This window comes from Gymnogyps californianus, unplaced genomic scaffold (genome assembly GCF_018139145.2).
Source record: "Gymnogyps californianus isolate 813 unplaced genomic scaffold, ASM1813914v2 HiC_scaffold_32, whole genome shotgun sequence".
In the NCBI taxonomy this organism is placed as follows: domain Eukaryota; kingdom Metazoa; phylum Chordata; class Aves; order Accipitriformes; family Cathartidae; genus Gymnogyps; species Gymnogyps californianus.
The window spans coordinates 1,070,395-1,186,154 of NW_026114202.1; the positions used below are offsets into that span (position 1 = coordinate 1,070,395).

The window sequence follows — 115,760 nt, forward strand, 5'->3', positions numbered from 1 at the left end:
CCACGCAGGAGCAGTCCTGATGTGACGTGGCCCACGGCCACTCCTCACCTCCGAGGAAGCCCAAAACTCAACGTTGAAGGAGAGTTTGTGCCCCAGTTTCCTCCAGAAGAAAGCTGTGGGTGCAACTGGGTGAGCTCAGCTGTGGAAGCTGTTACAGAGGGACGTGCCCCAAAAGAACGGCCTCTTTCCTTGCTGCTTAACTTCTTTAGTATTTAACATTTTCAGGTTTCCTCTGGGTCCATCAGGGCAAGATACCAAAGGAAAAAAAGCTGTGATTAATTAAGCTCATGAATTCAAGGGCTGGCCCTTCCCGGCCTCCAGCCTGGCAGGAATGGCTAGGAGCACCCAGCGAGACCTTCGTGAGCGTCACCCAGCCTGGGCTGGGGTGGGTGGCCCAGAAATCACTCATCTTCCGTACCCCACGTGGTAGGGTCACCCCAAACAGGAGCCGAAACCCCGAGCAGCCCCTCTGCATCCGCTCCCCTGTTGCGTCACCCCGGCGGCAGCCGATGTGCCGAACGGCTCACGGGAAACGCCGGCCCCGGCTGCCAACCGGTCGCTTGTGGTTTCAACCCCGAAGACGGGGCCAAACAACGCAACGGCGAAGCGTGGGCGTTCGTGCCAGCGCCTTTTTTTTCTATAGCAGAGTTACGTGCTTGCTTGGAAGGGTCTCCCCTCCCCATGGGGTGGCACCTCCTCGTCCCCGGGTGCCCCCTAAACACCCATTTCTGTGGTGGCTGCTGAGTGCGGAGGCTGGAGGAGGTGGTGGGGTCCCATGGGTGAAGGTCCTGCCGTGGTGATCCTGAAGGCCAGGTCTCTGGGTGGGTGCGTCACTGCCTGGGTGCTCCCACCGCAGCTGGGTTAGGATGGAGGGAGGGACCTCACCGAGCTCCCGTCGGCCTGATTTTAACAGCTGAACACCAAGCAGAGGAGTCCCACCGTGAAGCTGATGGTGGACATCTCCTCCAGCTCCGGGGAGGAGCTCTCCTCTGCATCTCCTCTCCTGTTGCCGTGCCCGTGCATCCCGGATGAGCACGCTCCACCCCATTGTAAATGGAGACCAGGACCTCCAAAACGGGTGCCGGGTCCCACAGAAGTCACTCGTGCTTTCCAGCCGATGGGAAGGTTTGTTGGCGTGGCAAGAAAAGCCACGCGACATCGTGGCCAGCCACGCCAAGGATGCTGTGGGGCCCCCAGCGTCGTGCTGGGGTGGCCATCCCTCGGGGACGGGGCTTACTGGGGCTTTGTCCCCGAGACACGTGACGATGCTAAGGGCCAGAACATCTCCAGATCCATCCCTCCGCGCCCCAAACACCTTTTTCCCCCACAACTTTCTGTGTCTTTGGGAACAGCGACCATGATGGTGACCGTGAACATTGAAAAAAACCCAAGACCTTGGTTCAAATTGTTGTTCCTTCCTTAGGGCTGACGTTTCGCTCATTCTGAAATAAGTCAATATAGGGATTTTTTTCTAAAAAAAAAAAAGACTCAACAAAATGTTACGTAAAAAATAATTTTTAAAAAGATACTTTACCCTTTTTTTTTCAATTAGGGTTGGAAGCCTGAGTCTCCACTTCACAAAGAGGTATCTCTCCTTTATTTTTAAAGCACATTTTATTTTTTTGAAAGAAAATTTATATTTCTAAAGGTGGTTTCATTCTTCATGTGTAAAATACTTCGTCTGATGCGGTTAACGAAGCCATCCACAACCCTATTTTTAATGGAATTTTTATTTTTTTAAGAACATTCAGATCTTTTTAAAGGCTTCGGTCAGCTCCCCGGAACAGGGAATCCACTCACATTGTACATAAAAAATTGAGAATTATATAGAAAAAGATAGTCTGAGCCTTGCTGTCGCTTCTCGTTGGATTCTCTGGTGTGTAATAAAGCGTGATCACTAATTGAAACTCTGCTCTTGAGTCATTCGTACCACTTCTCTCCCACGTGGATTATTTTGGGTTGCACGCCTGTTGCAGCCTCACTTTCAGGGACTTTTTTTCCCCCCGTTCTCTGCTTTAGCAACCAAAAATACCTGATTCTCTTTTGCCCAATTGAAATAAAACTGGCCGAGCACCAGCGCTGACGGAGGGTGCAGGGGTGGGCGCGCGGCCGTGCCGCCTCGTGCTTACGACAGCACCATTTCCTTAGGAAACAAAAGGATCGAACCCTGGAAAATTCCCCCTGGACTTTATTGGGATCATCTGGAAACCCCGACGCCTCTCCGTCATCCCCCTAGCATCTCCGCATCCCCCCAACTCGATCTCGCCCCCGAAAGAGCCTGAATCCCCCCAGAGCAGCACTGCTCCCGAGATGTCCCCGAACTCCCCCGGACTCGCGGGGAAGAGGGGAGGGCTCTCTGTAACATCTCCAGCCTTATTTTCCAATAATTTCAAAGAAGTGGGGTTGTTCCAACAGAGCGGGTGATTCTGAGACACGTCCATGGGGTACGAGTGAGCGGAGGGCGTCGTGAGCCTCGGCGTTCGTTGAGGGGTTCAGCAGCCCCCCCCCCAAATCCACTCCACATGCCAGGCAGCACCTCAAGCCATGATGTCCTGCATCCTTCAGAGCAGGATAAAAGCGGACATAACCCACGAGCCGTGGCCAAACCCTTGGATGCTGCATTTTCACATCCCCGGGGAGGGGCTCTAGGAAGCCGTGAGGACCAGGCCAGCGAGGGAGGGCTCGAGCCGTTCCCATCATCCCGACGGGAGTTGTCCTGCCTGGTCCTGGCAGAAGGCAGCTGCCTGCACATCCTGGCTGCGGGGCTGCCCAGGCTGGCCGCAGGCAGCGGGGGAAAGCGGGGAGGACCGAGCCCGCTGAGCCGGGGACATCGGCTTCCCTGCAGGCTCGGGAAGCAGGCAGCTAGTACCGGAGTAGATAACTCGACTATTTCTTACCTGCGAGTCAAAAATAAATTACACCCTAAAGAGTTTCATACACAGCATCCAACCAAGCTCGTTCCAAGCAAAACCACCCGGGTCCTGGTTCGGGTCCCTCAGCCCCAGCCCCGGGGTTTGGAGGGGGTCAGAGCAGCCCCGGGCGAAGGGGCTGGCGGGGTGGGATGGGGCTTGTGCTCTCCTGCTCGCCGGGGAGGCTGCTGTCGTTTTTCGGGTGCTGGAGGAGAGCGGGGTGGCTGGGTCTGGGTGCCCGGGCGCTGGCGAGCTGCTGCTTGTTTCCATTGAGGCGGAGGCGTAAGACCTAAGGGGAGACAGGCAGGGTGAGCCTGGCTGCCAAGTCACCGAGGTTTTGGCTCGGCATGGCCAGCCCAGGCTGCCCAAAATCATGCAAAATCCGGCGCTCGGCTGGGAAGCCGGCGGGGGGAAGAGCCGCGTTCGGTTGCTGGCTCCCGAGCCTTCGTGCTTCGCATTCGCAGACTTCCCCGTAGCCGCAAGGGTTTGCATGGGACGCAGGGAAATGTCCCCGCACCTGAGCCCGGGACTGTGAGCGTTCCAAAAAAATCACAGCTTTTACCCCAAATATGCTTCTCTGGGAGGACGGAGAAGGAAAGCAGCCGAACCGCTCATCTCTCCTTCCCTCCCCTCCGTGGGGAGGACTGGCGTTATCCCGTGATGAACTGTTCCCTCTCCAGCCCGGAGGATGACAGGCTGTCCCCAGGGTGGGTGACGCCGGAGGGGACCCCACGGAGCCGCCGGGCGCCTCCAGCCGACGCCGGACGCCAGCCCGGAGCCAGGGGCCGTGGTGCGGATGAACCGAGCACGGGAGCAGGGCAGACCAGGCTGGCGGCCTGATCCAGACCTTGGCAGGGGGAAACGGCTCCTGCAAGGGCGGAGGAGATTAGAAGCGGCTCCCGCAGGTCTTGAGGGACCGGGCATGGGGGGCGAGGGGAATCAAGCCCTGTGGGGCAACGGCTTCATTTGGCTGGCCCTGGTGCTCTCTGGGCTTCCTCCCCATCACCCCCAGGTCTCTGGTTTTATTTCACCCCCCTCCCTCCGCTTAGCCTTCTGCTTTTCTGGTTCCTCCTTGCGCAATAGCGGAGACCTTTAACTCTCCGGAGAGGAGCTTGGAAAGGAATAAATCAAACCCTCCAGTAATTCACCCCAGGCACTGCTGAGGTAATGCAGATGGGGGCTGGCAGGCTGCTGGGGGCAGCCCCTGCCCACCCGCTCTGCAGGCAGGGCTGCCCTCGGGGCTCGCAGGCAGGACAGAGCCTGCCCGAGCCAGGTGGCAGAGAGAGAAAAAAATCCCCAAAGCCCGATGCGTCCCATTGCTCTCCCTTTGGGACCGTGGTCCGAAAGGTCTGGGACGGGCGCTGTGCACATCCACGGTGCTCAAGGGCAAGGGTGCCCGGCACAACGGGCAACCAGAAAGGCTGGCGCCCGGCTGGCACAGCACAGGGATATCCTGGGGTGCGGGAAACACAGGCACGAGCAGCTCAGCCCAGCCCATATAAAGCTTAATCATCTCCCCTTGCCTCGCGGCACGTCCATGTCTTAAGCCAACAAGGTCTAACGCCAAATAACGCACTCCCGGCACAATTTTGAAGGCTGCCGAAGGGCTGCGGGAGCCTCCAGAGGAGACCAGCCCTACTCCGAGCGTGCAGGGCTTGGGGACGGACGTTCACAGGGCTGGCGTGGACCTGGACCACGGAGCCGGGGAGACACAATGCTCTGCGAGCCCGTCCTCAACGCCCCGGCTGATGATTGCCCTTCCCTCCCTCCGCTGCATTAACACCCTCGTCTCTGTTCAGGTACAGCCCTATAAAAGGAAATTACATGCAAAGCCCGTCTTGTTAACGCATCTCCTTCGTTCCCCCTCAGATCCCAGGTGCATTCCCGTGACATTCGGCGATGAAATACGGGTTCGTTTCAAAGGCGTTCCTCTGGGCTAAGCGAACGCAGCTGAGATCTAGCGAGCCTCTCTCCTCGTGGGGATCGTAAACCGGCAGACATTTTAATGCTCGTGAGGCCTGGCTCCGTAATTTTATCTCTGTTTTAATTTTAACTAATCCTGAGTAGTGTGGAGAACCTGCCTCCCTGCGATGGAGAGGAGCCTGGTCCCCCCCGGGGCAGGTTCGGTGTTGAGTTCTTCTGTCTTTAATAGAAAGGTGGAAGTTTTTGCTGGAAAAAGGTTTTTCTGATGGGGAAATTAACGGCAGCCCCAGTCGCCCCTTTGACATGTCCTTGTGCCGGATGCTGTCGTGCCAAGGGACCCGGAGAGGGATGGCTGGACAGCCTGTGGCTCTCCCTGCTCCGGGGCTGGGCTCTGGGACCTGCGGCAGAGCAGCTCGGGACAGCAAAGTGATGCCACCCCTTGCTCCTACGCAGCAGTCGGGGTGTCCCCTGACGGCCCCGGCACGGTGTGGGCTGGTGGTGGTCGGACTCAGCATCCCCAGCCCGGTCTGGTCCTGCATCCAGAGCCAGTGCGTGAGATCTGCCCTGGGATTTTGGGGGATGTCCCGCATCCCTCAGCTAGGGCAGCTCCTCCTGCCCCGGGGCACCAAAGCTGGAGCCTTCAAGGCACCGAACATCTCTTCTTCTGCCCGTCCATCCTGCAGACGCCGTGGCAAATGCTACACCGGCTCTGCGTTTGGGGGGTAGACGGCAGCCTTTGGAGGAAAATTCCGGCCTCTAAACCTGCTCTATGCCAGAGCAAGGAGCAAATCCCAGAAGCATCCTGCCGGAGCGCATCGATGGGAGCACAGAGTATGGCTGGTACTTAACGTGGCCCGTGACCCGAATGGAGAAAAAGAAAAATCACCCAGGCACAGATTTCCCAGGATTTGGGCAACTCCTCGGCTCTTCTGGGAGCTCAAACCAAAAGTGAAAGCGAGGTGGTTCCTGCCAGCGCAACTCCTCGCCCGCTGGACCGGGCTAAGGAGGAGCCCAGCGCCCGGGCTTGCTCTGACCCAGCCCGGGGGTCCTGGACCACCTTGGCCAGTTTAACCAGCAGTGAGCGAATGGACCCACTTCTCGCTGCTTTTAAAGGACTGATCCAGGGTGGCAAGGCAGCTCGGCCGGACGGGACTGTGCTTTCTTGCCAGTCTGCAGAGGGATCTCAGCTTTTTGAAGCAGATGCTGCTTTAAATGCATTTTCTGAGCAGATCTGAATAGAGAGGGGAGCTCTCCCCAAGCTCCTTTAATACCCTGGTGCTTTAATACTATGCAATGAGACGTATTTATAAATAAAAGAAAATGAAACATCCACCCGACAAGCAGACTCCAAGCAAGAGCAACAGTCCCCAAAGGGAAGATTTATCCAAGGTCTTTCAGGATAGACAATTAAGTGAGGGCAACGCGAGAAAGACAATAAATCCAGGGAGACAAATGAAGGGCAAGGAATATCACCCCTTACAACTCCGCCAGTCTTTCCCCCCCAGCAGTTTCAGCTTCCAGCCTCATTTTCTCCTCCAGCAGGAAAAGAAACCATTTTAATGTGCTCAAGACTGTGCTGAAAAACTGTGAACTTGGGGGACTTCAAACATTATTTTTCTTGCCTGAGGGCTCAATCCCTCTTTCCCCGGATGATGTCTCCTGGTTAACAAGGGCATATCCACATCCAGCTATTCCAGCACCCTTTGATATTTAATAGGCTGAGTTCCAGTGGAGACCAGTATGCCGGCGCTCGCAGCAGCCATTAGCTGCTTTACATTATAAAATTACAGTCCCATTGCAAGCGCCGGGTTAATTCACTTACGGGAGAGAGACGCAGCCTTTCCAACTCCAGCATCGCTTCCCCTGTGGCTGTTCCCTCTTTTTGGTCTTTGCTTAGCAAATCCTCCTCCCATTACTTCCCTGCCCAACTGGGAGTTGCTAATTGGTACCCGAATACAGCTGCAGGGTGGCACAAAGCAGATGATTATCTATTCAGCTGAAGGATGCTTTGCCTCAAGGCAAGCACCGGCGCCGCTTGGGATGAATATTAACCAGCAACGATAAGCACACTGAGCGTACCACGCTCACAGGACATGAGGGGTTTTACATGGAGGCTTTTTCATTTAGCAGAGAGGTCTTTAAGAGCGCTAAGGGTCTTTAATTCCTCTCTTTATCATGGGAACACAATTCCTGCCCAGCACTCAGCTTAAATAAAGAGGTCTACGAGTCAATGACCGGACGCAGAGCTGCACGTCAGCCCACACACGCGTGTGCCGAGAGCAACGGCCCCGAGTCTGGGGGCGATGGGGAGGGGACTCAAAAACCCCGTGCCTCCCCAAGGCGAAAATGCCTTTAGCTGGGCTTTAACGAAGTGCACAGCTCGTCAGCACAGTGCTGACGCTCTTCAAAACCATCCACCAAAGAATCCCACGCTCCCGCCGGGCTGCTTCCACCTCCCTTGCGAACCCAGGAGCGGGGCAAGGCCGTGCCGAGCAGCCCCCATCTTTCGGGAGCATGCACGGAACACCCCGCATCCCCCGAAACAGGATAACCCAGCTGCGGGCTGCAAAACTCAAAGGGCTGCAAAAATGTGATGCGCAAAAGAGGGTGAGGGAGGCTCTGGGGGGGATACGGGCTCGCTCTGCTCAGGGGGCTCAGCACCCCAACTGTCCCTGGCAGCTTTTTGGCTCCTCACAGTGAGAACAAGTAACCACGCGCTTCGCTTCTGGCTGGCCCGAAGGGGAAGGTGTCCCCGGCAGCACCCAGCCACGGCTAAGGGGCAGCGATCCTGCTTCCAGCAAGGACAGTCTTTCATTTTTTAAACAACCAGGTCTGCCCCAAATAATTGAGATCTATACATGGGTTTAGAAAACTGGCAGTTTTCCTGTTGGTTAGAAGAGATCTTAGCGAGGCTTGCAGGAAAATGAGAGTTTAAGTGTGGCGCATCCTTAAATGCAATCCCCCTGGGAGCCGGTCAACATCTTTAGCCAGCGCTTGCACCTACATCTGCAGATCTGGCCTGAAATTCAGGGCTGTTAAGTGGCAAAGCCCACCGGCAGGAGGGTCAGTGGCCGCAGCAGAGCGTCCCCCACCGCCCAGGCATCACGTGGGGCACTTTGCAGGAATTTGCTATGATTTATTTTGTCTCAGAAAGGCCACTTTCCTCCCTTTCCCACTCCCTCTGGCCTTTCAAAATGTGAGACCGGGGTGGAGAGCGGGGTTTGGGGTTTTTTTTTTGCACTACGGCTTCCCCCAGACGTACCTTAAAGGCGAAGGCACCGGGAGCCCATCGTCCTCGGCAGGCTGCGCCCGTGACGAGGCGGGGACCGGCGGGCTCACACTGGGCTGCAGCATCACACCAGTCCCTGCCCCAGCTGGGGGTCAGCACGGCTTAAATTAGGGTCTTGCACCCGCTCAGAACTTCTCATCGCAGGGTCTGGACTGTCTCATGTTTGTTAGAAATATGTTGCTTCTGCCCGCAGGGAGACCACGGCTGGGCACGGGCACCCGGGTCCCTGCACCGAATCGGGACTGCAGGAAGACCGGCCAGGAGGAGAAATGGCACGCAAGGAGGGTGCACGAGGCTGACCCCAATTGCTGGCAGAAAATAATAAGAAAAGGGTCTTTCATGGGAAGCCCTTAGTGGTGGGCGCTAGAAAAAGAAGAGTCTTTTTACAGTTGCCTTCCCCAGAGGACCCGGCGGTCTCTCAGCCCCAGCGCCAGGGCCGACACAAGGCAGAGGTTAATGAGCCAGTGCCCGAGGAAAGCCAGAAGCCCTGATCCTGCTTAGGGGACAACGAGGACTCTCGGGAGCTGGGCTGGCCTCCCGTGAAGTGTCCTCAAAGTCCACGGCTTGGGAATGTCCTCCGGCGCTTTCTGATCCCGCTCATGGGCTGCAGGAAACGTTAGCACGTAGCCGACCCTTCTCCCCGCGTTGCCCCTTTCTCCCAGCCCAACAGGACCGAAAGCACTGAAAACAGGATTATTCCCCTCTCCTCTCAGCAGCTTTGCCAGTGATTGAAGGGGATGCTCAGGTGGTGACTGGGTGGTGCTGAGTACATCAAACAAGGGGTGCAGTGCAACGAGCAGGCAAACCTCGCTGCCCCGGCCTCCTCGCTCAATATTTTATTCCCTGCAGGGTAGGATACCTACAGATCCGAAGGGATTACAGATCCCATCTTATCTGCAGCGCTTTAGGAGAGGGATAGGAGAGAGCCCGGCAGGCTGGAGGCCCCAGGGCCACCCAACGGCTTCAGGCAACGGCTGCCGAGGTTTGCCTGGGCGGCCAGGACAAGGCTGGGCTCTTCGCACGGTGGGAGCAACAGCAGCCGTCGGCTGATGGCTGCAGGGCTGCCGCTGGTCTCACTTGTGCGGTTTTGACACCTCGGTAACCCAAGCACATTCAGGAGGGTGTCTGCTGATTTACGCGCCCTCCCGGGTTACCGTGGGAGGATAAATCAGATTTTTAAGCCCTCGTTTTAAACCTTTCACTAGCCTGCCCCGGACCAGACCCCGCTAAATGAGATCAGTCGCTGTAGGGCTCCGCTGCTCGGCCCCCTGCAACGTCCTACCGGCCCCGGCGAGGTTGGGAATCGCCACCTCCTCCGACCGCCGGCCTTGGCGGCGTCTGGGGTTTGTTAAAGCAAATCGCTTGCACGTGGAGCGTGAGGAGGGGGCGGCTGCTGTGCGTTTCCCCCGTAGGACTGAGCTGGGGAGATGCATGGAGGATGCAGGAGCGAGGGACGTGCGGAGGTGTCGGCGGGGAGGTGGCGATACATACCCCGGCTCAGTGGGATGCGGACATGGACCAAGCCCCTTCCATCCTCCAGACGGAGAAGGCGTAGCTGAGCCTCTCGTGGGCCAGGTAGTTGCAGCTGGTGATCTTGTGGTCCAGCTCATCGCTCTGCAGGACCTGGTACAAGAAGTCTATGTAGCGGGCAGCCAGCTTGAGGGTTTGGATCTTGCTCAGCTTGTCGGAGGGCAGCGTCGGGATGATCTTCCGCAGCTCCGCGAAGGCGTCGTTGAGCGACTGGGTCCGCTGGCGTTCCCGCACGTTGGCGATCACGCGCTGCGTGTGCACGTCCTCGAAGGACTGCGGGACGGGGCTGCGCTTGCTCCGCTTGCCCTGCGGCGAGGGAGCCCCGCAGTCCTCCGCCGGCTTGCCCCCCTGGCCACGCTTGCGGAGGCATTTCTTGTGCAGCCGCTCGCCTTCCTCCTCGCTGGTGACCAGGCTGCCTTCGGGGGAGTCCGGGCACATGCTTTCCTCTTTCATCTTCTCGGCACCTTGCAGGCGAAGGGCTCTGGGGTCTCACGAGATGCGACGGCCACAGCACATCGGCGAGGCGGCCTGGAGAGGAGCCAGCGCCCGCTCAAGAGGTGCAGCCTGGAGCATCCACCCTTCAGCCTCCCCAAACTTCCCAAGCCTTGCAGAGCCCTCCAAGGAGCTCGGTTGGTTTTTCCTTTGGGCTACGGAGAGGAGGGCGTTCAAATAACTTTGGGGAATGGCTCTTGCTGATAGGGCGAGGAGGACCGTGGGCGGACCAGGCACAGACCAATGCAGCCGTGCAAGGTAATGCAAACATCAGTGGAGCTTATGGGTTCCAGATTTCCTCCCTCCCTCCTCCACCGACACCCCCAAGCCCTCCGGCACAGATGCTCCTGCCTGCTGCCCGGATGTCAGGGGACATTGCCTATGCTAATGTGAGCACCAGCCATGGAGTTCGGGGGAAGCTTTTTTGATTTTTAGTCTTTTTTAAATTTTTTAAGCCCGGTTGACCCTGCAAAAGCCAGCCAGAAATATTCACTTGTTCAGTTTGGAATAGGAGACTTTTATCTATAAGAGATTCAAGTGGAAATGTGGAGCAATGGATGTTTCGATGAGCGATACAGGCATTCTCTGAATCCAAAGGAAGAAGCAACAGTGATAGGCTTCCATACTGCTCTTAAGAAATGGCATAATTCAACAGGAACTTGAGTTTGCATCCATCCATCCATCCATCCATCCATCCATCCATCCATCTCTCTTCTTCTGTCTACCTTTCTGGCGGTCTGCAATAGCCCTTATTATACAGATGGAAGCCAATGCTCATCCACCATCATATTCCTCTCAAATAAATACGGCAGCTGTTGCAGATAAGGAGGGGGTAACAGGTCCAGACCCTGTTCCTGGCTGGATCCACAGCCAGTTCAGCCCCTGATTTCCCCAGGAAATCAAGCACTATATGCAGTATCGCTTCCTTACACCGCTCCTGAGCTTGCCTACAGATTAACCCACCTTCTCCTCCCTGCAGAAATGCTCGGAGAGCTGCATCCTCTTTTAGCCAAGGTTGGAGGTCCAGATTCAGACTACCAAGCCATAAAATATTCTGCACAGGTCCCTCCTTATATTAGATAGTTTTCAGCCCTCTGTTATCACACCGGTAGAATCAGCACATGAAACTGGAGTCCATTCGTGGCCCACCATCCTCCCACGTCCAGCCACCCGCTCCCAAAGAACTCCTTATCCTCTGGGAACCCCTATAACCTTCCCATCTCCTGCCTGTGCCCTCTCTGCCTCTCCAAGGTGCTTCTTCTCCAGCGTCTCTTGACCTCATCCAAGCTGTCTCTGCTCATCACGCTCTCCTGGCATTGCTCCCTGCTCTTGGTCATTGGGAACTCTCACCCTGAGTCTCTTTGGAGGGACGCTGAAGTCCTGGCACGATGCTCCTTGGGAATATTGGGATCCATCCCCAGCAGAGCTCCAGAGCCCTTGCTCCAATCTTGCTTTGTTATTCTGTCTTATAATAAGAGCACAAAGGGGTATTATGGGAACGATATAGTTTAAAACAGTATCAGTAATTCATCAAAATAATGAAAATAATATCCATAAAACATAAATTGTTGAGCTGACATATGCCTGTCTCTGTAGAGATATTTTTAAATTAGCTCCTTTTTGTAGCACCTAACAAGGTTCCATATATAATATATTTTACTAACAGAAATATCTAACGTACTCCAGAGTTCTCCTGCCCTGATGAGCCTGCAGCGTGCTGCAGTGGGATCCCCCGCCTACCCCCAGACCGGCAGTGATGGGGATGCGGCAGCTCAGGCTGAGCATGACCAGGAGGCTGCAGGAGAAAGTCCTTTAAAAGGCAACGACCTTTTTTTATTGTCTTGCTGCATATAACAAATTAATATTCTCATCTTGTCAGTATTAGCTTCATCCTGAATAACTATACGGTCGTACTGCAGTCTTCTCTTGAACCTCTGTTCAAGAACCTCCGACCCGCTCCCTACAGCGCGAGGAGGAGGAGGAGGATGGCCTCTCCGCTCTCCAGGGTGGGGCTGAATAAGAGCAAGCGACTTGGCCAACTTTGCTCAAGCAAACTGCACCCACTTCCAGTAGAAAAACCTCAACTCGAGCTCAGCTACGAGGTATTTCTTAAAAACGTGCTCCATAGACCTGCCAAGCGTCTGTAGCCCCGCTGACCAGACGCGCATCCCCTTGTCCACCAGTGCTCACAGCAAAACCCTTTCCAACCCCTTCGCCTCCCTAATGACACCCACCCAGATGCCGCGCTTTCACTCGGGATGCAGGCACCCTACAGGTGCTTTATTTTAAGGAAATGTGCGTTTTTCACATCCTTCCGCAGGTTTCTCTCGCACATCCTTCCTGCCGGGTGGGGGGCCCAAGTGAAACGGCAACCTCAAAGTGCCACCTCGGCCCCTGTCCCAGGGAGACCTGAGTGATGCTGGAGGATGACGACGTTGGGTTTGAGAGGGCTTTGGCTCAGCCCCATCCTCCCTGCGCTCGTGTCAACTCGTCAGGGATGGCAGTAGCCACGGACGGGAGCTAGCAGAGAGCCAACGCGTGAAAAATGCCCAGTATTGCTTCAAGAAGGAAAAGATGCTCAGCAACAGGTTGATACTCGGACCCGCTGGGATGGAGCCCGGTGACTTTGCTCCTTCCTCCTCACCGAAGTCCGTGGTGCCGGCAGGGCATCGGCTCGACGCATTACTCACACGCGAGCGTTGTCAAGACAGCGACTGATATCAGATGTTCATAATTGCAGAAAGACAATAGATCACAGAGGCCTGGGAAAGCGAGAGAAAACAAAGGGCGAGGAAAAAAATACCCCAGGGAGGGCAGGATTTAGGCAGGATCCCGGGTCCTCTGATCCCGCGCTTGGAGGAGCTGGCTCAGCTCTGCCGAGGGCTGGGGAGCTGCCGATTAACACCAGCTGGGGCACGGGCTTGTGCCTGGGGTTTATTTTTTTATTAATTTTTTTTTTTAATTGTTTTCCTTTTCAAAAAAAAAAAAAGTTTAATTTAATTTCACTGGAGAATGGTTTTGGACGAAGGAAGTGAAGTTTGGTATTGTTGCTGATATCCTTGAGCAAAAGGAGAAATACAATGAGCTTTGATCTGCAGGAAGGATCAGCTAAGCACCCCGAACTGCTCGAGCGGGCTTTTTTACCCAGATTTGGATGTTTTGTGGCAAGAGTATTTTTTCCCTTAAACATTTCAATTTGTTCTTTCAGAGAGTGTTTTTTTGGAAGAATATTAATACAAACTTTTCATGGAAAGATCCCGAGTCACCAAACTGGTTTCAATAACTTTGCTTTTCCAGCTAGCTGGGGGTTTTTATAGCACTCGTTTTGACAGATCAGTGAAAATTTCAGACCTTAAATATGCGGAGGAAAAAAAAAAAAGCCCACTGAGAAACCACCAGATGGAAGATTTGAATTCCCACCATGTCCCAGCCCCTCTGCCCACCTCCCCTCCCGGTCTTCCTCCACCCTCTCCCTACTCACATCCATCTTTCCTGAGCAGCTTTTTTTTGGTTGAGGTAGGAAATGTCCCCGGCGCTGGGGTGTCCTCAGCAGATCCAAGCCTGGAAGATGGTTTGCAGGGCTCCTGCGGGGCCAGTTAGCACTTTGGAAAGAAAGGAAAGGTGAAAAAAAAGAAAGCAAGGGCACTGCCAAACCACACATGGGCAGAGAGCAAGGGAGCAGGGCGTCCATCGCCTGGAAAAACAGGGCTGAGGCACACCGATAGCTTCAGAGGGGCTGTGGGACCTCAAACGGGAGCTCTTTTGCGGGGTCGAGGTGGGAGCCAAGGTTTCTTTAGAAAGGGGCTGAGGCGTCCCCTCAAAACCGCATCCTTTGGTGGGCTGAAAGCACGTCTTGGTCAGCCTGAGCCTATTTCTGCCTCTTGAGCCTCACACTGCCTGTAGATGCTCTTCACCAGCCTTCAGTCCTGGATCTGTCTGACCCCCCTCTGCCGCCTGCTTGGTTGCAAAAGAAGCCAAGCCCTTTCAGTCTCTCCCCCATAAGCAGGTCTCCAAAACCCCTGGTGATCCCACTCTGTGCTGTCCCCACGGGGGACCAGGCTCTCCTCTCAGTCCCAGGAGAGCTGAGCTTTGGCTTGCACACCTCCTTTCAGTACAACTCACCGGCTGACGCAAACATCAGACTGTTGTCCTGGGATGTCCTGGCCTCTCTCCATCTGCCACAGAGACCTGGTCCGCCAGAGCAAGAGGTGGTTGCTCTCCGCATGGTCTGAAGGACGGTGTGGCACTGCCATGCCTGCAGATCCAGCTCTGTCCCACTCAGGACACCCCATGGGAGAGCAGAGGAACCACTTAATATCACAAATAGCAAACAAATTTATTGCAGCAATTTGCTTTGTATTCACTGGTGATGATAGATGTCACATCTTTGGGCTTTTCTGAGTTGGATCTAGAGTATGAGGATCTGTCCCGACCTTGTTGGATGCAGGGAGCTGGGTTGGCTGTGATGGGAGGAGGTCTCAGGGGGTACACGGGGTCTTTGGGTTAATGCACGCTGGAGAAGAGCTCGGTACGGAGCTGATGCTCCACCACCACAGGTGTAAGGAAGGTGGACAGGAGGCTTCTCCATCCTTGGGTTTATGGGAAGGGGTTGAACCCATGATTTTTCTTGTGTTGTGTGACATAAACCCGGGCCGCGTCTGCTATAACTGTAAAAAGGAGCGACTGGGTTCAACCCAAACGACCTCCACAGATGCAACGACCTCTCCTTGGTGGGCAGAGTGGGGCTGGGGCAGGACATCATACCTCGCGGTCTGTGCGCAAATGCCAGAGAAGCTGAGCAAGTGCCACCCCCGGCTCCACCCTCGCTTTGCAGGCTGGTGAAACGGGGCCGCAAACCTGCCCGCCGCCGCAGAGAGCTGGGGCTGCGCAGGGATAACGTGGTCCATGTGTGAGCCCGGTGCTGTCGATAGCATCGCTTTGATGGCCAAGGACCTGATTATGCCTGCAAATAATTCTGGGCACAAAATCAGAGGCCGAGCCTTGATGCAGAGGGGTTTGGGGTTTTGGGTTGGGGTTTTTTTTTTTTTTTGCAAGCTCCTTTTCTTTGTTAGAGAGGACAAAAATAATCTCTATTTTATCCTGCGTGAAAAAAAGGAGGATAACGCTAATAAATTGAGAACATTAAAGGGAGCCAGGAATAGCCGCTGCCCCTGGAGGCTGGGGAAGCAGCTTTGGTTTCGCAGGTTTTTCTAGTTATTGCAGTGTTAGAGTGGAAACATGTGTGGTGCGAATAAAAATGCGAAGCATCCGCTGTAGCGTGCTGTTGCTGCAGCAACCGCAGGGAATATGGGCGAGGGGGATCGTGCAGAGCTCTGGCTGTAAAAGGGAACTCGAGCGCTGCGGGGTCCTTTGATCTGCGCGCCTGCAGCTTTGATTGATGGCCTCGCAATTCATTTCCTTGTCAAAGTGACATAATGTTCCTGGAACTTGCTGAACTTTTTAAGAACTAAAAGATGTTCCCCACCAAAAGGCACCCCCTCCACCCCTCCCTGAGCGGGGGGCAGAAGAGACTAGGGGTGGTGGATAGGGTCTGGCCAGTGGTGTTACTGGTGAGACTGGGCACCAGTCGCGGTGCTTTTCTGCCTCGTTTTGCCCCTTCCCCGGGAGCGGTGCCGCGGGATGGGGCGGTGGTGTGAGCTGCGGCACCGGGGCTGAGCGATGGAGGGACGCCCCGCGTGCCGCCCGCAGATGCCAACCACCACCCCGCGCTGACGACCATCCTGTTCCAGTTAATTTTTACATGTGAAAGTTTGTTGGTTCCCCCCCCCCCCCCTCCTTCTTCCCCATCTGTTTCCATCTGGCCATCAAAGGAGCAAAACGCCATGTTCTGGGTCCCGCTGCCAAGAGCCTCCTCGCTCTCCCCGCAAGCCGAATAATTCCCACCGAAGCAGCCTCCAGCCCAGCCCTGGCGCCGTGCGAGCCGAGGCTCGGGGGGAAGCCAAGCGCGATGGGCTCACGCCGCGGGCACAGCAGCCCAGCCGAGCCCTTCTCCGGCCACCGCCGCTACCGAAGCCGTGGCTGGGAGACCAAGCGCTGCCTGTGATTGCGACCTTGCTCTGCCCTTGAATTTGCATCAGTCCCAGGCAGCGCTGAACTGGATCAACCCCCCCTAGGATCTGCTTTCCTGCTAGTAATAAAAGATCATCACAAGCAGTTGCTCTTCCTATTTACGCCAGCTTTCTCCTCCAAAGGACCCAGCTGCTTTGCAAACCCCATGCAACGCCTTGCAGACACGAAGCCACCCTGGGAGGGCACCCCAGATGATGGGGCAGGTGGGGGGCGGGCGGGCTGTGGTCAGTAGATAACTGAACAAGCGTTCCCCCAGGAGATGGGATGAAGAAGACAAATGCAGTCTTTGCAGGCAAAGAAGCTCTTCAGGAGGAGGGAGCAAGAGCCCTACAGCCCAGGTGCTCCTGCGAGCAGCGAACCCAGTCCTGCCTGCTGAGCAGCCTAACCCTGAGTCTACTTCAGCCCTTCAGCAAACATTTCTTGGACCAGCTCCTCTGCTCAGCCCTGAGGTGGTGTTCACCCCTGGCTATGTCACCCAACACTACCGAGAACAGTTTGGCTCCATCGTCTTTGTAGCTTGTGAGTAGTTGTGCTTATACCTGTTGTCGTCTTGCACCTCAGGAGCAAATAAAAACCTCTGTCATTCCTGCTTTTAATTTCTTGCCCTGGATTTAAACGCCGGGCAGAGAGGCACCTCGTGAGGTGCCCATCCCCGCTTACCGCAGCTCCCCGGCTCCGCAGACCCAGCTGCAGGACCCGACCCCGGCTCCAGATGTGCAGCTCCTTCTCCTGGTGCAAAGCAAAGCCACCTCTGCCCTCCGCCTGGCTACTTCCACGCGCCTCGCCCCGCACTGCTGCTCACATCCAGCCGAGGACACCCTTCTCCCGGCTCCCTCCAGCTGCAGGCACTGAGATTTGTGCCTCGTGGGCAGGTTTGGGTGATGAACGGGGCACTGTGATGCTGCAGATCTGCTCGATGCCTTCGAGGGGAAGGAAACAAGACGTGCTGTGGGCACGTTGCAGGTGAGGGCTTGACCAGGAGCTCTGCATTTCATCCCAGTGCTTCCCAGTACCCAGCTGGACCTGGGCTAGCACCAGGAACCCAAGGATGAGAGGTCAGTGACTCACTGTCAGATGGAGCAAGGATCCTGACGGCTGTGGCTGGGTTAGCAGGAAGCGCCTTCCCATCACGCTGTGCATCAGCTCAGCTACTCCTGCGGTGAGTCACTTCCAGCCAGGAGATCCTACAGCCTCCAGTCCGGTCTGTGGGAAGGGAAACCAAAGGGCCGTCTTCTGCTCCTAGGAAGTGTCATGGTTTAATCCTCTCTGAACGTGTAAATGCTGCCTAACCCCCGCTGCTCCAGGCCTGCTTCCCCCCTGCAAAGGCATCAAAGCCTCCCCTTGCAGCTAGGAACCCCACAAAAGCAGAGTTTCCGAAGCGTGGGAGCTCACGAGAGGAAATAGAGTCATTCTTATTTTTGCAAGCTGCACCCCTGGGCTCCATACCAGCCCATTTCTGCCTTTTCCTGACCCATAGGTTGTCTCGTCTGTGGGTCACCCTGTGCCCATCCCTCTGTTTCAGGCTCAGATCTTCCAGCATCCAACTTCTGGACACCTCTTGCAGCTCTAACTCCATTTCCATACATACGTCTCTCTACTCATCCATCCTTCACACACCTTTTCCCTCTAGCTACCACGTGCACGGCCATGCACGTGGCCATCCCACTACCAAGCTGTGCCTCCCCTCTCCCCTGCACATGATCCTGAAATCCCAACAAAGCCAAGAAGTTGACTCTTTTCTCCCCTGGTGCACTGAACCTGGTCTCTTGCTTTAAAAGGAATTTGATTGAGGCAAATATGTATTTTTTGTGTGCAGTTACTTCTCTCTGCACAGAACTGGAGAGGATCCAGTAAGTCAAAGCCATCCTGACCTCCATCTGCCCCATGCAGAGCGCCACGCGATCCTCCAGCATCAGCTCAAGTATTTGTGGGAAACCGAAGTTCAAAACTGCCGTTGGCAACAAGGCAAACATTTATGGTAGGTTTTGTGTAATCTGTGAGCAAAACAGCCCCTGGAAAAATCTGTGCGAGAAGGTGTCAGAAGGGCAGAGGTTGAAGTTGTCCCAGGGGGTCCCTGTCCGACAGCATCTTCCCCAGATGACAGGAGACATTTCACTTGGTGTTACTCCTAAGCAGCAACCAAACTGTCTTGGTGCTTTGTGCTCCTGCTCACAGCAAATCGACCAGAGATTCACGTTCAGGAATTGGGAGGGAGTGAAAACAGGGCAAAAAAGCTGTGGGTTTTTCTTCCTGGGGCAACCAGAGCAGGGCAAGTCCCATCCAGGGAAGCAAAAAAGGAAGACACTAGCAAGGACACACATTTAATAACAGGTTTCCTTGGGCTGTTATCTAAATGCCACAAAGCCTACCAGCAGGATAAGGCCACAAAGGTACAGAGCAGACAGACAGACAGATGATATCGATGATGCGCATCCCAAAGAACGCTGAGTTATTTTTATGTGAGCAACTTGGTGAGCAGCTTTGTAAGCACTCAAAGCTGACTCAGTTTTCTGCATCTCCTCCCTTCGAGCCGTGGGCCAAACTGGAGCCATGCCAACCCAAGGGATGGAGGAAAAAGGGGTCTCGGAAAAGCCAACGTGCCGAGTCTTCTTCACACAGCTCTGCGTGAGAGTCCACGCTCATGCAAACCACTAGCATCTTGGAGCAAATTAGTAGCTCACATCCACAGCCTGGTGGCTTCCCACAGCTCCCGGCTGGCCCGTGCTTGGCAGAGCACAGTTATGAGCAACATACTTAGCACACACTTGGGTGGGATGGGAGAGGACAGGATGGGCCCTCTCCCACCCCCAGCCTCGAGACCCGTTAGCGTCACCCTCCATCACCATCACCCCGTGCCCTGCTCTGTCATCAACAAAGTCACAGAGGGCCTGAAAGAGGAGGAAGGACTTTGGAGAAGGGGGATTGAGTGAGTGCTGGAGTAGAGGGTGGTAGAGAGCTTGGACCCTTCCCACATCACTGATACTTTGCTGCCAGTGAGCACCAAACTCCATCTCTGCAACCTGTATAAACCACCTTTGCTCTCCCCACAGCAGAGTCGGGGGTAGAAAGCAGACCCACCAAGCCCAAAGACCCTCCAAAAGCCTGGTAAAGCAGGGGGTAGCACCTCTGCCTCCATCCCGAAGAGCTCCAAAACCTTTTAAGCTGCCTGGGGAAGAGACTTTGCAGGAGTTCAAAACCACCAGGAGACCCGTGGGACGGCATTGTCCCACACCGCTCCAGCGCATGGACGTCCCCAGCCCCTGGATGCCCCCTGCTCTTCATGACCATCCGGGGTGAAGATGGTTTGCAGGAGCCCCTCCAGTTGCCCCATGTGGGCATCTCCCGAAGGGAAGAACGCTCTTCTCCCGTGCTGCTTTCCACCCTCTCCTCCCTCCCGGTCCCAGAGCTGACACCGCTCCCAGCCCCAGCAGCACATGTGGGAGGACCCTGCAAGCCTTCAAAGCCCTGTCTGAGGAGAGACGAAAGGCCGGTTAAACTCCTGGCTGGAGATGAAAGGAAACTCTCCCCTCCGCGGCTGGAACGAGTTGCTGGTGCTTTGGAGTCGGGTTTGAGGCCCATTTCCTGAGCGCCATGGCAGGAGCTTTCATTTGCGGAGGGACTTTGCTTAACTAGCCACGGGGCTGCCGTGAAAGCAGATGTCCGAATCATCCACGGCACTTCGGCGCGTCCCCGAGCACACCGGGAGGACGCCGGGCTCTGCAGGAGGGGCAGCCTGGATGCTCCAGCAGCTGAGGCTGGCGCTTGCGTCCTCTGTATCTCCGCAGGGGAGGGCTCCCGGCGCAGCTCAGCAGGACCCCACCGTCCCTCGGGGGTGACAAAGCCATGGGCAAGGACGGGCTGTCCAGCTGGGGCTGGCAGCAGGACAGGGGTGAGCAGAAAGGGGAGATTTCGGCTCCTGCGCCAAGCGCAGATACACAGCCCAGGGCTGAGGAGCGGCTGGCTGGGCGGATGCGAGCGACAGATTTTACTCATTTTGTCAAAGGAAATTCTATTCCGATTAAAACCCGTTTGATCTCAATGGAGAAGGGGGGTAGGGTGGGGGTAGGATTGGGTTTCTCTCCAATTGTTGGGCTTTATTGGGCTAATGTATCAGCTAAAAGCTTCCAAGTAAGATTTAAAGGAGGGAAAGGCAAGGGCATGAGCTGCAAAATCTGGAGATGACTTCAAGGGGTTTATTAAAAAAAAGGGATGCGCTGCGCAGCACGGAGGAGGAAGGGATGAAGCCGCTCGTCCGGGGCCACGCAGGTTCCAGAGCCAGGTGCCCTGGTACCCACAAACACGCCGGGGCTCTCCCCTCGCCTCCCACCGTGTGCCCGTATGGCACTACCGTGTTGGGACGGGGTTACCCGGCATCAAACCTGAGCTGAGCAGAGCCCGGGATGTACAGACAGGCAGTATCAAATGGGGTTTTGAGCGTGTATCAAGCTGTGTGGCTGCCGGAGGGACAGAGCTCAAGGCAGGGAAGGTGTTGGGTAATGTTTGGAGAAATAATGTCAGAGTTGGGGAAACACAGGCAGGCCTGAACGCACAGTCCTGAGCAGAGGAGCCCGAGGCAGTGGAAAAATCAGGGATGCTACAGAGCCAATTTGAGCATCAACAGGCAGACCCACAGGGAAAGGTGCTGGCCGGGGAGTTGGGCTGGCCACGGAGCCCCTCCAACCCCGTGTCTCCGGCAAGCGGTTCCTACACTGACGCATCCCGCTTCCTCCACTCCCAAACCAGTCGCGAGTTCAAGTTCAGCAATTTTGGCTGGGATAACAGGTCAAGTCATGGAAAATTGCAGCTGAGAGGACTTGGAGAGGTCGACCTGTGCATCCCTGTGTCCCCAGGATGGATGGGTCGCGCCTCTGCCACGTCTGCAAATGCCCATCTGCTTTGTTCTGCCAGCAAAGGGGAGCGGGCAGGCCACACCAGCGACCCGCTGCCCTCACTAATCCTTCCCAGGACCTAACCTATGTCTGTGCTGTCATTTAAGCCTATTTCTTCTTTTCCCATCTGGACTGGACAAGAAGAGCAGATCATTCCTCTCCTCTGTAAATCAGCCCCCAAAGACCATGACCAGGTCTTCTCTCAATGGTTCCTGCTCCACACCAAGCAACACAGACACTTTCAGGCTCGCTGTAGGTTGTGTCTTGCTGGAAAAGCCATGCCCGCTGCTCAGCGATGCCTGTCGTTCCCTGCAGGTCTCTCTGCACTGCTGCCAGCTGGCACTAAGCACGGTACCTGGTGGGTGCAGGCACGCAGAGTTGAGCAGGGATGGGTGAAAGCTGGACAAGGCAAGGAGAAGACGATTTTGGTGGAAAAACTCCTAAAGGAGGAGCCGGCACATCGCTGCAAGCTGGGTTGCATGTCGGGCTGGGCTGGGCTGTCTGCCTCCTGCCAGGGCAGCTGAATGCCCGGGCTGATTTTCCAAAGGGTTGATTCCTCCCCATTGAGGAACAAGAGTCCTCCAGTTCTTCACCTTCTCCTCCACCACCAGAAATAAAAGGGTTTGTCCAGGCTGTAATGTAGAAGGGAACGTGTCCTGTGATGGAAAGCACTGCAGGGTTGGGTGTTTTCCGGGGAACCAGGAAGGTCTCTTTGAAGTTTTGGTTTTCCTGAGGGCTGGAGAGAGCACTGTGGGGTGGGGGACGCAGGCAATGGACTGTCTTCCAAGGGAGGCCGTGATAAAGCGTAATCTGAAATGAGTGATCATGAGCGGGCGTGGGTTAAATTGAATGGCTAGCTAAAGTATAAGTGTTTAGCTAGTGAACCACTTCTCTTTTTTTTGAGGTGGAGAGAGGGAAAACCCCACTGAAAAGTTCTGTTTACAAGCAGAAAGAAAAAGAATCAAAGAAAACATCTCTTTCTTGGAGATCTCTGTAGGGATAGAGTCAGAATTGTCCTAAGCCAGGTTGAATTAGGCCTGGCTAAAGAAGTTCAGCTAGAAAGCCCTTTAGCTGTACGCATAAAAAGAGGGTGAAAAAGAAGATTACATCTGTGCAGTGCAGATAGGATTGAGCTTAAAGGTAATTTAGACATCTCCCCAGATTACTCCGTGATTCAGTGAGGAGGATGAGGACACAGGAAGGGTGCATCACGAGGAGGAGTTTATGGAGCGAGCACCTTGGAGGCGAAGGCAAACCTCTGTGAGCGTTGTGTGCTGGAGCACTGAAACCCGGGTCTGTAATAAATATCGTGACTTGGGGGAAAATAAAACCAACTGAGTAAAGACAGTAAATATGGAGCTTTTATTGTCAGAAGGGCAAGAGAGGTGAGTGAGTGTGACCCCGGCGGTGTGCAGGGCTTGGAGGAAATCTGGAAGGCGAAAACTATCAAAGATAGGGAGATAATTGGATAAAAATGGCAGAGAACAAGCTCACCTTGGGCTAACTCGATAATTGTCTTTGATCAAAAATTGTTTTCTGAACAAAGGCCGTGCAGTAGATCTCTGCTGTCTGGACTTTATTAACACACTTGATAACTTGCTCCATAGGTACTTGTAGGTAAACTGGAGAAAAGGGGGTTTCAACTGGGGAAGGAATGGGCTAAAAGGGGAGACATGGGGCTGTTGTGGAAGAGGGACGGCCACCGGCTTGGGGTCCCTCAGGGACTGCTTGGGGACAGGCTTTCTTAATGTTTTCATTTGCCTAAAAACCAGGAGGGAGGTAAAAGCAATTGGCAAGTGATGCACAGTCATTGCAACGCGAAGGCCTTGGCAGCAGAGGATCTGAGTATCTGAGTTGCAAGACCTGGATGTATTGAAAGATTAGAGTAACAAAAAATGGAATCAGATCCAATGTAAATTCAGCATTTGGAAATATAAACCCCTTCTTGACAAAGTCTTCTTGCCACTGCAGGCACTTGCAATGCGGACATCCCATTTTTCCCAGCCCCCTTCCTGGGTGAAGCTGCTTCCCAACCAGAATCTGGCTGATCCCATCCCACCGAGCAAATCTTCCCTGGGGTGGGAAAACAAAACAAAAAAAACCCTACTTGGAAAGGAGGAGGAGCGCGCCTTGCTCTGGTGGGCTTTGGGGTGCCCATCCCAAACCCTGCGCATCCCGTACTCTGCGCAACCAAACCAACTGGGGAGATAGGGGAGAAATTTTTATTTTTTGAGGGTTGATCTTTAGCTTTGGAGCCCTCAGCTTCAGGACCTAGCTACCAACCCGCAAGATTTTTAATATAATTATTCCCAGAATAATTTCTCCCCCACAAGGCCTTTAAACCACTGAACTGTGTCAAGGAGCTGTGGGCCAAGAGACATGTCCTGGCACGGCGCTGGCTCAGCGAGATGTTTCCAGCCACATCAGGCGTGGAGTAAACAGGATCTGGTGGAGGATCTCACAGCCCAAGCGCTTGCAGGAGGAGGGGAAGGGCACCCGTTTCATTGCTTGCCTTTTTGTTTGCAGTCGTGTTTTACTCTGCAATGATTATTTGAGTTCATTCTTGGCTCTTTAGCCCTTTCTTTATTTCTTTGCTCTTTCATGCCTGGTTTAGGAGGGAGATAAGCAACAACCCTTCCATGAAAAGTTGCTGCCAGCCCAGCTCAGCTCCAAGCCTGCAGCGTGGGCTGTCCCAGGAGAGGACCAGAGCCCTCCAGCCAGCTCCAAACTGCAGAGTAACCTCCACGGAGGTGCCAGGACCATCCGATAACCTCTTTGCAAAGCTGTGGTTTGGCTCCTTTTGGCTGCACATCATTGCTCTCCATAAATATTGTCTCAAAGGCTCTTCCTAGATACTCCACTTCAACCCGGCAATTTTCAGCCTCCTTGTTAAATATTGGAACCATATTGAACCATTTTACTCACTTGGTTGTTCTCCAAACTGAAAGATGTCCTAAAAATAACTATTCCCAGTTCTGTGTGTGATGCTCACCCCCCCTCAGACCATGGCTGGCTCCCAGCTCCGTCCGCGCTTCGGTTAGCTTATCCCAACACTAAATCAGCTCAGTTGGGGACTTTTAATCCCACTGCTAATTTTTACCCAAACCCACCTCTGCCTGCTGGCTTGTGAGAAGCACAAGGCAGGACCACGAATTCCCTTGGGAAAAGCATCAGCCTGGCAGGACTTAGTGCTGAAGATGATGACCAGGAGGACCTGGTCTGGACTCATGTCCGTGAGTCCAGCACCCATCCAGCTTGAGATACGGCATTTGGGAGCAAGGAGACACCTCTGGGGTTCCTTGCTCCAGCAAAGAGGTCTTCGGCAGGGACTCTTCCTTGCCATGCTCCCCTTGGGCAGGTTGTCTTGTCCTCTTGTCCACGACACCTCTCCACCCCACCCAGACCCAGAGCCACGCTCAGGATTGGGGCTGGATGCAGGGCTACGCAGTGAGACCTTGCGGTTGTCCCTGCCGCGAGGAGGGTGCCAGACCAAAGACTGCCGACAGGTCCCTTCCAGCCTGATTTTATGCTTTTAACCCATACTGGCCATGCCAAACGCTATCCCTGCCTGCCACGTCCAAGGTCACCCCACCTTACCACATCCACTGCTACCCTCTACCCGTCATGTCCAGCACTGTCCCGTGCCCAGGGCCACCCCGTACCTGCTGCCTCCAGCTCCTTGCTGTATTGGCCTCATCCAGCACTGCCCCTGGAGCAGCGCTACCCCAGCCTCTCATTCGTGTCCGAAACCACCCCATGCCTGCTACATCTCGCTCCAGCCAGCACACGATGGCATACAGCTCCCTCCTGCTCCGATCGGGATGTTGCGTGCAAGGGCTGCAGTTATTAAAATGGTATTTGGGGGATTTTCTTTTCTCTTACAAGCAACAGCCAGTAAACAAAGAGCAAATATGTGCTGAGTCGGCTCCCTCCTCGCAGGGCGGGCTGGCTCCGCTGCAAGGCTGGGGACTGCGCTTGCAGCAAACCGTGCATATCCAGGCGGATCTGCACGGCAGGGCTGCTCCGCAGAGCAGTGCCACCGAGCGTGGCTGAGGTCCCCCTTTCCTGCAAGGCTTGTAAAACGGTCCCCTCTCCCTCGCTCTGCTCTGCGCTGCAGACAGATTCCCCTTCTCAGCACCCGCGCTGCCGGGCAATGGGTCCTGCGAGCACAGCTTTGGCCAAGTGGCAGGATGAGACCCAACGTGGCACCGTCAAGCTGGATGGGTGGACATCCCCAAGGGAAGAGGGACCTAGCATCTGGGCAGACCTTTGACCCTCCTGCCTACATGGCTGGTCCCTCCCAGCACTATGCCCCCAGCCCAGCCACGCTTAGGACCATCCATGGCCACCTCAAGGACGGCTGAAGACCTCTTTGCCCCGGCTGCACAGAGCCCCAGGCTCTGCCCCATGCTTTAGAGCTGTTGGACACCCCTAAGCACAGCCCCAGAGCCCACTTGGAGGACACACAGCCAAGATTTATGGATCCAACACGCCGAGGACAGCGTCACCCTGGCCAGCAGGCACCAAGCATCCTTCTCCATCCAAACTCACCTTTGAAGGCCCACGTTCAGCAGCTCCGGCGAGGCTCATCTGCGGAGGCCTCCACGTCTGGCGGGGCTGCAGCGCTCGAAGCCTTTGAAACGCCGCTTCCGTCCTCCCCACATCTTGAAAGCAGATTGCTAAAACGCAAAAAATCTGTTGTTTTTGTTAATGTTGCTTTGAATATCTTCAAGCGCTGCTCAGGCAGGAAGGTGGGATCAGGGCCACCGACGCGGGCAAGCAACGGACCCTCTGGGAGGGTGCCGAGCCCCCGACAGTGGGACCTGCACTTGTGGCGTGACAGCGGGCTGCAGGTAGAGCTGTGCTTCACGGCGGGCTCCTTCCACCACCACAGGTCCTCTGCAAGCCCCAACACACACGCCAAATCCAGCAGATGCTGCCCGATTTCTGAAGACTTCCTCATGCTGCCAAGTGCCAGGTGATGTGAACGCTGCCGCTCCTCCAACCCAGTGAAAACTGGGCAATTGCACGAAAAAGGGCCTGCTGGATGGCAAAGCCTGGTCTACCCTGCGAGCGGGGCTGGGATCGTCATGACTTTGGGGAGCCTGCAGGTAGAGAAGGGCTCTCATGGCAAGATGATGGACGCGAGTCTGCCCAGGGGGTTGCTCTGGCCCTTTAGATCCACACGGGACCCCCGCTCCCCTCGTATCCCAGCGCCAGAGGGACGAGCAGGTAATTTGGGCTGGGGTGCTGCCCTGACTGGTTTAGAGCAGGGGCTGGAAACCTTTCCCCAGGAGAGGAGAAGGCTTTTCCCCTCCTGACCGGGGCAGCCAAGGGCGGCTCTACCCTTCCTTTGGAGGGTGTCTGGATTCACCAAGCTGCAAAACCCATCCCGTAGCACGGGTGGAAGACTGCAACTCAGGGGACTCGGATTCCCCACTGCAAACCAAGCAGAGAAGCGAGATCCCTCCCCTTCATACCTGCTCTGCTTTGGCCCTTGCAGCCAGCCTGAGGAGCAGTTTTGTGGCTGCAAACCCACCGAGAAAGGCAGTGGGACCGGAGAGCATCTCATGACACCCAGCGCCGCCGTGCTAGCATCCAGGAGCAGCATTGGTGATGCCTGGCGGGTACCTACATCCCCGAGCATCCTGTGATGGGAAAGCCAGCGAGAGGCACTGGAGTGCACGTGCATCCCTCGTGCTGAACCATGCTGAGCTCCCCAGTGGCCTCCACCCAGTCCCCAGCCCAGGGCACACCCCAGATCCTGGTGAAACCATGCTGGACCTGAGCTCTGAGCTCAGCCCCTGGACCTGACACAGGGACACAGGGCTGGCGGGAGAAGTCCCCTCCGGCAGTCACCCCGGGAAGGGCTCACAGGGCTCATCCCCGGGTGCGTGTGCCACAGCGCTGTCAGCCCTCGTCACCTCCCCATCGATGGCAGAGACTCGGTGGCTCCTCAGCAGAACAAAACCAGCTGGGATTTCGTCATGAAGGAGCCGGGAACGGTGCCAGGAGCGACCTCCCGGTGCAGGAGCGGCTCCCAGAGCTGTCTGTGAGACCCCAGCGAGGGAAGGAGAGCTCCAAAATGTCCCACGGTGGCTGCCGGCCACAGCTCCCCACCCTGCCAGACCCTCCCCGCCACCCTGGGACCGGGCGTAGGTGTGAAACGAGGACTTCTGCAGACCTCAGCCTGCAAGGAAACGGGGGTTTTGGCCAGGACGGTGGGGTCACCACGGTGGGAGCTGGCAGTCCCCAAAAGCCTCACCGCCCCCCCCCCCGCAGCTCCAAGGAGACCTTCAGCTGGACGCACATCCCCGTGATGTGGGTGTCGTGGGGATGAAGATCTTGCTCCTGGGGGGACCCCCAGCTCTCCCCCAGCCATGGCCAGGTCACTGCTGCCCTCCGCTGGCCACTGCCCACCCTGCACCCATGGGTGCTCCCAGTCAGGCTGGAGGCTCAGCCCCGTCTCCCGCATCCCTCCCTCCCACGCTGCTGCCGAAAGCTGCTTGCGCCGGGGCGGAGGGGACCCCTCCTGCCCCCTTCCCTTCCCCCGGAGGAGAATTCTCACCTCTCGCCCCAGAAGCCCCCAGCGAAGCCGCTCCGGCTCCCTTTGGAGAAGGCAGCCAGTTTGGATGGGGCTGAGCCCGGCAAACTCGTTTCATTCATAATTGGAGTCGGAGCGGAGCTCGCCGCGCAGCAACGCCGGCTGGTGCTCGCAGCCGCAGGGCTGCGGAGCCTCGGACTCTGCCCTCCCGTAGGAAAAGCATCAAAGGGGAGACGCCGTCCCGGCACTTCCCAAATTTATTCCAAATGTTCTAATTACCGCGGCCTCCCACCAGCCGCTGCACTCGCTGGCTGGGCTACAGAAAACAGATGATCAGGAATCAAGATGCCTGGGCCTGCCCCTACCCCAAATCTTGCTGACCCAGGGGACTCGGTCACGGGTGGGGGCACGGGGTCCTGGTCCCAGCATCGGTGACAGGACTCGTGCCACCAGGCAGAACCGGGAGGGGAAAAGCCACTCAAGGGCTCGCTCAGCGTGATGCCCAGCGAGGTTTGGAGAGGAGGGATCTCCACCAGCATCAGCCCCCCCGGGGGTCACAGCCACCTCCCTGTCAGGTGCTTGGCTGGAAGAGCAGAGCAGTGGCTCCGACCAAACTTCCAGCCAACCTTCAGCGCTGAATTTAAGACATTGCCTTGCATTTCCCCTCCTTGCTCAGCTTCCGAAAACTGCCTTCTCTTTCCCAAAATCCCAAGAGGAAGAAGAGGTGCGGGTTTCCCATTTCCCGCTCTACGCAGGCGCTGGACGAGCCTGCTCAGAGCACGCTTCCCAGTTGAGACCACACAGGGGAGACAGGCAGCTTGCTCCGAGCCCACAGCCGGCGTTCAGGAGAGAGCCAATCGCTCACCCAACCCCGGCAATTTTTAGACGGGCCTAATACCAGAAGCACAAGCGCAGAGGGAAGCTTCCGCGCAGCCAGAGCTAGAGGGGATTTGGGAATCTCACCTGCGGGTGCAGGGATTTAGACCTCCCCTGTGAAGTCAGGCGAGGTTGCTCAGCCATTGGGAGCGGGTGGCAACAGCGCTGGGGCTGCAGGATGGGTGCCTCCGCGCAGGACGGGTGCCTCCACGCAGGACGGGTGCCTCCCAGCCCGCTGCTCCCCGGGGCATGGGCGGATTTCTCCGCTGAGGGCTGTGCAGGAGGCGCAGGAGATGTCCACGGTGCAGGAGGAGGCTGGGCAGCGCTTACTCGCGTTTGGAGATGGCAAGAGCAAATGCATCGTCCCCACGGGTTTGCGCCTGGTTCGGTATCACCGAAGCACTAACCCTTGCCCCATCCATGGCATCAAATCTGCTGCTTGGCAGAAGCGGCAGGCTGTTTATCCTCTGTCCGGCCCAGGCACATACCTGCGCCGATTACCAGGACTCGTTTGCAGAGGAATGACCCTACTCATCTCTCTCAGCCCATTCCTAAATGGGCACCAAGCTCTCACTGCAGCCAACGACGCTGGAAATCCCACAGAAAGGGTCTTCGACGCCTGAAATCCCACAGAAAGGGTCTTCGTAGGCTACCGCATCCTTTTTTTCTCCATTCTTTAGGAAACGGATGGCTTAATCCAAACTCCTCCGCATTCAAATGGACGCAGCCTGGATGAAATGTGTCTGATCCACCTACGAGATTAGATAAGCGAAGGCCTGCACTGTCTCTCTTCAGGCTGTGGACAAGGCAAGAGAAATCAGAGGCAATCAGAGGGGAAAATAAAACAAAGAGCGGCCTCCGATAGCTGGGATCACCATCAGGCAAATTAGCACTGACAGCAAGCTCTGGCCAAGCCGCTGAGAGGGTAAAAGGGACTGCGAGATGGCTGGAAGAGAGCGGGACTGTCTCATTCCAACAGCAAAAATAATATCTGGAAGTCCCAAAGAGGGGGAAAAAAAAAAAGAAGGCAGCAGTCCCCGGGCAGCCAGCACATGGTTTTTTCACAGGAAGGTGAAATATTCCCTCCCCACAGACTATTTTGAAGTTGCAGCCAGGTTTGCTGAAAAAGGCGGCCAAGTTTTGGCTTCTGCAGACAGTAGCGGTGGCATGCCCGAGACGGGGATGACAATGGCACAGAAATGGGGAGCGCTCCCGCCACGGCAGATTATCCAGCCGCCCCCCACCCGTAAGCATCTCTTCCCCTCGCCCGTTTGCTGTGGGTGCAGGCTACGCACACATCGTTGTTCAAACAGAAAGGGGCTGGAAACAGCGTCACTTGCTCAAAAATCCCTTTGTGCTGAAGTCCCAAAATACGAAGGGATTGTGGGGGGAAAAAAACCTACATCAGGTATCGCTGCCTGTGGATCCAGGCATTGAGGGTGCTGATAAAGATGCAAGGGACAGAGCACGACAGAGTTAAATGCTGGGGCTCCACATCACCCCAAGAAGCAAAATGTTTTGTACAAATTCACCCCTGTCCTTCCCCCAAAGAGTGATGTTCCTGCAGGCTGTCATCAAGGGAGGGAGACAGACAGAATTGAACAACTTGATAAGGAAAAATCACTCCAGACACTGGTTTGGTGAGAAAGACGACTGTATTTCTGCTCTTACTGTGGTGTCACATACAAGTTATAGTGTGGTTTAGTACAAGGAGACACTGGGATACACACAAATGAACCCCACTGTGAATTACATCATCCCATCGCAGGACCAAATCTTACACCAAGCGTGCAAACGAAGCATAACCAATGTAAAAATATATTATATATTTACATACACAATCTTTTAAAAAGCTGAGATGCAAGTATAAATTCCAGAGCTAAAACATGTCAGGGAGAAAAGAGGGATTAGATTCAGTGAGCTGTTTGTACGCAAATTTACAGTCACAAAAATAAACTTTAAAAACCTCCGGGGTAAGCTGATAGGACTTTTGGACACGTGCCCGAGAAAGGAGCCCCTGGTGTGCTGCTACGAGATGCCAGTGGCGTGCAGACAGGAGGGCTCTGTAATTCAGCGACAGGCAGGGACAATGTTTTGCTGTAAGGCGGTAGCAGAGCTCCGTCAGCCTGACCAGGGTCGGGATTTCTGCGTCCCAAGCCCACCACAATCCGGGTATCAGAGCTGGGGCTTGCACCGGCACAGCAAATGTGTGGGCAGTGTTGTGTTGGGGAAACGTTAAGACAAGAGACGGCTTACTGAAACGACCGATGCTAAAACCACTTGCAAACTCCACAGTGGGTGCCACGGCTTTGGGCAGAGAAGCGAGATGAGCTATTCCATCCCCTGCCAGGCATGCTGGCAGCCTGACGTCAGCAGTAAGGGAGATTTTAGTATTTAAAAGCCTGAGTATTCATCTCATAAGTAAGCACATTTCAGATTCGCAGCCTTTGTCTGGGTTTAGTGACTCCAGCAGGTCCCCTGGCAAAAGCTGGCTACAACCTCGGTTTACACGTTGACCCAAAGATGTTCCTCGATCTAGTTAAGTCACTTGAGGATCTTCCTACCCAAGAAACAGGGGAATGCTATCAATAGGTGTTGTCAAACACTTCCAAAATCCCCTCAACAGCCCAAATGAATTACTGTGTCCTTGAACCACTCATCTTCCACAGCAAAACACAGACCAGCGAAGGTGTGGATGGAGCCTTTGAGTGTGGAGAGGGATTCAAACACAGCTAACTCGGAGCACGCCGCTAGGCTAAGGTAACAGAAAGGACAGTCCAAGATACTCCCCAGCAGAGAGCTGCACAAAACCAGACCGGGAGTTCTGTGTGGCACGAGAGAAAGCTGGGCTGACAACAGAGCACGTAGCACCTTCCCCTCACACCTCACCTGGTCACAAAACCCTGAGCAGGTCCCGTCACCCACCCTCTGCCACGGATTGCCAAAAAGGCACGTCAGGGAAGGCTCCAGCAGCACCTAGAGAAGCGGCAGGACAACTGTGTCTGGGGGACTCCTTCAAACACCTGCCTTCTTCATCTTCCATCGGTCTGCAAGGGAAGGGGGCTTCTCCTGCCTCTCTTCTCACCCACCTATAGAATTATTCACGGAAGTTGCCATTTCCAGTTTGTAGCGGCCAGCACCATCTGCCCAACATGGCAAAACACCGGCCTGGATTCTGCCAGAGCAGCAGCACCAAACCTTCAGCTGGTCTGAAGTACATACAGTTAACAAGGAAAGATGTAAACGCTTGAAGGTTTCAAGCTTCTCAGGGCAGCTGCTGGCAGAGAGCAAAACACAGGGATTAAAGAGGTCACTAAATCCACCCCGGTTTTCGGTTTGTCAGAGCAGTGCCATGCGTGGCTGAAAGGCAGAGGGAAGGCTTCGCTGCCATCGGGCAAAAGACGTGCCAGTCAAGCCCAGCTGCTTCCAGCACACCAGGCCACGAGTGCAGACCTGTCACCTCGGAACTCGCTGCACGAGAGCCCAGCAACTTATCTACGGCTGCATTATGCCGGTGGCACTCGTTACAGAGGCGTGCTGGAAGCCGACTCTGGATACCTTTCTTATTTTTGAGTGCTGCGTCTCCTCCCCTCTCTCATCCTGCTGACTGTTACAGGGAAGCTGAGCAAAGAAAAGGAAGCACAGTAATGCCTACAAAAAGATTTTTTTTTAACTTTAGAAGAATCATGTTCATGTTTCTCCAGAGGTCAGGTAGGTAAGCCTTTGCCCAGCACATCTTTCAGCCAAACACCTGATTCTACATGCTACAAATCTGAGCGTTAAATATGGTATTAAGTTCCTTTTTAAAATGACCCTGGAGAGCAGCCAGAAGCAGCATTCTCCACCTCTGACAGAGCCTTGAGACGACTAGTGCTTCTCTGCTGCTGGCCCGTCCCTTCGGGCTCATCCAGACCACAGGAGAGAGCTGACCTTGTGTACCACGGGTAAAAAGAAAATACTGGAAGATGCGGGGTACTGGCTGGAAAGTATGTCGGGACTTCCTGCCACAAAGAAAGGCTCATCTCTCCCTTGCTCTTTGAGGAGCAGAGCAGTGCAAAAGGAGCTGACTTTCACACAGCAGGCTTCTTTGCCACACACATCTGGGGCACCCACCTGAAGCAAGCTGGTGACGCACTCAAAAGGACAAGACGTCGGGGTGCTGCATCCATGAGGTATGAACCTACAGCTCCTGGAGGGCCCAGGATTTCCTCCCCGCTTCAAAGCTCCCCTGGACTTCGGGGCAACGCAAAGAGTGGATCTAGGCCTGCTGTGTGTAAGCACGTGGAGCCTTTCACCTCACTACCAGACACAGGGACTCCCAGGGAAGTTACAGAAAGACTAGATGGACATCATTAGCCAAACTTTAAATGGTTGAGTAAAAGCAATTAGGAAAAACCCCTACTGCAGACAGACAAACCAAGCAGCACTGGGTGGGTTCCTTCTCCGCCTCTCGTACACCTCTTGCACGTACCATGCCTTTGGGGGGCAATTCAAACATCCAGCACCTTCAGACAGGATTGAAGTCCAAGCGTTAGAAGTCACTGAGGATACTGATGTCTGCAAACTCATTCCTGTACCGGTAAGCGTACAAACTGAGCAGGAAGGCCCATTTCAAGGAGATGAAACTCCAGACGCACGACAGGTAGTAGCTTCTGGGATCAGTCAGGGCTAGGAGAGAAAAGGATACAGATACATTTAAAAATCCCATTTATCCCTCATGCAGTCTGGCCAGGAAGACCCCAACTCAGCCCCCCAGTTCCTGGGAGCTTCTCAGCCTGCATCTAAAAATCTTGTTCTGCAAGAAGGGCTTAATCAGTGCCTGATTCCCAGCTCTCGCTCGACTCAGATTGTAAAATTTCCTCATCTCTGCCACAGGAGAGTATTCTGGTCACAGTCTGAAGAAGGTCATTATTATCTCGAGAGGCAGCTCCTAAGAGCTGTAAGGTCACCCACTCAGCCACCCCAAACTCTCCTTGCTTAGGGCCCAAAGGATGCAGTTTGTGTGAATTCCTGGATGGCAGAAACATGTGGCTCAAGAAAACCACCTCAACCTGCAGTTCTTGATTTCTCTCACCATGCCTTACCACTACTCCCTTCTCTCCCACCATGGCAGGGAGAGAGGGAATCTGCACATCTCGGGGGGGAAAACAGGAAATAAAATATATCCTCCTTCTAAAAATGCTTTTACCAATCATTGTGACCGACGTTTAATATTTAATACCGGTGCACTTCAACCTGTACTGCAGGTCCTCAATACAGCGCTGTGACAATCACACATTAGTGAATGACGTGAACAGCCTCTTTTTAGAGAATCTTTGCAAATGAACACATTTCTTCTTTATCTATTATAAAGCTGCTTCTACCTAGGGATTACTTTGAAGTCAAGTGGGTATGGTTCGGCTTTTTGAGTGCATGTCAGCAGTCTTCATATTTATTTTCAACATTTAGGTTTTTTTGTTCTAGAGATGTCAACAATTTTGAAATAACACTCACATAACCTAATGCATACAACAATTCCACTTCTAAGTGCAAGCTGCTTGGTCATTATTAAAAAATCTAGACAATTTTTTTGAAGAATACACAACAATACTTACTCAGTAAATCCCACTCATTAAATGTACCAGTCCTAAACTTTCCATACATAAATAACCTATGCAGATGTTCTGCCTTCCCCCAAAATTAGGGCTTTCCCTAAAATACCTTCATTTCCCTAAAAAACCCCAAATTTTCCCCAAAACAGTTTTTCCTCATGTCTCCAAGAAAGGAGGTGATGAAAAATATTTGGGTTTCTTTTTACATTTGTATTTCTAATGATTGCGTACAAGTATTTTCATATCCTTCCACTAGGCTGAAGCACTTCAGTCTCCATGGGGTGTGTATTTAGGCTAAGCCAAGGGCTTTTGGTGGGTTATGACCCCAACACAGCTTGCCCACCACCATGAGTACAACAACAACAGGACTCTTAGTGGCTATCAGCCCAAATGCAGCAAGCAACAAACACAGACAACTGCTAAAAAAACAAAACCCAAACTTTCTCTCTTTGGTCTATTGCCAAGCAAATACTGGGAGTAATTACGTGAACCCTCCTCGGACAATGTTAAATACTTTATAGCAACACAGCTTTATATGCTGACTAAGTGTAGAAGGCATTTTCACCCTGCTGACTCATGTTTGGATTTCAATATCCTCACCCACCTGCTTTATGAGTGCTGAAGAGACAATGCTTAAGAGCACTCCCTTTATTTGTCATAGAAATAAGTAAATTCCAGTTCCTATAGGAAACAATGCTGGAAAACATGGACTGCCTGCCAGCAGTCCTATAGACCAGGCCTACAGACCAGGCCTATCAAGGCAGCTATCAAATATTAGAAGATGCCCTAAGGGAGTGGCACTCATCGGGCAGCAGAATTTCTCTTGTGTCATCAAGATATCACAGCAGAAAAATGGAATGCAATGGCATTCTTGCAGCCCCTCCCCAAAAGTCTCTCAACACCTCTCAGAAGAGGTGGCAGGAGCACCCCGAGATTCACACCCCAGCTCTGCTTTGCAGGCTCTTCTGTTCCTTCAAATCCAATCCCAGTAATCCCAGCATCGCTAGTCATTTCTCCCAGTTGCCTGCTGCAACAAAGTACTTACACTGGTGCTTGGTGATGGCCAGAACAAGGAATGTGCAGAATCCCACCACTGAGAGAGCTGAGAAGAGGATCCCGATGAAGAGGAAGAACCTCAGCCCTTTTAACCAGGTCCTCCAGTAATCCTGCACATACATCACATGCGTGATTAGGGCCCAGAGCGCCAGAACACCTGCTCAATTAGACAGCAAGGGGAATCAGTACCACGCATCACACTGCAACACAGAAAGGTGTCTAATAAATATACAACTCATTAAACCCCATAGGAAACACCAAGGAACACTAATGATTCATGGTCATGTCCTCCCCCCCAAGAGAGGGGAAATATCAGAATAAATGGCTGCCTGCGCAAGCATCGCTCCCCACGACCACCCCAGACCCCCTGCTTTCGCACAGGCTTTAAGACACAGATCTTGGTTACAGGCTGGCACAGAAAGGACGTCATTCACTGAATGGATTCCCCGAATAACTTGTTCGTTTTCCTGTCTGGAATAGACCCACTTAATGCATACTCAGTGCAGATTTATTTAATTCTCCATACAGCTTTCGTGACATTACACGTAGCAAGCCAAGCACTTGGCAAGAATTAGTGCACTTTTTCACAAAGGCCAGGCAGCCCTTTTTACATATGGAGACGATGATGAAGAGCACCACTACATGACCACTGATTTTAGACACCTAAATCAAGATATACAGGACCTGTTCAGTACTCAGCGTTTCACATCATGTCTTTTAGCTCCAATGTATCTCCAGTTAACTTCATAAAGAGTCCATTTATACAAATCCCCTCCAAACACTTCAAGTGTTTCAAGTAAAGGGGTGTAGAAGTTCAGCTCCCAGATGATTCGTACATACAATTCCCACTTACGGCAAAGCACGCTCACTAAGTGTTTAAGGTGGCCTAAATCTAACTCTGTACTTTTGGGTCTGGCCCAAAACGTCTGGATTACATAACCAGACAAATATCTGAGCACATACAGTTTATATATATTTTTTTAAGAACAGCCAAATTCACTATGGCTTTAATAAGAACAGCAAAAGGCATTTCCCTAACCTTTGGTGACTAGTCCATAACCAAGTTTCAACTCCCTTGTCAAAAGGGAGGGGGAAAAAAAAGGGATTAAAGCATCCAAGTAACAGCTGTAAACAGCTTCTGATACAGGGAAAAACAATGCATCCCTCCCTAATCTTGTTCTAAAAACTGCTACCTTTTCACCACATTGCAGAAAAAAAAATTAGAAGAGACACTCAATATAAGAACCGCCCTTTCACATCCTTAAAGCCTGTCAAAGTTTTTATAACCCGCCAGAACAAGGCTGCCTGTCATTCCCCATTACACAATCCCCACTACAAGCAACATCACCAACTCCAATTATAGCAAGCTGTTCCTCTGTTTAAGTCGCATCGCTGAAGAGTATGACTAAATCTCCTTAAGCTGCTAACTCAACCTATAGTTAGAGCGACTTTACAGACTTCAAACGTTTGACTCATTTTGGCAAAGACCTCGGCGGCACTTCTGAAATTTGAACCTCCAGTGCTGCAACTAACTGGCTTGTATTTCTCCTTCGCTGCCACCTCCTTTCCAGATTTTATTTTAAGGGCAGCAGGGGGGGGGGGAATAATAATTTAAAAAAAAAAAAGCGACACCACTGCTAAAATACCAGGCTGCTTTATATGGCATCCTGCTGTAACACAGACCTCCCTCTGCGGCTACTTCTCAACATCAAAGGAAGCGAAAACCAGCCTTGCCCACTACAAGATAAACATTTTAATACTAAGGACAGCCACAAGTCTTGCCAGAGCTCATTTGTTACTGGATACCATCATTACATCCAAAGCTTCCCAGGGTTTAAAAGAACGTATTATAGCACAGAGGAAAAGAACTGCCTCAAAACCGACAGATGAGCACGGCCGAGAGTCGCTGTACAAACCCGCTGGACTTGCTTTTCAGCTCCCAAGCAGCTTTCAGCTCATTTCTAGCAGGTTTTCTGACCTCGCCGCCCACGTGGACAAGGGATGCACTGCAGGTGCACCTCAAATGAAGCCGAATATACACAAAGTCAGTTCCAGGCTAGACGGGAGAACCCTGGCAATGCTTTTTGCCTCTTCAGTGTCTCGGGATGGGGCAAAGAAAGTTAAAATACCCTCAACGGTGGCCCACAAAAGAGGTGGGTGGAAAAAGGACAATCTTAAAAAAAAAAAACCACCTCATAAAAGTGAAAGCAAAAGCACTCAGGGTGAACTAAAAAACCAAGGGTAAAGTGCTGATATCCAGGACAGATGGAGCTCACAGACTTTTTATCACAGCGAGCAGGAAAGGCAGAATCAGACCATTACTTCATCTGGTTGGACCCACTGTACTTCAGCAGTGTTTAAGCATGTTTTCTGGCTCCAGGCAGTGAGGATTTTAATTCTGAGACTCTCGTCAAGTCAGCTACAGATATTGCTTTTCCATGACTGACTCCACACAGGCTACCACTTACACACGCGTGCTAGAGATCACAAAGCTGGCAGAAGACATTTCGGGGCTCTGCAGATGCACAAGACCATAATTGCGTTGGCAATGCTTTTCAAAAAGCCTGCCATGGGATTTGGTGGAAAAGCCTATCACTCAACTTGCTAAATCACCACTTCCTCGACTTCGTATTACCTTTAAGCTTGTGATCTAGCAAGTTCAACCCACATTTTAAAAAAAAAAATGGGGAACTTGTGTTTTTCAGTCAGCAAAACAAGCTGCTTCCCCCCGCCGGCGCTTTCAGATGACTTGGCACAATTTATTTGAACTGCTGAGTCAAGTTGTCGGTGTTTCCACACCAAAACTGCTGCTGATGCTCTGAAAGCTCTCTGTGGGGAGAGCAGGGGCAGCGCGTGAGCTGTCACTTGATCTTCCCCCCATTGCCATGCCTGACCCTGCATCTTCCCCTGACCCTAAAGCCTGACACAGCACTTGGAAGGAAGCTATTTGGCAAACTGTTGTGTTCGGTTAATTCTTAACACCCAGAGTAACTGCCTCACACATGACTAAGCAAAAAAAGCCTCATGACAACTTCACCACGCGCTGAAGGACCGAGTTCGGTCACACGGTCATTAAAGACGGGGTATCCTTTTACAGGCAGCTCAGCCAACATCATGTTCGTTACCACGTGAAATAGAGGGGAAAGGGGTCTCCTCCAGCTCCAGCCGCATGTTTGCCTCCTCTCCATTACACCCCTACACCACTCAGAACCACTGGTGAGGCTATCCAGCTTGCAGAGCAGTTCATTTTTCTTTTTGTTCTAAAATGGCAGAAAAGCATTCCAACAAGTTAAATCAGCTCACAACAATGTCTGAAAAACATCAGCACTGGCATAAGAAACATCGGTGGCATGCATTCAGGGACAGGTAGGAGAAATGAGAACAGGACTTGCTTTTTCAGTTGCTTAATTTGCTCATCCTGAGCTTGTGAGATCATACTCGGGCAAGCACCCGAACCCCACCAGTGCCGCTCAGAAGTAGGGAACAGCCACAAAAGCAAGCAAAACCACCATCCAGATGTCGACAAACACGTGTGAATAGAAGGGGCATCCCAAGTGGGATGAAGCTACATTAACAGCAGGGCATGGCAAATCAAGCTCAGAGCCCGAATACACGAGGAAAACAAACAATTACTGCAGGGAATCTAATCTAAGCAGAGTCTATTGCTAAATACAGTTTCACTAACCAAACGCTTAAATACATGAAAACATGTACCTTTGCTAAAAAGCCTTCTTTAAGCTAACTGCTTATCAACATACGACATTCAGCAGGGAAAAAAAACCCCACTATTTCTAACCAACTCCAGAGGAGAAGTGTCCATGAATGCTCAAATGGAGCATTTGATTCATGTTTAATTCAGCTGAAATTGGGTTCAGGAAAAGAAAAATCACCTCCTATTCACCAATATACATAAGCTAAGTGGTGAGAAGAACAAATTAGTTGTACTGATTTACAGAAAAGACTTTCATTATCACACAGAGACTAAAACCATACTAGTATTTTTAATTAATGTGAAATCTCTCACTTTGTAGACCTTGAGAGCAAAAGGTTTGCAGGTTTAACACAAACCCATTAGCCATATGGAGGTAAGAGAAGAACAGCTAACTCATTCAGCTGTACAACTTCAAAAAATAGATTTTGAAACAGTTTTTACTGGAATAGGAAATAAAAGTTGTGTCTCATTTAAAGCTTGGAATGATTAACTGCAGGACCTTCAGTTTTTCTTTTTCACCTCAGGCAATTCCCCCAAATCCCCTCCTCCTTCAGAAATGCGCTTTGCATTCATACGCAGAAGCAAAACCTGAACCTGCAGACGTAGCCCTGGCGTAGCCCTGGTGGTTGTCAGCTCCAGTTACATCGCCCGCTTAAAATAACATCAAAAATCTTACACCCCTTTCAGAGAAACATTTGTCTTGGTGGATTTACCCCACACATCACGGTTGGAATGACCCTAAAATAAGAGCCGTTCAGTAAGATACAATCAAGGGATTTCCGACATAGAGCAACGAGAAAGTTACCTCTAAATCAAAAACTAATTATCCCAAGTACACAAAGCTCCAGGAAAAGGAAACTGGCCCATCAAACAACCACAAGTACATCTGAAACAACAGCGACAGAGGCAGGTTTTTTTAAACAGCAGTTAACAGGTATTTTGACAAGATTAATTCATATTTAAAATACAAAAACTTACAGCATACTTGGAACAAGTTTAAATAAATTCTAAAAGGCAAGTTCAAAAGCAAGCCCTCAGTCTGTAACCTGGTACAGAAAAACACTAATATCTAAATATTTTGATAAGCCCTTTCGAAAGTTTGGCATACTTGAGCTCAAGTGAAACAAAACTTTCCCTTTCCCCAAACACAAAAACAAAAACTGTGACAAACAAAAGGTTTTCTCAGACCCCTGCTCATCACTGCCTGATTCTTCGGTCCCAGCAAAACAAGTTGCATTGTTGATGGGGAATAACAGCACAGCTGCCTTCCCTGAGGTCAGAGCAGCCAGAGGCCAAACGCGTCAGGCCACGTTTGCACGCCGCGGTAGGACACTGTGTACAACACTCATGGGCGTTACAGATTCTAGGAAAAAAAACAACAAATGTGCAACGGAGGCCAAAAAACCAACCAAACACATACACACAGAAGCTATTCCGCAATAAGCATTCTTATTCCAGCCTTCTGAAGCGCAAAACGCATGTTGATGATGGCAGACAAAGATGATGACAAACAAAATGACAATAAAAATGAAAAACAATATTAAAAACTACTTGCATAGTCCTGGAAAATATAAAGTCTATGGTGACCAATTGGAAGACTTTTTTTCACAGTGCTTACAAAGCCTTCAGTCATTTTCCATCTAAACAATCTTCTTTTATACGCTCTATTACTCTAGCCAGAGCATTAGAAATACCTACTCTAAAAGGAGCCTGAGCTTTGCCAACCTCAGTTCGTTTTGCCATTTCTAAGTTTTGAAAACTTTGCCTTGTCTGGTTGTTTCCCAGAAAGGGTAAAATGTTTTCTTCCGGGAGCTGAAGCCAAGCTAGCTTAGCCTCAGCTGGTTTTGGAAGAGGTTAAAAATGGGTTTTCTTGAACAGCTCTTCTGCCAAAATAGCTGGGGATCAAGTGAAATATTTTAGGAAAACAGCTCTCGAAGGAGAGGAGCCTTTGGAGTATTCTAGTGAAAACTGGTTTTCACTTGGCAAAATTTCCCTCTGGACACGTGCAATCGAGTGCTTTACTATTACAGGACGTCTCGGTTCGGAGGAAAGCAGATTGGGCCGCGCACGTGCGAGAAGAAAAACCTGGCGTTTCAGCTTGTTGTTCAGCACCGAGTCGGTCTGCTCAGCCATTTTCAGAAGCAGGAAACAAGATGTACAGATTTCAAACGCTCTGTGCCTCTACCATTCACATTTGAGATGAAAACAACATCACATTTTCCAGCACATCAGCAGCACTTAGAGGGACTCATTCTCTCCTCGCAACTTAACTAAATTACGATTAAGCATAAGCCACGTGCAGTCTTTTCTGCATTTTCTTTTAGCGTGCTTTCCTTCCCTTTTCTCCATTCCTTAAGATGATGGACTAAAGCAGTCACGAGCCAAACCTTAATTGAACAATATGTAGTATTTTATATGCAAATTCAAACATTTAAAAACGCTTCACTCCATAACTGCAATGCTTTTTGGCCATGCTATTCCAGCCCTGGATAGGGAACAAGCCAATTTGCATAAATATATCTAGTATATGCAAGCTAGATTAGGTATCAGAGTCTTCAGAGAACCACTACTTTTGTACGCAACAGATACTGTGTTCAGCATAAACTAGCTTCTACTACTTTCACTTATCAGATATTTTTAAAGTTTCAAGTGTCTGAAAAGTACATTTTGTGTTTCATCTTCTTTGCAGCTGCTTTAATATCTGGTCCACATTATATTTGCAAAGCACAAGCTCTACATTTTGCCAGAAATATCTGAGCAGCTTGGAAACAGCCAATAAAGTCTCTTTGGAGTGGGGAAAAAAGCCCCTCTCTTTCTATTAAATTTAAAAAGAGAAGATACATGCACAAGAACATTAAAAGCCACTCAGGAAACGGCTGGATACATCCTGAAAACATTTAATTGCTTTCTGCTCTTTTAAACTGCTTCTGCCAGAATGAAAACATCAGAGTCGCTTAGAGATTCATGGCCTACTTAAAAAAAATAATATTAATGTAAGGCAGTGAGGGGAGAAGGTTAAACATACAAACAAGCAGTAAATTATAAAAGCCACTGTGACTAGCTCAAAATTAAATGGCAAACCACAGAGACAGCCAGTATTAACTCAGGAATGACTTTCTGGGTCCTGTGATTAGTCAATTAAGTTGCTGTTCCTCAGGTTACCAGAAGCACTCGATGGAGTGTTTCTGCTTAAAACAAGGATATGATACACAAGGTCTGTATCTGATTTAAGATGATCTCAAAATTCCCAAGTATGCATACCCAGAGGCACATTTAAGATTTTGAGGATTAGTGAGTTGATTTTACTAGGCATTGGGGGGGGGGGGGAGTTATTATTATGAAAGCCAACCAGAAAGACTGGAAAGGTAGTTTGCTGAGCACCTTAAATTACATGCTTCTGGTTTCATAACTACAGGTAAGTGAGGGTTCTAGTTACAGACTCATCAGTACGTGGCAATTTTCCCTCCACAGAACTTTAACACTAGAACTTGGAGTAAATAAATATCTAAGTCTTTACTTTAAATTATAGGAAATGCATCAGAGCAAGTGAAAGTCAGTACAAGCAGAGTGGAGGGCAGATTTCAATCCAAAACGTAGCAGGAAAGGTTCTCTAGAAGATAACCAAAAGATAAATAAACTGATTACAAAGAGAAAGATATAGATTCCTAATGAGACAGGAATCAGTAGAACTTCTTACAGAGAGGAAGTATATGGATAAACATCCTAAAACACGTCCCTGACAAACCAAAGGCACATCAACAAAAGCTGCAGCAGGCTGCAATCCATCTCACCAACACAGGCAAGAGAAAAGCAACGACAAACACACAGGAGGTGACGGGAAAACCAGAAAGATAGTTAAAACTAGATAAACATGTACAAACACACACTCGCAGAGAAGGCTGGCAGGCAAAGCCTCGGCTTAATCAGAGGCATATTAACAAGGAACTGCTGCAAAGCTGCCAAATACACCAGCCTAAACAACTTTCTGCCCCCACACACGGTGTCAGAGCTCCCAGCCACAACAGCCTGACCTGCAACTCACTCTCCGGTGCTCAGATCGCTTTTTGACACTTCTGAATGCAAAAGGCACATACGGGCCAAAAAAAAAACCCCCCGTTTGTGCTAAAGACATTGAACCCACCCCGCACAGCAAACACACCTCCAGCACAGGGTTTTGATTTCACGACACCAGCTGCAGCAGCGCCCACGCTGCGCCCCAGCCCTCGAGCCGTGTCACACATATTGGGGGAGAAGCCCTCTTTCTGCATTATGTTATCCTGTACAACATGCAGAAAGTTGCAGCAGGTTTATTAGTAGACTAAAGGGCACAAAACAATGCCTGACAATTAACTTTGCAATGTCTACACGGCGGAAAATTTCAGAAGCTCGCCCACTTCCTTTCCTGCCATTCTCTGCCAGTAGAAGCAAGTACTACTTAGCATGTTACAATAAAAACCGGATGATTTAATGAAGTATGCCAGAAACAAACCAAGTGAACGCCCTGCTTACCTATACACATTTCAACAGATGTTTGAGAGCACACAAATTCATGCAGTCCAACCTAACAGATGACCATTTTTTTAGTTTTGTTTCTTGCTTACCTTGCTCCTTGTTATCTTAACTAGCTTGAATTACCTGGTAATTAACCAGCACACAAACCTCCTTCTCCCAGCAGACAATAATCTAAGCAACTTCAGCACAGAAAGCACAGGATGCTTCCTCTCTCTGCTTTCTCACCAACCTCCTTCTAGAACACGGACTTCCAAAATTCCTCTGTGAACACAAAGACAGCACGTGCATGCAGCATAAAATACTACTTGCTATTTTCTTGTGCATTTCTAGGGTACAACACTCCAACTTTCCTTGTGCCACCTAGTAAAGCAAGGTGTTGGAAGTTCTCTGCTTAATTCCAATTCCAGTTGGAATTAAAGCTTTTTGGAGGGAGAGGAAGCAGAGAGACAACCACAACCCTGCACCTCGCAGCTGCTCTGACAGGACAGAGGTACACGGGAGCATTGGCATTGCTCACATGCCAGAAGTAAGCCAGATTCTTTACAAAGTTTAACTTCACTTTCCACTCTTCCTCCAGCTATTCAGCCAGAGAAACCCATGAGTTGCTGAGCTGACAAACCAAGAGAGGACTATGTTCTGCTCCAACCCAATCATTAACTAAGATCCACAACCGATGTAGGCATCTGAATCTCACTGATTTCAGTGGACGTTAAGATGCAGTTTACAGCTTCTGGCCTCTACGACAAGTAGCCCAAACGCCTATTTCAGAGCATGTGGCACAGATGCTTTCAGCGGGTACAAACGTCAGGAGGCTGGCGTTTTTCTTTTCTTTCCTGAAAATACAGAGCACAGGTAAAGACAGGTTGCCAGACCCAAATTTTACCCGGAAAGTCAGCAAAGCCTTCAACTGTAAGTTTAAAATAAAATCCTGTTCAGTAACAATGCTGGCGAGCGTACGGGGCTTCTTCTGACGGCCACACGCAATTTAAGCCTCAAACTTTTAGAAGTTTTCCCTCCATAACATAGCAAATTATATACCATCATTAACTAAAGCTATTCCACCACAAGCTGCAAGTTTCCTAGATGTCGTTGCAAAAACGACATCTTGGGACCAAGGGGAAGACCAGAACAATTCCCTCTCCACTAGCAACGATGTTATAAAATACATAAATTCATTTCCCTTTTTCCTAAGGGATGAGCATCAACAGACGCAGTTAACGTGTCCCACAAAACGCGGTTTTGCATTTCAAGTTGCAAATACAGCCAGACACTGTGAGCTAAAGTCTCCCAAACAGTTTTTATTAAAAGTCACTCCCTCACGGGCGCAACAAGCCCTTCCAGGAGGTCAGGAGTTCCTGGGCAGATCAGGAAAGCATCACCTGCAGACTTCCCAAAATGGAGCGTAGCCCACCCAAGTCCCAAAATCATATACTGTTGTCATCTACTCTAGCCGCCATACGGAGCTTTTCCCGCCCCCCCATGCCACAAACCCAGTTTTGCCAGCTTCGCCACCGACACTCAAGGAAAACCAAGGCAGGCAGCGTGGAGGTCAGGGAATTGCCACGCGCCGGCGGCCTGGCGTCAACGCCGTCCCCGGGCTCTCACCGCCCAGGCACAAACTGTTGCTTCGCTCCGTTTCCAGGCCACTCGGTGATTTTTGGCGAGGGAAGAGCACACACCCAGGTGGGGACCCAGGGGGGCTCTGGGCTCACCCACCCTCACGGGTGCTTACTGAGGGGCCTGCACTCCCGGGGCAGCGCTGCTCGCCCCCCCCCCCCCCCCGCCCTGTCCCCCCCTCACCCCAGGGACCACTCGCAGCAGCACTGAGGCGAAGCCGCCCACTCCACAGCCCGTCACCCTCAAGGGAAGGCGCTCCTCGCCCTCACCCCCCCCCCCCCCCAGCACCCTCACCCCCTCCCTCAGCACCCACCGGCGGGCCCCGCTGCGGGAGTTACCTCAGCCGGCGGTGCCCCGGCCCCCCACCCCCCGCCCCCCGCAGTTCTCCCCCCGCCACCTCGTACCCGAGAGCCCCCCCGCCGCCGCCGTGGCGGGCTGTCGGAAGGCCGGCGCCAGGCTCCAGGTGAAGAAGGCCGAGAGGCCCATGAGGGCACCGGCCGCCGCGTAGGCCAGGCGGAGGGCGAGCGCCCGGCTCACCGCCATCGGAGCGCTGCTGCGCCGCCGCACCGCCCCGCCCGCCGACACCCGGCCCCGCCCCGCGCCAGCGCACCCCCTGGCGGCCGGGGGGACCGAGGGGAGGCGCGGGGCGGGGACACGGCGGGGGGGGGGGCGGGGGGACACGGGGTGGACATGGAGGACACGGGGGGCGTGGGGACACGGGGGACACGGGAGGGCATGGGGGGCGTGGGGACACAGGGATGGGGACAGGGAGGGCATGGGGAGCGTGGGGACACGGGGGGCGTGGGGGACACAGGTGGACATAGGGGAGTGGGGACACGGGGGGGCGTGGGGACACGGGAGTGGGGACATGGGGGACAGAGGAGGACACAGGGGACATGGAGGCATGGGGGGGTGGGGACACACGGCGACATGGGGGACACGGGGTGCATGAGGGTGTGGGGACACGGGCGTGGGGACATGAGGGACATAGAGGCGTGGAGAGGCTGGGGTATGGGGACACGGGGGGGACACAAAAGAGACACGGAGGGCGTGGGGACACGGGGTACATAGGGGCATGGAGACACGGGAGTGGGGACACGGGGGCACATGTGACCACAGGGGGCATGGAGGCATGGGGAGGTTGGGGTGCGGGGACATGGGGGGGACACAAAGAGACAGGGAGGGTGTGGGGACATGGGGGGCTGAGGACACGAGGGTGGGAAGACAGGGACATGGAGGCATGGGGGGGACATGGGGATCATGGGGGGCAGGGGGGCATGGGGTTAGGTGGGGGGACACAGGAGGCGTGAGGACACAGGGACACTGGGAGACAGGGGAGCACGTGGGGTTGGGGACATTCCCTGCGCAGCTTTCGCTTCCTCTCTCGGGGAGTTTTTCTTCTTCAGCCAGCATCATCCTGCTCGGTTGTGGCATTGTGGCTTTGGGGACACCTAATAAAAGTCCTTAAATAGTTTTGGGGCTTTTCGGTTCTCTTCCCCCCCCCCCCCCCTTTTTTTTTTAACCATTTTTTCATTTGCTGAGCTGCCGGCTGCATCTGGCTGCGCTTAAGCCCAGGAGGCAGAAACTTGCAGCGGGGATGGAGACGAGAACGGGCTTTTTCTACCTATTTCAAATCAATTATTAATTGCACTTATGTAAGCGATGCATCGTCTGCTGCTCAAGGACAGCAGGGACAGATGCTCTGCCCAGAGCCTGGGAATCCATTACTTGCTCTGTTCCAGCTCATAATGTTTTTTCCTTAATTTTTCCGGGTTTAGTCTCTACCAAGATGATCTTTCCAGGCCTGGGAAAGTCCAACTTGGCTGCTGTGACCGCATGCAGAGGAGTCCCTGCTCTAGATGGCAGCAGCCTCCTTCCCTTTCAGCCTGAGACATCCCTGAAACACCATCTCCCCTTCCCTCCTTCACTTTATCCAGCCAGGTCTTGAAAACCACCAAGGATGGAGTTTCTCCGTATATCCCACGTGAACCTCTCTGATTTCAGCCTCCTGCTGTGAACCACCATGGAGAACCTGGCTCCATCTTTTCAATAACCTCCTCAGGTGCTCAAGGCTGCTGTTATGTGACCCCAAGACTTTTCTTTAGGTTGAACAAGCCCCATTTCCTCAGCTTCTCCTCATGGAGAAGCTCCAGCTTCCAACCATGCTCCAACCTCCAACCATCTTGGTGGCCCTCCATTGAATTCACTCCGGTTCATTGACGTCTATCTCGTATTGGTGGCCCAAAACTGGACACAGCATCCAGACGTGGTGCAACGAATGCTGAGTGGAGGGGAACAAGTGACAAACCACCGGAGAACGTGGGGAGGATGTGAAGGACCCTCATTTTTTGGAGGACATGATGATGAGGACAGTCACGGCATGTCTGCAAATGTTGACGTTCATTGGGGCTGAGAGATGTGGCTGAGGATTCAGCTCCGCCAGTTCAAGAGCAGGTCATGGGATCTGAGAGCGGAGAAAATGTTTATGCAGTGTGACCGACCCGTGAAGCCTTATCACATTCTTGGCTGAAGAATCGGAAAAATTCACGGGGGAGCTCACCGCAGGGCTCGGAGGAGAAACTGCATTTCTCGATCCGCACCGTGGGACGTTATTCCATGCACACCTCACGCCTGAGATGCTGAACGCACATCGGTCACGGTCACTGGGGAAAACATGGATAATCTTACAGCTCGTTTGGGTTCAGCTACGTCGAGTCTCAGCCTGACGCATCCCGGGGCTGAGCACAGTCCTCAAAACTCGGTGACATTAATAAAATATCAGGTGCCCTTGGGATGGACGGCTGCAAAGACCTCCTTGTCCTGGGTGCCTCCCTGGGGGAGGGACACGCTGTTAGTGGTTTTTTAGCATAAAAGCCTCGAGACCTGCAAAACCCCCTCTTTCCTGACACCTCCTGCAGCGATCGCAGGAATTCAGATGCTGCGTGCACATACCTGAAAGCACAACAAGCGGCGTCAGCAAACGCCAGTCAGCTATTCTGTGTCAAAACAGGTAAAATCAGCTCCATCTCCGTTCTCTCTGCCCAGACTCTTCTCACACCTACTTTCCGCCAATTACCCAGCAGAAATTTGGAGACGACTTCTGTAGTGTCATCCCAGCTCTGCTGAGTCTGCCCAAACGGCTGGTGCCAAAGACAAAAAGATGTTCTGGAATAATTTTTTACAGGTAGAAAACCTCTCTGACCTGATCAGAAACAAGAAAGTCTGTTTTTTTTGAGATGATCAAGGTTCAAATGGATCATTTAGGGAAAATCAAGCCACAGCAGAAAGTCATCCAGAAGGATTTTGGGAGCTGTAATAAGGGGAGCAGGTTTTGGGGAGCAGATCTGTCACTTAGACCAACCTCAGAGATGGTCAATGTGTCTTTTAAAAGGCTGCGGGAGGGATCTGGAGATCACAAGTGGGTAGATCTGTCCCCAGGCTGAGTGATGGGTTCGGGAGACCTTGAGCTGTTCCCATAGAAAGCAAGAGGACGTTGACATGGGTAAATGCTGGAATAGAGTAAATGCTGCTTTGGAAAGTGGAATAAAGTGGCCTCGTGGACGTAATGTACATCGATTTCTAAAGAAATCCATTCTGGCGTGCTCCTTCACCTTTGCTGATGGGAAGGAAACAACTCTCCTGCATTAATAACCGGACGAGACTCAAGAGCTGGTGGGAGATCGGCTGCTGGGTCCCCCCCAAGCACCCAAGTCTGTGTTGGTGCGTCCCAGCTCTGCGCCGGGCACGGGCGGGCGCGAGGAGTTCCCAGGGAGCTGCTGAGATACGGGGTGGGTTTGGAGGACGGGTCTGTCGAGGAGCTCGGCTCAGGGGCGCAGGTACCGGCTCTGATGTCTGATAGGACTCAGGAGCAGAATCAAAGCGCAGAAATACGCCGGGCTGCAGCTGACACCAACCAAAAGCCGATGAAGAAGAGAGCAGCGTGTGCGTCCCTGCGTCAGAAAGAGGATAAGAGCGGCGATGCTGCTTGCGATAGGCACCCAGGAGGGGTTGACATCACCCTCGGTAGGCTGCTGCCGTGCAGACGTGCGTGTCTGGGCCAGCCGGCGGTGAGAGAAACGGGCACTTCGGGGCATGAGTCACCTCATCCCGAGGTGAAGATCTCAGCCAACTCAGGAGAATTGCACCCAAGAAGCGATTGCACCTTAAATCCCTGCCAGGACCGTGAAGGCAGGTCTGGCAGCTGGCGTGAGCGTGCACCTCGATGCCTCAAGAGTCTGGTTTTGGGCAGCAATCAGCTTTTTGATCAGTTTGGTGTTACAGTGCAAAAGCACGTTGATCCCCAGGTGGAAAGGCAGTGCCACCTGGATTAGCATCCCCCCGACACCCCCGCACCAAATGGGATTCTCTCCATCCACGGAGCAACCCCAAATCTGCAGGAGGTAACGAGAAGCTGAGTATGCATGGAGGTGCCCAGGGGTGATCAGTCTATAGGTCCTCCTTCCTTGCCCAGGAGACGTATGCAATCACTGGACAAGAGTCCTGCACTGTGTCCAGCTGACCACCAGTTTTTTGGGGATGCTAAGCTAGCAGAGATGTGGCTTCCATGATTCCCTGAGCATCTGCATCACCCTTGTCCACGACCGTGTCCATTCTTGGACAAGATGAGTTTGGAGCATCCTCAGCCAAGCGGAAGGGCAGGCAGTCACCAAAATGTTGGAAGCAATAGCAACCTCAAGCTGGCCCCGGGATTAAGATGATTAGAAGCTGCTGGAATTTGCATGGCCTAATTAAAGATTCACTGAGCAGACACAATGAGCCGGAGCTGGAGCAGCGAGCCCGGCGCTCGCTCCCTGTTTCCCCATGGGCTGCTCTGGGTCACGTTGCAGGGCAAGATTCACATCACATCCTTAGGAAATCCCTGCTCTCACGGGACCGGGTGGGAGCTGTGTCCTCCAGGCACGTGGGGACTCGATAGCCCCGGAGAAGGGGGCAGCCGGGTATTTTAATCCCCAGTTTACTGCAGAGCTGTTCATTTTGCCTTGCGAGCGGTCCGAGGCTGAGTTAAACCCGGCTTCGTGTCCTGGCTGACTGCAGGGAGAGCCGGAGCCGCAGGCAGTGGAGGAATGGCTGCCAGCCCCTCTGCAGCCGGCAGAGACCTTTTCCGAGCAGTTTATGGCTGCTCCGCATTAGCAGGAGCCCACGGCCGCGACTGCTGCCCACCCCGGGACATGCCCACCCCGAGCAGCCGTGGGTGGCCCTGCTCCGAGGGGTGGAAACCTCCGGCAGGCGAAGGCGGATGAGATGGAAATGAGCAAGCGGGGAAAGGAGGAGTAACCGCTTCAGATGCGAATACAGACGTTCCTGTTCAACAGCTCAGCTTTGGCCCGCTTGCCTTTCTCGACCTAATGATATTTTTTCACCTCTCGACCCAAAACGGGCTTCCCGGCTCCTTGGCACTGCCCACAACAGCGAGCAACCCCAGATGGCATCTTAATTTTGCAGAGATTTGGACCTTGGCCCTTTTCTCCACCGCCAGCACCTGGTTGCCAGGTTGCCCAGAGCAGAGTCTTTCTCCTGGTTATTGCTCCTGCCTGCAAAGTCACAGCAACAGCTGGGAAACAGCCGGATTTACCGGATGAGGGATCGCCTTCCTCCTCCTCCCTCCTGCCCTGCGCGCCGTAGGTGGGAAAGCTGGATGGTGGCTGGATCTGGGAACAAAAGAAGGAAAATGGTTCGAGATGGGGGTAGCCCTGTTTGTTTTCAGAGAGCTGGAAACGGGCTGGTGTTTTATTCCGCTCATCTCTTGAGAATTTGTCCTTGAGGCTTTTCCCCCCCCCCTCCTTTAAAGAAGCATTGCATATATGGGAATAACTGGGGAAAATAGCGATTTAGACCCCGTGAATGTTAAAGACTCAAAGGCAAAAGGAAGAAGGAAAAGTTAAGGAAATGGGGAGGTCTCAGCCCTTCCTGAGGGTTACAAATGCTGCCTTAAAATGGCCCTTTGGGAAAAACTATTGTTTTTCCTTCTCCTCTCATTAATCCTTACTTAATCCCCCCCGCAGCTACCTGCCAGTTCCTCACAGTCTCCGCGGGCTCCCACCCGACTCTGCTCACTGTGAAACCCACAGTGGTCTGCAGCGCACTCAGCTGGTGCTGGGTCACGGGGACGTGGTCCTTCAGATGCCACCAAGTCGCCGTGTCTCAGTGTCTCCCTGTCTCGGCATTTCAGTGTCCCGCTGATTCAGTGCCTCAGTGACTCAGTGTCTCCATGTTTTGGTGTCTCCTCCATGGGTCTAAGGGACTTCGTAAGGCAAAGCCTCTTAATTTCAACATTTCCAAGGGGCTGCAGCCGTTGCGTGAGCCCGGCCGGGCTGAGCTGTGACGGAGCGGTGCGTTTGTGGTGGGGAAAACTGGCCCTGAGTCTGGTTTTCTTCCTTAGGTTGGTCCGTGTCCATAAATTAGACCTGCCTGGGACCGTCCTCTGCACCGAGACCCGCTGGCACAGGGGTGCTGACATCCACGCATGATGGACTGGGTTAGGGTTAGGCTTAGGTTTAGGCTTAGGCTTAAGCTTAGGGCTAGGGCTAGGGTTAGGGTTAGGGTTGGGTTTAGGGCTGGATTTGGATTAGCAAATGCCCCTTTGCCCTCTGTGCCAGGCAGGCACACACCTTGCAGCTCTGCAGAGCTGGTGGCCGCTGCTGCCCGCGCCGCCCTGCCTGCCCTCCCCGGCATCGCCCCGGCACCCGCCTGCCTGCGCCACGCAAGGCAGCTGAGGGCTTCATTTAACCTTGCTTTTCCCAAGTGAAATCTGCCGCTTCTCGACCAACCGTAACGCTAACTGTTCGTGATTTAGAGATATTTTGTCGGCGAAGGGAGGCGAAAGCCGTCGTTTTCTGGAGGGCTGACGCTAAGCCCTTGCTGGATTCAGATCTGAAGTGTTTACAGCTCTTCAGAGACGCAAACCTGGGAATCATGTTTCAGGAAGAATTAGAAGCCGCAAGCTGGGTATGGAAATACCGGGAGAACAAGATGCATCACGCTCACCAAATGATAATTAAAGGAGTATCATCAAATGCAACTGCCTGGGAGACTGAAATCTTCCTTCCTAAAAGAGCAGCATCACTTCCATGGCAGCATATTCCTGCTCAAGTTACAATCGAATCGATGATCCTAAAATGGCTAATATGGCTATAGTTACGGCTAAACGACCACGGCTAAAATAATACCTATAGCTGTTTTCTTTTCAACAAAAAAAAAGCATACGATAGCTTGTGTTCATTCCAGAATAGCTGCTAATTCTGTACCAATTAGGAGATAAAACGCAGAAGCGGAACTGCTTATTAAATTACAAATCATGCAGGCTAAATCCAAAGATTATTTAACGCCAAGTGTTTCAGTAAGACACTTGCAAAACTGTGTTGGAATAATAATGTCACTGTGGAAGTAGTATTAATCAAAGTAATGAAAATATAAATTAGGAAAGGCTTAGCCAATAAAAAGGAAATATATATAGTTTGAGGAAAAGAAATGCATAAAGTAGCTACATTAAAGAATAAAACAACATGCTTAGAGTGCAGTAATTTAAAGCCATTTTCCCCAGAATCGTATTTTCAACACTGATTTGTTATCTTGTCCTGGTAAGCCAAAGAGATGATAAATATAAAAGATTTCTTCTATAACCATCTGCCAGCAAATACACTCATCAGTAATACAAAGAGTTCAGCCATTTCTTCTTGAGTTTCTTCTGTGCAAATGCACTAGACCCTACCACTAATTTTCGTGAAACGATGCCAAAATAGGTGGCGTAATGGAAATACCAGCATTTAACTCCTCCGGCCTTTGGGTAACGGTCGCAGGAGGGGAAGCAGGTTTCACCATTTTGCTGCCCCGTGTATCTCCGGTTCCTCTTTAGGACGGCCCCGGGGTTATTAACAGCCCCCGCGCACCTCGCCGTCTCCGATGCTGCGATCCAGGGTTTCCGAGCTCTCGTCGGGCGCTTCCTCAAACAACCCGACGCTCGCAGCTCCTTATCTCATCTGCCGAAGCCCCTTCGGGTTTTAGTGCCAGGCTCCGGTTTGCTGTAGCGACAGCCCGGCACGCCGGGCACGGAGACAACCAAATGCCCTGAGTTTGCAAAGCGGGCTGAAATAGCAGCTCCGGAAACCTGTGCCCATCGTTTCGGGGTGGGCGAGAGATGAGAGCGTTGTTGATGAGATGTGAGCCCGGTTTGCGGGAACATCACTGAAACACTTGCAATCAAATAATCTTGGGAGCAGCATCACCATCTGTAATTTAATAAGCAATTCTGGGTCTGTAGCTTAGCCCTTAATTGCTGCAGAATTAACTTCTCTTCGTCAGCCAGCACAAAGCTGTGTCCGAAAGGCGAGGACACGGGGTCCTGCCGTCCCGTATGGGCTTGGGGACAGCAGGAGGGAGCTCGATGGCTCCTCATCCCGTGGCTGGCCAGAGGATGGTGCAGGATGCAGAGACGGAGGAGGCGTGCGGCACAGTCAGGAAATCTAACCTAAACCCGTGACTGTTTTTTCATCCAGCGGAAATAAACCCCATCCTTGCACGGCCGACAAGCAGCAGCATCAACTGCTCAACCCAAAGCCACACCACGCGCGGCTTTCTGCCCGGGCTGGCGCACGCTGGCACATGCAAACCCATCGCCCCGGTCCCGCAAACACCTGAAACCCCGACAGCCGCCCACCGCGGCGCCGGGCTGGCACGGCTCCACCGCACGCAGGGGGAGTCCCCCGGGAGCTGCCAGCCGGCGTGGGTACCCAGTCCTCGGTGGGAAAGGCCAGCCCTGGAGCTATAAAGAGCCTTAGCCTGACATCTCACGAGCTTTATTCAGTGCTGACACTGTGCGTTTGCTGCTTTTCCCACAGAAAGCCGGGGCCGGCCCGCTGCGTTCCTGGAATGCTATTTTATCCCCAATTTGATTTACGGAAGAGCCCGAGAGGAGCCTGGAGATGGAGGGGGCTTTAAAATGGACTCGGAGATCTTGCAGGCACAGGGGAAAGGCTGGGAAAACACCCCAGAAAACGCCCGGCGAGGCTTTTGGGGTGGGCTGGAGGGGTCCGAGCTGCCAGCGGTCCCCACTGAAGCAGCAGCCCCCGGTGCAGGCACGGTCGGGGGCTCAGCAGGGACACCCCCCCCCCCCTTGGCAGAGCTGCACCCCAGCCCCACAGCAGCACCCCCCAATTTTACCCCCTGCCCATTGCTTTCGCCCCATCCTCCCAGCCCTCAGCATCGCCCCGGGATAGACTATTTCTGCTGCCACCTTTATTTATGCTCAGCTATTTAAAGCTCCAAGCTGTAGGCAATGTCTGGGCGCTTGCCCTGGGAATGCCGAGTCCCTCAACCAGGGAAACGACCACAAAATACGGCCGCTGCCCCCAGCCCCGCTGCCATCTCCGCCACCGAGGGAGATAGCTTTGCCGTGTGCCCGGAGATGGGTAGCCGGGGCTGCGGTGAGCCCCGGGGAAGTAAACGCCAGCCCTGCCCGTCACCCTGCAAGCCCTGCTCTGATTTACAGCCCCTGGGAAGGGGCCAGGAAGGGTTTCCCAATCCCGCTGATGGGGTTTATTGTAGAGATGCCGAGCGGGAGCGCTGGCCACGGCTCCCAGACCTCGGGGAGCTTCTCATCTCCCAGGGAACAGGCACGTCTTGCTGGAGACTTGGCTCCGGGTAGCTGCCACCGCGGTCCCTTGGTGATCAGGGGAGGCGGGTGCATGTCAGAGCAGCCCTGAAATTAGTGATTTGTGCTAACGAACAATGGGGAGGCAACCGGCGGCCGCGAGCCCTCGGCTCCAGCTTTGCAAGGGGGGACTCAGCCTGCCCGTGAGGGCTGAGGTACCCGCGCCGGGGGCACCGCCGCCGGGCAGTAAATCACAGGGAGACGGGAGGTGACAAAGCAACACTAAATCAGTTGTGCCCTGAGCTGCCCATGAAAAAGGGAATCTATTTCTTTTTTTTTTTTTTTTGCCAAAACACGGGCGATAACGGCTGTTCTTATGAATTATCCGAGTCCTGAAACACATAGATCAAAGCCTGGAGGATTTTGTAAAGGGATGTGCATCGCTCCCAGCCCGCGCCACTGAAGGTCTGAGCATTGATGAGATCTGAGGGGTCAGCCATTTGCATCGACACCAGCACCACCAGTTTCACTGGGAAAGATCTGGGAGCAGCAGCTGAAAACTCTCCCTCTGCAAAGTCACCCGGCTCCAGCAGGTCCCATAAGCTGAACACGCTCCGCACGAAAGGCGCATTTCCACGGGGCCAGGCCTGCCTGCTCCGGGAGATTAATTATTATTCAAGTGCAGATAAAATGAGCAAGTTAAATACAGCGATAAAGAGTTAGATAAAGCAGAGCTGCTCTGTTTGCATTTTATGGCAAGGCAGGAGCGCTCTGCTCGGAGCTAACCAGACTCGGGCAGCTGGTGCAGCCTGTTGGAAATGTGTCCCTGCGGCCGGAGTCGGTGACCCGGCACGCTGGCTTGGGCGCGCGGCTGCGGCACGGCAGCAATCCTCCGGCATTCCTGCGCCTGGTTTGCACCTGGAAAAGCTGCAGGGGAAGTGCAGGGGTGCAGCAGCAGCTGGGGTGGTTGGATGCTGGGTTTCTCTGTGCCTGGCAGCGGGATCCCACACTGGCCGTCGCTGGCCCAGAGACCTCTGCCATCGGATGAGCGACATCCTGCCTAGCTCAGGGACACCCCTGTGCTGCATGTCACCGGCTCCGGCGGGGGTACATCATACAGCACTGCTGCATGATGCTCTCCCACCCCATCCCTAAAGCATCTTACTGGCCCAGTAAAGACAGGACACTGGGCTGGATGGAGCCAGTTCAGAGTTTCCAGACCTGCCATCCCTGGAGATGCTGGACTGCACACTGGCCCGTGGTGGGATGATAACGCCCAGTTTCCCGAGGGATTTGGGCCTCCAGCAACACGCACAGCACACAGCGGCTGTGGGGTCCGTGCAGAGGATTGCCGCCCCGGCTCCCCATGCACCGTCCCGCTTCCCGAGCGTGCGGGGCCGCTCTGCGCCATTCCCTGCCAGCACAGCTGCACCAGCCACGATCCTGGAAAGTTTTCTAAACTCCGCCGGGGCTGGGAGCCGTTCCCAGGAATGCAGGGTAGGAGGGAGCGTGGAGACGGCGGCAAAGGGGCAGGGAGAGCGCTTTGGTGAGGGTGGCGGGGCACCCTTCATCGCTGGGTCTGAACTGGGATGGGATGGGATGGGATGGGATGGGATGGGGTGGGATGGGATGGGATAGGATGGGGTGGTGGAAGCATCAGCCAAGATGCAGGGAGAGGGAGAGGAACCACCCGCGGTCCTTGGTGGGGCCAAGGCAGGTGTCACGTCCTTGGCGTGTTGTGCTGCATCCGCACGCAGCCACTCGGGTGGGGCCCCCCCCAGGGAAACGCTGCTCCAAGAACCTCCTGCCTTCCTCAGACCTCTTCCTCCTTCTCTTAATTGGCTCTGATTTGCATGGGGGGGGCATGTCTGTGCATGGCGGGGATCCCTCGCCCATGTCAGCAGAGACCCAGGGGCCTGTCGAAGGTGAGCGGATCCTTGATGTGCAAAGCACGAGGCAGCCCAGAGCACTTTCCATCAGGCCGGGGAGCTTTCCAAAGGTTCCTCCCTGCAGCAGCCGAGCCAGCATCCTCCCTCGGTGCGGCGGTGAGGCCGTATCCTGGCCCGCTGCCCCGGGGGTGTTTCCATCACAGCACCAGCTCCTTGAGAGCAGGAGCAGCTCTCAAAACTCGCTCCCAGATGGGCTTTGCCAGCCAGCGATAGGCAGCCGAGCAGGAGGGAAGTTGCTCGAACCTCGAGCCGCCTTTGCCCGTGCCAAACTCTCCTTCCACGACCCCCTTGGGGCTGCAGCAGGAGCGGGCTGCGGCCAGGGAGGTTTCCTTTATAATGGGCCGCAGGGGCTGGGAGGGGCTGCAGAACACTGCACGGGGAGCCCGGTCTCATTTAGTGCGAAGTTTGTGTGTGTTGCACGCCCGATGCCACCCGGAGCGGATGGATGCCTGGGAAATGACAGCTTCGGAGCCTTCCCGGGGCCCTCGGTGCAGCACAGGAGGGGTGCACATGTGGGTGGGGGAGATGCACCCACAGGCAGGGCAGATGCACCCGCAGGCAGATGCACCCGCAGGCAGGGCAGATGCACACTCAGGCAGATGCACACACAGGCAGATGCACACGCAGGCAGGGCAGATGCACACGCAGGCAGATGCACACTCAGGCAGATGCACACGCAGGCAGATGCACACGCAGGCAGATGCACACGCAGGCAGTGGAGGTGCACGCACAACTCCAAGGGACAAGCTGGGACTCGAAGGGAGAAGCCCCGGCTCGCTGGGACAAGGCACTGGCACAGCACTCACAGCCGTGTTTTGGGGCAGACCCCGTGCCGCCATCCCTACATCACCTCCCCTCTGTGGTCTGTGCCCACAGCATGGGGCTCAGTCCAGGGCTGAGAGGGGAAAAGCTTTCAGCACTGGTGGTTTCCTGGGAAAGGGGAATACTTTTAATGTTGTAAATACAGAAAACAGCCCGTGAGAAGGGCCAGGAGGAGCCTGCCCCTCCCGGGCACAGTCTGCGCGTGCACCCCACCGTGCATCTTTTGCAGCAGAAGGTGCATCTTTTGCAGCAGAATAATCAAACGGGAACTTTTGCGCCCGTTTCTACAGTGTCCCGAGTGCCCAGGTCATGCCGCCTCCATCCAACCCACCCACGTCTGCTTTGTCCGTGGGGCCTCAGCTGGGAAACTGGGCCAGCAGCACTGCAGGATGGGGAACTGCTCCACTGTGCATTTTAAATGCCACTTGTTGAAGTGTTTTCCAGGCAGCGCCCAGCCTCATCCAGCCCCTGCATTGCTCCATCCCTCCCTGCCCGGCTGGGACCCACTCAGACCAGTGGCCGTACTGGGTTAACAGTGAAAAATCCTGGGAGTCCTTTGGCGAGATCCTGGGAGGGATTTGCACAGAGGACGGTTACGCAGCAGCTCCCCTGCTTTGGCTTCGAGATCCTGGACCAACTAACCGCACACGAGAGAGGACTCCGGGCACGGTGTAAGTGGTGACAGATCTCGGCGTGAGACCCTTGAGCGCCGTAATTGCGCACGGGTGGTGGTTGTGATCCCCGGCTGCAGCAGAGCACAGCGGCTGCAGCAGCGCCCGAAACCTCAAGGTCTCCAGGAAAATGCCTTTTCTGCCTCCGAGTGCTCGCGGGTGAAGCAGACGGTGGGAGGAAGAATTGCTGTCCCCGTCCTGCATGGCTGCTCAAGGATTTGCCCAAGGCCACGCTGGGAGATTCTATCTCCCCAGGCCCCGAGGAGTGACAGTCCTGGGGAGCCTGGCGTGACCCCCAAAGTCCCTGGGGTGCCTGATCAAGAGAGGAAGCAGGAGTACATCAAGAATGCCTATCCAAACTGCTTGTATCCAGCTGACATTTCTCACCACTTTGCTGGCTGGGGTGGGGGCTTATTTAAATATATACATTTTTAAATCTTTTTTAAATTAAAAAAATAGGATTTATTTCAAAAGTAAAAGCTCCTTTTGGCAGAAAACCCTTTCTTTTTAGCCAAAAGCCCCACTACACGCACTCCCAGGACCGCTGGGCCACACTCCAGGTCTGCTCCTCTGTCCTCCCCGCTCGGAGGCTCGGGGCCGCCTCCCCAGTACAAATCGCCTCCCACTTCCCAGCACCTCTGTGCCCCTTCTGCCCCCACCAGGCTGGGTTCTGCAAGACTGGCCAGAGCAGGGGTGTCCCTGTGGTTCCCCAATCCCCGGGGTCTTGGTGGGGTGTGCAGGGGAAGGGCAGGGGCTCCTGGAGACACCCTGATCCCTGGGGTCTTGGTGGGGTGTACAGGGGAAGGGCAGGGGCTCCTGGAGACACCCTGATCCCTGGGGTCTTGGTGGGGTGCACAGGGGAAGGGCAGGGGCTCCTGGAGACACCCTGATCCCTGGGGTCTTGGTGGGGTGCACAGGGGAAGGGCAGGGGCTCCTAGAGACGCCCCGATCCCCAGGGTCTTGGTGGGGTGTGCAGGGGAAGGGCAGGGGCTCCTGGAGACACCCTGATCCCTGGGGTCTTGGTGGGGTGCACAGGGGAAGGGCAGGGGCTCCTGGAGACACCCTGATCCCTGGGGTCTTGGTGGGGTGCACAGGGGAAGGGCAGGGGCTCCTGGAGACACCCTGATCCCTGGGGTCTTGGTGGGGTGCACAGGGGAAGGGCAGGGGCTCCTAGAGACGCCCCGATCCCCAGGGTCTTGGTGGGGTGTGCAGGGGAAGGGCAGGGGCTCCTGGAGACACCCTGATCCCTGGGGTCTTGGTGGGGTGCACAGGGGAAGGGCAGGGGCTCCTAGAGACGCCCCAATCCCCAGGGTCTTGGTGGGGTGCACAGGGGAAGGGCAGGGGCTCCTCCAGACACCCCAAACCCTGGGGTCTCAGTAGGGTGCGCAGGGGCTCCTGGAGACACCCCGATGCCCAGGGACAGGGGTCCCAGGGGGCCGCGCAGGGCTCAGCCTGGATGGAGGGTCCCGCGGGTGGGCGTCCGGGCTGAGCCCCCCCAAACCCCCCGGGATGATCAGGACGGGGGGGGGGGGGAGGTCCCCAAAAGGACAGGGGGTCCCGGTCCGGAGGGCGGGGGGGGGGCGGGAATCGGACCGTGGGACCCCGGGGAGGGGCTGCGGGCGGGGTGCGCCGTGCCCCGGCCCGCTCCCGGTCCCAGCCCGCTCGGGGGCGGGGCGCGCCCAGCCCGGCGCGGCGGCGGCGGCGCCGAGCCCGTCCCGTCCCGTCCCGTCCCGTCCCGTCCCGTCCGTCCCGCCCCGAGCAGCACCGCGGAGCCGCCGCCGCCGCCGCCGGAGCAGCACCGGGCTGCGGCCGCGATGGCTTCGCCCCGCCGCGCCGCCGCCGCCGCCGCCGCATGAAGGTGCGCGGGGCCGGGGCGGCGGGAGCGGCCGGGGAGGCGGCGCGGCGGGGCCCGGGAGCGCCGGTAGCTCGGAGTCGGCAGGGCACACGGCGAACCGGGCTGGAGCCGGGGGCCGGTGCTGCTCGTCCCCCCCGCCGCTGCCGCCGCCGCCGCCGCCCCCGGGGGGCCCGGGGCTGACGGTAACCGGCTCTCGGTGCTCCTCAAGAAGATGCACTTGTTCCGGAGCTCCAGCTACGAGATCCGGCTGGAGGGCGAGGGGGGCAACCTGCCCCGCATCCAGGGCATCCGCTGGGTGAGTGCGGGCTGGGCGGGAGGGGCACGGCCCGGCCGGGGGGGCCCCGCCACCACCGAGAGCCCCGGGGGATGGACCCCGAGCCACGCAGCCCCCTTCACTGCCACCTTTCCCCGCCGCCCCTCTCAGCATCCCGCCTTGCGCCGGGCCTCTGCCCTTGCCCGGCCGCAGGGTTTCGGGGGACGGGGTTTGGTGGAGCCGCTGCAAGAGCCAAGCGGGGTGTCCCCCCCCCCGGGCTTATCGCTGCCTCCAGCCCCGCTTCCTAAGCACGGCTTTGCAGGGCAGGTCTGGCCCTTCCCTGCCTTCCCGGCCGGCCTGGCAGCGGGCTGTGATCTGTGACCCGCGCCCTGCTCCCCCCTCATGTTTGCTGGCTGCGAGGCGAGGCGTGCAAGGAGCGAGGCGTGCAGGGAGCGAGGCGAGGCGTGCAGGGAGCAAGGCGAGGCGTGCAGGGAGCGTATTTCTGCAGCCGCCTGCCCTAACCCCTTCTCCAGGCGGAGCTGGAAGCCAGGCATGAAATGAGCCCGGTGCCATTGTGCTCCGGTGCACAGCGGCCGGGCAGCGCGCCCCAACCCCGAGCGTGCGAACAGGAAAGACCTTCCCCGCGGCCCTGCGGCACACGGGGTTCCAAACATTCCCTCCCTGCCAGGGCAGGCCGTTTCTGCAGGAGAAACTTGTCGCTTGGCAGCGGGACGATGCTCAGCATCACGTCCTCCCTACCCGGGTCCGTGCTGTCCCCTGGCCAGGAGCTGCTGGGGGTCTCCTGGGGGTCCCCGGGGTGCAGAAAGCACCCGGTCCCCGCTCTTGGCCTCTTGCTGTCCCCTTTGGGCTGGGAGGTGACCCTGGAGCCCGTTCACCTGCCCCGGCTGAGCTTTGTGACCTTCCCCTTCCCACACTGCTTGACCTGAGACAAACATTTTTAAGGAAAAAAGTGAAATTACTTGAAGGGAACAACCCCCCTTTCAGCATTTCTATGCAGCATGCAAGCTCCTTCACGAATAAGAAAGCTTTCCTCTCTTTTCCCCTCCTTCCTGATTTTTTTCTCCGCAGAACTTTTAGGAACTTAGTTTTTGGGACGTTTTTTTGAGTGGCAAAAAGCCAGGGAGCTCGGGAAAGCAGCAGGCTGGAGCATTACTGTGCTAAACTGCCGGACTAGGCTAAATCTGACAAAACGTGGCAGCGCGGTGGCACGTGCAGTGTGGCAGGAGTGTCCCCTCCTCGGGTGGCTCCGCTGTGTGTGGGGACAGCCACCGGCTGTTTGAGGGGAATGGAGCTGATCTTTGCAGGGAAAGGGGGTGTTTCCCCCAGTTGTTGCAGGTACTCCCAGTGCACCCGTTCCTCGGGGCCGGTACGGGAGAGGTGAACAGCAGGGAACCGTCTGGCTGTGCCTTGGAGCAGCAATATTGTCCCTTGTCCCCGTCGCTGCAAGCCTACGGCTCCTGGAGACTCCTCCTCACGTCCTGGCTCCGTCTCATCCCTCCTGGGGACCTGTTTGCCTGATCCCGGTGCCAGCAAATCCCTTCCAGCTCTGCTCCTTGCCGCGAGGCTCCAGCCCAGGCTCCCGTTTGCTGGCATCAGCGGGACATCGCAGCCCGGCGTCCCCAAGCAGCTCCATCCTTCACCCTTCCCAGAGTACAAGTGCCATCGTGCCGGCTCTCACTGCGTCCCTGGAGAGGACGGAGGGGACAGAGCGGGTCCCCCGGGCCCCCCTCCCCGACGAGGCTCCCGGGGGGACGGCAAGCCCCTGGCTGGCTGCCGTGCCTTTTTGAGGCTGCGGATGGGCGAGGACTTTCTCCGGAGCCGTAAAGCCTGAAATAACTCCTGTTGTTTTCCTTGGGATCCCAAACAAAAGCAGCGCGCGAGCGCGGAACGGTCGCTGCCAGCCTTGGCTGGCTGCCCACCGCTGCCGGATTTCTGGAGACAGGCAGGATCTCAGCACCCGCGTGTCCCGTAAGCAGGAAGATGGAAAGAGGCAACTCCTTAGGAAGCCGTTTGGAGACGGCGGCCGCGATGCTGCGACAATTAGGCAGGGGGTGAGGGTGGGGAGGGCATCCTGTGGGTCCGGACCCGGGAGTTGGGGAGCAAGGATTCTTCGGGAAGGGGTTTTTGGGGCCAGCCGTGAGATTTTGCATGTGTTTCAGAGCTGGTCTGGCAATGAGAAAACCCCAAGAGGGAGAAATTGCTCCGAGCACTCATCTTTGGGCAGGGTTTTTCTCAGTTTCCTTCGGTGTCCTTGTGAGCGCAGCTTGGAGCAGGACCGTGGCACGTCCTGGCTCCCTGCCTCAAGGACAGGCCTCGCTTACGGGGTGACGGCAAAGGCTCTTTGGGGACCAGAGCAGCTTTCGCTTGCATCCGAGGGGGTGACATCGACCTCCAGGCCCCACGGGAGGTAGCTCCACGCTCCGGCCACAGCCCGGCTCCTATTTGCAAACATTTGCTCTGCAATTGCCGGCACGTTTCCTGTTCCACGGGGCGGTCACGAGGCTCAGGAAAGTTTGCAGAGTGAGTAAGTCACAGTGTCCCAGCCTCAGCAGCAGCGTGGCCGGGTCGGGAGCGTCCCCAGGGACCTGCTACATTCGCGGAGCCGCTTGTTTTCTGTCCGCTCCCCGAATCTCTCCTAAGCCAGTTGCAAACTACTGGGGGCAAGTTGGTGGCTCGAGCCATCCGGGCTATCCGGAGGAGGATGGGGAAGCCCTGGGGATATGGAAAGGGCTGGAGGAAATGAGGGAGCAGCCTGAGCCGGGCAGGGTGTGAGCAGGCAGGGTTTGGGACAGGCAAGCAGGCAGCACAGGGCAGAGCACCCATTCGAGCACCCCTTGGGTGTCCACATCCATCACCCTCCTGGCTGGGCCGGGAGGTGCCAGGGTCTTTGATTTCCCCTCAGCTCCTGGTAGGTGGTTTTGTCCTTGAATTCATTTGCAAAGAAGGCTTCTGCGGCTAATTACTCCTGCCCTTGGCTTCCTTAATTGAGGCTTTCATCCGGCCGTCCCTCTTGCTGGGATTGCTCAAACCTTCCCAACCAGCCCAGAGCCAGCAGATCCGAGGAGGATCTGGCCCAGATGATGCCGTCTTTCGAGTGCCCACCACCTCCACCGCCAGCCCGGAGTGCTGCAGACCCCTTACGGCCAGAAATAAATGGGGGGGAACCACAAAACCTTCCCTTCAAGGTGACCCCCACGCAGGTTGAAGACCCCCCAAGGAAGGATGGCCCTTACCCTGTCTCCAGGTTAATGCTCAAAGTGCAGTAACTGCCTCGGCCGGGGCAGCGCGTGGAGAACAGGTCTGACGGGTGCTCTCGGCTTCCCCCAGCCCGTGATTTATGCAGCGCACGCAGCCGAGATGAAAGGTTGTTTATTCAGGGCTGTGGCCATGCGGGAGCCCTCATCCCTCTGGGCAGCGCCTGGATGGGAACGTGGCCGCCTTTGCACCGGGATTAGGGCTGCAGGTGGGGTGGGCAGTGGTTCATCCCTTCGTTGCTCTGCTTCTCCCTGGAGCATCCCCTCCCCAAGGGAAAAAACCTGGGAGAAAAATAAGCACAAGGGTTAAAAAGCACCTGCTGATGGGGGATATCCAGAGGGATGAGTGGTTGTGGAGAAGCTGAGGGCTCAAGTGTGGCCTGGCAGGGATCGGCATCGCTCCCGGCGGAGCTGAACCTGATCCCGGGTTGTCCTGGATGGCAGGGGCCACGGCTCAGGCCGCAGCGTGTGCTGCTGATGGAGGCGGTCCCCAGCTATTCCTGATGCTGTGATGACAGATCGCTCCAGGAGGGACTCCCCGAGCCAGGAAGGGGGGATGCTATTTTTAGGATCGGTAAACAGCGAAGACGTTAAAGAGGAGCCGGTTTAGAAAATAGCGTTGGATCAACTCGTCGCGTGCGGATTTAAGTTAAATAGAGCAAAAAACTTGGTGGGTGACTGGGGTTTTCCATCCCCAGAGGGTGTGTTTTTCTCCTTTAGGCTAAGGGAGCACTGAATTGCTGGTGAACCGGGTGTGCAGTGGAGCCGTGAGGTTTCCTATTTTGCTCTCGTCCTACTGACACCCGTCCCACTATTTGCATTTTTTTACAGCTGTCAGGGCCTGAGTTCACATTTTCAGTCACCGCCACGGGCTCCTGCTTGAGCTCAGAGCCTCTGACCACGAGCGAAGGAAATTTGGGCTTGTTTTCTTGTAATATGCCTTATTTTAGGCATGTCCCTGTTGAATTTTATCCGCTGCTGTTTCCCCATACCCAGCATGTGCTCAGTGACTTTCTGCCTTGCTGGTCCGTTGTTTCCAGGATCTTCCCTAAAATCCTTTGGAAAAACAGCTTCATATTCGCCAGCTCTTCGGTACCAAGGGAAGCGTGAGGTTACACATCACCCACAGCAATTCAGCTCTTTCGTTGCCGTGCTGCTCTGGGTGCCGGGGACCTCACGTCCTGGTGGTTTGTTACAGCTGATTTTTCAGGATTTATTGCCTAAGTTTTTCTGGCCGTGCTGCGATTTGAGACCAGTCCTCCGACACTTTGCCTGCAGGGAAGGGTTTCGGCACGCGCGCCTCATGGCTCTGCTACCCTCGTCCTCTGCAAGAGCTCTTGCTTCCCATCGTCTGCCGTGGGACAGGCTGGCCACGGGTCCTGTCCTTGGTGTCCTCTGCAAGCTGATCCTCCAGCTCTCCGAGGCTTTCTTGGGCTGTTCCTGTAACCTACCGGAGTTTGGGATCTTTTCTGTCCTCTTTGTTTGGACCCGGCTTCAAAGCTGGAGGAAACCCCCCAGGCTTTGGACGCCTCTCCCTCCCCTGGGGCTGCACCAGCTTCCCCAGGTCTTTCTGAAGTCCTTCTCCTCCAGCGGCAAGCTCCATGTCTCAAATACGATGTCTTTGATCCCTGTTTGCAAAGATTTTACTTTTAACTTCCCTCTTTTTATCTCCCAGCTCCTTCATTTGAATGCACTTCCCTTTCTGAAGTTAAACATTACCGCGGGGGGTTTCTGGGGGTTAGGTCCCCGGTACGCATGTCTGTTTTCAGCAAGGATGGGGCAGAGTAAAGGCTTTGCCTTGGTTTTAGGAGGTCGGCGCTGGTGAGCATGCAGGGATGCTTGCCTCCTCGCCTGGTGCAGAGTGGATGAGGCTGGACTGTGCCTTGGGGGAGGCAGGAGCCCTCCTGGGGCGTGCGGGGTGAGGGGGGGCACGGCAGAGCCCGCACAGCCACCAAACCCCTTCTTTTTGGTTTTCCAGACCCCGCTTTTGGACACTGAATCCACCCTGGACTATGGACACAGCCTTACCCAGGTGGGTGGGCTGGGAAAACCCACAAGAACCTGAGTTTGGGAAGGGGGGAGGTGGAAAAACATGTCTTGAAGGCTGTGAGGGGTGGGGGGCCGGAGCACCCCCATGCCCTGGGGTCCTTGACTCAGCTCTGGGATGCTCGCTCCCTTGGGCTCAGCCGTTCCCGGGGGCGGGTGATGGAGATCCCGGGGTGCTGGGGTGGGCGTGCAGGTGTATCGCCCCTTGGGCAGGGTGTCGGGGCACAGTTCGCCGTGCGAGGTGTCAGTGCAGCCGGGGTCTGTGCCTTGCCTGTGCCCTCCCCGCTTCCCTTGCAAGCCGTATAATCCGCTTCCATCCCCAGGCATCCTCGGAGAAGATCTGGCGAGCGGGGAAGGTCCTCTTCATCCACCTCACCAGCACCCGCCCCGGCCTCATCCGGGACCACAAGCATCACCTGCGGCACCACAGGTGGGACGACTGGCACCCCTGCCATGCCGGGGGGCACCGCGGGCTGCCGAGGACCCCGGCAGCCTTCCGGGGACGGCAGGACTTCTCCTGCCCGTCCCAGGCAGGGGTTCACCCTGGGTACGGGGTGCCGCAGCCCCGTTTCGGGGATGATTCTCACACCCTCTCTCCTTGCAGGCAGTGCTGCTCCGGGAAGGAGCTGGTGGACTGGCTGCTGAGCGCCGGGCTCGCCGTCCAGACACGCAGCCAAGCCGTTGGCATCTGCCAGGTGCTGGTGGACGGAGGTGTCCTGACGCACGGTGAGGGTGGGAGGTGGCAGCCCCCTGCGCGCCGGTGGGGTCTCGCAAGGCGAGATGGGTGCACTGGGGGCTGCTAGGGTTTCCCGTGGGTGCACGTGGTACCCTGTGGGTTCATGGCCGAGCTCATGGCGTTCTCCCCCCGCAGTGAAGCAGGAGTGGCATTTCCAGGACAAGGACACCCAGTTTTATCGTTTTGCCGAGCTGGAGCTGAGCCCCGAGCCCGGCGCCGGGCTCCGGGATGCGGAGGAGCTGCTGGAGGCACTGGCCTTCCTGGCCCAGCTGGGTCCCGACGCGCTGCTCACCATGGCCCTGCGCAAGCCGTGAGTGGCCGGGTGCTCCCCAGGGGCCGGGGGGACATGGGGCTCATTTTGACCCCGCTCCGTGGGGGTTTGGAGTACCAAAGGGGCTGCTGTGGATGGGGCGACCTGAGCATCTCTTCCACGGCTCTCAGATGCGGGGGAGAAAGAGGCTGCCCGGCCAGGGCAGGGGTGTCTGTGCCTGGAGAGGGGTGTCTGTGCCCCGGGACGTGGTGGGGAGAGGGGGCACGGACGGCTGCTCACCCCCCGCTCCCCTCCCAGGCCTTCCCAGCGCACGGAGGACGAGCTGGAGCTCATATTTGAGGAGCTCCTCCACATCAAAGCCGTGGCTCATCTCTCCAACTCGGTGAGTGCGGCTGTGCCCTGCTTCCCCCGTGGGCATGTGTGTGTGTGTCCCCCAACCTGCTCCTGGTCCCCGAATCCTCCTGCATCCCATCCCTTCCCATCTGGGCATCCTCTCCTGGTTCTCTCTAAGCATCCCTGGGCCCTCTTCCCACCCTGTCCCCCGTGCCCACGTGTGTCCCCTCCTCGCTCAGCTCCGGGCTGGGGTGACCCTAATGGCAGGCGCCTCTTGGCACAGGTGAAGCGGGAGCTGGCGTCCGTGCTGATGTTCGAGTCGCACCAGAGAGCAGGCACCGTGCGTGAGTATCGTGTGCCCCAGGAGCCGGGCAGGGCTGGCCGGTCCCCCAGGAAAGGGTCTCGGGATGGGGGGGGGCTGAAGAGTGATGCTTGGGGGCTCCCCCTCTTTGACTGCTGGATGCCGCCGTTTCCCCTGCAGTGTTCAGCCAAGGAGATAAAGGAACGTCATGGTACATCATCTGGAAGGGCTCGGTGAACGTCGTCACCCACGGCAAGGTAGGTGCGTCCCTGCACAGCGGGGCTCTCCAGACACCCCACGTCACTGTCTCCCAGCGGGGACGAGGGCTCCCACCCCATCCCTCACCCTCCGGTGCCCCCCCCGCCCAGGGCTTGGTGGCCACCCTGCACGAGGGGGATGACTTTGGGCAGCTGGCGCTGGTGAACGACGCGCCCCGCGCGGCCACCATCATCTTACGGGAGGACAACTGCCACTTCCTCCGCGTGGACAAGCAGGACTTCAACCACATCCTCAAGGTGGGCAGGGGGGGCTCGCGGGGTGCTGGGTGCGAGCCGGGACACACTGTGCACCCCCCATGGTGTTCGCAAGGGAGGATACTTCTCTGCGCGCCAATGCGGGGTTTTGGGGTGCAGCCAGGCAGGCAGGCATTGCCTGACGGATCCGAGCCGGGCTGATGGTTGGTTTTTCTCTCTAGGATGTGGAGGCCAACACCATGCGCCTGAAGGAGCACGGGAAGGTGGTGCTTGTCCTGCAGAAAAACCTGCAGGGTGGCAGCAGCCAGCCGGCCACGGCGCGGAGCAGCAGGTGACAGCAGCCTGTCCCCGTCCCTCCTCGCAGCCGTGCCGGCAGCACTGCCAGCCGATGCTGCCTGTCCCCCTGCCTCCTCTGCCACTCTCTGGCTTCCCTCGGGGGAGTTTGCTGGGAGCACTGTGTCCCCAGAGGGGGAACAGGGATGCCAGGCCATGCTGACCAGCTGTATCGTAGCCCAGTGGCCCGGCGTGGTGGCCCTGCCCACAGCTGGGGTGTCGCATCCTTCCCTGATGTGCCCGGTGCTCTGCCCACCAGGTACTTCGTGATGGCTGGGACACCGGAGAAGATCCTCGAGCATCTGCTGGAGTTCATGAGGCTCGATGCCACGCTCTACGACCCCGTGGGTAGGTGGGGGTCTCCCCCCTGCTCCAGGGACCACATCCCAGAGCCACCCTCAGATGGGCAGGGGGCTGGGGACAGGGTGCCGGTGCAGGGACCACATCCCAGAGCCACCCTCAGATGGGCAGGGGGCTGGGGACAGGGTGCTGGTGCAGGGACCAGCACCGAGCAGGGCTGCCTTATTCCCAGTGTTCAGCCCCAAAAGCTTCTCCTCTCACCCTAAAATCCCCCATTGGGGCCGGGAGAGGGAGGCAGCTCCAGGGCCGGGAGCATCTCCTCTCCCACATCCCTCCATCTCCCTCTGCCTTCGGAGAGGAGCAAAACCAGGCAGGACAGGAACCAGGAGATGTCCCCAGCGGGTAAAAAATCAGAGCTGCCGAGCTGGCGTCACCAGCGGCTGCGTTGGAGTTACCTCACTGCGAGCGCTGCACTTCTAGTGCAGTCCTTTAATTTTCTCTCCTCCCCCAAAGCCTGCAACCTTGCCAGCCCTTTCCGTGGTGTTTAGGAGCAAAAAGTGACCCGCAATGAGCACGGTCACCATGGGGGGAGACCACAGGCCAACCCCACGCAGGGCACGGGTGACCCTTTCCCGGCCAGCCACACTGCCTGGCTGTGATCACTGTGTCCCCAGCGTGCTGGACACTGTGAAGGGTGAATGCTGGTGGCCTGGTCTCTCGCAGATACCCTGCTGGGGGATTTCCTGCTGACGTACACCGTGTTCATGCCGACCTCGCAGCTCTGCCGAGCTCTGCTGCACCAGTATCCTTCTGTGGCTGGAGTTGGGGGGGGACGGACCGGGCTCCATCCTATGCCATGCACCCCCCGCCAGGGACCAGCACGCTCAGCTGGGTCCCTGTCACCCTGGGGGGACCTCAGGGGTCAGCCAGGGGAGCCCCAAATCCCCCAGGCTCTTGGGCACAGGGCATATCCCCATCTCCCATCCTGTCCTGGGTGCACACGTATGGGGGTCCCTGCCTGCTCCCCACCACCCGTGCTGGTGCCCTTGACTGGTCCCAGTTTCCGCGCGGAGCTGCTGGAAGGCTCGGAGCAGGAGAAGGCCACCTACTCCCTGCACAAGCGCCGGAAGATCCTGCGGCTGGTGAGCCAGTGGGTGCTGCTCTACGGGCGGCTGCTGCAGGGCGACCGCAGCACCATGGCTCTGCTGCAGGTACTGGGAGCGGGGCAGGGAGGGGGTGATGTCCCCAGAAGGGGTCTGGCTGTGACCACCCCATGCTGACCGCTGGGCACCTTCCTCCTACAGAACCTCGCAGACCTGGCGAGCCGGGACCCCCGCCTGGGCGGGCTGGTCCAGGAGCAAGCGCAGGACCGCCGGCGGCCCCGAGCGTGAGTCCCCCGGGGAAGGAGGGGGTGCCCCCATCCGAAACAGAGCCTGGCTCTGACCCCCAGTGCCGCTGCTGGTGCCCACGTCCCCGGATCCTGCACCCCTCGTGCGCAGGGGGATTGCGCTTTTCGTGGGGCTGAGCTTTCGGCCAGCAAAGCAATGATTGCCAAGACTGGGGGATGCTAGCAGCTCTCGGGCCACCTTGTCCCCAGCGTGGGGGTTCCCCAGCCACAGGGAGGGTGTCGGGACCCCCTGGTGCCCGGGGACACCCCTGCCGGGACTCCCCGGTGCCCGGTGGGGCAGGGATGCTCGGGGGGTTTGGTGGTGGCCTGGATCCTGCGGGCTACAGGACCCGGTTCTGTCTCCAGCGCAGATGTGGGCTGCGGGGATCTAACACCGCCTTTATCCTCTCTCTGCAGGCTGGAGAACGGAGACGGCAGTGTTTCTCCCCAGCCCAAGGTAGGGGTGGCCCTGGGGGGTGCCAGGGCCGGGGCAGGGGTGTGGAGTGTTGGGTCACCCCTGCCCTCTGGGGACCCCCGGCAGGAGGGGTGGCCGGTGGGGAGGCATCCTCCCCCTCTGTCTCCCACCTTGGCCGCAGGCTCAGAGCTCGGTGAACTGGCTCACAAGCCAGGAGGAGGCGATTTTGAACAGCAGCTGTGCCTTAAGAGCCCAGGACAAAGGTACAGCCACGCACGGTGGGGACTGTCCCCTCCCCGGCGGCGGGGATGCTAAAGCCCTTTCCGCCCCTCGTAGTGCCCTACGAGATCTACAGAGCGGACCACTCGTGCCTGATCACGGTGCTGCCCGTCAACGCCTCGGTGCGGGACGTCCTGCGGTCCCTCGCCCCCCGGCTCGGCCGGGACAGGGAGCACATCCTTGTGAAGGTGAATTCGGCCGGAGGTGAGCGGGCTCTCCCGGGGATGCCACCGTGCATGGGCTGCCACTGTGCCATGGCGGCAATTGCCCCGTGCCCAGCCAGGATCTGGCCCCTTCTCCATCCCGGCACCGACCGTCTTCTCTCCCACAGATAAAGTGGGGCTGCAGCTGGACGCCGTGGGGGTGTTCACGGCGCTGGGGCTCAATGAGAGGCTCTTCGCCGTGAGCGTGGAGGAGCTGGGCAGCCTGGTGAGCACGGGGCAGGGGGGTCCCTGGGATGGGCAGCACCAGGCTGGACCCCGAGCAGGGTTTGGGGCTGCGGTGCCTCCATAGCAGCTCAGGGTTGGGGGTGTCCATCCCTCCCTGCTCCTCTCCCCCGGGGAAGGGGCTGGTGTTGCCTTCCCTGCTGCGGTAGGAAGCAGTTCCTCTCCTGTGCACAGACCCCTCACCCTGAGCAGCTGGGCCCCCACGTCGGCTCCTCAGAGACCCTGGACCTCATCAGCTCCAAGGACCTGGCCAGCCACCTCACCGACTACGACTGGAACCTCTTCAAGAGCATCCACCAGGTAGGGCCAGCGCCCGGGCTGCGGTGGGAGACACCTCTAGGGTGGCTTTCGGGACACCCCTCAGCCGCCGCGTTGGGCTTTGCAGGTGGAAATGATCCACTACATCGTCGGGCCGCAGAAGTTTCACGACATGACCACGGCCAACCTGGAGCGGGTCATGCGGCGCTTCAACGAGCTGCAGTACTGGGTGGCCACGGAGCTGTGCCTCTGCCCCGAGGTGGGCAGGCGAGCCCAGCTCCTCCGCAAGTTCATCAAGCTGGCCGCACAGTGAGTGCCTCGCCGCCTGCACCCCGGTCCTGCGAGGACGGAGCCGGTGGTGGCCTCCTCGCCTGACTCTGTCCCCGCCTGCAGCCTCAAGGAGCAGAAGAACCTGAATTCCTTCTTCGCGGTGATGTTTGGTGTGAGCAACACGGCCGTCAGCCGCCTGGCCAAGACCTGGGAGGTAACCGCCTTCGGGCTGCTGCCAGCCCTGCGAGGTCCCCCGAGGTCTGCAGTGACGGATCTGGGTCCCCTAGCTTGGGCAAGGGGCAAGGGTGGCCCGGGTGCTGGGGTCCAGGCAGACCCTGCACCCATTAAGCTCTGCGCAAGGGAGCTGCTAAGGGCAGGGAGTGCGTTTCCCACCGGGCAGGGGGCCAGGATCAGCCCCTGGGTCTGGTTAGACCCAGCCAGGGGCCAAAATCCCCCGTACCGGAGCGGCAACGGGCTTCGGAGCCTATTGCTTACGAGCACCCGGAGCAGGCGGTGCTGCAGAGCCCACAGAGGTGCAATGGGGTGGGTGGAGAGCAGGAGGTGCCGGGAGAGCTGGGGGGGGGGGTGTCTCTGGGGGTGTGGGAGAGCCGGGGTGCTGGCACCGGTGACCCTCTCCCTGCGCAGAGGCTGCCCCATAAGATCCGGAAGCTGCACTCGGCGCTGGAGCGGATGCTGGTGAGCACAGCCCCTTCCCAACCCGTATCCCCCTTCCCGGCAGGGTTTGCCCCTGCTTCCCAAAAGGTGCAAGGTCACAGGCGTGCCGTGGAAGTGCTGTGTCCCCCCCCTCCCTTCTTCCCTGCACCCGTGGCAGGCAGCAGCCAGGGCTGTGTCCCCTGCCTGCCCCGTGCTGAGGTCCCGCTCCGTCCCCAGGACCCGTCGTGGAACCACAGGGTCTATCGCCTGGCCGTCGCCAAGCTGAGCCCCCCATCATCCCCTTCGTCCCCCTCCTCCTCAAAGGTGGGTACCTCGGCTTGGGAGCTGTGGGGTCTTTGCTGGGGGTGCAGGTGGGAATGGGTTGGGCTGGGGTGGCAGGGACCCCTGTGGATGCATCCAGCCTTCCCCGGGCAACACGAAGCCAAATCTGATCCCTAAATCGCCCCCACCAGACATGACGTTCATCCACGAGGGCAATCGCACGCTGTCCGAGAACCTCATCAACTTTGAGAAGATGGTGAGTGGGGCGGGTTGGCTCCCCGTGGACCCCCACCTTGGGGGACCCGCTGTCCCCCCATCCCCTGGGATGCAGATCCAGAGCATCTCCGCGCGGCATTAGTGCAGCACCCCCGGGGCAGCCAGGACCCCTGGCCGTCCCCTCGCGGGGGGCACGGGGCAGTCGCAGCCGCCGCTGAAGCCGGAGGGGACTGTGTTTTACCAGCCTGGGAGCAAAGTGGGGCCAGGTGACAGCAAGTGACCTTTGTGCATTGCCCACAGCACATGATGGCAAAGACCGTGCGTGTCCTGCAGCGCTGCCGGGGCCACGCGCATGGTGAGTGCTCCCGGGCCGGGGGGGCAAGGATGGGGCCGGGCACCAGCGCTCCTTTGGGGATGGAGCTGAGCTCCTGCTCTCTGTCTGCACCCAGCTCCGCTCTCCCCGCTGCGAAATCGCTCCCCGCACCGGCCGGAGGACCCCAAGGCCGTCAGGATCTCCACGTGTATGTCTGGGGCTCACCCATCCGCCCCCCACCCTTGCACTGGGAGACCCCCTCACCCCTTGGGGCTATGCGGGGCCGGACGAGGCCAGCTGAGGGGAGCACGCACCCACCGTCCTTGTCAGGGGGTCCCACGGGGACGTCCCAAGGGCATCAGCCTGGCTGCAGTGGGTGAAAGCTGGTCCAGATGCTGTTGATGCCTCGGAGTAGCCAGGGATGGAGGCTGAGCTCCCTCTCCCACGTGGTGCAAGCCCGTGGGTCGCACGCTGCTGGCTGGAGGCACCAGTCAGCAACTCCTCGTGCTGAAGAGAGTCACGGAGTGCTTCCAGCATGTCTGAAGCACTCCAGCTAAAGGCTGGGGCTTTGCTTTGCCCCATGGAGCAAGTCTCTCCCCACTTGCTCCTGCTCCTTCAGCTCCAGCGGGTTCCTGGAGGTGATGGGGGGGGGGGATCCATGAGCTGAGGGAGAGGCGATGGAGGGGGATCCATGAGTCGAGGGAGAGGCGATGGAGGGGGATCCATGAGTCGAGGGAGAGGCGATGGAGGGGGATCCATGAGTCGAGGGAGAGGCGATGGAGGGGGATCCGTGAGTCGAGGGAGAGGCGATGGAGGGGGATCCGTGAGTCGAGGGAGAGGCGATGGAGGGGGATCCATGAGTCGAGGGAGAGGCGATGGAGGGGGATCCATGAGTCGAGGGAGAGGCGATGGAGGGGGATCCGTGAGTCGAGGGAGAGGCGATGGAGGGGGATCCGTGAGTCGAGGGAGAGGCGATGGAGGGGGATCCATGAGTCGAGGGAGAGGCGATGGAGGGGGATCCATGAGCCAAGGGAGGGGCGATGGAGGGGGATCCGTGAGCCAAGGGAGGGGCGATAGATAGGGATCCATGAGCCAAGCTGGAGGTGATAGAGAGGTTTGATGCGCTGAGCTAGAGGTGATGGAGGGGATCAATGAGCCAAGCCAGCAGCAGTGGAAGCGGATCAGTGAGTCAGGCAAGAGGCAGTGAAGGGGGATCCATGAGATGAGCCAGTGGTGATGGAGAAGGTTGGCAAGCTGAGCCAGAGGTGCTGGAGGGGGGATCGGTGAGCCCAGCCGGAGGCAGGAGCCCAGCCCTGATCTTGGCTCTCCCCGGCAGGCTCGGAGCAGTCCCTGAGCGTGCGGAGCCCTGTCTCCACCTGGGCGTACCTGCAGCACCTGAGAGCCATCGACAGCCAGAAGGAGCTGCTGCGGCTCTCCCACGACCTGGAGTCCTGACGGGGCCGGAGGGGGCCCGGAGCAGGGATGCGGCAGCCTATCTGCCGGTGGCGGGGGCAGCCCCGTGGCTCTGCTCCCGGTAGCACCGGGCACGGGGCTGCGCTGGAGCCGGCCAAGAGCAACCTCTGCTCGGCCGTGCCGCCGGCTGCGAGCACCAGATCTGGCACCACGAGGCAGCCGGGAGCCCACGTGGGCTGTGGGCAGGCGAGGGCCACGGACAGTGGAGTGAGCAATAGAGGTATTTTTGTATGCAAGGCTGCTCTCCCCTTTCTTCTCCGTGCAGCAGCCTGGATTCACTCCCTGCACCGGCCAGGGGGGAGGAAGGAGCCCCGGCTGCCTCTCGATGCTGCCCGCCCGGGAGGTGCCGGGCTGGAAGATGCCCCTTCATCCTGGAGGGACTCAAGCCAGAGCATCCCTATGAGCAGGGAACACCACGTCTGTCTCCAGTGGGGTGCGGACACCCAGGCTGAGCTCAGGGTCTGGGTCGTGCTGCTGTGCTGCCCCACGGATCCTGGGGGCACCCCCAGAGGGGACCTGCCCTTCCCTCTGTCTTGTGTGTCCCATGGGAGGTGCTGGCTGCATCCCCTGTCCCTGCCTCTGGGAGCTGCATGACCCCAGCAGCCACAGGGAAAGTATCTTGATCCCCCCTCAGGACTGTTGGGGCTTAAACCAGCCCATGCTGCCAAACCTTGGGCTAATCACAGCCTTCTCCGTGCCTCAGTTTCCCCACATGGATGGGGGCAGGAATAGCCATGTACAGCCGTGGCACGGAGACAGGACAGCATCCGTCATGGAAGGAAGCTGTGGTGGCCTCGTGATGGAGATGGTGATCCGCTCTGGTCGTTCCCAGCCCGTGACCAGTTGCTGCTGGGCCGTGAGCAGGGGGGGAGATGTCTTTGAAGGAGGCAGAGCTGATGGACCCCAGGGGTGGGGACCCCCATCCCTCCCCCCAGAGCATCTCTGTATGCACACAGAGCCATTTTAGCAGTGACCTTCCCACCGCTCTGAGCAGGCCTGGATGAAGCTACGGGGTTCAGGGGAGATCGCAGCCCCTAAAAGCTCCCACATTTGCAGGGTACCAGGGCGGGGGAGGCTCGCAGCCCCTGGCAGGTCTGCGCCCCAGCTGGGACACCATGGAGCCCCAGTGGGAGAGCCGCAAACCAAAGCCCCCCCAGCCTTGCCCCAAGTACGGCTGGGCTACAAGGGACCAGAGCGTTGCTGCATTAATTGCTCTTGTCAATCTCGCCATGCAGATGAATGAGTTGCTTAAAATAAAAGTCCTCATCACGCCTTAATAACGTTTCAAGCAATGCAGCCAGCTATGAGACGGGATGCGGGTTCCTCACGTCCATCCCGGGACCCCCGGGTCCCCCCCAGTGCAAAGCTTGGCTTTGTGGTTCTCTGCAAGGCAGCGGGTGGCCGTGCTCGATGGGGACCGGGTTTTGACACCTGGCATCTCCCAGGTTTCTAACTCCAGCCCCGTGCACGGTCCCAGCAGCATGCGTGTCCAGGCAAGCCAGGGCAAAGCAGAGAGGCAATGGCGATTCTTTGGCATCTGGACCCAAATCGAGCAGCCCAGACCTCCCGCAGTCACCTTTCCCAGGATGTTTGCCCTGAAGGACCAAAGGAGCCTTGAAATGAGAGAGCTCATGCGTGGGGAAGGAAGGGTTAAACCAGAGTTGCACGTTTTCCAGATGTTTCTGGGCCTGCAGATTTCCTTCAGTCCGCAGGTTGGCTGGCCGGGTCGATGGATGTGTCTTGGGGCTTTCCCTTCCTCGCCTGCAGGCTGGATGCTGGCCCGGTCGGCTGGCTTGGCTGGAGAAATCTCTACTCGAATGGAAAAGTTGACCCTTGCCTGGTTTTCCTGGTGCAGGCTGTGGAGAGCATCCCGTTGGGGAGCTCACCGCGGTCCATGCACCACCACAACCCACAAGCCTGCGTCCTCCACAAGCTGTGTTTTCCCTAGGAGCACGAGCGTGAAGGTCCAGCCCCACCAGCAATTCCCACGGAGCTGCAGAAGCCCCGTGATATCCTGAGGATGAAGGAAAACCTGGAGAAATATTCTGGAAAAGGGCAATGAGTCCAGGAGGATGCGGAGTGGAGGATGGCAGGAGGGGATGGGGATGAAGCTTGGTGTCGGGCAGCCCTGCTCGTAGAAAACACTGGACCGGGCAAAAATAAGAGGCTGGATGCCTGCCTCCTGTAGCAAGATCACGGGTAAAGCCAGGGTCTGGACGAGGGTGCAATGCAAGGGGCGAGAGCTAACGGCGTTGTTGGGCACAGGAGCAAGCGTGGCTGCCCGGACTCCCGGCTTCCCCTCCTGCATCCCCGAGGCCGGGGCCGGGGCTGGCTGCCGTGGGCTCAGCGCCTCGGCAATTCCCGTCTCCTCTCCTCGGCTCTAATGCAAGAGCGACATGGAGCCAGCCCCGGGGTGCTTGACTCACCACCCTCCTGCAACACCCCTCGTGGGTGAGAGCCCTGAATGGGGTCACAGGGTTCGGTGACAGCCGGTGACGCTGCCCTTCTGTCACCAGTGACTGACTCTGGACCGTGGCCCGGCACACACCTACCTGCTCTTGTCCCTAGACCTCCAAACCATGAGACTGGGCGAGGAGAGGCAGGTTGTCCCCAGGAGCTCGGAGGAAGGTAGAGGTGGGAATAAGACATGCTGCTGGAGGACCCGGAGGCTTCAACCGGGGCTGGTCTGTGCCATAAGGGGGGCTCAGCCTCTGGAGACAGCAGCTGAGGAAGGAGAGATCGTTACCTCCAATTAACTGGGGAGCAGAAAGTTGCCCCCAGTTAGCACCAGTTGCATGGGAGCGTGTGGCACATTGAGGGACCAAGCTGTGGCACTGAGTGCCAGCTCGCATTTCTAATGGACCTGCTGGGCTCCGGGTGAGCAAAGACTTACTGAGAAGCTTTCCCCGTGCTCCTCAGTCACCCCCGGGGGTCATACACTCGAGGAGTGGAGCAATACTGGGATACTGGATTTACCAGCCCTCCTCCCACTCCGGGCAGCCTATAATTAAGCTGTGCACATGATGAGTTTTGACAAAGTTTGGGTACAGCCTACCCGTGAAGTCCTCGGTGGCATCATGCTCCTCCCTCCCTTCCGTGCTCCCAGGGGACCCACATATAGCAGGGAGCGCCAGGGAGCACCGTCATTCCCAACCTGCTCTCCGGGACGCTCTGAAACACCCAGCCTGCCATCTGCGGGACGATGAAGACCTGGATCCTCCTTGTCGGGGCAGGAATAGCGCTGGGCTGCGTGTCTGGCAGTGAGTAATGGAGCCTTGCTTTGGCAGAGGGGCTAAACCAGCCGGTGCATCCGATGGGAAGGGGCCAACGATGGGTTGAAAGCAGACGGTGCTGAGGGCACTGCCGTAAACCGGGAGCTTGGCTGTACTGGGGCAGCTGGTTCCTTGCGAGGTTGGATCCGGCAGAGCTTCACAGGGGAAAGGGTGAGGGTGTTTTCATGCTGGAGGGCTTCCTCGAGCTCTGGGGGACTCGGCTGGCGATGAGGGTGGTTTATCCTTCTCTTTGACGGGTTGAGACTTCCCCTGGTCTTTAGCCTTGGCCACCAGTTGCTTCCTGGTGCATCATGCTGTGCTTTTGTCGTGCAAGCCCACCTTCCTCTGGCTCCTCCATCCTCCCACACCGGGGGAGGACGAAGGGAAATGTTTTACTAATACCTTATCCACAGTCCCCCCGTGGCCGCTGGAGGCGAGCGGAGGAGCCAGTCAGATGCAGTGGAAAATGCAGCATGAACTCGGGCGTTTTGCCCTTCACGACTCTGCGGTTGTTATGAGAGGAGGCAGGCTTGCAGAGATTAGATAAAGAATAGCTCTGTCTTTAAGGCAGATGCTGCAACAAGGAGCAGCTTGTGGGATCAGGTTTTGGCTCCTGCATGTAACTAGGTGCCTTCATTGCCATCTTCTTGCATGAAATGTCAACTGTGATCTGTTTGCAAGAAGGGCGTTTCGTCACTTCTGACGCTGCCAGCAGGCTGTATCTGATGTTTCAGAAGCAGATGACTCCCCTCAGGATTAATGGTGAGGAGTTTTGCAAGGCCAGTGCAGAAGAGGAGCTGCTTCTGCTGCAAACCAGCCATTGGGTTGCCCTGAAAGCAGGAGGATTTGCCATGGTCTCGTCGTGTTTAATGCAAGTGCTAAGTTATTCTCGCTTGAAGGAAGAATTGCAGAATTCCCCGCTTGCGTGGCGGGGAAGCTGGGCAGCTTCGCTGGCTTGTGTCGTGGTCTGTCCTTGGCACACGCGTCGGACCAGAGCTATCAGAGCATCACCCTGATGGACCTGTCTGAGCTGTAACACCTCCACCGTGTAGTAACTTCGCTTATCCTCGGCTAGGCAGGACAGCGGTGGGAGATTTTGCCTGATTATCCCACAGACAGCTTGCACCCAGGGTTATATGTGGTTCCGGGAGCCAGGAGCATGTAACTAAATATTTGGGGAGCTCAGACTATCAATAGCTCTTTTGTTGCAAGTTAATTTGTCCTTCAAACGGGCCCTTTTAGAGGCAGGGTTGATCTTCGGTCTGTGTTTGCACAGCGCAGCGAGGTCTTGAGTCAGGCCAGGGACTCGCGGACGCTGCTCTGACACAAGCCGTAAGTCATGTTCGTGTACTAAACCAAGCTGAGAGCCGCTGGGAGGGCTCCGTCATGTCTCAGACATTTCCCCACACCTTGGTGAATGGAGCTGCTCAGGAAATAGCCCGTGTTTTCTCAGTCAAAACTTTTTTGGCAGAAACGAAAATGAGTTTGTTCTTGTCCAAAAAGCTGTGCTCGGGGAGGGATGGATCTGGCTGAAGGGCTAAAAATGAGAAAGAAATATTTGTCTGGCTTTGTACAGCCAGAAAGTACCTACTGGCTGGACCAGCCAATATCGACTGAGTAGCTGAGTGCGGATGCGCTGTGCTGAGCACTGCCGGCCGTCTCCTTCTGCTCCAGCCACCATCCCCTGGCTGCAGCGTTGCCAGCTCTCCCAGCAGCCCTTCTCTCCCCAAAAGCTCCAGCAGCCCCTCTAAACCTGACCATCACGGGTGGCCGACTGCTCTGCAGCCATTTCGGTTCATGCATGTGTGAGGAGGAGCGAACACCCTCCTGCAGCCGTCCCCCCTGCCCTGCTCACGCTCCCCGTGCGGGGAGAAGCCTCGGCACCCCGCGCTGAGCCCTGCGGAAACGGGGCGATGCTGAGCTCGCTCCTCCGAGGACTCTGCAAGGCTCCCGGCCTCGGCTGAGTCACTGCACACCCCAGTATCGGTGCTTTGCTGCGACATGCTCTGGCAGCGCATGCCCCAGGACCAGGAACATCTCAACGTGACTGATGTGTGGGTAGTTCTTGCCTTGCACAATCCCTCCGGGACTGCTGCTGGAGAATGAGTCTGGATGCATGATTCAGGCTGACTTATCCCGACTGCTGCTTTGGGAGCCAGAGGGATGCCAGCCTGGGGACAGGGATCTCAACTGCCAACCCATCAGAGCTCCAGACCTGGCTGCTCTGCTGAGTGGACTGGTGAGACCGGGTGTCTGGACACCATGAGCATCCCTCACCACCAAAACCATGGGAAGCCCCTTCCCTCTGCAGCTCTTCCCGGTTCTCCCTGCATCAGTACCAGCAAAGGTGGGACTAAAGTAGCACCAAGGGCAGATGGCCTCCAGGAGCATCTCAAGCAACCCCTTCCTACTAACACCCCTCTTGCTATAAAGTGGATTTGCAGAAAAGGACGTGGTGGTGAGAAGCCAAACGGTGCACAGCAGTGTGCCCTTGCAGCATGGTCACCCAGCCTGGGCTGGGTTGGCTGGTGGGGCAGAGAGGTCCTTCCTTTCTCATCAGCACGTGTGGGACCTTGACTACGTGAGTCTAAAAAGCACAAATAATTTGGGTAAAATGTGAGACAACAGAGCAAGCGACGCGGGTGCAGAGAGAAGCCAGCAAGCATGACGCTTGGCGGTCACTCTTATCGCTGCTGGATCAGGATTTGCCCTGAGGGCGTGTTTCATCTGCTGGAGTTCAAGGCAGGCATCCCAGAGGTGTTTAAGATGTTGCGTGATTGCAGGTTTGCAAGGGAAAGCACCACCCTTTCCTCCAGGGATCGCTTTGCAGGCTGGCAGCTTGGTTGGGACATGGCTTCTCAGCACGCCCTTGGAGATGATCGCTTTCCTGGCTGGAGCAAAGGGATGCCGAGAAAGCCATGCCCGGGCTGCCTGCTGTCCCATTCCTCCCGTCAGGAGCTGATGGGCAGCACAGAGGATAAGGCACCTTCCCTAAGCACGGTCTCTGGGCTGTCTCTTAGTACAAACCCAATGTCTTGGTCCCCTAAAGCCCTTCTTTACTTGACAGCAAGTGTCCATCGTCCATCTGAGGCATGGCACTTGCCCTATTCAAAGCACAGCTTGAGTTGCTGCGTTATTTTTAGCTTTGCCACCATGTGTAATAAAGCACATGCTCGACGACACATTTGTCATATAAATAGCTCGGGAAGGAGTTCCCAGTTTTCCCAGCATTGCAAAAAGAGCGACGGTCGGGTTGCAAATAAGGGTGTCTGGAATGTGTCACTCCTCCTCCGGCCCGGAGACGGCAGGACCTGGGGCACTCCTGCTAAGCCTGGCATTAAAAGGGTGAATCAGAAGGAGCAATTAATGGTGGGGAGCCAAGAATGTGTTTCCTGCTGTGAAGTGGCCCTGACGTGGTGGACGTCCACGGCCGAAGAGGAGTGACCCATGGAGATGTGCATCCCGAGGATTCAGCCGGTCAAAATGCCACCCCTGACCGCTGACAAAGAATCCCAAATAGCTCCAGGGTAGGAGCTTGGTCCTTCAGGCTCTCCCAGGAGGGGAGCGTGGACAGAAGGAGGGATGCTCCTGCGTCACGGGCTGGCTGGGGCAGGGTGGTCGGTCTGTCCTGAGGACCACACTGGTGTTTCTCTCTCCCAAAGACCTGTACACGGCCCCTGACTCCTGCAAGGGACGCTGCGAGGAGCCCTACAACAAGGAGGATGAGTGCCACTGCAATGCCGAGTGCGAGAGGTACCACAACTGCTGTGAGGATTACTACAGGCACTGCCGACCCGGTGAGCATCCCCAGGTGACGGGGGGGTTTGGGGGGGCTGCTCTCCCCCTGAGGCTGCCAGAGCCCAGCTGCGGGGTGCAGAGGAGTTGGTTGCAGGCCTGTGTCCGCCCGTGTTGATGTGCATTTGGGTGCGTGGTCCTGGGCAGCCCCCAGCCCGCGTCTCCATCACCCTAAGCTCCTTTTCCTTTCGGCTCCGTGCAGGTGGAGAATGGGCCGAGGAGGCAGCTCACACCCGCGGTGAGTAGCTCCGCTTCTGAGCAAGGGCGATAAACCACCACCCCGGCTTCACCCCGCGTGCCTCGGGGTGGCTCACTCCTCTGCCGCCCGCGGCTCTTGGGGCCCGATGGCATCGGGGTGTTGCGTTGGTTTCTGGCCGTGTCCGTGCCCGTACCGCCCCGTTGCCAGCCGCTCCAAGCCACTGCGTGTCGTCGCTGAGCAGACAGCGCAGCGAGAGCCTCAGCATCGCCTGCCTGTTTACCAGCAGCATTATCTGCCTTCGCCAGAGCCGGGTGAAGCAGGCAGGCACAGAGCAACCAGAGGCAGGGGCGAGCTGGCATTTGCATCCCCTGGTCACCACGCACCTAAAATGTGGGTGATCGAGAGGGGGCTGATCCCAGCAGACGTGTTGCAAAGAGCAGCGGTGTGCCTGGGAGATGGGGACTGATGCTTCCCAGCTCCCCCAGTGAAAGGCTCCCATGCCTGCAGCCCTGTGGCCAGCTCTTGTTCCCAGGGCGTGGGGTTGGTGCGGACTGGGACCCCCCTGCCACCCCTGCACCCCTTAACCCTCCGTGCTGAGCGCCCGGCTCTCACGGCGTCCCAGGATCGTGATACCTGTGCATCGACGCAGCGTCGGGTGCTGCATCACCCTCGCTTCTCCGTGGGCAGCCCATCTGCAGCCCCAGGAGCTGCTGCCTGCTCTTGCCAGCCTCCTGCCTCTCCTTGCAGAGGGTTTCTCCAGGAGCTGGGACGCCATCACCGACGAGGACCTCCTGCACGTCTCGGAGCAGCTTTACGGGGCAGATCACAACAAAGCCCGGCCGACTGACATCGCCATTAACCCCCAGTACCAGGCCTCCCCCGACGAGACGGGTGACAAGGAGGACCGCTCCCCGCAGCCGTGAGTGTGCACCAGCGTTCTCGGGGGGGTGGCCGGGGGCCACCACAGCAGAGACCAGCCAGCCAGGCAGGGTGCAGGGCTGGTTTTGGAGGGGACCTCTGCTTCCCCGCTGAGTGCAGGAGCCTCTTCTCCTAGGCTCTACAGATATGTCAACGAGGAGCTCTTCTCCAAACCCACCTACGCGAGCTTCATTAAACTGCTGGACAACTACCAGAGGGTGACTGGCAGGGAGGAGGACGTGACGGCGGAGGAACTGAGGGAGCAGGACAACTTCCTCAAGGAGGTGATGAAAACCGAGCTCATGAAGAAACTCTTCGCCTTCCTCCACAAAAAAAGTGAGTGTGGAGCAGGGCAGGGCTAACCAGGGAGCATGGGGTCCTTCCCTGGGCATTGGGCACCCAAAAGGAAAGCCCCAGCTGGGTGGGAGATGACCTGGGAGAATGCAGACTGGAGGAGCACAGGAGCAGGCTCGCCAGAGCTGCCAGGACATGGAAGAATTGAGCAGGGCAAAGCTGAATTGTTCCTGAGGGAGAGGACTGGGTCAGGGATGGGGGGGGGGAGCCCCGGCTCTGCCTCTCCCCATGCTCCCATCCTGGGACGCTGCTCCCACCTCTCCACGCTGCCTTGCCTGCAGACCGCTACAGCTCTGAGCAGGAGTTCGTCGCCGATTTGAAGGAGATGTGGTTCGGCCTCTACTCCAGAGGCGACGGCGAGCAGGACTCCAGCGGCTTCGAGCACGTCTTCTCAGGTAGAGCCCGCACCGGTGGGACAGGGGGGTGCCGGGCAGCGCTGGGCTGAGGGGGCTCACCCCAGGGTCTCGCTTGTGTTTAGGGGAGGTGAAAAAAGGGAAAGTGTCTGGATTTCACAACTGGATTCGCTTCTACCTCCTTGAAAAGCAGGGCATCGTCAACTACTTCAGCCACAACTTCAACGGGCCGGTAAGTGATCCCGCAGGGTCTGCGGCCGGTGGCACTGCGCCAGCCGGCAGCATCCCAAAGCGGCCACATCCCAAATGGGGTGAATCAGAAGCATCAGAGATGCTCACCCTGCCACATCCCCTCTGCCTCCCTGTGTGGACCCTGGGAGGGAGGCAGGGTGGGAAAGTCCAGAAGAGACGACGCAATGGGCAAAAGGGGCTCCCAAACCACAAGCGAGAGATTTGAGATTGGGGGCTCGCTCTGGCGGCCCCTCAGACCAGCTGAAAGCTGCTGTGGATCTGTCCCTGGAGAGGGTGTGAGGATGCCCGGCTTCGTATGCAGACGGGTTTTGCTTGAATTCCCTGCCCTGCTGCACCCGGAGCCAAGCGGAGCCGGGGGTCTGATCCCCAAACCCCTTTTCTCTAGTGGGACACCTACCCCGACGTGCTGGGGCTGCAGTTCAGCTGGGACGGCTTTTACAAGGAGGTGGGCTCTGCCTTCATCGGCTGCAGCCCCGAGTTCGAATTTGGCCTGTACACGCTGTGCTTCATCGCGCGTCCTGGGAGGGCGTAAGTACCGTATCTGTCTGCATCCGTCTGTCTGTCCTCTGGCCGGGGAGCCAGCAGTGCCCTCCTGAGCCCCATCAGCGTCAGCCCCTGAGCCCGGCACAGCTCTGGGGCATCACGGGTGGGGAGGGCTCCAGGATGGAGCAGCGCTGGTGTAGGGACACCGAGAGCATCCTGGAGATGCGATTGCGGGGCTCAGGGATGGAGCAGCGCTGGTGTGGGGACACCGAGAGCATCCTGGAGATGCGATTGCGGGGCTCAGGGATGGAGCAGCGCTGGTGTGGGGACACCGAGAGCATCCTGGAGATGCGATGGCAGGGCTCAGGGATGGAGCAGCGCTGGTGTGGGGACACCGAGAGCATCCTGGAGATGCGATGGCAGGGCTCAGGGATGGAGCAGCGCTGGTGTGGGGACACCGAGAGCATCCTGGAGATGCAATCATGGGGCTCCAGGATGGAGCAGCGCTGGTGTGGGGACACCGAGAGCATCCTGGAGATGCATTGCGGGGCTCAGGGATGGAGCAGCGCTGGTGTGGGACACCGAGAGCATCCTGGAGATGCAATCGCGGGGCTCAGGGATGGAGCAGGGCTATGACACAGGCTGTGTCCCCACAGATGTCACCTGAGCCTGGGCGGCTACAGCCTCAGCATCCAGACCTACGCCTGGACCAAGTCCACCTACGGCAACGGCAAGAAGTACATCGCCACCGCCTACGTGATCTCGCCCTGAGGCTGGGAGGAGGGGGGACAACTGCAGCCCCGCTCTGGAGCCCTGGGCTGCTCCACACCAGGGGCCCACGGCACTGGGCAGACTGGTCCTGCTGTGGGAGGCAGACAGCCGTGCTGCAGGACCAGTGCAGGGTACCGGAGGGAGCTGGGCAGGATGGTGGTGGCCGTGCCCTGCGTGGAGGCAGCGAGGGGATGGAGGCAGCAGCCTCGGCACCCCCCAGTCCCATGGAGTGTCGTGTTCCCCAGTCGCAGCAGAAGAGCAGGGGGAAGGGAGGGACTTGCAGTGGAAAGCAGCACACCCGAGCAAAATAAATTCTGACCCTGGACGGAGAAGTGTTCAATTCCTCGTGCCGGAGCTGCTGCTTGCCGTGCAGCCTGCCCTCTGCCCCATCGGCAGCTCCCCCCCCCCCCATCACTTCTGTGCCAGGGACAGGGCAGGTCCTGGCCCAGGGTGGGTGTTGGGACCCCCGGGTGCTGCCAGGGCCGTATCCAGCCCATGGGGTGTAGCGGGACGGGCTGCGCACCCTTCCCCTCTTGCTGCAGCCTCCAGCCCTGGAGCTCCCCGGTAAGGCTGATGGAGCGAGGGACATGGAGCAAAGCCTGTGCCTGCGGTGATGATCCCCCCACCCCTCCAAGGAGCCCTGCCCGGGGTGGGGGAGCGGGTGGGGGGGCTGCAGGGCTGCACCCCCCCCATTCCTTGCAGGCAGCCAGTCCTGCAGCCGCCAGGTCGTGCTTGCAGCTCGCAGCGGTGCTGCAGCCTGCCCCATGGGAGGGCACCCCACTGGGGAGCTGGCTCTTTTGGGGATCCCAGGGGACAGGGGGTGGCTGAAAGCCCCCAGGACTGGGGCACCTTAACAGACAGGACCCTCGTCCTCATTTATCTCCACTGCTTCCAGGGAGCAATGCCTCATTGCCCTGGGTCTGCTGGTCTGGGACACCGGAGGGGTGAGGATACTGGGCAAAGCAAGGTCCTGCCAGCCAGGGTCAGTGCCACCATCTGTGTCACTTACTCCTCCAGCGTGGCACCCAGAACTTGTCCCCTACCTTCCTTTATCCACCCCTGCACCCAGCTTCCCCAGATGCAGCGGGCTCAGCCTCGCTCCCTGCCGTCTCTGAGCCCCGGGGAGCTGCTCATGGGTCCTGCCCCAAGGAATTGCCTCACTCGGGGACCGAGGAGACGGCCGAGCTACTGGGCCCACGGGTCCCTGTCCCAGAAGCAGCCTCTCCCTGGGGACCATCACAAGGCAATTAGGGTCTGTAGTTGGTGCATCACCCATCCTCGCCCAGCTGTGCTCTCTCTGGGGGCCGCGGGTCCCTGGAGACCCCCCCAACCTCGCACCCAGAGCTGGGGCTGCTCAGGGCTCCAGGTGCTTTTCTCAGCACCGCGCTCTGGGGGGACAAATCCAGAGCCCCCTTGGGCAGCAGGACGGACAGCTTGGTGGTGGGACCCCCGGGATGACACCCACCGTAACTCCATTCACTGCCCCCCAGGCTGGTCCAGGGAAACGATGCCCCACGCTCGGGAGAAGACCCCTGCCAGCCCCATCGCTGCCTGACGATGCCAGCCCTATCCGAGGGCTCCCCTGAGGCACTGGCATCCCTTCAGCACCCCCATGCTCAGCCCCCTCTCCTGCTTACACCCCACCCCACCCCCCCAGATTCGGGTGGGCAGCAGGCAGGACAGCCACAGGCAGTCGCTCACCCCCCCCCCCCCACCCCATCCCCTCCTGCCTGCACCCCCTGTGTTGGCAGGGCAGGCAGCAGCCCGGGTCCCAGGGTGGAGATGCTGCGCGGCAGCTCCCAGGCAGGACCGGGGAGATTTGAGCTGCCTGACAGATGGCCGGCTGCAACAGTTCCTGGGGAAGGGGTGGGAGTCCCCGCACCATCTGCCAGGGGTCACAGGTGACCCCCAAACCCCGCCGCAGGGGAGGGGGGCATGCCAGAGCTTGATTTATAGAAATGCACTGGGAAACAGGGGAAGAGGCAGTTTCGGGGGGACCTGGGATGGGTGCGGGTCGGCTCCCCGCCGTCGGCTCCCTTCCCGGCAGCGTGGGCATCGCTCCTCTCCCGTTCCCGGGAGCCGAGGCACAGCAGGGGCTGATCGCAGGAGCCGTGGGGGGGTTAAGCTGCGGGTTCAAGCGCTGTGGGGCAGCTCGGGGCCCTGGCCAAGGCGGCTCGTGCCAGCTGGTAGATGTTCTCATGGCAGGGCGGTTTGCAAGGGCCAGATTGCACAGGGCAGGGCACAGCCCGGCTGCGGGACGAGGATGCTCCAGACACCTTCATCCTTGCTAGAGCCTGTCCTCAAGGTTTGCACCAGAGCTATCAAGAGGCGGCGGGTGGTTGCTGCTCGCTGCAGGGCTGTACTGGCGCAGGACCCAGTTCCTCCTCCTGATTCTGCATCCCTCAGCCCACTCCCATTCCTGCCCGCCTGCCTGCATCGCTGCCAGCCTCCTTGATACCCAACCTCTCCATCTAGAAGGACCCCGGTACCCCCAGGCATCACAGACAGTGCCGGTCCCTTGCCCACAAGTCCCCTGCGCCCCACAGTCACTGCCAGCCCCGTGCCCAGGGCTGGGAAGCTGCTTTTCCAGCACCCATTTCTGGGGTGGAAGCTGCTTTTCCAGCACCCATTTCTGGGGTGAACGGAGACAAAACCTCGCAGAGAAAAGTCACCCACCCTGGCCTGGATCGTTGCCGTGGTGGTGGGTGTAGCGCTGGGGGACTGGCCAGTGCTTGGAGATGCTCGGGTGATGCTGGGGAGCTGCTCTGCACTTTGTCCGCATCCAGAAGGAACCCCTCTGGTTGCCGTAAGCCGTGGGGGAGCAAGGAGGGCCAGGGTGGGCACTTTTCTGGGTATCTGCTGGTCTGATGGACCCCCTGCCTGCATCAGTTCAGGCCGTAGGGTGTGAGGCAGCAGCCTGCCAAGGCCAGGAGGCTCCAGGTCATATCCAGCCGGCCAGGCCAGGCAGAGCAGAGGAAAGCTAGCCAGCAGCGGGGCTCCCCGTACCCCAAACTCCCTGCCCGCTGCTGGCAGGGACACCACAGCATGCTCCGCAGCATCACCCTCCATCCGAAGGACCTCCTGGTCCTCCCCGGGGCCAGCGCATCGCTCCGCATCTTTCTGCCCTCGGGTCCAGCTCCCGGGACAGGCTCCCTTCGGCCAAGGGCAGCAGCATGGCGGGACCCTCCGGCTTCACCCAAAGTCTTGGGAAATCAAACAAAATGAGCGGAGAAGAAAGGGAAGGGCAGGAGAGGGGTGGAGAGGAGGGGCAGGTGTCAGCAAGCTGCCTCCAGCCATCTGTTGCCAGCTTGGGGACTCCAGGGCCCCCCCCCCCAGCTCTGCGCCTGATGGGGACGATGCTCGCTCTCGGGGGGGGACACTGCGCGGTCGCATCCCCCACCTGAGCGCCGCCGCGTCGGGGAGTTTCGGAGGGGGATGCTGGCCCTCCCTCCGTGGGGCTCGTGGGCTGCCTGGGTGCCTTCGCCGCAGCTGAGCTCACGGGGAGGCTTGGGTGACCGTCGCCCCCTGCTCCCTGCATGGAGGGAATATCGGGGTATCCCCTCGACTCCCCCCAAAACTGTCTGGCCAGATGTGCCCCCTCCTTGCACACGGGAGGGGTGGGTACAGCGACCACCTGCAAACCAGGGACAGGGCTTGGGCTCCTTCGCCTGATCCAGACCAGCCAGGACCAAAAACCTCCAGGCAGCATTGCTTTGGCCCTGCAGTGGAGACACTCCTGACTTACACCAGGATTAGGGCAGCTGGACCCTGGGCACAGCTCTGCCGGTGAGATTTTGAGCCGCTAGCACAGGCAGGGTGTTTTTCCCATGTTTTCCTTGTTTTTCCCGTGCTGTACTGTGCTCAGGGAACCGGGAGGAGGAGAAATGAGAGGCTGGACATCGCAGTGTCCATCCCCTGCCCTGCCAGCCCAGGGGCAGCGGTGGTCCTCTCCGTCCCTGGAACCTGGTTTGGGCTCCCTGCATCGAGGTTTATGCGAGGCTAAGATGAACCACGTGTGGATAAGCCGGCGTGCAGACACTGGAGCAAGGAGGGCTTCCCTTTGAGATGCCCGGGGTGCTGGGAGACATCCACAGGGCTCGCAGAGCCAGGCTCCTCCGGAGAGGCTGCTGGAGGCCAGGCGGGACACCCGAGCATCTCCCAGGACACGTGTGTGTGTGTGTGTGTGTGTGTGTGTGTGCGTGCACAAACCATTCCCCTACCCCTGGGCAAGGTGACCTGCCCTGGGGGGAGGCAGGAGAGGCCCCCCACGTTTTGAAGGAGAGATGCTGAAAATTCGGGGTCCCCAGCAGGGATGTTCTGTCACCCACAGGTCCTTGTCCCAGCTCGTCCGCTGGGTCTCACCTTGTTCTCACCCTTGGAAATAGCTGAGCTTCCTGAAGAGATCCTTCCGGGATTTATCCTGGCACGGACTGTGGCAGCCCAGGCGTTACAACTGAGGGCTGTGGACAGTCGCAGCCCTGGGTACCCCCACCAGCTCCCGGCCATTAGAGCTTTCGCAAAGTGAGGATGAAGAGGGTTACAGCTCCATCTGAGCCCCTGTAAGGCAAAGCCTGCTGCATTATATCCTAATCTGAGAGGCCTTGGGGACCGTGACTCTAAGTGGAGGCTCTCTAATCCCCTCCCGTAAACGATACGGCACTAACTACCCCGATGGGACTCTGGCCGCATCTGGTAGGAGAGCCTGCCGGGAGTGCCCGGCTATACCTTTTGCTAAGAGGATGAGGATGCAGAGGGGAATATGCTAAACCATTTATGCCACGGGCACTTTTTTATCCGCTGCGATCAGATGTCTGAGCTGGCAGGACGGGATCTCCGTCTGGATGTACGGCCCCGGCCCTCGGCTTGCTCCTGCAGCCCAGGCAGCATCCCTCCTCGCTGCCGGCCGCTGGAGAAGCACTGCTGGGGTGCTCCTGCAAAACTCCCAGTGCGGATGCAGCCACCTCCCTTTTCTGGGGCTCAGCGCTTTAAGGGGGGCAGAAATGCCCCCCACCAACGAGCCCCACGCTCTGCCTCATCCCCAGCACAGCTCGGCGCGTGGCTGCGATGCTCAGCTGTACGGTGAGGGAGATGCTGTCCTGCGTATGGAAAACTCTGAGGTGGCTCAGAAACCCTCTGTCCCAGCCCTGAGCACAAGTTAACCGAGAAAATGACCCAAAACGACCCAAAACAACCCAGCCCTCACATACATGGCGGGCTCCGTGAGCAACCGGCTGGAAGGGACCCTGGGACGGCACCCCCCTTCTCCCCCAGCCCACCGGGGATGAAGCGGAGAGGGGTCGAGTCCTGCCGTGGTCGGGGTAGGAGGCCAGCCAGGGTTTAGGGACAGTAAATTCTCCTTTTACAGTGATTCATCCTGAGGAGAAAAGGGGTAGGGGAGAGCAGAGACCCCCCCGACCCCCCGAGCAGCCGGGGAGGGGGCGCGGAGCATCGCTGGCAGCTGGGCTGGGGGTCCACCCCCGGAGCAGAGGTTAATGAGCGAGCGGGGCCGGGAGCCGCCGTGGCAGCGGCCGTTAGCCCATATGGACACGCGAGTGCCGGCGGCAGCAGCGGGGGGGATCGGCACGTGCCGGCGTCCTGCCCAGCGTTTGGGGTGGCAGAGCCCCCTCTCCTCTTGCGCTACCACAAGTTCACCCAAGATGCAGGGTTAGGTCGGTGATGCTCCAATCCGGAGCTGGTCCCCCCATCCCTCCCGCATCCCTCCCGCATCCCAGGGATGCTCTTCCTATGATCAGATAAATACCACCGGGGAAAAGCAGGACCACAGCGTTTCACCCCGGGGGGTCCAACACCCCGCGGCGCAGAGGGTGGGAGCACGGCGAGGACCACGCACCCGCTGCCGCCGCTGCCTCCACCCTGGCCACACGGCACGGCGAGCGGGCAGGGATGCCTGCGCTGCCGGACCACAGCTGGGTCCGGCCGTTGGAGAGGCAAGCCGAGGTCGCGTCCGTTGCCCCCGAGCTTCAGCTAACGGCCGGGAGCCCGCTGGGCCCCCTCCGCACCTTTCTCCTGCTCCCCGCGGGGATGCCGAGCAGCCAACTGTTCCCCGCAGAGGCTGGCGGGCTGCAGCCCCGGCTAATCCAATCCATCAGGGGGGTAATGAGCTATGAAAGTGCGGATTCAATTAAGGGGGATTGCGACGGAAGGCAGAGCCCGGCGGCAGACGGAGAAAGGAGCCCGCTCCCCTCTGAAAGGGTCCATCTGTGCCGCCGTGTCCCGTCTTTGTGCTCCCCTGAAAGAGCCGGCGCGGCACAAAAGCAACCGCATCCCCGCCGGGCGCTTGACGCTGCACAAGGGTCTGGCAATCCCGGCAGCCCTTGGGGGGGAAACTGAGGCACGGCACGCTTAAGGGAGAGGCTTATGGCACCCAGGGGCAGGGTTTGGAGGGCAAAAGCGTGCACCCAGCTCCCTCGACGCTGGTTGCAACCTCGTTTGCAGGTGCTTTAGTTTTTAGTTGTGAGTTAGGTGGGGTTTGGGCAGGGCTGCTTGCGCAGGAGACCTCCTTCGGATAGCCCAGCACGGCTGCTTGCTCAGGGCCCCGTCCGGAGCACGGGGGGGCTGTGGGAGGTAGGCTGAGCCCCCAGCTTTGGGCTAGTCCTCAGGGCTGGGCTGGTCCTAGGTGCTACCTGCCTTTCAGTGCCCGTCCCCTGGCCCAGGGAGGGGGCTTCATGCTTTCCTGGCCAGGTGACATCTCAGTGTCCCCCAGCCTCCGGGGCCGATGCTGGCTGCAGCATCTTGTGGGCACATGGCCGAATCCGGCAAGCTTAATCCTTTGTAGAAACTGGTATTGAGTCACCATGCAGGAGGACAGCGAGAATCGGAGCCTCAGAGCTCTGCTGGGGACTGTGCCTCAGTTTCCCCTCTGGAAAGGGCTGGAGAAGGTGGCAGAGCCCTGGGTGGGTGCGTGCGGGGTCTTCGGCACCTGCCTGCCCTTGGCTCACATCTCGGGGACTCCCCCTGCATCATTTGGGCTGGAAATACCCCCCCGAGGCCTCTTCATCTGAGAGGCTCCCGCCTGATTACAACTTGGGAGGGATTGGGCCAGGGACGAGTTTAAAGATGGGATTATTCCTGTACAAATTCTGATTAAACCGTCCCCAAACCCTCCTGCTACAAGATTAAGCCGAGCTCTAATCTCACCCGAGCAGCAAGACTTCGTCAATAACTCCAAATCTCTCCGCTGTTAGTTTATCTGGTGGGGATTAAGCTGGGAGGTTCCTGAACTTCTATTATAATATAAAAAAAAACCCCAACCCTGTGTGTGTGTGCTGGCCAGTGCCTGCCAGCTGCAAGCTCCCACGTCTCAGCCAGGCAAGGGGCTGAATGAAATGCCCGGTGCCACCCAGATGCCAGCGCGGGCTCCGGGGATTGCCCAGGGCTGCCTGTCCCTGCCTGCGCTGCTGCCAGTCCCGATGGAGCTGCTCAACCGCCGGGATGGGGCGTGCAGCCCTGGTCCCATCCCAGTGCAGGCAGCAGGGCTGCCTGCTCCCGAGGCTGACTTTGGGATGTTCCAGGCTGCCAGCCCTTCCCGGGAACCCAGACCCTTGTGTGCCGGACAGTGCCGTGCTCTGCTCTTGCAGGATACAATTTCCCACCCCAACAGCAGCCTGGCCGGCGATCGCAGCCCTCAGCAGAGCGGGCTGTGGGACTGGCACAGCTCCGGGACAAGCAGCCACGTCCCCACAAGATCTTCTGGTGGCCCAGGAGTTTTCCATCCACTCTGCTGGGGCATCAGGGCTCAGGTCCAAGTGACGCCCCAGGAACATCCCTCAAACATGATCTCTGAGGCTTCCAGACCAGGGCAGATGGTGGGAGAGGGGGAGAAGGTTGAAGTGCTGCGTGTGGCATCCTCCGAATGGAGCTCGTGGTCCTCCCTCACCCCGGCCACCTGCAAGCCCAGCCGGGGTAAGATCCAGTTTATGGTGGCATCTGTGTCCCCTTCTCTCTGCATGGTCACCACACTCTGGCTCTGCTCTGGACCCCGAAGAGGGGCTCAGGAAGGAGGGGACCCTGTGAGAGGGGTCCTTGTGCCGCTGGAAGCTGGCACAGGGTTTGTATTGCCCAGGTACCCAGGGGTTCATCATTCAGGGATGTCTTGAGACTCCCCAGAGTCCAGGGGAAGGGGTGACACCTCTCCCAGCTGCACGACAGTCCCTCTTGCTCACCCTGAGCTCCCCTCGGTGCCAGCCAGCCCACCAGGACCCACACCAGCACCAGGGTAAGACCATCTGGTCCTCCACTATGAGCAGGACCCTTTGCCAGCAGCGAAATCCCTTTGGGTGCCAGGAGGGACACACAGCACCTTTGGAGCCAGCATGCTCCCTGGATCCCATGGCAGGGTGGGGATGGGAAAGGCTGGGAGAGTCGGGATGGCCCCCCGAGGCGAGGGATGCTCCGGCGCTGGCCACGGCTGGACCGAGCAGATGCCGGGGAAGCGTTTCCCCTAATCCCCTGGACCGGTCCCCGCTGCGTAAACACTCTGTACAGCTTTGCAAACAGATTGAACCGCGGCTGATCTGGAGCGCGGCAAAGAGCTTAGGGGCTCGGCAAAGCCAGCGCCGGGATTTGTGCGAATTACCCGCCCCGCACTGGTGGGAGGCTCCGGAGGAGCCGGTGGGATGAGAAGCCTGGTCCCATCTCCACCAGGCTGGATGTGGGAAGGGGATCTTGCCCTGCCCTGGGTCCCCTGGCCCGGGCAGGGTGCAGGGGGTGTAGCAGGGTGGTGGGACAGCTGTGGACCCCGGTTAGATGAGGTGCAGCCTTTGAAAGCTCGCAGGATGTGAGCCGGCCCGGGATGTGCTGCACTGCAGCTAAGGCTGGCCAGGCTCTTCTCCCAGGCATCCATCCCCACAGCACATCCAAGGGGATCAATCTCCTCTGCTGTGGCGTTGCCTGGTCCCATGCTCCAAGGACCTGGGTGGCCGGAGCTGCAGGCACACCACGCCGGGGCTTGGTGGGATGCTGGGCGGATGGACTGGAGGGTGCTGGATGGTGCGGGGATGGGGACACCCCGTGCACAGGAGTTACCCACCTGCACAGCCACGTCCAGGAGCAACAGCTTGGACTCATGGAAAGAAGAGGCTGGTCCTGAAGGCTGCAAACGTGCAAACGATGGGTTGGTTTCCTGAGGGTCACAGCTTTGCACAAGCCCAGTTTAACCCTCGATGCCTGCTGGGTGCAGACAAGCTGCATCCTTGCACATCACAGTTTACCCGGCGTCAAGCATGGTGCCACCACGTTGATCCTCTTGGGACCACGAGTGGCCCCTCTCCCACCGGCCCGCACTAATCAGCAAGAAAGTTAGTTGCCAAAATCTGATGTCCCCAAGGGGGAAAAGATGATTAACTCAAGAATCAACAGTCTGATATTTCGGCTTAGTGGGAAAATCCTCATGGTTTCCCAACCTGGGCACATTAGGAGCTCAGTGGCTCACAGTGTTATCAGATTACAAACAATATCAGAATTACAGCTTTTAAATCTGGGCTTTAAAAAGACTTAGCAATTATACAGCTCTGGGCACTCCCACCCCGCTGTGGAAACCAGGGCGACTTGGAGCCAGCACCCTCGGAGCAAAGAGTTGCTCCCAACCGTGGTTTTCCCAGGTCCCTTCCATGGACACCACCAGCGTTGACCAAGCCGTGTGTCGAACTGGTGCTGGACACCCCAACCGCTGCCATGTGAATGCCTCATGTGGGATGGGGGATGACGCATCCTTCCCTTGGTGTCTTCTCCACCTGCCCAGGGAAGGACGGTGCAGGAGGTTGTTCCCAGCTGGCCTTTTCAGCTCTGATGGTCATCCTTCACCTTGCACATTCCCCAGCTGGCTTTTTCGTTCCAGTATCCTTAAAAAACAGAGTCCTGGTTTTCAGCTAGCTCCCCCAAGGATGGGGCTGGCTGCTGGGGTGCCAGAGAGGGGCGGGAAGGGCCTGCTGACCTCCACAGGGACCCAGATGGAGACTCTGGTGGAGTTAAAGCAAAGCTGTAGAAGCCCAAGAGATGTCCGGAGCTCTCTGCACTGCATCCAAATCCAACGCTCGCCCATCAGTTGGAGATGCAGGAGCTGGAGCATGAGGATCTGATGGATGGTTGGAGGCTCCCGATACCTGCTCCAGCCTCCCGGGTCCTTCTTCCAGGAGAAAGAGCATCCTCCAGTCCCAGCTGTGTCATCTTGTAGGAAGGGGAGAGTTTTGAAGAAGGGCTCCTTTGTCCTAGGTGCTAATTAGTCATTAAGGCTACCGAAGTGCGGCTGCTGGACTCAACTCACCCGGCCCAGCTCCCGGGCACCCACTTATCCCCAGTGTTTCTGTGGGTCCTCACTAGGGCCGGTGAGAAGCGGCGTTGCCATCCCAGGTCCCCTTCCCAGCACCCAGACCTGCCTGCCCTGTCCCCCCCCCGGCTGTGGGACCTCTCCCAGCCTCCCCCCACGCTGGGAGGAGATGGGTGGTGGGGGGCTGCGGGGACCCCTCAAGGCGTGGGGTGGAGGGGGACCCCACCTGGGCCACCCAGGGGGGAAGAGGGACCTGCCCCATCTGCTCCCAGGCTATGCCGGTGCTGGGAGCGTGTGGTGCAGCGAGCACGCCAGTTCTCAGCTCCTCACCATCCCAGCAGCCTCAGCAGTGCCAAGGCTCCGTGTCCCGCGCAGACACGGGGGATTTAAACAATCCCAAGTGCCAACCAGCGGAGCCACGACCCCGGAGCTCCTCATGGACGGCTCACCCTGAGTGCACACACACAGGGGTATTCCCTCGCCCCCGCACGCGTACCGAGGGCCAGCTCTGTGCTCTCGCACGCCCGTGCACACACGCAGCCCCGCGGGGACCGGCGCAGGAGCAGGGCAGCGTTTGCCCCAGCCTGGCACGGGCTCCCTGCCCTCTTGGCACAGGCTGGGGCTGCTGGAAGGGGCGATTCCCCTGCTGTCGGGCACACACGCGCCCGGGGGACCTGGCACCGAGCAGGGCTTGGCCACCGGCCAGCCAGAGAAGGGCCGGGGGGGGACCGGGGGGCACAGCTGGACCCTGGGCACCAGCGGGCAGCCGGCCACTGTCCTTATCCCACTGCTCCCAGAGCATCATTGTGGGGGGCACGCTGCCATCGGGGGGGTGTTTGTGGGTCTGCGCACGTGTGTGCGTGCCTGTAGGTGTGCAGGGTGTGGGTGTAAGGGAGGCGCGTGGGTTTGTGTGCGCGCGGGCGCATTTCTGCACGGCCGTAGGTATCCAGCACGGAGCTGTGCAGGAGGGTTGTGAGCCTGTGTGTGCACGCACAGACCTCGTGCCTACTTATTTATGCACGTATCTCTCCCTATGTGCGTACGCGTGTAAGTGTTGGAGGGTTTTCAATGTGCGTGTGCATGTATATGTTGTGCGTACGTGCTGGGAAGGGTCTCCCCGCTTCCACAGGCTGCAATAACCCCCAGCCCACGGTACAGACGGGGCAGGGTAAGACCCATCCCCAGGCGGGTGCATCCCCAGCCCAGCCCGCTCCCCAAAGTGCCCGCTCCCCAAAGCACCCCTCCCCAAAGCACCCGCTCCCCGCTTAGCTTGGGGGACACACGAGGTCTCCTCTCCTCGCCAGCCCCCTGCCCCGCTCGCACCTCCCGTGCGGCTCAGCCCTGTCCCCGCTCGGAGCCGCAGCATCTCCCCCAGCCCTTTGCAGCACGGCTGCAGCTGCGGGTCCCCCCAGAGAGCCCCCCGCCCTCGCCCCGCGTGGGGCAGCGGCAGCCACGTGCCGGGCACAGCTTGCGGGGACGAAGAGCTCGGCAGCTCCCACCGGGCTCCCCGGCAGCAGCCGGCGCGCGGGGCTGGGGGACGGAGAGGCGGTGAGCTGTGCGAGGACACGTGGAACGTGGGGTCCCCGCGCGAGGGGCCGCGGGGAGGAGAGGCCTCGACGGCAGCCAGAAGCTGTTTCGGGTTTTTAGCGCAGCTGGGAAAGGAGGACTCATGGGTGCTGCGGGGGCCGGGTGACGCACAGCCCCGCGCTCGGTAGGGGCGATGGTTTAGAGGGGGTGAAGTCAGGACGACCGCATCCCCTGTGCCTTGCCTTCACGGAGCAGGCGGGACGCGTCCCAGTGCCTCTGCACGGCCACGGGTGCAGAGCCCACCCGCGTGCACACGCGTGCTTGCGCGTGTGCACCTCCCTGTGTGCATTTATGCATCGCTCACGAGAGCGCGTGCACGCGCAGACCTGCGCAGGACACTGCACCAGCATGCTATGTGCGTGGTGTGTCAGCGCGTGCACGTGCAAAGGGTTGCCTGCCCGTGTCTGTGCACGCGCGTGTGGTATTTGCGTGTGCATGCCTGTATGGGCACATCCGTGTAGGTGCACGCACGTGTGCATGTCTGGGGCAGCACGTGTGACTATGTGCATGTTTGCACACGCGTCTACGTGTGTGTGAGCGTGGGTTCGTGACGTGCACCCCACGAACGCCGGGGCCAGACGGGCAGAGCCAGCAGCAGCTCCGTGTTAAACGCACCCACCCTCGCCCTGCAGCCAAGCCCACCACCACCCGCTCCCTCCCATGCCTCCGGAGATGACCTTCCCAGTGAGTCCCTTCCCAAGGAGTCCCATGGCCAGTGCTGGTCCCATGGCCAGCACTAGCCACCGGCAGCTCAGCCCCAAGGTCAGGGATCCCAGCTGGATCCCAGCACGGGGAGGGTTCGGATCCTCTGGTTCTCCCCGGGCAGCCCCTCACCACCACCGCCACGCTGACGACCACAGAAGAGGAGACAACAGCCCTGGGGCGATGCTGCTTGAAACAAGACCACAACTTTATTTGAGCTAAAAACCCAATTCTGCTTTCTTTACAAAAGGATAAACATTTGCTCTCAGTACAAAAGGGAAGAAGCCCCAGGACCCAGGACCCAGGCAGGGACCTCCGGAGCTCAAGTCATCTCCAAATTCCCAACTCTATACAAAACACCTCTGCAAAACAGGGAGGTTTGGCCAGCCGGGCTCGCAAGGCCAGTGGGACATCAAAAATAGTTGCCTGGATTTTCTTGAAAACGAAAATAGTTGCATAGCCTTTCAAAGTTATTGCTCATATAGAAATACAAGGGACGAGTTGGGAGGTGCCGGGCACCACCAGTCTCCAAAATCCGAGAAATGGCCATGTTAAATATGTAGTTCAACATTAAATATGTAACCCCTTGGTTAAATACTCGGTTTCATCACCAGAAAATAGACTGTGAGGGCAGGAAGAAAATAAATTAAATAAATAATGGCTAATAAATAATCCTGGAGCAACAGCACTGCAAAAACCACACGTCTCCACAAAGCTAACTCCAACTAAGCACTTGGAAGTCAACTGGAACATGAGGAGGTTATTTAGCACATTCCACATTTCATGTAAAATGGAAGGAAATAAATTAGACCCCCCGACACACAGTAAATAATAAATAAAACAGGAAGTTAAGACACACTTCTTCTGGCAGGATGTCTTCAGGACACAGATCATGATAAATAACACTACAAACCGTAAGAAGACGTGGCCCTAGTCAGGAGCAAGGGTTCAGCTGAGAGCTCCTCTTCCAACCAGGATATTTGTGCTCTGAAAGATCGACAGTCCCTTAACGAGGTTTCAAGACCCGTGTGCTGATAATCTCGCGCTGGTTGTAGGTCACCGGCGAGGTCTGAGGCTCGGAAGAGGACGGGCAGCAGGGCTCAGCGCAGGTGGAGAGCGGTGGAGGGACCATCACGGAGAAGCTCTGAGCCTGGCTGGACCATGCCGTCCCCGGATGATACGGTGGCAGCAAACGTAAGGTTCTCCATTGGGTGGGAAGCTTCAAGGAGGAGCAATCGTGTTGGTCTTCTGCAAGTGGTCCAGATCATTCCCACCTCTGCCAGCCCACCTGGCCATGGCTGGACTGGGAAAACCATGACCCCATCAAAGCGTGTGGAAGGGGAACCAGTCACCCCGAGGGGCAGGAGGGGCTTGTCTCCACCTGATGCGAGACAGAGCTGTGCCCAGGCCCCACCACCCCAAGGAGGGAGGAAAAGGAGCCGTCACGTCTTAGCGATGGACAATCCCAAGTGCTGGAGTGCGTTCAGGCAGCAAGTCCTGCGGGGTGAAGCCACCTTCACGAGCATCTCTGGGGGAGAGGGAGCGGGAGGCGAGGGCTCGGCTTTCGGCGGTGGCTGCTCAAGAGTTCAGCTGTCGGGAAGGGTTCACGTGGCTCTTGGGGACAGCTCGGAAATCAGCAAGGTGGCACCAGTGCAGACCTGTTGGGAGAGGACGGGAGGGCCAGCTGAACCTTCCACAGCGACGTCCTGCAGAGATGCTCAGAAGTCTCTCACCCCGTAGCAGCGATATCCTCACTCCAGTTGTGTCCGTTCTAGAAACAGCTCCACGATGCGGCTGAACTTCTCTCTGCGTCAAGAATTTGGGGCTAACTCTGCTTTGCTATTCATTGAAGATGGCGTTGAGCTGAGGCCCGGCCACGTGGTGTGGGTAGGACTCATAGCTCATGTCTATGGGGATCTCGTAGCGGGGCACTGTGTTTTGGAAGTGAGAGGCATGTCCGTGTGCTCCAGCCAGGCTGACTGAGGGATAGTGGGCCATGAAGGTGTAGGATTTATCCAGGTCTGGAGACCCATCTTGCTTCAAGGAGAAGTTCCCGCTGATGCTCAGGGGCGGCGTCAGGGGACCCTCATAGGGGGGAGTGGTGCAGTCAGAGGGATGGTTTCCAAAGGAAGCATCCACCAAGCTCTTGAAGGTCGGAGGCTTTAAATGGAGCAGATGTGTTTCCATGGTCCCATAGGGTGGGCTTGGGAGCCCCGGGGACTGGTAGCTGAAGGAGTGGCTGGATATGGCCGATTCACACACCGGCAACTTTTCTTCATGCTTCTCCAGGAACAAGGTCTGCGGTCCCAGCTGCAGACAGCCAGCCACCAGGTTGCTGGTGGGCTGGGACAAGCCCTTGCAGAGCATCTCCACAAAGTTCTTCCCTTCAGGAGTCTGCCCCGTTTCGAGTACCTCAGACAGAGCCCAGATGTAGTTCCTCGCAAGCCTCAGTGTCTCAATCTTGGACAATTTCTGAGTCTTGGAGTAGCAGGGCATCACCCTCCTCAGGTTGTCGAGAGCATCATTGAGACCGTGCATCCGCGTGCGCTCCCGGGCATTGGCCTTCACCCGCCGGGCCCTGAACCGCTCCAGCCTCGCCTTGGTCATTTTCTTCTTCTTTGGTCCTCTTCTCTTCGGTTTTCCCCGTCATCCTCTTCCTCCTCTTCTTCCTCGATGCTGTCGTGATCTTCGTTCAAGCCAGACATCAATCCAAAAGGACCTTGCCTGCCATCCTCTTCCTTCAGCTCATCTTTGGAGCTCAACGTTTCGTCCATCCAGGCTTGGGTGCTCACCAGCTCCGCCATCTCTTTGGGCTTGGCATACGTCTTGGTCATCTCTGGTCTCTGCAACAAAGGGACAAGGAGATGTTAACAAATTCCAGCAGGAGAGTCGCTCGACATTAGGAACCGAGGTCAAAATCATCTTCCAGAGACATCAACTGCTTTCTGTCCACCAATGGTACCTACAGAATCTATTTATCCGTCATCTATCTATTTATCTACCTACAATAATTTCTGGTCAATTTTTGGGGGAGCCACTGAAGCCTCTCCCTGGGGCCCAGCAGCTCTTTTCCAGGGCTCAGGGCTTCCAGCAATTCAATTTTGGGGTTATTCCCACTCATGAATCCCTCCCCTCATGGCTTCAACCCTGATTGTCACGTTGTGGGTTGCAAAAGGGAGCCTGCAAGTGAAGGTCCTCTGCTGAGCTGCCTCTGGAGATTTTCCTGCCTGAGCTCTTCTAACCTGAGCGCGTTTGCTTGAACCTTCGTGTCCCTCTGCCATTAACGACCACAGTCGCACCACACCAACCAGCCTGGGTTTCATGTTAATCAGCCCCCCAGATCCTGTCATCGTGCCTGACTCATTTCATAAAGCTTAGCATCTAAGCAGCTTTGCTGCAAGTGTGCTGCCCAAGCCCTGGCTCCACTGCCCCGTCCGCCCCACGTGGAAAATCCCACTTTTAATATGCGTGATGGGGCTTGCGGGCTGGATTAGGGTGTTAATTGCTGCGCGCAGCCATCGTATTCCCAGAGGACCATGTGGCCCCAATTAACTCTTCGGCAGAGTAATAGGGCTCTGTCAGATGCTGGGAAATCTGGTGGGCGAAGGTGGTGAAGGACCATCTTTGGGATGAACGGATGGGTCTGGCTGAGCCAGGATGGAGCTGGTCCAAACACCTTCTGCCAGCGTCCTGGGTGGGACCACAGGGCTGCACCCGCTTTGCGTGGTGAGAGCAGCCCAGAAAGGGCTGCAGATCGGCTCCAGAACCCCTCCAGGCTGCAGTCTGCAGGTTACTCTCACTCCACCCTTGGGAACCTGTCCCAAATGCAGCACCCCTGCCTGCAGCTCCCATCTCTCGCCGGTCCTGTGCACCAGAATCCACCCCAGAAGGTAATCACCAGGTTTGGGGCTCTGTTCAAGAGGCGAGCCCAGCGTCTTCCCCCCTTCCCTGCACTTTGCAGCGCAGTATTCCCATGGAAATGTTTCAGAAGGTTGTCGCTTTGGAAATCCAGTTTGAATTTTTACGGATTTTGCTCTCTTTTTTTCTCCAGAATATTGATTTTTTTTTTAAAAAAAGGGGGAGAAATCAGACAAAGAGGGAATTGCCTGATGAAGTCATTCTGGTAATTTCCCAGTACTCCAAGGAAGAGGAGGGTAGGAAACTACTGTGGAATGGGAAGCTTGTCCAGCCCGTTATTTTGGATACCTTTCATTTTCAAACGTCTCCGTCCCACATCGTCTGAAAGAACCTCAAGAAACCCATTGCAGGAAAAAGCCTGCTGTAGCCGAAAACTTAATTTTCACGTAGGGATGGCTCAGCTCCTAGCAGAGGGAGCTGCTCTCCCTTTGTGTCACCAGGCACCGAGCTCCCATCCCGAAACAAGTGGGTTCAATTCCTTCTCCTTTCCTGTAGCACCAGGAACTCGGTTTCAACCCTCCACTGGTTTCCTTCCAATGAACTCGATCCCCCAGAGGAGGACAGTTGGTTCAGGACAAAGAGTGACCGACTCCAGCCCGGCACAGCCCCTGGTACGAAGATCCTGAGCCCGGACAGGGCCACCCAAAGCAGAAGAAACACAGAGGGCTGAGGAGGAGGATGCAGGAAAGATGCTGGCACAAGAACCAGGGTCCAAACGGGCAGCTGGGGCCGGGAATTCATCACGGAGAGGGGCAGGAGGATCAAGACCCCCCCCCCCCCCAAGCAGACCATGAAAATTAGGATTTACTTGAGACCTCCGCACCGTATCCTGCCTGGGAACGCAGCAGGATGTGGCCCAGCTGTACGTGGACGCGGTAGGCTCTGGCTGCAGGGCAGATTAAAAGCTCTACAGCTGCTCCATCAGCTCCAGCACGGCCAGCGGGGTGGCTACGGGGGCACCGGTGTCGGCTGAGTCCTGAACCCCGGGGCTGCCCAGAGCTCCCAGTCCGACTCGTGGTCCCAGTCCCAGTCCCACCCTCAGCCAGCTGGTGCAGGGGAGAGGGGATACACTGACATTTTTTCGGAAGGGGGAATCTGCTCAAGGGCAGCCCTGCAGCATCCACACAGACCTGGAAAAGGGGGAGGAAGATGGGGGATGCTGGTTTGCTCCCTGCTGGGGTCCTGGCCCCGGGCAGGACTCGCTGGGGAAGGGGCTGCGCTTGCAGAGCACCGGGTACCCCAACCGGGCTCCCCTCCCCGGGCTGCCTCCTCCGGGAGCGGAGAAACAAAAGCCAGGGGCTGGGGCAGGTCCTTCATCACTTCCTTCACCTTCATCACCTCCATCCCCAGCGAAAGCCTAGCCCCGACGTGGCCGGGGGTGGCCGGACCCACTGCCAACCGGTGCCCGGCTCCGAGGCAGGGCAGAGCCCCCAGCACGGGGGTCCCCACCCAGCGCCGGGGCTGCGGCTCCATCCCCGACGGCTGCGGGGAGCCGGGGGGGGCGGCTGGGGCTCGGTGCCCCGGCTCCATCCCACCCTTCACCCTGCACTCCCGGCGGCTCCCCTCGAAGGGCGCAGAGCCCCCCTCTGCCCCCCCCCCCCCCCCTCCCCGGGACGGGGTCCCGCTGCTCCGCCGTCGGGGCAGAGCCCCCCCCCCCCCCCCGTGCCGTCCCGGAGGTTCGCCCGGGGAACCGGGAGCACCGAGCGGCCGGGAAGCCCCGTCGGAGGGGCTGACACGTCCCTTCGGGTCCCCCGCACCCCTGGGGGTCCCGGTCCGCCCTTACCTGGGCACCGGAGAGAGTCCCCCGCTGTCACTTGCCCGGGAGCATGGTGCCTCCAGCCCCGGGGGCGCGGGCAGGTCCCGCGGCGGCGGCGGCACCGGCGGCGGCCCCGGCGGCGGCCCCGGCAGCGGGCAGCTCCGCTGTCGGGCGGTTTTGAGAGCTCCGCGCTGCCGGCGGCTCCTGCCCGGCCGCGGATCCCGCGTGGCTCCTCCCACGGGGGGGAGGGGGCCCAGCCCAGCTCCTCCCGCCCCCCCCACCGGGGCCCCGACGGCAACCCCCGGGCATCCCTGGATGGGTGCCTTCAGGAGGGCACCCCCGGTCCCTAGGCACCCCTGGATGGGTGCCCCTAGATGAGCATCCTCGGGTGGGTACGCTGGCCAGGGTCCCCTGGATGGGCACCCTTGGGTGAGCATCGCTGGATCAGCATCCCTGGACCAGCACCCTTGGCTGAGCACCCTAGAATGAACACCCTAGGATGGGCATCCCCAGATGAGCACCCCTGGATGAGCACCACTAGATGGGTACCCCTGGATGGGCACCCTTGGGTGAGCATCACTGGATCAGCATCCCTGGCCAGCATCCTTGTCTGAGCACCCTAGAATGAACACCCTAGGATGGGCATCCCCAGATGAGCACCCCTGGATGGGCACCCTTGGATGAGCACCCCTGGATGGACACTCCTAGATGAGCACCCTTGGGTGAGCATCCCTGGATCAGCATCTCTGGACCAGCACCCTTGAATGAGCACCCTGAGATAAACACCTTAAGATGGGCATCTCTAGATGAGCACCCCTGGATGGGCGCCCCTAGATGAGCACCCCTGGATGGGCACCCTTGGATGAGCACCCCTGGACGGGCACGCCAGCTTGCCCAGCACCAGGACAGACCCTGCCGCACAGCTCCCTCAACGTGGGGGGGGGGGGGGGGAGTCCCCCAGGGGGTCCCCATCCAACAGGCCACTGCCCAGCACGACGTGACAGTGACAGGGTGCTGCCGGGGTCTCAGACTTGGGCGTCATCACCCGCCGCCCCCCTTGGCCGGGCACCGCTGTGGCGATGCCGGTGCTGGGGAGAGCCGGGGGGGGACGGGGACCAGGCCCTGGGCGACGCTGGCTCCGGCCCAGGTGCTGGGGGTGGGCGCGGGGGCCGCGGCTCCCTCCCAGCCGTAATGAGAGTACGAGGGGGAGTAATTAGTGGCTGGTACTGCCAGAAGGGGCCCGGCTGAGCTCTCCGCCGCTCAGACAAGGGAAGGGGCCCCAGGCTCCACAGCCCCCGGCCGGCGAGAGGGCTAGATGGAAAAAGACCCCCCCATTAATTAAGGGACGGGCGTTACGGGTCGCCTTGCTCTGCCCCTCGGACCTGGGGCTCGGCTCCTCCAACTGCAGAGGCTTCAGCCGCCCAGCCTGGGGAAGGGGCCGGGCTGGGACCCTCTGCAGCAGCGGGGCTGGGAGCGGGGGATGGCGGTGGTACCCCAAAAGTCATCTCCCCCCCCGCTCCATCCCTGCCCAGACTGGTCCTAGAGCTCAGCATCGCTGCGTGGGAGCCTCCCCGCACGCGCCAGCCCGCAGGACCCTTCACATTAATTTAGAGCGCTTGCAATCATGTCTTTGGCAGCCTGGGATTACAGGGAATACTAATTAATTCATTAGTGGATTCATGGCTTACTTCCCACCGCCAGGCTGGGACGGGCAGGGCAGGCAGGAACAGATTGCGGCCAATAAATCTGCCTGTTGCCACACTGCCCGGCTCGGCGACGGCTTCGTCCCCTCCCTGACAGATGGCTCCAACAGGTCCGGGCACCCGCACAAAGGGGCCGGTGGGCGCCCGGGGAGGGGGGACACGGTGAAACCTCCCCCGGGGCTGACGGTGGCCCCCGGATGCCGGGAGCGGGAGTGACCCCCGGGAGCGAGCGGGGCGATGGCGGGCGCATTGTCTGCCGGCCCCGCTGCCTTTCAGCGCCCGGCCACGTGCCGCTCGCTAATCCCATTGTGCGGGGGCTTTGCATCTGTTGGGGTTACGGGCGGCTCTGGCCCCCCGGGACCGCTCTCGCAAGATGTTCAACCTTCCCGCTCCCGCCTCCATCGCCAGCCCCGGGGATGGGCACCGCAGCCCCGGGACGGGGACCTCGGTGGGCAGAGGATGGGGGGGCTGTGGCTGGGATGGAGGTGCAGCCCCCCTGCCCCATCCCGGGTGGGCGCTGGGGGTCTCCGAGGTGGACGGGAGGGAAGCGCAGCCGGGCATTACCATTGACCAGCTGGGCTCAGCCCCACATCCAGCCCCTGGCAAACCAGGGCTGTGCTGGTGATCCCCAAACGCCAAGCTGTGCCCACCCCAGGAGCCTCCCACCCTCCCCGAGAGCCCTCCCACCCCCATGTGTCCTTTCCTTGTGTCCCCCCCTCCTCGATGCCCCCTGTGTAGCCCTCTCATCCCCCACGTGTCCTTCCATCCCTCCCAGACATCCTCCAATCCCCATTTAACGCTCCCATCTCTCCGGGATCATCCTCTCAGGTCCTCCATCCCCTGCAGGTCCCCCACATCTCATCCCGTTCCCCCCATCACCTTCCCACCGCCCCACGTCCCTCCCCAGCTCTCCATTTCCCGGGCACTGGTGGCTCCGGACACCGGCTCGTTACCCCACACCCATCTCAGCTCAGGGGCATGGCTTGGGTCCCCGTCACCCTGCATGTTCCAACCCATGCCTGCTCGTCCTGAGCCTCAGTTTCCCTCTCTGCTCTGGGGCTCTGAGCAGTGCAGACCATGAGGAACAGACTGCACCGTCCCCGTGACACCTAGAGAAGATGTGGCAGGTCCTGAGCTTGTCCGCGTTACCCTCATCTGTTGGTCACACGCAAGATGTCCCTCACCCTGTGGCCCTTCCCTGGTGCTCTGCAAGGAAATCTCCCTTGAAAGCATCATCCTCCTCAGATGCTCCACATCCTGGGGGTGCGACCACGGGGGGCAAGCCGCAATCCTGGCAGGACTGGGGTGATGTGGGGGACTCGGGGGGACCTGGAGCTCCCAATGGCTGCAGGACTTCCCAAAAGGAGCTAGATTTGGGGTAGTCCACCTCGATGACGCTCCACCCTGGGGTGCTCCACCTCGATGGTGTTCCACCCTGGGATGCTCCACCTCAATGATGCTCCACCCTGGGATGCTCCACCTCAATGATGCTCCATCCTGGGATGCTCCACCTCGATGATGCTCCATCCTGGGATGCTCCACCTCGATGATGCTCCACCCTCGGATGCTCCACCTCGATGGTGTTCCACCCTGGGATGCTCCACCTCAATGATGCTCCACCCTGGAATGCTCCACCTTGATGGTGTTCCACCCTGGGATGCTCCACCTCGATGATGCTCCACCCTGGGATGCTCCACCTTGATGGTGTTCCACCCTGGGATGCTCCACCTCAATGATGCTCCACCCTCGGATGCTCCACCTCGATGGTGTTCCACCCTGGGATGCTCCACCTAAATGATGCTCCAGCCTGGGATGCTCCACCTTGATGGTGTTCCACCCTGGGATGCTCCACCTTGATGATGCTCCACCCTGGGATGCTCCACCTCGATGATGCTCCATCCTGGGATGCTCCACCTCGATGATGCTCCATCCTGGGATGCTCCACCTAAATGATGCTCCACCCTCGGATGCTCCACCTCAATGGTGTTCCACCCTGGAATGCTCCACCTTGATGATGCTCCACCCTGGGATGCTCCACCTCGATGATGCTCCACCCTGGAATGCTCCACCTCGATGATGCTCCACCCTGGGATGCTCCACCTCGATGATGCTCCACCCTGGGATACTTCACCTCGATGATGCTCCACCACCTCGATGATGCTCCACCTGGAAAGGGGATGAAGCCACCACTCAGATGCTCCGGGCAGGGCACAAACTTGCACATACAAGGGGCAAAATTTGGGGATGATGAGAAGGAGGGGAAGGCCATCCCACCCCTGTCCCCATATCCCACCAGCACCCCGGGCCACCGCCCCCCACCCCAGCATTTCTCTCCGTCCCCTAATCCCCTTGCCAGCCCCTGTCTCGGAGGGGCCGCGGCCTGGAAGGGAGGGTAATTGCCAGAGTAAATATTGTGAAAGGCGATTGCCGCCCCGGTGCCGGCCGCCCACCGCCCCCACGCCCGGGCTGGCATTCCTGGGCCTGTGCGGAAACGCAATTACCGCGTATTAACGGGGTCTAATTTAATCCCGGCAGCTGCGCCCGGGATGGCTGATTTGCATGACACTGGGGAATGCAATTAAAGAGAAATCAGGGGCTGGGGGGCCCGGCGGGGCGGCGGGGGAGCAAGGGGGGCTGCGGCCAGCGCTCGCTGACCCGTGTTTGTCAATTTGAGCGATGGTGGCACCGGGGAGAGGTGGCCGGGGGGGGGGGAGGTGGGGCTGGTGACAAAGGGATGCTGTCCCTGGGGTCCCCCAGCAGCTCAGTTTCGGGGGTCTCCCAAGCCCCAAGCACCCCAACCATGGGGTCCAGTCGGCTGCAGAGGGTTTTTCACCACCCTGATGGCTGTTGGCGCTGGAGAAGGGACATGTCAGGGACTGGGGACACTCTGTGGGGACCAGCCACGTCCCCAGCCCTCGCTGCAGCACTCCTCCTGCCTGCTGGTTGCCTCCTGCCCCCCAAAACCCCCAGGAATGAGGCACGGAGCACAGGGCACCCAGTGTGTCCCAGTGCTTCGGGGAACCCTGGAGATGTACTGGGCTGAGCCTCTCACATGGCTCCCTGCCTCAGTTTCCCCTGCCCAGCCCAGAGCTGCTCCCCCAGCCAGGAGGCAGGCGCGGGTGGGATGCTGAAGTGCCCAGATGAACCGGGAGGCACAGAGGGGCTCAAGCACCCCCAGCAAGCGTGGAGGGAAGGGCCAGAACCCCGCTGTCCCCCGGGATCAAGCCCCCCGTTCAGCGCGGGAGCCGTTCCCAGTGCGGCTGCTGGCCGGCCGGGCTCCCGGCTGCTCGCAGGACGCGGCGGCTGCGGGCACAGCTGGGAGAGCCCAGATTCGCTCCCGGTTGCCTCCGGCACCATGGAGCTGGCAGGGATGCCCAGGCATCCTCCCCCTGAGAGCAGGGCTGGGCACAGCCCGGAGCTGGGGGATGCTGGGGACGGTCCCTATTTAGGGAAGACATCTCCATCACACGCAGGGGACAGCGAGTGACACCCCAGCCGTGCCATCACCGGGTGCATCAGCGTGGGTGAAGCCAGGACGTCCCCTTGGCTTGGTGGGGATCCCGACGCCAGAGCTCTCTGGAGAGGAAAGGGGTGCAATGCTCAGCACCTTCTCCAGAAAAGGGTTTATCAGGGCAGGGAAAGAACCTTTTCTCCAGCCCTGCTGGGGCAGAAACCGCCCGAGGCTCAGCCCCAAGAGGGGCTTTTCCTCCTGGGAGCGGGGCCACACCGGCAGGCTCGTAGTGGGGGTGTCCTGGGTGGGCTGGGGACACATGAACCTGGCTGCTGAGGAGCAGAATCCAACCCGCCACTTCCCAGTCCCCCTGCCCCACGCATGCAGGTGCCAGGCAGGGTCCTGGGGTCCCCACGCATGCAGGTGCCAGGCAGGGTCCTGGGGGTCCCCACGCATGCAGGTGCCAGGCAGGGTCCTGGGGGTCCCCACGCATGCAGGTGCCAGGCAGGGTCCTGGGGGTCCCCACGCTGAAAGCAGCCAGCATGGCACGGCAGCTCCTGCCCAGAGCTGCCCCGGAGGGCACCGTCAAACCAGGGGTGCAGGCGAAGCACCCCGACCCGCTCCCGGGGTTCAAGTGTCGGGGACGAGCAGTTGGCGTGTGGCGTCCCCAGCCCCTGCTTTGCATCTCAATGAAGGCTCCCAGGTTGGCGTAATTCGGCGGAGGGGATGCTGGGCCCGCGCGGGCTCAGATGACATCTGCTCGTGGGCCAGGGGCTGCTCGTGGGCCGGGGGCTGCTCATGGTCTGGGGGTGCCGGTCCAGCCCCTCTCCATCGCTCCTCGACAGCTCTGCGGGGGGGGAGACCCCCCTCCAGCCCCGGGGAAGCCCTTCGCCCTCCCAGGCTGCCTGTGAGCAGGACCATCGTTTTCCTGTTGCTCCTCTGCTCGCTCCGAAACTCCCCAAGGTGCTCAGCCCAGCGCCCAGCCCCTCCCCTGCATGCCGTTAATTTTGATAACGAGATATTTTCTTATATGACCACTGCAAAGAAGTCCCGAACAGGCCCGGGTCACAAGCGGGAGCTGCACAGCTCCGGAGGAAAAGCCACGGGCTGTCCCAGGTTGCTGCAGCGGTGATGGCACACACAGCCCTGGGGCCACTGTGTCACCCCAGGGATCGTCACCCCCCCGGGGAAGGCTGCAGCCCCCGTCACACGCGTGTGCGACAGTGCAGAGCCAGCAGCAGAGCCAGGCGAGCAGCGGCCGCGCATCCCCGGGCGGGAGCTGACATCTGCTGGTAAGAAACCTCAGCAGCCGACAGCCCCGTGGGGTGCCCCGCGTCCCCCTCGGGGTGCTCGCCGGGCCCGCATTTGGGTGTCACCACAAATTTGGGGGAAGCGAGAGCTTGTCCACGCCGAGGTCCTCGAGCAGGAGGGCTCGTGCAAACCTCTGCATCCCCCACCACGTAGGGCTGGAGGTAACACAGCCCTGGGGGTGCTGGGCAGATCTGGGGACCAGGACATGGGGTACAGCACAGCCCTGGGGTCACAGGACAGATTTGGGGTTCCAGGACATGGGGTACGGCACAGCCCTGGGGTCACAGGACAGATCTGGGGTTCCAGGACATGGGGTACGGCACAGCCCTGGGGGTGCTGGGCAGATCTGGGGTTCCAGGACATGGGGTACAGCACAGCCCTGGGGTCACAGGACAGATCTGGGGTTCCAGGACATGGGGTATGGCACAGCCCTGGGGTCACAGGGCAGATCTGGGGTTCCAGGACATGGGGTACAGCACAGCCCTGGGGTCACAGGACAGATCTGGGGACCAGGACATGGGGTACGGCACAGCCCTGGGGTCACAGGACAGATCTGGGGTTCCAGGACATGGGGTACGGCACAGCCCTGGGGTCACAGGGCAGATCTGGGGTTCCAGGACATGGGGTACGGCACAGCCCTGGGGCCCAGGACTTTGGGATGGGCACTGCCTGTGCACCGCACAGCCCCGCATCCCTGGGTGCTGCCCCCCAGCAGCCCCAGGGCTCCCCCTGCCCCCCCCCGACTGCTGCCTGCGGCCACTTCTACCCCTTAAACCCTCAGGGTGGGGACAAAAGGACCCCGTGGGGGCATCGGCAAGGTGGTCCTGGCTTCTTGGGACCGGATTCACTCCAGCAAAGAGCCTGTTGGGGTCTGCCCGGAGCCTGCCCCGAAGTCCCCAGAGGCTGGAGGTTTGTCTTGGGTCCCCCTGCCCCTGGCCAGGCTCTGCAGGAGGAGGAGGAGGAGGAGGAGGAGGAGGAGGAGGAGGAAAGATGCCTTGGCACAGGCGGTGACACTGCTGCCTGGACCGCGACCACGGGCCCCAGATGTTGAGCTGCGGGCACGGCTTTGCCGGGAGCCACCGTCTCTGCCCGTTTGGCAACCTCCTCGCCCAGCTGCCGCCCCCTCTCCTCCGGCTCCGCAGCCGGGGCTGCCGTCCCCCCCGGAGCATCCCTGGACCGTCCCCCGGGACCGACGGCGGCGAGGAGCTGCCACGGCACCTGGTCCAGCTTGGCCCTGACCCAAGGGTAGAGATTTGCCAGCATCCCCGGGAGGGCTGCATGGATCTGCGCCGGCTCAGGGAAAGCATCCCTAGGGAAGAGGAGCCCGGGCACCTCTACGGGCACTGGGATCCAGCCGAGGGGTGACTTTGTTGGAGGAGCAACGGAGGGGGACGTTCGCCAGGGTCAGAGCAGAGCATCCCCAAGGATGCCCGGCCTCCCTGGGGAGAAAGGATTGCTCTTTGCAGGGAACGTGGATTTTCTGAGAATTTACAAGTAAATCCATTAATTAGTTTATGAGCTAAAATTAATTAGAAATGGGTCCTCTAAGGGCTGCTGCCCCGTGTCGGGTCGTTAGGTCCGGCTGACAGTAATAGCCGTAAATTGAGTTAACTGAAATAATCGCGGTGACGTCTCCCAGCCAGCTGGGTTGGCTCCAGGTGCAGCACGGCTCCCAGCTCCAAATTCAAACTGCACGTGGAGGCTGCGGCCGCGGGTGCTCCGGAGGGGACCGGAGCAGGAGGCGACGTCCTGGGACACTGCGGTGTCTCCTGATGCCATCTGCCCGCTCCTCGAAAGGATGGAGAGCCAAAGACCCTCTGCGAGCTGCGCCCTGGGACCACGTCCATACCCATCTCCCGCCTAGGGATGCTTTGGATCCAGAAAAAAAGATGCCCTGAAGCCTCAGAGCTCTCGGATGGAGGTTGGCCCCCAGCTCCAGTATCCCCCAGTGCCTCCCACTCCAGTTACTGGGGACTCCGCAGTCTTTTGGGGTCACCAGCTCCCAGGCGGTGACATCCAGCCGGGATCGTGCAGCCCTGAGCATCCTCGCTCAGAGGTTTTCTGCTCAGCCAAAACCGGGTCCCTTTTTAAGGTCAGTTCTCGAGGTTTAGGGACAACGCCACACCTCACTTTGTGCGATAGGCAAACACGAGCGAGCCTTTCACGCCGGATTACACCACCCGGCACAAACCCAGGAGGGCTCTGTCAACCGGAGTCTAATTTAAGCTCCACTCCATCCCCAGCAAATCCATCGCTAATAACGCACTAACCCACCTCGGGGAACAATTACGGGGCGAGGAGCTGTCAGGAATAACTTGTGCCATCTCCCCAGGGACACCCCACTCTGCGGAGAGTGGCAGCGCCGCCGCGTCCCAGCTCTCGGCGGCCCCGCCAGGAGCCTTTTCCCGGGGAAAAGGAAAAAAAAAAAAAAGAAAAAAGAAGCTGTTTTTGAAGATGAGATTTATCTCACCTGCGGTGAGAAGCCGGAGGTGGCCGCTGCAGTTGTCACTGCATACATTTATCCACCCCCAACGCTTCCCTTGGCCAGCTCGGAGGTGGACTTTGCCATCGGAGAGCTCCTATGCGCTTGCACGACGTACCTTTCCCCTGCGAAACCCTGCCAAAAAAAAAAAAAAAGCTTTATTTACTCCAAAAGCTGCCCAGAAATGCCAGGAGGGAGGCGGCGGTGAGATGTGCGCAGCAGCACGCACCCCTGCGCCCAGCTGGAGGAAGAGCTGCCAGCCGAGGGGAGGAGGAGGAGGCAGCTCTTCGCGCGGGGACGAGGCATTTGCCTGCTCCAGGAGGTGCTGGGTTTATTCCCAGAAGGACTTTACTGGGGGGAAAATCATTCCTTTAGGGCATCCCGCCACCGGTGAAGAGATGAGATGGGGCGGTCATGGGCGACCAGGTTTTGTCTGTCCTCCAAGCAGAAGCAAAGCCGTGAGACTCTTCTCACTGGTCTCCCAAGCTGGAAACCAGTAAGCACTGGTTCAGCAGCGTGCCTTGGTTGCACGCAGATTTGAGGGTACAACTACAAGCTGCACCCCACAGAGCTGAGACCTTCTCAGGATAGCTCCAGACTTATCCCGGACAGAGCCATGTCTCTCTGGAGCATCCCATGACTCCGAAAAGACATGGAGCTTCTCCCTCCCCCATCCCCGGGGAAAATCACCCGCTTCCCACGGAGATGCCAGCATCATCCTCATTGCCATGGCAACCAGGCGGCCCCACCCCCACCCCCCACCCCCCAGCCCTGCCACAGGCAGGTTTTTGGCAGAACAGGGGGTGTCAGAGCTGCAAATCCGACACCCCGGCCCCCACAGGACCTCCATGCGGGGGGGGGGGGGGGCACAGGCACAGCCGCATTTTGGACCTGGGGCCATGGCCAGGGTGGTCCACCGCCGGGGACAAGGAGACCCTGGGTGGGAGGACACCCCCCACCCCCCCCCAAAGAGCTGGGGATCACCCCCTCCGTGATGAGCGAAAGGAAAAGGGGTGAAAGCCGTTAGCCCCAAGGAGGACAGAAGATGCTGGATGTGGCAGGGGTGGCCAGCCTGTCCCCACGCACACCCCCCCCCCCAACCCCGGCCACCCAGCGTCACCTCGTGGCCCAGCCCTACTCACACCCAGAGCACCAGGACACCCCGGAGCATCATCGTCCCTGCGCCGGAGGCGGGGACACCGAGCTGGGGACCACCATAGGGACACCGAGCTGGGGACCACCGTAGGGACCCCGAGAGAGGCCCCCGCTGTCCCCGCTCCTCACGGCCTGAGTGGCAGGTGCCAGTCAGGAAGGGGGAGGGAAGAGCCCCGGGGAGCTAACGAACTCCGCTGACGAGGGACAGAGCGCCTGGCACCCAAGCCCTGCAAGGAGAATGAGAGCTTGGGGACGGAGAAGTCTTGTGGGTTGGGGTCTTTGGGGTCTGTCTGTGCAGGACAGGCTCAAAGGCACAGCTGGGCACAGCTGGATCCAGCTGAGCCCCTGCAGCTGGAGGGGTCCCAGCAGGCCTGGGAAGCAGCGGGGTGGTCTCCATGCCGCATAAGGACCGAAGACCGTGACTGTAGGGCTGGTGGGTGTCCTGGGACCACCACGCATGGGATGGGTCCCCGGGGCTCAGCTGGCACCGGTGTCCCCCCCCCACGGGCACCTGAACGGAGTTGGGGGAGACTCGGTTCATCGAAAGCCTCCGTCTGGCAGCAGGATCGTACCCTGGACTAGACCAAAGCTGGGCTGGGTTTCAATCCCTCACGGCCACGGGTTACGGGCAAACACCAGGCAGGACAAGGCAGGCAGCAATTAGGGGTTCGCTTTATCGGTAGCTTTGGTCCGGAGCAATGCACGCACGTGGTGCGAGAAGAGCCATGGGATGAGCTGGGAGTCAAGCAGAGCCGGCGTCAGGGAGCTGCGTGATGCTTGTGCGGAGCCAGGGTTGCTCGGAGGGAGGAGGGGGATGCATCCTGCTCTCCGGGGAGCACGCTGGCACCCGGGGCCAGCCCTGGGAGGGAGCCCAAATCGCATCATGGAGGGGGAGCCGGTCCTGGGTCCTCCTCTGCCCCAAAACCTGCTCTGAGTCGGCCCTCCCAGCCCAGCGCTGGCTCCAGACGAGCCACCGTGACACACAGGGACGTGGAGGTCCCTGGTGTGGGATCAGGGGAAGGTTGGTGGGATGGCGGGGAGGTCTGGTGGGATGGCAGGGTGGTCTGGTGGGATGGTGGGGAGGTCTGGTGGGATGGCGGGGAGGTTTGGGTGCTCAATGCTCAGGGCAGGAGCAGAGAAGGAGCTGGGCAGGGTCCTGGGCAGCCAGGGAAGGTGGTGGGGGCTCCCAGTGCCCCCAGAAGAGCATCCCCCCACTCAACCCCCAGCCCTGGAGCTGCATCCCTGCCAGTGACAGGACACCCTGTGTCCCCAGGCTCCCCCGGGAAGGAAGGGACTTACTGGGCTGGTTGCTTGCTGGTCACCTGGAAGAGAGAAAACACCAAAGAGGTAAGACCTGGCCCAGTCCCACCATCCCACCCTCACGGGAGCACCCAGCCAGCCCCCCAGCACCCACCCCACTATGTCCCACACTGGCACCCAGCATGGCGGGGTGGGAAGGAGCTGAGGATGCCTCTCGGGGCGGCAGCATTGCTGTCCCCGCTGACCGCGGCAGAGCCCTCCCGTCCCCCATTGCTCCACCTTCCCTGCTCACCCGATGAGGTTGGAACTCAGATCCTGCAACAGCCTGTCCAGCAGGTCAACGACAAGGGCCAGCGCTCCTCTGTCAGCCCTCTCGGTCGCCCCAACATCTGCGGGAAGAAACGGGGTTACCTGAGCACCCCGATGTGCCACTAACAGGGTGCCCCTCATCCCCTTCACGGTACCTCCCACCCACCCACTGAAACCGGTGGCCCTGACACCCGGCATGTCTTGACCCTTGCGTTGACACACTGGCCAAGGCCACCATCCCCTTCCCCGGCCCCGAGGGAGCTGCCTCTTGCTGCGGGGTTTGCAGGGAGCCGGGGCTGCTCAGACCCCATCTGTGCCGTGTGGGTCCGACCCACGCGCTGCCCCGCCTGCCTTGGAAGGGAGGGAGGGATACAGGAGCATCCTCACCCACCAGGAACAACCCCACCTTCGGAACAAGAGAAAAAAACCCAAAGATTTGCCGTTCCCTGGAGGGCTCGGGGTCTTTGGGGGGATCCCAAACCTCTGCCTTGCAGCCCGGTCACCAGACCCCCTGGGTGAGCAGGATTCACACGCGGGACCCCTAACTCACCGGAGCTTGCAGAAGATGACGGGGAGGAGGCATCAAGAGGAACTGCAGGAGGAAGAGAGACAGCATCACCCACCTCGGCGGGGTGTCGGGACCCCCCAACCGCACACAGGACACCCCCCACTCTACACCCAGCCCCTTGACACACACGCTTGGACCCCCCTCCTGCACCCCACCGGGGACCACCCCAGTGCCACCCCACGTCCCCCCCGGGCACATGCCCAACTCACGGCCAGCAGCCAGGCTGCAGGCGAGCCCAGCCAGCAGCAGGACGACCCAGAGCTTCATCATCCCGGAGGATTTTGGGCGACAGCCACAGCCGGGAGCCACCCAGGGATCAGCCGGGAGCCACCCAGGGATGAGCCGGGACCGGGGTCCGTCCCTTATGAAGGCAGCAGGCACCAATCGGCCGGGGCTGGGAGGGCTCGGAGATGCACGGGATTTTCCAGGGGTGGGAAGATGCCCGTGCCTGGGCGCCTGGCCAGGGGCAGGATTAGCCCGGATTAGCCCTGCAGCCCCTCCGGGCAGCGCTGCCAGTCCCCAGAGCACCCAAACCAGTCCCAGCCCCATTCCCAGGGCTCCCAGCCCTCTGCATGCCAAGCAATTCCCAAGTCCTCAAAGCCCCAACACCTCGTGTAGCTCCACGGCT

At 57.9% G+C, this 115,760-nt stretch overlaps 5 protein-coding genes across 5 annotated transcripts; 2 read left to right on the forward strand and 3 right to left on the reverse strand.

The window, feature by feature from the left end:
* Positions 1-3,112: 3,112 nt before the first annotated feature.
* On the reverse strand, positions 3,113-10,227 carry LOC127028408 (twist-related protein 2-like). The gene is made up of 2 exons (XM_050914140.1): positions 9,613-10,227; positions 3,113-3,198 (listed from the first exon to the last, which is right to left on the reverse strand). Exon 1 carries the CDS (start codon positions 10,102-10,104, stop codon positions 9,619-9,621), a length of 486 nt encoding a protein of 161 aa, XP_050770097.1. The 5' UTR covers positions 10,105-10,227; the 3' UTR covers positions 3,113-3,198; positions 9,613-9,618.
* A 19,957-nt stretch (positions 10,228-30,184) lies between these two features.
* Positions 30,185-45,573, reverse strand: SLC48A1 (solute carrier family 48 member 1). Its single transcript, XM_050914142.1, has 3 exons — positions 45,435-45,573; positions 35,179-35,346; positions 30,185-33,210 (listed from the first exon to the last, which is right to left on the reverse strand). The coding sequence occupies exons 1-3, from the start codon at positions 45,571-45,573 to the stop codon at positions 33,074-33,076; spliced, it is 444 nt and encodes a 147-aa protein (XP_050770099.1). The 3' UTR covers positions 30,185-33,073.
* A 14,518-nt stretch (positions 45,574-60,091) lies between these two features.
* Positions 60,092-75,515, forward strand: RAPGEF3 (Rap guanine nucleotide exchange factor 3). The gene is given in 28 exon segments (XM_050914091.1): positions 60,092-60,229; positions 65,441-65,494; positions 65,832-65,938; positions 66,113-66,234; positions 66,380-66,554; positions 66,813-66,897; positions 67,132-67,192; positions 67,330-67,406; positions 67,518-67,664; positions 67,844-67,941; positions 68,215-68,303; positions 68,979-69,057; positions 69,316-69,466; positions 69,560-69,642; positions 70,060-70,099; positions 70,239-70,320; positions 70,394-70,540; positions 70,668-70,765; positions 70,957-71,082; positions 71,168-71,349; positions 71,434-71,524; positions 71,956-72,006; positions 72,202-72,247; positions 72,250-72,288; positions 72,438-72,502; positions 72,763-72,817; positions 72,912-72,983; positions 74,112-75,515. Coding segments are annotated over 28 exon segments (2,625 nt in total). The 5' UTR covers positions 60,092-60,145; the 3' UTR covers positions 74,231-75,515.
* Positions 75,516-77,450: 1,935 nt separating this feature from the next.
* ENDOU (endonuclease, poly(U) specific) lies at positions 77,451-84,645 on the forward strand. Its single transcript, XM_050914129.1, has 8 exons — positions 77,451-77,496; positions 81,183-81,317; positions 82,262-82,433; positions 82,569-82,768; positions 83,068-83,181; positions 83,265-83,371; positions 83,777-83,919; positions 84,531-84,645. Exons 1-8 carry the CDS (start codon positions 77,451-77,453, stop codon positions 84,643-84,645), a joined length of 1,032 nt encoding a protein of 343 aa, XP_050770086.1.
* A 14,413-nt stretch (positions 84,646-99,058) lies between these two features.
* On the reverse strand, positions 99,059-100,053 carry NEUROD4 (neuronal differentiation 4). The gene is given in 2 exon segments (XM_050914128.1): positions 99,059-99,861; positions 99,864-100,053. Coding segments are annotated over 2 exon segments (993 nt in total).
* Between the last annotated feature and the right edge of the window lie 15,707 nt (positions 100,054-115,760).

Coding starts and splice junctions, on each gene's coding strand:
- LOC127028408 (XM_050914140.1), bottom strand. CDS start 10,104: ATGAAAGAGGAAAGCATGTGCCCGGACTCCCCCGAAGGCAGCCTGGTC.
- SLC48A1 (XM_050914142.1), bottom strand. CDS start 45,573: ATGGCGGTGAGCCGGGCGCTCGCCCTCCGCCTGGCCTACGCGGCGGCC. Junction 35,347..45,434: donor GGCGGCGGGGGGGCTCTCGG/GTACGAGGTGGC, acceptor CTAATTGAGCAG/GTGTTCTGGCGCTCTGGGCC. Junction 33,211..35,178: donor GGCCATCACCAAGCACCAGT/GTAAGTACTTTG, acceptor TTTCTCTCCTAG/CCCTGACTGATCCCAGAAGC.
- ENDOU (XM_050914129.1), top strand. CDS start 77,451: ATGAAGACCTGGATCCTCCTTGTCGGGGCAGGAATAGCGCTGGGCT. Junction 77,497..81,182: donor GGCAGGAATAGCGCTGGGCT/GCGTGTCTGGCA, acceptor TCTCTCCCAAAG/ACCTGTACACGGCCCCTGAC. Junction 81,318..82,261: donor CTACAGGCACTGCCGACCCG/GTGAGCATCCCC, acceptor CTCTCCTTGCAG/AGGGTTTCTCCAGGAGCTGG.